The sequence below is a fragment of the Microcaecilia unicolor genome, chromosome 14 (assembly GCF_901765095.1).
Source record: "Microcaecilia unicolor chromosome 14, aMicUni1.1, whole genome shotgun sequence".
NCBI lineage: Eukaryota > Metazoa > Chordata > Amphibia > Gymnophiona > Siphonopidae > Microcaecilia > Microcaecilia unicolor.
In genome coordinates this window covers 34549377-34672093 of record NC_044044.1, presented here as the reverse complement: position 1 = coordinate 34672093, position 122717 = coordinate 34549377, and the positions used below count along the sequence as shown (strand labels likewise).

General features: G+C 44.2%; 5 protein-coding genes, 15 non-coding genes and 1 pseudogene across 24 annotated transcripts; 8 read left to right on the top strand and 13 right to left on the bottom strand.

Moving 5' to 3' along the window:
* Positions 1-4531: 4531 nt before the first annotated feature.
* On the top strand, positions 4532-13836 carry LOC115458418 (transcription factor HES-5-like). Of its 2 annotated transcripts, XM_030188370.1 has the most exons (5): positions 4532-4705; positions 8850-9545; positions 12290-12385; positions 12586-12664; positions 13199-13836. In XM_030188370.1, the coding sequence occupies exons 2-5, from the start codon at positions 9462-9464 to the stop codon at positions 13687-13689; spliced, it is 750 nt and encodes a 249-aa protein (XP_030044230.1). In that variant the 5' UTR covers positions 4532-4705; positions 8850-9461; the 3' UTR covers positions 13690-13836. The 2 variants fall into 2 exon arrangements, with proteins under 2 accessions (XP_030044230.1, XP_030044229.1); XM_030188369.1 differs by lacking the exon at positions 4532-4705 and having other exon boundaries at positions 8560-9545.
* Positions 13837-17073: 3237 nt separating this feature from the next.
* On the bottom strand, positions 17074-25071 carry MLF2 (myeloid leukemia factor 2). Of its 2 annotated transcripts, XM_030188371.1 has the most exons (10): positions 24915-25028; positions 23914-23989; positions 23136-23268; positions 21465-21500; positions 21108-21161; positions 20895-21023; positions 20634-20793; positions 20270-20504; positions 19295-19303; positions 17074-17809 (listed from the first exon to the last, which is right to left on the bottom strand). In XM_030188371.1, exons 2-8 carry the CDS (start codon positions 23964-23966, stop codon positions 20332-20334), a joined length of 738 nt encoding a protein of 245 aa, XP_030044231.1. In that variant the 5' UTR covers positions 23967-23989; positions 24915-25028; the 3' UTR covers positions 17074-17809; positions 19295-19303; positions 20270-20331. The 2 variants fall into 2 exon arrangements, with proteins under 2 accessions (XP_030044231.1, XP_030044232.1); XM_030188372.1 differs by lacking the exon at positions 19295-19303 and having other exon boundaries at positions 24915-25071.
* Positions 25072-27751: 2680 nt separating this feature from the next.
* Positions 27752-66477, bottom strand: PTPN6 (protein tyrosine phosphatase non-receptor type 6). Of its 3 annotated transcripts, none has more exons than XM_030188360.1 (16): positions 65431-66477; positions 61761-61883; positions 58140-58334; positions 52833-53013; positions 48187-48303; positions 47749-47862; positions 47486-47582; positions 38877-38956; positions 38239-38388; positions 37584-37715; positions 37307-37461; positions 37122-37189; positions 30250-30401; positions 29680-29768; positions 29010-29137; positions 27752-27909 (listed from the first exon to the last, which is right to left on the bottom strand). In XM_030188360.1, the coding sequence occupies exons 1-15, from the start codon at positions 65466-65468 to the stop codon at positions 29023-29025; spliced, it is 1806 nt and encodes a 601-aa protein (XP_030044220.1). In that variant the 5' UTR covers positions 65469-66477; the 3' UTR covers positions 27752-27909; positions 29010-29022. The 3 variants fall into 3 exon arrangements, with proteins under 3 accessions (XP_030044220.1, XP_030044221.1, XP_030044222.1); XM_030188361.1 differs by having other exon boundaries at positions 29022-29137; XM_030188362.1 differs by lacking the exon at positions 65431-66477 and adding an exon at positions 62803-63008.
* A 2284-nt stretch (positions 66478-68761) lies between these two features.
* C14H12orf57 (chromosome 14 C12orf57 homolog) lies at positions 68762-72426 on the bottom strand. The gene is made up of 3 exons (XM_030187836.1): positions 71576-72426; positions 71194-71370; positions 68762-70412 (listed from the first exon to the last, which is right to left on the bottom strand). The coding sequence occupies exons 1-3, from the start codon at positions 71643-71645 to the stop codon at positions 70261-70263; spliced, it is 399 nt and encodes a 132-aa protein (XP_030043696.1). The 5' UTR covers positions 71646-72426; the 3' UTR covers positions 68762-70260.
* Positions 72427-73588: 1162 nt separating this feature from the next.
* On the bottom strand, positions 73589-73651 carry LOC115458477 (annotated as a pseudogene).
* Positions 73652-74235: 584 nt separating this feature from the next.
* On the bottom strand, positions 74236-74293 carry LOC115458465. Its single transcript, XR_003940066.1, has one exon. It is a non-coding gene; the product is annotated as a U7 small nuclear RNA (small nuclear RNA).
* A 469-nt stretch (positions 74294-74762) lies between these two features.
* Positions 74763-74820, bottom strand: LOC115458488. Its single transcript, XR_003940084.1, has one exon. It is a non-coding gene; the product is annotated as a U7 small nuclear RNA (small nuclear RNA).
* Positions 74821-75280: 460 nt separating this feature from the next.
* Positions 75281-75338, bottom strand: LOC115458464. Its single transcript, XR_003940065.1, has one exon. It is a non-coding gene; the product is annotated as a U7 small nuclear RNA (small nuclear RNA).
* A 254-nt stretch (positions 75339-75592) lies between these two features.
* LOC115458473 lies at positions 75593-75650 on the bottom strand. Its single transcript, XR_003940072.1, has one exon. It is a non-coding gene; the product is annotated as a U7 small nuclear RNA (small nuclear RNA).
* Positions 75651-75790: 140 nt separating this feature from the next.
* LOC115458463 lies at positions 75791-75848 on the top strand. The gene has a single exon (XR_003940064.1). It is a non-coding gene; the product is annotated as a U7 small nuclear RNA (small nuclear RNA).
* Positions 75849-76499: 651 nt separating this feature from the next.
* Positions 76500-76557, bottom strand: LOC115458470. The gene has a single exon (XR_003940070.1). It is a non-coding gene; the product is annotated as a U7 small nuclear RNA (small nuclear RNA).
* A 138-nt stretch (positions 76558-76695) lies between these two features.
* On the top strand, positions 76696-76753 carry LOC115458466. Its single transcript, XR_003940067.1, has one exon. It is a non-coding gene; the product is annotated as a U7 small nuclear RNA (small nuclear RNA).
* A 287-nt stretch (positions 76754-77040) lies between these two features.
* On the top strand, positions 77041-77098 carry LOC115458474. Its single transcript, XR_003940073.1, has one exon. It is a non-coding gene; the product is annotated as a U7 small nuclear RNA (small nuclear RNA).
* A 690-nt stretch (positions 77099-77788) lies between these two features.
* On the bottom strand, positions 77789-77846 carry LOC115458462. Its single transcript, XR_003940063.1, has one exon. It is a non-coding gene; the product is annotated as a U7 small nuclear RNA (small nuclear RNA).
* Positions 77847-77983: 137 nt separating this feature from the next.
* LOC115458471 lies at positions 77984-78041 on the top strand. Its single transcript, XR_003940071.1, has one exon. It is a non-coding gene; the product is annotated as a U7 small nuclear RNA (small nuclear RNA).
* A 349-nt stretch (positions 78042-78390) lies between these two features.
* LOC115458461 lies at positions 78391-78448 on the top strand. Its single transcript, XR_003940062.1, has one exon. It is a non-coding gene; the product is annotated as a U7 small nuclear RNA (small nuclear RNA).
* A 1438-nt stretch (positions 78449-79886) lies between these two features.
* Positions 79887-79942, top strand: LOC115458475. The gene has a single exon (XR_003940074.1). It is a non-coding gene; the product is annotated as a U7 small nuclear RNA (small nuclear RNA).
* Positions 79943-80385: 443 nt separating this feature from the next.
* On the top strand, positions 80386-80443 carry LOC115458468. Its single transcript, XR_003940068.1, has one exon. It is a non-coding gene; the product is annotated as a U7 small nuclear RNA (small nuclear RNA).
* Positions 80444-81930: 1487 nt separating this feature from the next.
* LOC115458469 lies at positions 81931-81987 on the bottom strand. The gene has a single exon (XR_003940069.1). It is a non-coding gene; the product is annotated as a U7 small nuclear RNA (small nuclear RNA).
* A 399-nt stretch (positions 81988-82386) lies between these two features.
* LOC115458476 lies at positions 82387-82442 on the bottom strand. The gene has a single exon (XR_003940075.1). It is a non-coding gene; the product is annotated as a U7 small nuclear RNA (small nuclear RNA).
* Positions 82443-85864: 3422 nt separating this feature from the next.
* On the bottom strand, positions 85865-117391 carry ATN1 (atrophin 1). The gene is given in 14 exon segments (XM_030186335.1): positions 85865-89232; positions 89478-89490; positions 89493-89526; positions 89529-89582; positions 89584-89633; positions 89636-89659; positions 91072-91215; positions 92375-92993; positions 93422-93644; positions 106408-108290; positions 108486-108599; positions 109335-109472; positions 113602-113759; positions 116845-117391. Coding segments are annotated over 13 exon segments (3405 nt in total). The 5' UTR covers positions 113677-113759; positions 116845-117391; the 3' UTR covers positions 85865-89198.
* Between the last annotated feature and the right edge of the window lie 5326 nt (positions 117392-122717).

The window sequence follows — 122717 nt, the reverse complement described above, 5'->3', positions numbered from 1 at the left end:
GGGGGAAGCAGAATACAAAGGGGGACAGAGAAGTGAAGACTGAGGGGGGAACTAGGGAGGGGGAAGGGGAGAATGCAGGGGGTGAGAGTGCAATGGGCAACAGAGAAGTGAGACTACATGGGGGGGGACAGAGAAGTGAAGATGGGGGGAAGCAGAATACAATGGGGGCAGAAGTGAAGATGGGGGGGAACCAGGGAGAGGGAAGGGTAAGAGTGCAAAATATGACAGAGAAGTGAGACTGTATGGTTGAGGGGGGGGGGGGAATAGTGCAAAGGGCGACAGAAGTGAGACTGCATGGTTGTGGGGAGAATAGTGCAAAGGGCGGCAGAAGTGAGACTTCATGGTGGGGGGCAGGATAGAGTACAAAGGGGGACAGAAAAGTGATGGGAGGGGAGAATGCAAGGGGTGAGAGTGCAATGGGCAACAGAGAAGTGAGATTGCATGGTGGGGGGTGGGGAAAGAGTATAAAGGGGGACAGAAGTGAAGATGGGGGAAGCAGAATACAAAGGGGGGCAGATAGAAGTGAAGACTGGGGGGGGGGGGGGGAACCAGGGAGAGGGAAGAGGAGAATGCAAGGGATGAGAGTGCAATTTTTATTTTTATTTATTTTTTGTTACATTTGTACCCCGCGCTTTCCCACTCATAGCAGGTTCAATGTGGCTTACATATTATATACAGGTACTTTTGTACCTGGGGCAATGGAGGGTTAAGTGACTTGCCCAGTCACAAGGAGCTGCTTGTGCCTGCAGTGTAGATAAGTGTAGTTAAGGTACTTAAGTTAAATTACTTAACTACAGAACTACCACCAGCGGTTACATTGGACCACTTTGTAAAAGACCCCCTCTATTTCTTGAAAAGTCAGCTTCCTATATGACTTGAGACTTCTTGATCCCAAAAGTGTAGTTAGGTTAAGTGAAGTTAAGTATAGTAGTTAAGTGTAGATAAATTAAGTGAAGTTATGTGTAGTCTCAAGTCATATAGGAAGCTGACTTTTCAAGAAATAGAGGGGGTCTTTTACAAAGTGGTCCAATGTAACCGCTGGTGGTAGTTCTGTAGTTAAATATAGTTAAGTGAAGTGTAGTGTAGTTAAGTGTGGTTAAGATAATTGAGGTTAAGTGAAGATAAGTGCACTTCACTACACTTAACTACACTTCACTGAACAAGACTTCACTACACTACACTTAACTTCACTTAACATAACTGCACTTAACTACACCACTTCACTTAACAACACTTAACTACAGAACTACCACCAGCGGTCACATTGGGCCTCTATTTCTTGGAAAGTCAGCTTCCTATAAGACTTGAGACAACACTTAACTACACTTAACGTCACTTTAATTAACTACACTTAATTACACTTCATTTAACTTAACTACACTTAAGTATCTTAACTACACTACACTTAACTTCACTTAATTTAACTACACTGAACTTCACTTTACTTAACTACAGAACTACAACCAGCGGTCACATTGGGACACGTTGTAAAAGACGCCCTCTGTTTCTTGGAAAGTCAGCTTCCTATATGACTTGAGACTACACCTTACACTTAACTTCACTACACTTAACTAAACATAACTACACTTATCTACACTTAACTGCAATTAACACTTAAGTACACTTAACTTCACTTAACTTATCTTCACTTAACCTCACTTATCTTAACTACATTTAACTACTCTACACTTAACTTCACTTTAACCACTTAACTACATTTAACTTTACACATAACTTCACTTAACTACACTTAAGTATCTTAACTGAAGTTAAGTGTACTTAAGTGTAGTCTCAAGTCATATAGGAAGCTGACTTTTCAACACATAGAGGGTGTCTTTTAGAAAGCAGCCCAATTTGACCACTGCTGGTAGTTCTGTAGTTAAGTGTAGTTTAAGTGAAGTTAAGTGCATTTAAGTTAAGTGTGGTTAAGTGAAGTTATGTGTAGTTAAGTGTACTTAAGTGTAGATAAGTGTAGTTAAGTGAAGTTAAGTGTAGTGTAGTTAAGTGCAGTTAAGTGTTAAGTTTATTTAAGTGCAGTTAAGTGTAGATAAGTTTAGTTAAGTGTACTTAAGTGTAGTTAAGTTTAGTGAAGTTAAATGTAGTGTAGTTAAGTGTAGGTAAGTGACTTAAGTGTAGTTAAGTGAAGTTACGTGTAGTTAAGTGATGTTAATTGTAGTTAAGTGCATTTAAGTGTAGTTAAGTAAGCTCCTTTGAGCAGGGACCGTCCTTCTTTGTTTAATTTGTACAGCGCTGCGTAACCCTAGTAGCGCTCTAGAAATGTTAAGTAGTAGTAGTAGTAAGTATAGATTAAAAAGTATAGCTGTAGTTAAGCGTAGTTAAGTGAAGTTATTTTAGGTTAAGTGAAGTGAAGTGTAGTTAAGTGAAGTCTTAAGTCATATAGGAAGATGACTTTTCAAGAAATAGGGGGCGTCTTTTACATAGCGGCCCAATGTGACCGCTAGTGGTAGTTCTGTAGTTAAGTGTAGTGTAGTTAAGTGTATTAAAGTTAAATGAGGTTAAGTGTAGTTAAGTGTGGGGGGAGCAGCTGTTACAGGACTCAGGTAATATACATGTAGAAGAAACAATTGTGACAGGAGTCGGGTAATACCCATGGGTGGGGGGAAAGCAGCTGTTACAGGTCTGGGGACAGGGCAGGGGTCTGGGGAAAAGACGTGGGGGGGGAGCAGCTGTTACAGGACTCAGGTAATATGCGTGTGGAGGAAACAACTGTGACAGGAGTCAGGTAATACCCATGGGTGGGGAGAAAGCAGCTGTTACAGGTCTGGGGGGCAGAGCAGAGGTCTGGGTAATAGACATCTGGGGGAGCAGTTAAGTTTTTTGGGTTTTTTTTTCCTTTGTACTCCGCACTTTCCTACTCACAGCAAGTTCAATGCGGCTTACATATTATATACAGGTACTTATTTGTTAAGTGACTTGCCCAGAGTCACAAGGAGCTGCCTGTGCCTGCAGTGGGAATCGAACCCAGTTCCCCAGGACCAAAGTCCATAGGCCACTCCATCCACTCAATCACCTGCACAGAGTGGTGGGTGTAGCTCTGGCAGACTGGATGGACCCTCATTTACTATCTTATTACTACTTATTAGCATTTATTTACTGCCTTTTGAAGGAATTCACTCAAGGTGGTGTACAGCAAGAATAGATCAAACACGAGCAATAGACAATTACAGCAGTAAAAATATTCACATAACAATACAAAGTATGGCATAATAGACTACTTACAATGTCAACACGTAATAGATAGTGAAGTTTATAAGCAAAGATGGAACATATAGATAAGTGAGAAGACTTAGAAAATAGGGTGACTAAAGAAGGATGCAGATAAGGTCAGAGTGATGATTAAATGTTATCCCAGCTACAGTAGCAGTGGATAAACGTCCTACAAATATTTGATAATATTGCCCTTTGCAAAAGTAGCAGCAAAGCAGTTTACAAATAAAAGGCTCAAGGGGGAACCATAAACTGAAGATAAAAAAAGAAAAGGAAGAGGTAGGAGGAAAGAAAACGAGAAGAAAAAAGGACAAATTTTTGCTGAAGAGCTGGGTTTTGAATTAAAAAAATTCTTTTGGTGATTTGTTTTAAGTATCCTATCTAATAAAACGCACCTCCAACGTTCTGAAGCTGATCTCCATGGCTGAGGCATTCGTGCGCTCTGCTGTAAGGCTCGAGCTTCTGAACGTCACGCACGAGGCTCGGCCCCTGATGCCCTCGCCGCAACGCCATGCCCCCTGATGCCCTCGCAATGCCACGCCCCCCCAGCTCACCGCCACCAGGCATGCAGGCTCGGCCCTTCTCTCTCTGTTAGCTCTGGTCCCGCCCTCATTACCTCTTTCTGCAATGAGGGCGGGACCAGAGCTAACACAGAGAGAAGGGCTGAGGCTGAACGCCTTTTAACGCTGCTTTCGTCTGAGATGATTTAAAAAAAAAAAGGAGCGAGTGTGGCTGGAACTGGAAGGGAGAGACAAGGACCCTAGAACTGGGAGGGGGAACCTGAAACTCGGAGGGAGGAGGGGGGGAGGGAGGGGTGGGGCAACCCTGGAACTCGGAGGGAGGGAAGAGGGGGCGACCCTGCAACTCGGAGGGAGTGGGGACCAACCCTGCAACTCGGATGGAGGGGGGGAGGGGGGCGACTCTGGAACTCGGAGGGAGGGAGATGACCCTGAAACTCGGAAGGAGGGAGGGAGACGACCCTGGAACTCGGAGAGAGGGAGGGGCACCCATGGCACACACTCTCATTCTCACAAACACACTCTCACACAGACACACTCGCACCCAGTCTCTCTCTCTGTCACACACTCACACTCGCACATTCACTCTCACACACACTCTCTAAAACATACACACTCCGAGGACAACCTTGCTAGCGCCCGTTTAATTTGTGTCAGAACGGGCCTGTTTTACTAGTAGTGGATAATACACACACCTCATATCTCCCCTCACCCACCTACACAGCTGCTGTCAGCCTGCTGAGAACAACACTACCATGGCTGCCCCACACAGATGTGTCTGAGTCTGTAAAATTGCACACTTTTAAACTTGGACTTTTGGTTTTATTATTGTTTTTTTTTTTTTAGTAATTATCCAAAGATGCAAGGAAAATACAATTCCCTCATTCCCACCTTCCAAAAAAAGACATCTGAGGGGAGATAAGTTAGAGGTCTACAAAATCCTGAGTGGTGCAGAACAGGTAAACGTAAATCTATTATACTTTCAGAAAAATGCAGACACTCAATGAAATTACATGGAAATACTTTTAAAACAAAGAGGAGGAAACACTTGTCCGCTGTTCCCAACACAGAGTCGTGCTGCCATCTTAGCCACTGAGCTTACATCCCAGGACGGTACCGGGTTTGTAGTGTCTGATCCTGCCCATTGAAATCAGTGTAGCAGATCCCATAATGCACTGGGATGGGGTGGTCAGAAACCCAGGTCTACCCACATGGTAACTTGGCATCTCTGAAGCAGTGCTAAATTGTGTGCAAAGCCTAGTGCACTTTAGTACATCAGCCCCTGTGTAGGATAACTGTGAGACCTAATTAATCGCTGGGACTGTGTGAGATGGGCTGTAATCTGTGAGACAGGTGTAGAAAGGGGGGGTGGGATGGAGAACTGGTGTGCAATTGTGGAGGGACTGGGGTGAGAGAAAAAGGAAAGGGGGGTTGGAAAGCACAGGGGGAGGAGGTGAGCAACAGGGAAGGGGCCAGTACAAGAACAGAAGAAAATGTGCACAAGCATACCTGTACCTCTCATCCCCAGATAGGTATAAGGAAAGAACAGGACAGGAAGGAGAGTGCTCAGGATGCAGGATAGGGTTAGGTCATTGATATCCTGAGCAATTCACATCTGGTCCTGAGGGTCAGCTCTTGCCCTTTCTCCATCTATCCAGGAGGTGGTATGTAAACTTTTAAAACAAAACAAAAAAAGTCTCTGTTAATCCAGTCACTATTGTGTCCATTCTTGGCAGGAGTCTGTCTGGCATCTGAGAATGCAGAACAGAGGGAGGGATGGGCTAAGGGGTATCTGAATCTCAAAGAGGAGACACAGCCCTGCAGCAAGCCCCTGCTGCTCTCCAAACACAGACATGCACACTTCCTGTCTCCTAGCACCCTCTGAATACTGGCCACAACACACACACACTCTCTCTGCACACTGGCACACAAGCAACCTGTACAGGTGCAAAAAAAAAAAAGGAAATATGCAACAAACCATTTTCACTTTACAGAAAAACTAAATAAGAACATAAGAATAGCCATACCGGGTCAGACCAATGGCCCATCCAGCCCAGTATCCTGATTCCAACAGTGGCCAATCCAGATCACAAGTACCTGGCAGAATCCCAAACAGTAGCAAGATTGCACAAGCAGTGGCTTCCCTATATCTATCTCAATAGCAGACTATGGATTTTTCCTCCAAGAACTTGTCTAAGCCTTTTCTAAATCCAGATACATTAACTGCTGAGACTCTATCTTCTGGCAATGAGTTCCAAAGCTTCAGCATTTGTTAAATGAAAACAAATATATTTCCTCCTATTCATGTTACAACTATTACAATGGAGTTGGGAGTCCCCCGGTCTTTGTACATTCTACACCACTCAGGATCTTGTAGTCCTCCTCCCCCCCTCATCCATCTCTTTTCCAAGCTGAAGAGCCCTAACCTCTTTAGCCTTTCCTCATACGGGAGGAGTTCCATCCCATTTATCATTTTGGTCGTTCTTCTTTGAACCTTTTCTAATTCCGCTATATCTTTTTTGAGATCTGGCGACAGAATTGAATGCAATACTCAAGATGAGGTGACACCATGGAGCCGATACAGAGGTATTATAATATTTTTGGTCTTATTTTCCATACCTTTCTTAATAATTCCTAGCAGCCTGTTTGCATTTTTGGACATCGCTGCACACTGGGCAGAAGATTTCAGCATATTGTCTACAATGACACCTAGATCTTTTTCTTGAGCGCTGACCCTCAAGGTGGACCCTATCATCAGGTAACTATGGTTCGGATTATTCTTCCCAATGTGCATCACTTCGTATTTGTCCACAGTAAATTTCATCTGCCATTTGGATGCTGAGTCTTCCAGTTTCCGAGCTAGTTGTTTAGCTTTAGAAGGCGAATATCTTCTTGTTCGGGTCAGAAATGAGCTGTAAAAATGGCCACTATTTCTTTTTTCCATTAAAGGCCACACACTAATTAGCGTTGTGCGCATTACCACGTGAGCCTTTACCACCACCTATTGTGTAGATGGGAAGGGCTCATGTGCTAATTGACAGCGTTCGGCAATTTGCCTGTGCCTGCTCTCCGCCACCAAATATGCCCCCCCCCCCATGCTAAAAAATATTTTATTGTCATGCAATGATCCCACAACTATTGCAGAATGTCTGAGCTCATCCTGCCGTAGTGAGCCTCTTTGTGACCTGTTTCCAAAGCAAAATTTGATTTAAACAAACAAAAAAAGCAACAACCGTGGTTGTGGTTTTCTTGTATTCATTTTTTATGAGACTCCTGAGAAAATAAGAGTCATGGGATAGGAGGCAATGCCCGTCTGTGGATTAAGAATTGGCAGACAGAAAACAGAGGGTAGGGTTAAATGGTCATTCCTCTCACTGGAGGAGGGTGAACAGTGGAGTGCTGCAGAGATCTGCACTGGGACCGGTGCTATTTAACATATTTATAAATGATCTGGTAATCGGAACAACTATTTAAAGTTGTTAAAACATGTGCGGACTGTGAAATATTGCAGGAAGACCTTAGCAAACTGGAAGACTGGGGATCCAAAAGGCAGATAAAATTGAATGTGGACAAATGCAAAGTGATGCACTTTGGGAAGAATAATCCGAATCATAGTTACCTGATGCTGGGGGCCACCTTAGGAGTCAGCACTCATGAAAAATATGTAGGTGTCATTGTACACAATACACTGAAATCTTCTGTCCAGTGTGCAGTGGCAGCCAAAAAAAGGATGCTAGGAATTATTAGGAAATGGATGCAAAATGAGATGAATATTATAAATACTTCTGTATTGCTCCATACGACTACTAATCATTTCTATAGTGCTACTAACATAGTAGATGACGGCAGAGAAAGACCTGTACGGTCCATCCAGTCTGCCCAACAAGATAAATTCATATGTGCTGCTTTATGTGTATATCTGACTTTGATTTGTGTCTGCCATTATCAGGGCACAGACCATAGAAGTCTGCCCAGCACTAGCCCCGCCTCCCACCACCGGCTCTGCTAGACATATGCCGTGCTGTACACATTATATACAGGTACTTTCTCTGTCCCTAGGGGGGCTCACAATCTGAGTTTTTTTGTACCTGGAGCAAAGGAGGATTAAGTAACTTCCCCAGGGTCACAAGGAGCTGCAGTGGGAATCAAACCCAGGTTACCAGGATCAAAGCCTGCTGCACTAACCATTAGGCTACTCCTCCACTCCATGGTGTGAACTCACCTTGAGTATTGCATTCAATTCAATTCTGGTCACCATATCTTTAAAAAGATAGAGCGGAATTAGAAAAGGTTCAAAGAAGAGCGGCCAGAATGATATGGGGGGTGGAAGTCCTCTCATAAAAAGGAAAGGCTAAAGAGGTTAGGGCTCTTAAGCTTGGAAAAGAGACGTCTGAGGGGGGATATGATTGAGGACTACAAGATCCTGAGTGGTGTAGAACAGGTAGAAGTGAATCAAATTTTCACTCTTTCAAAAAGTACAAAGACCAGGGGCCACTCAATGAAATGACACGGAAATACTTTTAAAACATATAGGAGGATATATTTTTTCCACTATTCTTTAATAGTTAAGCTCTGGAACTCGCTGTCGGAGGATGTGGTAACAGCGGTTAGCGTATCTGGGTTTAAAAAAAGTTTGGACAAGTTCCTGGAGGAAAAGTCCATAGTCTGCTATTGAGATGGACATGGGGAAGCCACTGCTTGCCCCAGGATTGGTAGCATGGAAAGTTGCTGCTAATTGGGTTTCTGCCAGGTACATATGACCTGGATTGGTCACTGTTGGAAGCAGGATAAGGGCTAGATGAACTATTGATCTGACCCAGTATAGCTATTCTTATGGTAAATGATTTTACTGGTGTTTCCTGCACTTGTTGGATTTGAGCATTTCCTTTAGTGACTCTATTTTAGTGTGTTATTATTAATTTATTTCAGATTCCCAGGTTTGATCTTTTTATAGAAGGGCTTGAGGTCTCTAGCCCAGAATTGCTAGATCAGGTTTGGTTTTGGATAAGTCTTATTCACACATCCCAGACAGAATTGCTATGGGTAGCTTCCTTGATCCCAGGCATCTTTTTAAACATGAAAACCTGTTCCTCTTGCTTCTAGTATGTTTATTGAGAAACAAAGAGACACATTAAAAAAGAGAGCTGTCTGAGTCTGTCATTGGGTCCCCGAAGGCAGGGAGGTGTTGGTGCCCCTTCCTCTGTCTTTCTAGGGCAGACTGCATAATTCAGCCCTGGCCAGTGGCAGATGCCCTCCTCCCCCCATCACACCCTGAAAGATCCTGAGGAGTGCTGCTGCTGTCATTCCCACAGGACTCTTCATAACTGGATAAGGCTGCAGGTGAGTACTGGAGAAAAACACTACAATCTGGTTCCCTTCAGGTGCTTTTTATGAAGCTTTCTGAAGTGCAAGGGGCAAGGATGGAAGTAACTTTTCCAGGCTTGGGATGGAGAAGGATGGTAATGATCTATTGCTTTTGCATAGGTCTGATTCCTTGGGATCTGTTTGCTTTGTCGGCTGTTAACTGTGTGAACTGCTCTGACTTTTATTAGACTCTGGAAATGTGCAGTAGCATAACGCAGATAAAATATTCCTACAGGACAATTCAAGACTATTTATTTCAATTTTGTTTACAAAAGATGCTCGAAGGAACTCCTCTTCCTCCTCCTTGAAAAGCACTAGTTTTTAAGATTTGGATTAGCAGAAAGAATCAGGATGGACTTTACTCCTCCTTCAAAGGATTTACACCTTGGCGATGCCCCTGCCAGATATAAGATGTCACCTGCTACCTACAAAAAGGTAAGAGATTGTGTACCTGGGTTACAAGCCAAGCAAACTTCTAAATCACCACCAATGAGCAACATCAGACCCCACCTACAAGGGGAGCACAGATGACACGCCAGAACAAAATATCTTATTTTATTTATTTGTTACATTTGTATCCCACATTTTCCCACCTATTTGTAGGCTCAATGTGGCTTACATAGTACCGAAAAGGCATTACAGACTCCGGTGTAAACAAATACAAAGTGATGTTGTGGTAAGATAAAGTTCATGTGGCACAGCCACACTAGGGAATTGTACAACGGAAGAGTTGTGTTATGTCCATTACGTTCTTTAGTTTTGTTGTGTTGCAGAGATCAGGCATTTATGTTGGATCGGTAGGGTATGCCTTTTTAAACAGGTTAGTTTTTAGTTTTTTCCAGGTAATCAGTCAAAATAAAACATGAAAAAGAAAATATGATGATACCTTTTTTATTGGACATAACTTAGTACATTTCTTGATTAGCTTTCGAAGGTTGCCCTTCTTCGTCAGATCGGAAATAAGCAAATCTTGGTAGATGACAGTATATATAAGTGAGACATCAAAGCATTTCAGTGACAATCTAACAGGGTGGGGATGGAGGTGGATGGGTGAGACAGGGGGATATGCATGGAGACAGGAGAGTGATTGTCACTGAAATGCTTTGATGTCTCACTTATATATCCTGTCATCTACCAAGATTTGCTTACAGTATTTCGGATCTGAAGAAGAAGGGCAACCTTCGAAAGCTAATCAAGAAATGTACTAAGTTATGTCCAATAAAAAAGGTATCATCTTATTTTCTTTTCATGTTATATTTTTATTTCTATTGATTACCTTTAAAAGTGGCCTAACACGGCTACCACACCTCTCTACTCAAGATAGTTTTTTTCCAGAAGTTTGGGTGGTCATACGTAGTTTTCAAGGCTTTTGGTAATGCATTCCACAGTTGTGTGCTTATGTGCTTGAACTCCTAAGCTCAGGCCTCTTTGCCACAAAAAAGTAAGAAAACAGAGAACATCCAAAAATGAGAGATTTGATTGCCCTAGGACTGAGATAGATAGATACAACTGTTGAGCTGGACAAAGGGGTATACAAGCTAATAAAAATGATGGAAAGGAACTACAATGATAGAAAAGGGACCCCCCGTACAAACAAAAGCAAACACATCTGGAACACATACTCTCCCTCAGGTAGCAAAGCCACCTCAGGCTGACATCAGGCACTAGATCTCCCTGCCTTCCCCCACCCTAAACTAAGACACATCTCAGATGCACCCCTCCAAAACAGAGACAATGCAGGGCTTTTCTCTTCCCAACCTTGTTTGCACAAAGATGGGGGCATCCTCCATCCCGAACTGAGGGTACACCTACAGCTTGCTCTCCAGACTGGGGAACATAGTAGTAACATCCAGGGGCCAAGTCTGACGCCCAATCTCCATAAAAAGAAATCATATTCTGAGCTGTGGCTGGCTAGGAGCAGAGGGTGAGGGAGAGTAGCACATTATACCTCCTCTTCTCTCACATTTCCCCCACTTGCTGTGCTTAGAAGAGGGGGGTCCTTACTCTCATGCAGAACCATCCTTAAGGGCGGAGTAACCAGTGAGGGACTGGCCCCTGCAACCTGTCACAGAGTCTATGCAAAGGAGGCAAACATACCTCAAACTACATAGTCACAAAACACCTCACCTTGGTCACATAGGCAAAATATGGATAGTCAACAGAAGAATAAACAACCACATATTAGAAACAGAAATGTGCGGACAAAACCCAAACCTACAACCCCAAGAAGCCTGTGCCTGCAGTGCATCACCAGAGAAATAGAAAGAATTTAATTTCGTCTTTTACTGTGTCAAATACTGATAACAGAGATGCTGCATGTTCAGATTACCAAAGACTGACCTCAAATTATTTGAATTTTTGAAAGTTATTTTTGCCCTATTTGTAATTAATATGTTTGCTATCCAATTTTGTTCATTTAGAAGTCTGTTTAGTTTGATGTTATTTTCTAGGATTGGCCTAGTCTCTTTTTATATTGTAATTCACACCGATCCAGAACTGGTTTGTACTTTACAGTAAAGTTTATATTCTGCTACAATCACTAAACCTAAACCATTTTGCACAGTCCAGGAAGAAATGCATTTCTGCTTCTAACCTGGGTTCAGGATCCCCCAGCTGCTGTTTCTCCTCTTTCCCCAAGATAAGACACAATTTTTCCTGCTCATTCTTTGATGGGAAGGCTTTAATTTTCTCTCTCTGCTTTTTGGGAAATGTGCAGCTCTTCTCTCTTTGGACTTTACACAGTAGAGAAGGAAATGCATTTCTATTTCTAGTTTTGTGTGGAGTCCGGATTCTTGGGGTTTCCAGGTTTTGTCAGAACATTTCTGTTTCTAATTTGTGGTGTGGGTCTGCCCATATTCTGCTAGCATGTAGGGATGGGTCTCATTGTAGATTATTCTCTTGTCCTCATAAGTGGTGGTATTCTAGGAGGCATAGTAACATAGTAGATGACGGCAGAAAAAGACCTGCACGGTCCATCCAGTCTGCCCAAGAAGATAAATTCATATGTGCTACTTTTTTATTTGTACTGTCCTCTTCAGTGCACAGACTGTATAAGTCTGGCCACCCTATCCCCGCCTCCCAACCACCAGCTCTGGCACAGACTGCCATTTCAGGTGCAGGGTTGTTGCTATAAGTGCTCTTTTGGGTATGGAAATTTCCCTTGATCTCTCTGTATGCAGGCCATCAAACCTCTGATTGAGAAAAAACGTCGCGCTCGGATCAATGCCAGCCTGGGACAGTTGAAGCAGCTCCTTCTACAGACGCCCCTAGCACAGGTGAGGAGAAAGCTGCCCTGGCTCCCTCAGACCCTCTAGTGGGAAATCACACAGGGGCTTTTTGGTGGTAAATTAGATAATCACAATATTTCACAACTACGAAGTTGCTCTGGACTTAAGTTTAGAGTGTAAGGGATCCCTGAGCCTGTCTGCCCTGAAATTAATCAGGCTGGTGTTTCCACTTTATTTTTGATCTCCAGAATCCAAGAACACGCAGACTGGAGAAAGCCGATATCCTAGAACTGACCGTGAGGCAGCTGGAAAAGCTGAAGAGAGCAGGTACTGGGCCTTGTTAATTCCTGCTGCAGTGCTTTGCCCTGGACCATCTTTTGTGTTTACTCCCACTATAAACCTGGCCCAGGGGTTACTATGAGACATTATAAAATCATATAGGAAATGCAGGTGTTTTCACAGGCTGTAGTTTCTGTGTTTAAGTAGAGGTCCTAGTCATAGAAAGGCAGGAGCAATGCAGACAGGTCAGTGTGGCAGACTGCACAGAGGACTGTGGAGATTAGATGTTTAGCCAATGATCACACACATCACTGGCTGTTTAGATTATCATTCAATTTTGTGGTTAGATATGAGAAAAGTGGGGTACTGGAGGCACAGAATGTGGATCTGGTAAGATAGAAAGGATGGGGTGGGGGATAGGACATGAGAGATTCTGTAAGAGGACACTGAGGCAGGCAGTTGCTCTGTTATTCTGCCATCACCCACTACACTATACCAGCTTGATGTTACACACGAGCTTGCTTTTGTCATATTTTTCATTGTGTTTTGATTTTTTTGTTGTTTTTTTTCCTCTGTCTCCAGATTTGTCCGCCCCAGGACAAGACTTCATGGCTGGATTCAGCCACTGTCGTAGGGCCATGACAGCATTCCTGGACTCCACCGTCACTCTGGATTCCTGTGTGAAATCCCAGATTCTGGCACACCTGGACCTGGCCCAGACCAACCCAGCTCTTACTGGCACTGGTCCCAGTCACTGTGCAAATACTGAGAAGCTATGTGTGGAGACAGACCAGCTGGTTGGTTCTGGGCTTTGGAAAGAGGAACAGAAAGCACGGGATGATAATTTCTCAGTGTGTGAGCAGGTTCTGCCTCTGGGACTGGCCAGGAATATTCAGCATCAGTCCTACTCTACCCCAGTCTGGCACAGTCCCAAACATGCACCACACTGGCCCTCTCAGTACTGCACCCCTGCCGCCAGTCTCCCCCCCACTTCTTCTGCAGTATGTCAGCTGGCATGCTGGGGGCCAGTCCCTGCCCCTGCTGTCCTGTTCCCCATATGGAGACCTTGGTAACAGACTGGTTGAAGAAATTTATCAAGTTTCCTTTCTAGAACACTGCACTGTCACAACTCTAGTTATAAACCATCCTCACTCAGGTGGATAGTTACTGGTTCCTTATTACAATGTTTAGAAATAAATATTCTGCTTTTCTCAGTTTCACTTCTATGTATGATATTTCTTTCAAATGCTATTTTGTGATGTGCTCTGAATTTAGGGTGGCTGGACTTTAACTAAATTGAACAAACCTGTAAATAGAGACCCTGTGATCTTAAAGTCACTCAGCAGGCACTGGCTGTGTCCACATAATGAGAAAGCAGTCCAGGAGTGCTGGGATAAGCTCTCTACAAAAAACTAGAGTGCCAAACCCCAGATAACAGCCTGTCTAAAACCCATCATTTCCAAAGTTACTGATCATCTCAAGATACAACAGAACTTGAAAAGGTACAGAGAAAGCGACAAACTTGTGCCTTTCTCTAGATCTGTAATGGAAATGGTACCAATAATTAACTTGTGGAATGTTGGGTGACATTTTCAGTTAAGGCTTAATACTGAAAAGAGAAAACTATTATGGTTTAAATTGCCAACTATGGATTCTTTTTGTAGTAAAGCTTATAACTGAAATAAGGATATTGCATTGGAGCCCTCAGAGTTCTAGGAGTTATATTAGACCCTCATTTATCGATATCACCAGAGATTTCAAACTTATTTTGAAAAGTATTTTGTGCAACTTTATCATATTACGAATATTTTGTACAAGAGCATCTTCAATTTGTAGTTCAGGCATCATATTATCACAACTGCTTTTCTTGCATTGTCCTGACAGTCTGATAAAAGGTTACAAACATTGCAAAATATAGCATCCAGGTTGATTTTTGGAACAAGAAAATTTGAAATTAGTCAATACTAGTCTGCACTCCAGAGGCCCGCTGAGATATTTGACCCATTACTTTGCACCAACTAAACGACTGTCACCTTGCATGGTGCTTCCTGCATATCTCTTGTTCTCTGCAAGTTGTTCGGAGATGAGAGATCCATATATGTTTGCTCTTTTGGTTAGTGTTAGGTTAGCGGAGCTAACATATTTCCTCAATAGCACATCTCCTACACATGGTTCGATCAAATCTCACTGGGACACCAAGGTGAGAACCATACTAAACAAAATTGCTCCATTTATCACTAAAAAGGTCAAGACATCTCCTTAGTTAAAATACTAGTTTCCACTAATAAGGATGAACAGTCACAGAAAACATGTCCCACCGCCCACAACCTCGCTGATCATTTCGCCAATAAGATCCTCCAAATTTAGGTCCAAACTATCTAAAGGCTACTCCAACAGAGGAAAATAGCCCAACCCGTAGTTCAGCCTTAATCACCGGAGATCCTACAACCCAAGGACTCAAAACTGACCAAAACTGGGAATCTTTTCAACTACTAACAGATCAATGCCCAAAACACCTACTCAAATCCAACCCTATGGAAGCAGTAAACTGATTACTCAATGATCTCAATGAGTTGTTAAAAACTAGCTCTCTTCCTCCTGATATGGGCAAAATTGTTCTCATTCCACTACTGAAGGGATCTGGGCTAGACGTAACAGCTGCAAACAACCGTCCAGTGGCAAGCATACCACTTTTTACTAAAACATTAGAAACCTACATTAGTAAACAACTCTCTTTTTATCTGGAAAAATTTTCTGTTTTACACTGGTCACAATTTGGCTTCAGATCGTCACATAGTACGGAAACATTACTGCTAGTTGTAACTACATATGTCAAACAACACCTATGCAAAGGTGACCAAGTAATTCTTCTCCAATTCGCTATAATCGGCAGTGTTCGATGCGGTTGACCACACATTAGTCTTGCAGCTGTATTCTGTATGATTTGCAGTACAGATTGAATAGATACATTAGTGATTCAACTCATCTAAACAAACTGCACTGGCTTCCCATAGCAGAAAGACTCAGGTTCAAAGCTGCTTGTTTAATTTTTCAAATCTTACGGGGCTTCACCTCTGAACTGCTAAGACCGCTTCGCTATATCTGGTCCAGACTAACAGTAAACAACAAGTAATGCCAACATCACCATTTCAAAAGACAATTCGAAATCAGAAGATTTTCAGCTCTCTATTCCCCGTACTTGGAGTCAAAATATGGAACTCTCTACCTATTCCCATCAGAACAGAAAACAGCTACCTCAACTTCAGGAAGAGGCTAAAAACCTCTCTCTTCCCAAAGATCATGATTTCTACTTCCTAGTATCATCCTTTATCCTTTCCTTTAATGTTTTTGGTCTCATGCATTACACCAATGGTCTCTAATGTTTCTCATACCTCCACTAACACTATCTGCTTTTGTCTCACCTAGAATGTAAACCACGCTGAACCCTGGAAAGGGGATATTAGCGGTATACAAGAATTGAATTAAGGTTGTTGTGTTTATTCTGTATTTCTCCTTACTGTTTGTCTATGTAAACACTGAGGAGCTGGACTGCATACGAGAGATGTTTCAGCTCAGCTTTCAGTTCTCTATCTGCACCTGCCTGTTGATGGACACAAGTATTCCACAGTGGGAAGGACTAATGAAAAGAAAATTATCAGGTAAAACCCAAATTTCTATATACACTACATCAACTGGCTCACCTTTATCCATGTTTATTCTAGGGCTGCACGTTAATCACAATTAACACACTGATTCACGATTAATAGTGCTACCCCCTTCTGTCTCCCACCACTGTGCACGGTCCGGCATCTCTCCCGGTCTTGACCGTGGCTCTCTCGCAGGTTCCCCCGCACCTTTTTCCAAAACAGGCAAAGTCTTCCACCCTGCAGTGCCTCTACCCTTTACCAGGCCTTTCCCTCTGATGCAACTTCCTGTTTTCAGAAGGGGCAGGCAGAGTCAGAGGGAAAGGCCTGGTACAGGTAGCCTTCGAGTATGGCTGTTGCTGGCATTACAGGGCTGAAGACTTCCCTGCCTTGGTGCGGAAGGACCTGCGAGAAAGCCGTGGTCAGGTCTAGGCGGGGAAGGAATTGAGAGAGTACCATTGTCAGGGACAGCACGGAATTAAGAGAACCAAAGGGCCAAGAGGGGAGGGAGAGATGCCAGACTGTGCATAGGGTGGGGAAGAGAAAGAAAAGAGGTGTTGGACTTGGGGGGGGGGGGGGGGGGGAGAGAGGGATGATGATGGACCTGGGGTGGAGGAAAAGAAAACAAAAGGGGTGTTGGACTCAGGAAAGACAGCTAATGTATCTGGGGGCAGCAGAAAGAAAGATATTAGCCATGCAATGGTATCCAAACCTTATGTGTATTACACAGCTGTAAGTACAGGAGAATCCCAAGGCACACAAGACTTTGGAGACCACTTTTCCTGCCCTCCTCTGACATAACACACACACATGTCCGTCTCCTTAAATTTCCTTTATTATAATTAATATTAACAAATATGTAATCTAGTTTCCACTTTCACAATGCAAAAAGGGGGTTATGAGTAACCTGGTTTTCTACATCCCTCAAAACAAAAAGATGTCAATAAAAACATGGTAGGGATGCAAAGACGCCGATCCTTCGAAAGTTAATATTCCAAATATGCCAGCATAGGAGACCCTCCCCACAACTCCTAGCTGCTCCTCTTTCAGGGAACCATAACCCCAACCCCCCCCCCCCCCCCCGCCCCCCCAAACCCTTCCCATCTAAAGATCCTGCCAACAACGTCTTAGGGTGGAGGGTGGGATTTTTCGTGTCCTCTGATACACTGTAGCCACCATATCACTACATAAAATAAAAGGCATGAAATATAAAAATGTACACAATCCCCAAAGGGACAGAAAAGAAGAGGTGACCTCTCCCCAACCAGAAGCAGTGGGGACATAGGCAGGACTGCAGCACTATTACAGACATGATTTCCAATCATCCTTTCCTCTGTTCCCATCCCAGAAACCCTTCCTCTGCTCATGGAATGAGAAGCACAGGAAGCAGCCAGCAGGGTGGGAAGGGACACAGAGAGAAGGATTAACCTAGAAAGGTAAGACTGTATCAGTGACCGGCACCTCCTGCTGGTGAGACTGGCCATGGCATGGAGCAAGGTCTTCTGACAGCATCTGGGGAGCCGTGGCATGAAAAAATGACCGCCTGTTCCTGCAGCAAGAGAGGAGAGAGTGCGAGTCAGAAAGGGAGGGACACACAGCAAATCATGAATCGTACTTAAACAGCCAAGAGGCAACGCACACTCCTGAAAGTGCAGTGTATCTGGAGTTATAACTGGCTATACACTATAAAGAGAAAGCTCTAAGAACCCTACATGCTGTAAAGAAACCTGTGGCCGGTAACAGCCCCCCCCCCCGTACAAAAACCATTCCATTACATCCCACAGATCAATCCAGAGACTTGCGGGTTATGCCCATCTTGCAGGTAGAGATGAGAGAGAATAGTGAAGGAGCAGCTACTGTACAGGATGTTTTCTAGCTCAGATGTGGCATTTTCTCTTTCTCAGCAGGTGGATGGATGCATCCTTTGCAGCTCTGTAATAGGCGCTTGCTCCTGGCCTGGCCCCCAAGTTTAGTTGAGCTAAGGGGTGATGCTTCAGTTTTGCCAGTCTGTGGGCTACATCTGGTGGTGCCAGGTCCCTCCCTCTGGTGATTCAAAAATTTAAAAAAAGGAAATCTGCATTCTTTCACCAGAAAACTGAGCATCAGGAGTGCTGGATGGCTTGGTGGGCTGGGGCTTTGGGAAGAACCCTGGCTTTTACTTACTGTGCTTAGCTTTGTCAGTGATGATCCTCACAAACTTGTAAGTTTTTCTGTTTGCCTTCATGATGCAAACTCCCGCAGAGATAAAAATAGTATCTGAATTCAAGTACATAGGATCTCTACGGGACTGACAGAAAGAGTAGATGGCATGGATGGGCAGACTGCATAGGCCATAGTGGTCTTTATCTGCCTACATTTTTCTCTGTTTCTATTATGTGATGGTTCAAGGAGGCCATTTCCTCAGCATATACTGCGTGTGAGAAATCTTCCCCGTTGGGGCTCAAGGCGAATTCTACCAGAGCACAAGTTTCTTCCTTTGCAGAAGTGCTGTTGATCTCCCTTGATGAGATTTGCAGATCGGGGACGTGATCTTGTACTCACATGTTTTTGTGGCATTACTGGCTGGATGTGTTTGCCGGGGGGGGGGGGGGGGGGTGATGCTTTTGGGGCTTCCATCCTCACAGCAGGGATTGCGTTGTCCCGCCCAACTTGACGATTGCTTTGCTACATCCTGCAAGTCTCTGGATTGATCTGTGGGACGTAATGGAAGGGAAAATTAGATCAATCCAGAGTCCCTCCTTGGATAATCTGTTTCTCCATGTACAGTGTTTACGTTGCAGGTCGATGATGGTACTAACATTCTTTGGGCACCCTTTGGCACTGTTTGCTCCTTGCTTCTGCATGTTTCTTCTCACCTTGTGGATGGCATGGGAGACAGAAGGTTTCAACTCTGCTATATTTTTTTCTTACTGCTATGTTATCGACAAGACTGAAGGAGGAGCTACTGCACAGGATGCCTTATAGTTCAAATCTGGCGTTCTCTCTATCTCCACCTGCTGGTAGATGGGCATAACCCGCAAATCTCTGGACTGACCTGCTGGGACTAAAGGAGAGAAAATTAGTAGGTAAGAACTAATTTTACCTTACAAAATATTTGATAAACATCTACAAATCCTCTTATATGGAAGTGAAGTCTGTGGAGCTATCAAAATCAAAATACACAAAATGGAACAGACCCCCACCAGAAACCTATACCTCTAGTTCAGTTCTTCATTCCAAGTATGATATACCACCCATTCAAAAGGTTCATACCGGGTGATTTTCAATAAAATAATTCCAGTTAGAAAGGAAATTACATCACTAATATCAGCAAGAAAGAGAGGGAAAGGAGAAGTGTAGTCAAAACAGTGTTGGCGACCCAGCCATTCCCTGCAAAGGCAGGTGAGGGAAGAGATAATTCAAGAGGTTTAGCTATATTAGGTATCGTACGTGTCCTGAAATAAAAATATGCCTTTATTCCCTCCTTGATCTTCGAAAGTGATAACTCTAATCATACATGTAAGTGGGACCCATGACACTGAAAATCCTAGTTCTTATAGTTTTCAGACAAATAGTTTGAAAATTGGGAACACAACGGCACTCCTGTTGAGAAGAGCAAAGGGATCTTATGGGGGGTATATGGGATAAGGAAGCGAGATATATCATTCTAGTGCTTCATCTATCTTAAAGACCAAAAGTAAAAATTTTATAGGTCATCTTTTATGACACTGGAAGCCAGTGTTCTGCTTGAAGCAAGGGAGTCGCATGATCATACGAAGCAACCCTAAATCCAGTCATACTGAGATAGATCCTTACACAGAATGCACACTGCAACTCAGTCAGACGTGATGAAGACAGATTCTTACCAAGTACTGAATAAGGAACCAAAATTATAACTAGAAACATGCAGACAAATCCAAAGAGAGAAGAGATGCAAATTTCCCAAAAAGAGAAAATCAAAGACTTCCCACAAAAGAAAAGGAAAAAAAAAAAAAGAGGAAAAATAGCAGCTGGAGCAGCAGTCACTTACAGGAGGATGCATGTAGATATGGGGGTGTCCTATAGACACCCCCATAAGGCTTCAAGCCCCTTTCACCAGTCATAGCGTCTGGACTGTCTCGTTGGAGAGTCTTCAGGTCCTTGGAGGGCCAGACGTGTTCCATCTCCTCCATGGCGCCCATCCTGTCGCCGGTACTCAAGAGCACGCTGTGGCCGGAAACGTGATGTTTCTCTCGTCCACTCCTCATCAAAAGCTCCAGCCTCACCTGAGAGGGATTGGACATATCAGTAAAAGGTAGGATTACTCTTTTACCCAGCTGGAAATATATACTATGTCACAACTGTCACATTCTCTGGCATTACTGGGAGGGTAAAGCAGAAAGAGAGGGCCTTACTTTCATCTAGGTTCACATAGTCCTGTCTCTCCTCCTGGTCCCCTGTACGATGGTTGCGGGATCGCTGTACAATGTGTGCTCGATCACGAATGTGGTGACCAACTGACATTTGTTCCAACCCGCTGCAAGAGTCCCGGACGGTCCTCCGAGTCTCCCGGATCTGATAGGAAAATTGCAGACAGAGTCAGTACCCTGCAGCAAGACCATCCCCAGACATTTCTATCCATTTTACCTTCAGAAAATGCTGCAGCCTGTACTTACCCCTCCAGGGGCTGACCGTGTGTGTGATGTCTCTTGGTAGAGTTTGGGTGCCCCATCCCCAGTATTAGAATAAGAAATGACCGTGGATGAAGAGAACGTTTGGCAGTTGGGACTGCTTGTCATCTGATCCTTAAAGAAAGAGCATCAGTGTTAGAGAGAAGAGAGCAGTAGCAGGAGAGGAGATAGAGATTTTGAGTGGGAGGATATTCTTACCACATTCCCCAACATGTCGTTCATCATGCCAAACATATCAATAAATCCACCTCCCTATGAGATAAACACATGGATTATTTACTAATGATTTTTCTCTCTAGGGATCATCCTACCCTCTATGTACAATCCCGTCAGGAATCCCCTCCCCCTTTACACCTAACTTCCCCCAGGAGCCCATTAACTCGGTATCTTTAGGAGTCTTCACCCTGTACTCAGGGCTCTTGGCTTTTATATTGTGATCATCATCTATTGCTCCTGTTTTTAAAAGAGGCAAATTCTTGCTCCAGACAGAGCAAAGATACTGAGTACTCTCCTCCCAAATATTCTAAGTATAGAGAATGCACTGCAAACACTCACCATTCCCATTGCTCCAAAGGGGGTCAGAGGGCCAGCCTGCAAGGATTACAAGAGTACAGACTATCACTGAAGCACAGTCCAACTGCCCACACCCCCATGTCTCTCAAATCACCCTTCCCCACCAACCCCAGAAGAGCTCCTCCCACTTGATCCACCTTCCCCCTAGAAGAGCTCCTCCCATTGATCCACCTTCCCCCACCAATCCCAGAACAGCTCCTCCCATTGACCCACCTTCCCCCCCCCCCCAATTCCAGAACAGCTTCTCCCATCCCACTCACTGACCTCAACCATTTCAACGCGTTGTACTACCCATCTTCTCCCCATCATATATCTGCACTTCAAGTTTCAAGCTTATCTCTATATCTGCACTTGGCTCCTGGCAACATGGTAAGATGTTTCACTATATTATAGGAACAGCTTTAGTATAATATCTAATCTAGCGCTTATTAACTGCCAAATACTAGAAGGTCCAAGGCAGTGTACAAAAGTTTAAAAGGTACAAAATGAAACAAATCATACAATAAATATTATCTATGCTGTTTGAATGTTCTAATGCATGCTTATTAGGTGTTTCACTGGTATTCATGTTTATGCTTTTATTATATATTGCTTTTTTTTTTTTTTACTCTTGCATAAATAGTTAGGTCTTTCCTATATTTTATGGAGGTTTTTCTTTTTTTTTTACTATTTTATTTAATGTAATATAAGAACATAAGAATTGCTGTACTGGGTCAGACCAATGGTCCATCTAAGCCTAGTATCCTGCTTCCAACAGTGACCAATCCAGGTCATAAGTACATAGCAGAAACCCAAATAATAGCAACATTCCATGCTACCAATCCCACAGCAAGCAGTGGCTTCCCCTGTGTCTATCTCAATAGCAGATTAAGGACTTTTCCTCCAGGAACTTGTCCAAACCTTTTTTAAACACAGATATGCTAACCGCTGAAACCACATCCTCTGGCAATGGGTTCCAGAGCTTAACTATTCATTAAGTGAAAAAATATTTCCTCCTATTTGTTTTAAAAGTATTTCCACGTAACTTCATTCCATCTCCCCTAGTCTTTGTACTTTTTGAACGAGTAAAAAACCCCAAAACAAAACAACCGATTCACTGAACAGCCCTAAACTCTTTTTAGCCTTCCCTCATATGAGAAGAGGTCTATCCCCTTTAACATTTTGGTTGATCTTTTTCTTATTCCACTATATCTTTTGAGATATGGTGACCAGAACTGAAAGCAATACTCAAGGTATAAATGTAAAACGTTTTATGCTGATATCATATCTCTGTTATTTAAATGTTGTAATGAATGCTTACTAGGCGTTTCATTGGTATTATGCTAGTATTATATCTATTTTCATTTTCTTCTATGCTGTTTATTATGGTATCATTTGTATTAAACTGACATTTCTCATGTAATATGGTTGTTCTGCAGTGCTGTTAAATGTTTATTTTGATACTGTTTCATGTTGGTCCTGTTACTAGGTTTCAATTTGACATCTTTTAAGTTTACCTTATCGTATTTATGTATATATTTTACTATTGTTATGCTGTTAATACATCACCTTAGGCGAATCTCTTCACAATGGCACTTAATACATTGCAATAAATAAATACAAATAAACTATCAAAGAGCTCCCCCATTCCTTACACCCTCCCCAGCATTATACCTGCATCCTACGGCTGGGCACTGGAGGCCGGACTGTAGGAAGACCACCATCTGTCAGGCTAAGGAAGGGACTGAAGCCAAAGCCTCCGGAAAGCATCCGGCTCAGCTGCTGCCTGTGCAGGGCAAAGGGGTCCCTGCAGGGGGAAGGAGAGGCGAAAGACACACCAGAATTAAAATCCCATCTTAGTTCCTGTTTTAGGAAGCAAGTGTATTGGATTTTGGTCTTAACTCCCAGCTTTGTCAGTGACTATGTGCGAGACCACGGGGGTGGGGGAATCACTTTTCTCTGCAGGTGATCTCTAGTCATATTATGGACTCTCTGGGGGCATCATTCAGTAACACTTTATCCGGTAAACTGACTGGATTGTAACTGATTACACAGTTAAGTGATGTCACTGTGAACAGCAAGTTAAAGATACTCAGATCTCTTAAGGCTGCTGTACCTGGACCATACAGTTCAACTGGTCTGTGCCATGAAGTACATATGCGGATACCAGCACTATCTGGATAACATTTCGGCACAATCCCTTCCCACAGCTAAAAGAATAAATTCAGACATCGAGCTGTTTAAGCAGTCTGCCACGTGTATGGTAGGGATTTTAAAACCAAGGGTTTTCCTCACAAAATTAACACGACAAAGTGTCTCTGAATGCAGGCCCTTCTATCCACGACCACAGGGGAGTCATTCATTCATCCCGTGGTTTAGCTCTAATCCCTGTTTCTGCCATGCCATCTTCACCAGCAATCCCAGGTTATATCACATGGCTTGAGTAACTCACATGACAAACAGTGGAGGCTCCTCGGGATCTCCGTCTCTCATGAACCGGAACATTATGTCTCTGGGAACAAGGTACACTGGAAGAAAGAAGGTTATTTAACACACAGGAACAGCTTAAGGGATGGTATAACCAGATATGCTAGAACTGTAAATGTTAAACATCCATAGCTATCCCAGTGTGTTTATGATATATGATACTGTATTGTAAAATTGGATTCTTACAACATTATGCATTATTCTTTGTTATGTATCCTATACTGTTTATTGTAAGCCACATGAAACTCAAACTTGGGATAATGTGGGATATAAATGTCACAAATAAATACATAAAAATAAAGAAACAGGAACTGCTTGGGGGCGGGGAAGGAGCAGGAGGAGAAATGCAGGGGCTATAACCAGAGATACAGAAACTGATGGGGGGTGAAGGGGGGAAGAGGGGTAGGATGGGGGAAAGCAGGAGCAATAACCAGAGATACAGGAACTGCTGGGGGGGTGAAGGGGGGAAGAGGGGTAGGATGGGGGAAAGCAGGAACAATAACCAGAGATACAGGAACTGCTGGGGGGGGGGGGGATATGGGTAAGAGGGGGAAAGCAGGGGCAACAATCAGAGATACAGGAACTGGGGGGGGAATAGGGGGAGGAGGGGGAAAGCAGGAGCAATAACCAGAGATACAGGAACTGCTGGGGGGGTGAAGGGGGGAAGAGGGGTAGGATGGGGGAAAGCAGGAACAATAACCAGAGATACAGGAAGGGGGGGGGGGGGGATAGGGGTAGGAGGGGGAAAGCAGGGGCAATAACCAGAGTTACAGGAACTGGGGGGGGGGGGAAGAGAGGGGCAACAATGAGAGATACAGGAACTGCTGGGGGGGGAATAGGGGTAGGAGGGGGAAAGCAGGAACAATAACCAGAGATACAGGAACTGGGGGGGGGGGGGGAGAGAGGGGCAACAATCAGAGATACAGGAGCTACTGAAGACTGAGTCCTCTTTCCCTCTCGTCTCACCTCTGCAATTCTCAGAAGCTCCCCTGGTTTTGGTTCTGGTTCCTGGTCTCGGACAGATTCGCTTCTGACTGAGTCTCTCTCTGTCTCTCTCTCTCAGTGAAACCCAGAAACAACCAAAGCGGAAGGAGAACGACGACGACAACAGGCCCGAGCGGAAGTGACGTCACTAGCGCCGCACCGGGTGGCTCCACCCCCTCTCCCGTTTGCTGCTGCACTGCACTTGCGCAGAATATCGCGACCCTGACAGTGCTGTGCGGTTCGCAGCGCGAGGCAGGTTCACGTCACTTCCCGGCTCTTTTTGTTTCCTTCCATCAGTACAAATGGCTGCGACGGCGGTGGGATAAAAGACTTGACCTCTCCTCCGCTGCATTGCAAGGAGTCCCGCCATTACTTTACTGGTCCCTTTAACCACTGTCACCAGCAGGTGACGTCCTCTGCCTTCGGAATGTATTTCATCAGTATCATCTACATTGCTTTTCGGTACCGTGTATCCCCTTCATAGTTCTGGACGGTTTTTACATAAGATAGAAGAAAAGACAAATGGCCAGGCTTACTATAAAAGAATCTTTATTTAAATAACTGTAAAGCTCAACAACACAAAAGCACAAATCAGACAAATAGCCTCTGTACACAGGGAGGATCTCAGGAGTTCATCCAGGGAGAGTTTGAAAATTGCTCACCCTCAAGCCAGGGAAAGAGCTGTCTGAAAATTGCTCACTCTTAACCCTACAAAAAGTAGGAGCAGGTGCCACTGCCCTGTGCAATTTTTGACAGGTAAAAGATGGCATTCACCGGGGCATATTTTGCATGCGGTTTGCATTTTTCTATGTCCATATGCTGTTTCCAAACCCAAATTTAGCCCCCACACATGAAAACTATAGTCCAGCCGTAGATGTGGCCAATTTTCACAGGAAAGAATGCATGGCCTTCAACACTGACACTTTGTACAATGGATACAAATTACCTTTGTGTTTTGCACTTGGGTGAGTTGTGTTGAAAACTGACCCAATAAATGAGAAAAACCTAAGATTTGGGGAACCTCAGGTGGTCATTAGAAACCAGCCTGGCTTGAACCTCAGAAAACCATCTTGGGTCATAGAAAGTGATTTCTGGAAGGCCTCTAGAATCAGCAAAAGACAAGTGGAACAGACCTCAGGAGGACAATCAGAGAAAGATGGAGCTGAAAGGGACCTCAGTGCCTCAGGTACAAAATTTAGAAGCCATTTTACTAAGGTGTGCTGAAATCTGAGTTTATCACATTCTAACATGGGAATTTCCCACATGCTAAGTGCAGATTTACCATGGCTCAATTTAAGGCTTTTAAAAAATATTACCACCCATTATCTATACAAAATTTAACATGGGAAGTGCTCCTATGTTAAGTCCGAATTAGCCAGTTAGTAATTAATTAGGATTTATTTACCGCCTTTTTGAAGGAATTCACTCAAGGCGGTGTACAGTAAGAATAAATCAAACATGAATAGGCAATTACAGCAGGAAAAATATTCATATAACAATACAAAGCATGGCATAGTTACTACTTACAATGTCAACACAATACATAATAGAACATTTTAATTGACAGCATAGGGTATAAGCAAAGATGGAACATAGAAAAGAGAGTAAGAGGAGTTACAAAATAAGATAACTAATTTAATGAAAGGTACACATGAGGTCACCTAGGGTAGGAGTGGAGTTAACGTGCAGTAATCCGAATACGCTAACTGGTTAACGTTTCCATGACCCCCCCCCCCCCCCCCAAAAAATATATATATTTAAAATTACGCATGGAAAAGGGGAAAATACCACACAACGCCTAATGCATTTTGGGGTAGCTCATTTTCCCAAGCTAAAATTAAGGAGTCTAACACAGTTTAGCAAAAAGGCCTCTTAGATTGTAAGTCCTCAGGAGACAGGAAAATACCTACGCGCTTTGAACTACTACTGAAAATGTGTGAGCTAATTCCCCCAAAATATAATTTTTTCATTTATGATTTTGGGGGAAATCATGTGGAAATTTTGGAGCTATATTTAAGGATCAGCATACAGTTATCCCATTTCCTTTTCTGCCAGTCTTTTGATGTACATTTTTCCTTTCAGGAATTGCATGAAACTGTTGAACCTTGGAGCAAAAAATGCAGCTGTTGGAATGTTCCACATCAGGCTGGGCTTCTGTGACTTTCAGGGCTGGTACAGGGGGAATTTCTCTATAATGTCATAGGAACTCGTTTTTTCCCAGCCAGTCCCTTGAAATTTCTGCTGGCTCTTTTGTTTTGAAAACCTTTCTGTATTAGAAATGCTTGAAAGTTTCTAGACCTCAGGGATAGATACAGCCATTGTCATCTCTGTATTAATCCAGACAGTAGGGGGTTCTAGACTGGCTGTTCTTGAAGGTTTACTTGGTCGTGAATTGACCCGGATTGCATTCATGAACTCTTAGATAAAGTAGAGCCAGGCGTTACCAGAACCATATCCTGCTGTTAAGCAGATTGCCTGTGGGGCAGAGTGGGTAACACTATGCCATCCTCAGCAGAAGCAAAATAATCCAATTATGTAAATTAAGCAATGGAAATAATCTAATGAAAATCTTCATGTGGGGCTCCCATCTGACTCTGACTCATCATGGCCAGGCTGAACCAGACCTGGGGTTACCATGTTTTCTGTTGGGAGTTGAGGTTCCTACTCGAGAACCTGGAATTCCAAGGGCCAGCATGCCAGAAGGTACAATCACAGGCAGAGATCCGTGTGACCCTGGGCAAGTCACTTAACCCTCCATTGCCCTAGGTACAAATAACCTTAAATTGTGAGCCCATTAGGGACAGAAAAGTACCTGCAAAAATAGTATATGTAAACGGCTTTGACTGTCTACAGAAAGGCTGTATATCAAATGTGTGGAATAAACATAATGTGGAGGTAATCTGGTGACCGTAAATTTCTCCCTCTCCCAGTGGCCTTCCATGGTACGAAGCGTGACAAGTTCTGCATGCATTACATCCTGTAATCAAAAAGAAAGCAGAAAGATTATGTATATATAAACGTATGAGAACAGGAGAGAGTCAACGTGGAAATGCTTTGGAAACGGACAACACCAAGATTAGGTGCATTTTTTTTCAGTGAAGGAGGAAGAGCTTTGATGTAGTTCATTATAGCATAACATGCACAGATTTGCCACAAATTCCATCATAACTAACTTTTTTTTCTCACTGTTATTATTGAGATTGTTTAAAAACTGAATTATCATAAGAAGGGAGAAGGTAAAAGGTGGCAGAGATGCTTTTCATGATGGCAGTAATATACCACAGGTGTCAATCCAAAAAGCCACAAACGTTCCATGGCTTCTGTGATTTCTGTGCCTAGTAGAAGTGGCATGATGGTTGAGTGTCAAAGGGAGGACTAGCAAGTGGTTGAAGGTCACAGAGAGGCTCAATTAGGGAACATAAGAATGGCTATACTGGGTCAGACCAATGGTCCATCTAGCCCAGTATTCTGCTTCCAACAGTGGCCAATCCAGGTCATAAGCACCTGGTAGAAACCCAAAAAGTAGCAACATTCCATACTACCAATCCCAGGGCAAGCAGTGGCTTCCCCCACGTCTATCTCAACAGCAGAATATGGACTTTTCCTCCAGGAACTTGTCCAAACTTTTTTTTTTATACCCAGATATGCTAACCACCGTTAACCACATCCTCCAGCAAAGAGTTCCAGAGCTTAACTATTCTTTGAGTGAAAAATATTTCCTCCTATTTGTTTTAAAAGTATTTCCATGTAACTTAGAGGGCTCAATGAACAGCTGAAGGTCACAGAGAGGGCTTCTATGCTGTTAGGGCTAAGGGATTTGAGATTTGGATGAAGAAGGCATCCCATGTTCTGTGTTATCAATGTTGGAAACATGTGAAGCCTGCACAAACGGCGGACTGAAAGCCTGTGGTCACAGGGAGGCTTAGTGAGCAGGTGAAGGTCACAGAAAAGCATGGCAAGTGGCTAAAAGCCAGAGGAAGGCCCAGTGAGTGAGCAAAGGTCACAGGGATTCTCATCGAGCAGCTGAAGGTCATAGGAGACTGAGTGAATGCTTGAAGTTCGGGGAGAATGGATCACCTGTTGTCTGACACTATTTTTTCTTGATGGATCCTTTACTCTTCTGTTCAGCAGATTTCTGCTTCTTTGGTTTCTCCTCCTTCTTTCCCTTAGTTGTGTGCAAGTTCTCATAGACCTCTTCCTTCTGCCTGCAACCCATGGGAAAGGAAAGAGGGGGTGTCACTCTGATGCTAGTTATGGGGGAGGAGAGGGGGTGTCATACTGCTGCTAGAGATGGGGAGAGGGGGTAACAGAGCTGCTAGAGATGGAGGAGAGAGGAGAAGGGGTGTCGCACTGCTGCTAGAGGAGAGGAAATGTCACATTGCTGCAAGTGACGGGGGGGGGGGAGAGAGAGGAGAGGGGATGTCACACTGAGATGGGTCAAAGTAGGAGAGGAAGTATCACATTGTTGCTAGAGATGGGGGAGGAGAGGGGGTGTCACGCTGCTGCTAGAGATGGGGAGAGAAGGGATAGTACAGAGGTGCTAGAGATGGGGGAGAGAGGAGAGGGGGTGTCACTCTAAATTGCTAGATATGTGGGGGAAATAGAGCAGAGACATAAGAGGGGGTGTCATACTGCTGCAGGAGGAAGGGGAGAGAGAGGGAAAGTGAAAAACAGAGGAGGGGGAGATAGGACGGCGGGTATCACATGGCTGCAGGATGGGAGAGGGGAGGATGCAGAAGACTCTTACTTTGACGATTTGCGTGAGACTATTTGATGTATATTTTTCTTGGACGGGAACCCAAGGTTTCCATACTCAGATTCCTTATCCTTCCCCGCCTAAGGATGGAAGACAGACATGTCAGAGGCAGATCAGAGACCTAAAGCAGCTGCTATATCTCTGTAATGCTATGCTGGGGTGCTGACAGAGGGAATATGTCCTGGATATTAAGGACAGCACCCCTAACACAGTACCTTGGATGCTGGGAGCAGTGGTGATTTCTGCCAGTAATGTCAAATTGCCAGTTGTGAGTGGAAGGTGGAACTATCCCTCCCCTTTCCACCCTGACTTGGCATTTTAAAAAATTACCACTGAGATGGAGCAGGTGCATTTAACACCAGGCTGGTCCAGCATATAAAGGGCAGTACCTAAGCTCCTTTGAGCAGGGACTGTCCTTCTATGTTAAATTGTACAGCGCTGCGTAACCCTAGTAGCGCTTTAGAAATGTCAAATAGTAGTACCTTCAGTTGCATTGCACACTAGAAAGCTGCTGGGGTGCTAGGAGGCTAAGAAGAGAATGCCGTTCGTCTGCCACCATACCTGCATAACTTCCAGTTTCTTCTTAGTGGTCTCAATGTACTGGGAAATTGCCATGTAGATAAATTTGTACTGAGCTTCTGTCTGCACCATGCCAGAGCGCTGGGATCGGACCATCAGAATCATCTTCTGAATGTCAATGTCAGTGTCAACTCCTGTGGGAGAGAGAAGGAAAGCATATGTGAGAAACAGAAACTCCTGCATGCAGAACTAGAAGCAGAAATGCATTTCCTTCTGTACTGTGCAAAATCCAAGGACAGAAGAGATGCAGAGAGAAAAACTGAGCCAACACCATGAAGGACTTAACTTGTAGCAGGGACACCTATGGATTCTAAGTTGACATTGAGAGCAGCACAGTGCAACAATGTCTCCCCTAGTTTGAGAAGGCATCTTTCTGGAAAAGGGAGCATTCTAGTGAGCTAATTGCCTTTCTGGACTTCTTGTGCAATGTGGAAAGGAGTAATAGCTGTAATCTCAGGCTTGCAACGAGAAGATTCAGGCACGTTGCTTTTACAGCTCAAATTGATGCATGAGAAAAAAAAAGCCTGGGTGGAGTAACCTGTGAAGCGGTCGCTCCCCTAAACAGGTGTTGAAAAAAATGGCGCCAACCCAATCAATGTTTTTTTTCTGCCCGTCTCTGCCGTCTGTACGACGAGTCCCTTTTTAGCTTTGTTCTCCCTCCGCCACCGGCGCTTCACAGAGAGTCACCTGTCATGGTCGGCGCTTCTTCTCGGGCGCGTGACGTCCCGCCTCTGCGGAAAAGAGGAAGTTGCTTAGATTAGGCGGGAGGGAGGGGACGTCACGCGCCTGAGGAGAAGAAGAAGACGAAGCCCCGACGGTGACAGGTTGACTCTGACTAACCGGTGGCCGAGGGAGAACAAAGTGACTCATACAGACGGCAGAGGAGGGGGTGAAGCCAATTTCAGAAATCCAGTAAACCACCCCCGCGCACCCTTCGCTTCAAAAAACAACCAAGGAGGAGATAGGGACACAGGGCACCACTGGAAAGGGGGGGGGGGGGAGGAGGAGATAGGGGCACAGGGCACCACTGGAAAGGGGGGGGGAGGAGGAGATAGGGACACAGGGCACCACTGGAAAGGGGGGGGGGGGAGGAGATAGGGACACAGGGCACCACTGGAAAGGGGGGGGGAGGAGGAGATAGGGACACAGGGCACCACTGGAAAGGGGGGGGGGAGGAGGAGATAGGGACACAGGGCACCACTGGAAAGGAGGGGGGTAGATAGGGACACAGGGCACCACTGGAAAGGGGGAGGGGAGGGGTAGATAGGGACACAGGGCACCACTGGAAAGGGGGAGGGGAGGAGGAGATAGGGGCACAGGGGCACCACTGGAAAGGGGGGGGGGAGGGGGAGATAGGGACACAGGGCACCACTGGAAAGGGGGAGGGGAGGAGGAGATAGGGACACAGGGCACCACTGGAAAGGGGGAGGGGAGGGGGAGATAGGGACACAGGGCACCACTGGAAAGGGGGAGGGGAGGGGTAGATAGGGACACAGGGCACCACTGGAAAGGGGGAGGGGAGGAGGAGATAGGGACACAGGGCACCACTGGAAAGGGGGAGGGGAGGAGGAGATAGGGACACAGGGCACCACTGGAAAGGGGGGGAGATGGGGGACACAGAAAGGGCAGATGATGAACTTGGGGGCAGGATAGGGACAAGGGACACAGAAGGGAGATGATGGACAGGACAAATAGTGGTACAGAGGAAAAAATGATGGTGCACTTGGAGACACATGTAGAGAAGGAAAGGAAGAAGAAAAGAGGTGAGAGAAGAAATGGAAAGGCTGACTCATGGAACACGGAGAAAAAGACTGGGACCAGCCAAATTCCCAGACAACAAAGGTAGAAAAAATTATTTTTATTTAATACTTTGGAAGGACTGAGATGTACCTGCTTTGTAAAATGTACAGGAGAAAATGCATTTCTGTCTCTTTTTTTTTTTTTTTTACCAGTAGTGCACTGTTTAGTCTGGCTTCCTTGGGGGGGGGGGTCTCTATTTCAATTTTTGTTGTTGGGTTTTTTTTGTGGCTCCCTATTCTGCATTAGATTGGTAGCATGGAATCTTGTCACAATTTGGGTTTCTGCCTGGTGCTTGTGACCTGGGTTGGCCACATTGGAAACAGGATACTGGGCTAGACAGACCATTGGTCTGACCCAGTATGGCCACTCTTATGTTATATAGATAAGGGTCTGCCCATGTTCTGCATGTGTGACTGAGGTGAAGGATTCTGCTAGCATGTAGTATCTGTGCAGGAATGTGTAACAGTGCAGCTTTTTCCAGTTTCCCAATAGTAGGTATATTGGTGCTCCAGAGCCCAGAGCCCAGTGTATATATATATATCACTGTCTTCTGATAGGTGGGTTAGGGCTGTTATGGTGTGGTAAGTTTTGTGTTCTAGGGCAGTTCAGGAGTACCCCCTTGCCAGTCAGGTTTTCAGGATATCCACAGTAAATATGCATGACATTGATTTGTATATACTGCCTCCATTACATGCAAATATTTTTCATGTAGATTCATTGTGGATAGCCTGAAAACCTGAATGGCAAGGGGGTACTCCAGGACCACCTAGGGAAACACTTCTCAAGGTCCCACTGTAATATTTCTAGCACTGTCTTTTCATAGATGGGTTAGGGCTTTTATGGTGTGGTAAGTTTTCAGTATATTTATGGCATTTGTATCCCACATTTTCCCACCTTTTTGCAGGCTCAATGTGGCTTACAATGTATCATTATTGGTATATAATAGATAGGAAGATAACAATTAGTGTTGCATAGAGATCATGATTAACGTAATAGAAATTTAAACAAGCAGATGTACGGAAAAGACAGTTCTGATTATAGGTAAGGTGGAGATGTGTTACATTTATAATTGCTGATCTTTGTGGTAAGCCTTGTTGAAGAGGTGGGTCTTCAGGGATTTTTGAAAGCTTGTTAGTTCACAAATAGTTTTTAAGTTGCGCGGCAATGCGTTCCATAACTATGTGCCCAGGTAAGAAAAGTTTGACGTATGCGTTAGTTTGTATTTTAGACCTTTACAGCTGGGGAAGTGGAGATTAAGGAATGTGCGGGATGATCTTTTAGCATTCCTAAGTGGCAGGTCTACCAGGTCTGACATGTAGGCTGGGGCATCTCCGTGAATAATTTTATGAACTATAGAACATACATTGAACGCGATACGTTCTTTAAGTAGAAGCCAGTGTAACTTTTCCCTTAGGGGTTTAGCACTTTCATATTTTGTTTTTCCGTATATGAGTCTGGCTGCGGTGTTCTGGGCGGTTTGAAGTTTCTTGATGATTTGCTCTTTGCAGCCAGCGTCGAGTGCATTGCAGTGGTCTAGGTGACTGAGCACTATTGACTGTACCAGTTTGCGAAAGATGGTCCTTGGGAAGAAAGGTCTTATTCGTTTTAATTTCCACATTGAATGAAACATCTTTTTGGTTGTATTTTTCGCATGGCTCTCAAGTGTAAGATGACGATCAATGGTAACTCCAAGAATTTTCAGGGTGTCCGAGACGGGAAGGGACAAGTTTGGTGTGTTTATGGTGGTGAATTTGTTTGTGTTATGTTGTGAGGTGAGTATGAGGCATTGTGTTTTTTCTGCATTAAGTTTCAACTGAAATGCATCCGCCCATGAGTGCATGATATGGAAGCTTTGGTTGATGTCGTTGGTGATTTCCTTTAAATCATGTTTAAACGGGATGTAAATCGTTACGTCATCTGCATATATGTATGGATTGATGTTTTGATTGGATAGTAATTTGGCCAAGGGTGTCATCATTAGGTTAAAGAGAGTTGGCGATAGGGGGGATCCTTGGTGGACTCCACATTTAGGTATCCATGTGGCTGAGGTAATCGAGTTAGCTATCACTTGATATGATTGTGTGGTTAGGAAGCCTTTGAACCAATTGAGAACGTTTCCTCCAATTCCGAAGTATTTTTAGGATGTGTAGTAATATTCCATGATCAACCATGTCGAAAGCACTGGACATGTCGAATTGTAGGAGAAGTATGTTGTTGCCAGCTGCGATCGCTTGTTTGAATTTAGTGAGAAGAGTAACTAGTACTGTTTCAGTGCTGTGGTTGGACCGAAATCCTGATTGGGAGTCGTGAAGTATGGAAAATTTATTTAAGTAGTTGGCGAGCTGTTTGGTCACCGTGCCTTCCATTAATTTGGTTATCAGAGGAATAGATGCTACTGGGCGGTAATTAGTTAGGTCGCTTGTACTTTTCTTTGCGTCTTTGGGTATAGGGGTGAGTAGAATATTTCCTTTATCTATTGGGAAGAGTCCGTTTTGTAGCATATAGTTCAAGTGCTCCGTGAGGTCTGATATGAATTGTTGAGGGGCAGACTTTATTAGGTTGTTAGGGCATATGTCTAGTTTGCAGTGAGACTTGGCGAACCTTTTGAGCGTTTGGGAGATGGTGTCATTCGATAGCATCTCGAAGTTGGTCCAAGTTCTGTCCGCTGGGTATTCACCGGGGTTTGGGTCTAGGCAATCAAGGAGTTTTGCGTAGTCGGTGGTATTGACAGGTATCATGAGTCATAATTTTATGATTTTCTCATTGAAGTATTTCGCGAGATTGTCTGCTGCTGGTGTGTCTGTGTTGTTAGAAGTCACCGATGTAGTATCTAGTAGTTTGTTCATGAGTTGGAAGAGTTTATGTGTGTCTTTGTAGTCTGGTCCAATTTTAGTTTTGTAGTATAGTCTTTTAGTTTGTTTTATGGTGTATTTGTATTTTCTTTGTAGTTGCTTCCAAGCGTTGAGTGTGGAGTCGTCTTTCTTTTTATTCCATGCTCGTTCTAGCCTTCTAACTTGTGTTTTTAGTTTTTTCAGTTCTTCGTTGAACCACAGAGTGTCTTCTATGTGAGGTTCTGGTTTGGAGTGGTGCTATGTTGTCTAATATGTTTCTACATCTATTGTCCCATTCTTTGAGAAATTGGTGTGTGTCTATCTGTATAGTTCATCCATTGTAGTAGATCTGTTGCCAGAATATTAACGGATCTATTTTGCCTCTCGTGGTATAGGTTGTTCGTTCTTGTTTGTGAGGTGACTCTTTCATTCGCCATTGGAGGGAGAGGTTTGCTATATAGTGGTCAGACCACGGTATGGATGTCCACTTTATTTCTGTTGGTACTAGATTTAAGTCGAGGGAGAATTTATGTGCAATGATGTCTAGTGCATGTCCTTTAGTATGGGTTTGTTGCGTATTTGGCCTATAAAGATCCCATAATTGGAGGAATTCTTCACATTCTTGGGCGTTTGTTGAGTTAGGGTCTTCAAGGTGCAGATTGATATCCCCTACTATGAGAAGGTTTGAGGTAGAGACACATGTGTTCGATATAAAGTCCATAAAGTGTGTTTTGCAGTCCTCCCAGTTACCTGGCGGTCTGTAGAGCAGGACTACATTAAGGTGTTCCTGCAGGTTTGGGTGATTAATTCTAACTGAGGCTATTTCGAGTTGGGGCAGGATGGATTCGGCTATGGTTGTGATGGTGAACTGGGATCTGTAGATTATGGCTATTCCTCCTCCTCTTTTTCCATTCCTTGTCCAGTGGGTGAGTCTGTAGCCTGGGGGGCATAGGTCTAAAATTATGGGGTCTTTTAGGTCATGAATCCAGGTTTCAGTAATGAATAAGAGATCAAGCTTGTCTGTTGTGATCCAGTCTGTTATTGTTATTGTTTTATACTGATCTAGCGTTTACATAGCCCAGTTGGATTGGTTGGTAGGGTTCGGTTTGGGACGAAGATGTGTTAATTTTTATTAGTTGTCTGTTCTCTTGGTATCTGGTTTTTTTGTGTTCTTTCTTCCCTTTTTGTTGGTTGTTTCCGTGTGTAGTTGCTTTTCCTTTTATATGGCTATTATTCTTTTGGCCTTGTGTGTTGTCGTTGAGTTGTCTGTAGGGTTTGTGTGTTTTGGGTAGATTATTGTCTGTGTGGGGAGTTGACCATGCGTAGTAGATTAGGGGGAGAAAATGAATTATTAAAAGCAGTTTGTTAATGTTCATGTTGGTGTTAATTAGTAAGTTTGTATTACAATTCAGAATGATTCAATACTAGAAATACAGAAACAATGCTGAAGGATGCGCTTCCTCACTTAGGAATCTGAGGCACGGGAGATCGCTCACTTTCACTACTTGGCCTGGCCAGATCATGGGTTGCCCAGTGGGTGTCTTTTTGCAGGGGTTCGTGTTATTTCACAAAGTGTCTAGCCCTATTTGAAAGTAGGCTCTGGGGCAGGCCCTTGTCACCCAAAATAAAAATGCTCAAGACTAGTGTTCTTCACATCCTGTATCCTGTAGTCACCACACAAACAAAAGTCCATCTTGATTTAAACAAGGTGTCTAGCAGTGGAAGGACTGGGTGTGCTATTCCTGAGGTGATGGTCACAATTTGAATATTTTTATTTGAAGTTAAGAAGACAGGTTTCCTGCTCTGGCCAGTCCAAGGACCTCTTCTGTGTCCTGCCTCCTGATGTAACTTACTGTTTCCTTGTAGGCAGGACGTAACCGAGACAGTCTGTATTAATCGTTGCCCGCCACAGCCCCTGAGCAACAACACAGACACTGCTGTTTAGCTGACACCAACCAGCGCCTATGTTATAAAAGTCTGCTCCCCCTGACATCAAAACCTGGCTACGCCTCTGCCGAAAACAGGACATAACTAAGCCTTGATGGGAAGCAGGAAGCATGACAAACATGAGAGTGTAGGAACGAGGTGGTATTAAGATCCACCTCCCAAAATGTGTTTGTGACGTTACTTTGAATGTGCAGAGCTGACAGACCTGAAACACATTATCTGATTCTTTTCTTTTATTGCATAAAATTTATTAAAGATAATCACATTACAAATTACCTTTTGTAGAAATCATGTCCACCAGCATGTCAATGACAATAATGGTTCCTGTACGTCCAATTCCAGCACTGTGAGAAGAGAGAGTAGAAGTGAGAGACAGTTAATCTCCTGTGGTGAGAGAGAGAGGAAGAACAGGAGTAGAGACAGCTCACCTCCCGTGGCCACAACATTCCTGTTATTGGTACCTGCAATGGACTATGATGGCCCCAGCCTCTGGGAGCATCTCCTGTTTCTGGTTAATCTGATCAAGGAAGCTGAGCACCCCTCCGGGATCACTGGGCACCCCATGATCTGGCCAGGACAAGTAGTGAAAGTGAGCGATCTCCCGTGCCTCAGATTCCTAAGTGAGGAAGCACATCCAGGGATGAGAGAGTGCGCAGAACCCCACTTTCTAGTGCAAAGCTAACACAGGGGCAGCCTCATATGTACATCAAGCAGGTTCTAGATTGTCAGCACACTCACGTTGTCCAACGGCCAGACCTTCAGTGTCCGGGTCTTGTACTCTATAGCATCATGTTCAACAACATTTTCCACTATATAACCACCAAATTCTTTTGTACCACCTTCCTCGGGCCAGTAGGGTACACACTTGTTCTAAGGGTAAAGAATGGATAGGAAAGGAAGAGACAGGGATACAGAGGAAGTGATTGAGAGGAAAAGCAGGATGGAAATGGAAGGAGGAAACAAAAGCAATAACAGAAAATATATGATCAGATACCACAACAAAAAAACACCTGAAACACTTTGAGGTCAATGAAACTGAAAATACTGAAAGTAGAGAAAGCAAAATAGAAGGTGAAGGTAGAGATGATTTGGTTGTATGGATGAGAAGTGATGAATGGAAGGGTGCAGCACATGGACACATGATAGATGAATGGAGATGTAGAGATGCATAGAGCACCCTGTGATGGAAGAACAGAAAGTTGCATGTGTTAATGGACAGATAGGTTGATGAAGGATGAGACAGACTGAGAATTGGATGTACAGATGCATGCATTAATGGAGGATGGCTGGTAACTAGATTGATTATTTGTAGAGGCTTATCTTAAAATAAAGAAGCAACAAATGTAGGGAAGAGAACCATGATGAGAAGATTGTGCATGGAGAAAGGGTTTACCCTGCCTTTCTCCACCTCCCTAGTTGTCATGACAATGATGAGGGAGTTCTCTTGCCAAACCATCTGCCAGAAGTCGTTAACTGTTGTCTGGAGGCAGCCCTGGCAGGCGATAAAGGACTTGCTGCATTCATCTTTACTGATGAGTTCATTCTGGAAAAAGAACGACAGGAGTTGGGGGCTGTTCTAAGAAGGAAGGATGTATTTCTACAGAGCCACTGGAGCAGTGAGAGTGACAGGGTCAGAAAGAGAAACATGGCAGGCATGCATTCAACTGAAGTCTTCCAGTGCTGGAGGACTCCAAATATAGGGCTGATATTAGAAGTGCTCCCAGTACATGGGGAATATTGGCCGAGAGGTGTCTATAGGGTGACACTTGGAAGGGGAGTATTCTTAGTATAGAGTGGATACTGAATTGGAGGCTCTCCTAGTGCAGATGTGATAATTGACAGGAGGGTCTCCTAATACAGAGGTAATGGTGGAAGGGAGGTCTCCCAGTGCAGAGGTGATACTGGATAGGAGAAGTTCCCAGTAAAGAGGTGATGGTGGAATGGAAGCTCTCCCAGTGCAGAGGTGAATGTGGAAGGGAGGGTCTCCCCAGTACAGAGGTGAAACTGGATAGGAGAAGCTCCCAGTCTTACCCTGATGTAGTTCGCATTAATATAGTCTGAGCCTGGCACACTGGGGTCTTTAGTTTGGAGGATCACTCTTGATTTATCAACTAGGAAAGAAGAGAAAAATCAATTTCCAAAACCAAACTTCAACACGGACTCTGTACAGGATGGGGTTAGCTCTATATACACAGTACACACTCACTCACTCACTCACACTCATTCTTCTATCTACAGGAACATAATTAAAATGTATTAAAGTAGGACTGTATTCCACTCATGTACATGAGATGTAGATTAATATCACTTATTCACTGTACCAGTAGAAGGACCCAACATTGTCCGTGTTTCGGCAGCACAACCTGCCTGCCTCAGGGGTCACAATCAAACTCTCTATAGGCAAGGAAGGTATATAAAACACCGTACAGCTATTTCTTGTGAAGCACAGGCAAGTCAAAATACCAACAAGCAGAGTGCCTGGAAAAAACATATCCTGATAGACAGGCTTTTTTCCAGACATTCTGCTTGTTGGCATTTCAGATGTAGTATCATTGGATTCTCTAGCCCTTACGCTTACGATTTACCATCTGCGGCTGCTTTCCTGTATTTCAAACAATTTGTTGTAGCAGTGTTTTTATATAGGTTCCTTGCCTATAGAAAGTTTGATTGTGACCCCTGAGGCAGGTGGGTTGTGTAGCCGAAACACAGACCGTGTCAGGTCCTTCTACTGGTGGTACTATGAATAAGTGATATTAAGCTACACCTCCCATGGTGGATTGTCTTTTTGGCCAGCCTCTACTTCTGTTTGTGCTGATTTCCTGTAGAGTGTGACAAGGTAAGCCCCATAGATCACCCCGTGGAGCCCAGAACTACGGATCCCAGAAGTCCTTGCAAAAAGGAGAGATGAGAGTAGTCCTGAAAAGAGGGAATGGATTCCCAGCCCCAGCGGGGGGGGGGGGGGGGGGGGGGGAGCCAGGGCTTGAGGCAGAGTGAGCCTGTTACTCTCTTCCCCACTAGGGGGAGAGGCAAGGTTGAAGCTCAGTGTCCCTGGCTTCGCCATCAGTATATAATTCCCCCCAGCTGTGGGAAGAGGGAAACTAAGTTCCTGGAGGCTCTCAGTCCCCAGGAGAGAGGAGATACAAGGAGAGAGGGAGATTCCATGGAGTATGTGGAGGAAGGAAGGAGCCTGCCACTAAAGCAGCCCAAGGGAGAGGAATCAGCTACCATGGAGTGGGAGGATTCAAAGGTTGCCCTGCCCAGCCCAGCCCATGAAGGCAGTGGAGGAGGCCACACCGGAGGTGGTACTGAGAGGTGGGAGAAACTGCCAACCCTGCTCCTGGCAGGGTTTCCTTAGGACTGTGTAAAAGGCAGGTGATAGGTGATATTGGGGGCTGTGCAAAGACTGTAAATGAAGAGCTTCTGCTTTATTGGGCTAGAGTAAAAGTATGCTGGACTGACTAAGCCCTCCTGAAGGAGGGGGAAGGGAAACTGAGCGGATGCTAAAGGGATTTTGGAACCTGGATTGTACCTTTTTCTTTTCTTTCCTTTTGGAAATGATCGTATAAGGACTGTATATTTATTCCTTTGGAAGACTATGTTAGGCAGGCTGTACCTTTTGTTTTGAAGATGTTATGATTTTGGCTGGGAAATTGCCTGGATAATAAAAGGATTTTGGCCCTGAGTTCCCGTATCCGAAGAGCCCATTGGCCGGCTGGCCCACCCCAGAGGAGGAAGCAGACCCCCTTTACATTCATGTCCATTCTCCTTATTTATCTTAAATCACTTTATGTGTTTTCAATTGCCCCTCTTCTGAAGAGTCTCGAATTGGTTTCTGTGTGCTAGATGATAAGCTAGTATTAAATAAAGAAAAAAACGTTGCTTGTTGGTTTTCAGGGACTTGTTCTACTTCGTCTGTCCCTGTAACCCTCCTTGGTACTTTAATCACTCCTGTAACACAATTCTGGTATTTAGGCATTACTCTTGAGTCCACTTTGACATTTTTACCTCAGATTTCACACCTGACGAAAGTTAGTTATTTTGTGTTTCACCAGCTACCTTCCCCGCTCTGAACCTCTCTCTGTTTATGACATGTCTCAATTATTGCAATATCATCTATGCTGGCCTTCGACGTTCTTCACTAAAAAAACTTAAATCCTTATAGAATACGGCCATTCGCCTTCAGTTACATTGCTGTGAAGCTAGGGAACTCCCTTCCCTCCCCACCTTGAAAGCCCTCCAGAAAACCTTAATTTTCACTGAAGCCTTCAACCTCAACCCCAACACCAGCCTTACCCAGTCCAACCTCACTTATCTTTTTCTGCAGTTTCTGTCTGATTTCTGTTTTCTCTACTTTAACTGGAATTTTTATTGCATGTAAACCACATCGTCGCCATTGATGGATTTATTTAATTATTATTACATTTGTACCCCACGCTTTCCAACGGAAAGCAGGTTCAATGCAGCTTACATAGTAATAGGGATTACATAATATTGGTAGAGAAAATATAAGTTAAGTATAACAGAATAAAAAGAGATAGGTAAGTAGAGATGGGCAAGGGAGTAGTAAGGTGGGAGATATAGTCTGGGTCATAGTCATAGTGTTCTGGATATGTGTTGCGTAGATATGCATTCATAAGATTAGTCTGGATCGTTTGGGTAGGCTTGCTTGAATAAATGGGTTTTCAGTGATTTCCGGAAGGGTAGATAGTTACTGATTGATCGGATAGATCTGGGGAGGGCATTCCATAGTTGGCTGCTTAAGAAGGTGAAGTTGGATCCATAATAGGTTTTGTACTTAACTCCTTTGCAATTAGGGTAATGCAGGTTGAGGTAAGTTTGCAAAGTATTAGACATGTTTCTGGTTGGAAGGTCAATGAGATTGAGCATATAGTTCGGAGATTCACCGTGAATAATCTTGTGAATTAGTGTGTGGACCTTGAAATTGATTCGCTCTCTGATAGGGAGCCAGTGAAGTTCTTTACGAAGAGGTGTTGCGCATTGAAATCGTGATGTGCCAAAAATGGGTCTTGCTGCTGTATTTTGGGCAGTCTGAAGTTTTTTCAGGATATGGGTCTTGCAGCCTAAGAAAATACTATTACAGTAGTCGGCGTGGGTAAGTACCATTGATTGTACCAAGTTTCTGAATGTTTTCAGGGGGAGATATGGTTTTATGCGTTTCAGTATCCACATCATGTTGAACATTTTCTTTGTAGTAGATTTTGCGTGATTTTCAAGCGAGAGATGGTTGTCTAATATTACTCCAAGGATCCCTTTGTGGTATATCAAGAAATGCAAATAACTAAATACATTTTCAGGAAAAAAAGATAGACATTTTGCTGTTTCGAAAATTGCTATATTTGCTATTTGGATTCTGAACGTTTTTGAGCAAAACGTCCAAAGTCGGACTTAGACATCATATCAAAAATGCCCCTCCATAGAAACTATTTCAGATAAGAAATGCTTGATACGGAAAAGAACTGCCCAGCACTTTCTTATGACATAAACCTTTAACTGGAAAAAGAGTAGAAGTAAGCTATTTTTTGTCCTTAAATATTTAAAGGACCATAGAAGGAGAAGAGGCAAAGAAAATTCTCATGTCTTGTATCTTCGAACACTTATTTTATATAATTCATGCTTGAAAAGGTAACCAGCGAAGACGAATTAATAAAGGTGTAACATGATTGTACTTATGAGATTTACAACTGAATTCAGAGACTGGATTCTGCAGTACCTGAAGCCCTAGATCTTGAATGTACAGAGAGACCAACATAAAATCGTTACAATAGTTCAATCGTTCATTCCTCAAAGAATGAACGAATTGGACGTAACTGAAGCAAACAAATTTACAGTGTAAACATAGTTTCCAGATCAGCCCCATTACATTGATATTTTTTTCTACTTGATGACCGGCTGACAGATTTAGGAACAGAACTTGTAGAATTAGCCACAATAACTTGGTTTCCTCCTTTTTCAGTTTCACTTTGTAAGCGGGGCTCTAGTTTTCCAGAAAAGTGATACATTCACCGATATTATAAATGTTTTGTGCAAAATGATTAACTGAAGAAATCAGAATTGATATATAATCTGTGTAAGAATAAGAGTAAATCTCTAAATCCCCAAAATATATTCTAACATTAAAAGGCATGGGGGAGAAAGGGGATCCTTGAGGCACTGCACATATGGGCTTCCAGCTGAAGATATTTATAACTTGCTCTTCAGAAATTGTCTGAACCATTTAAGAACCATTCCAGAATGTCAAACGCTGTGGTTAGATCAGATTGAATGAGGAAGGAAGTTACCAATGTGAGCTACCCTTAAGACATGTTTATTTTACTGTTAGCCCCAGTTATTAGTAATTCCATCTCATTGCATAAAATGGGACCTGTGCTAAAATAGCCTGAGTTAGTGGTAAAATAACCCATCTTAATGGTAGCCCACGTTGATAACTTCCCCCTTTAGTATGAAGAGTTTCAGACTCTGGTAACCAGAGCTGATATTGTGATGTCATAATGCCTCATTCCACCAATAACAGTCAACCTCATCATTGATGAGACTTATACGGTCTGTGCCCTGAAGAGCACAGGTATAAATCAAAGTAGGGTATACACAAAAAGCAGCAAATATGAGTTATCTTGTTGGGCAGACTGGATGGACCGTGCAGGTCTTTTTCTGCCGTCATCTACTATGTTACTATTTTACTATGCTATGTCACAGTGGCTTGATTGCCCTGTACTTGGCTCACTTCTGATATTGTGATGTCATAGTGCCTCATTCCACCAATAAGAGCCAACCTCATCAGTGATGTCACAATGGCTGCACTGCCCTATACTTAGCTTAACTGGATGACCGAGGGGTAAAAGGGGCAATCAAGGAAGACAAAGACGTAGCGGACAGATTGAATTAATTCTTTGCTTCGGTCTTCACCGAGGAAGATTTGGGTGGGATACTGGTGTCGGAAATGATATTTCAAGCGAACGAGTCAGAGAAACTTACTGACTTAACGGTAAACCTGGAGGACGTAATGGGGCAGTTCAGCAAACTGAAGAGTAGCAAATCTCCTGGACCGGATGGTATTCATCCTAGAGTACTGATAGAACTGAAAAATGAGCTTGCAGAGCTACTGCTAGTGATATGCAATTTATCCTTAAAATCGAGCGTGGTACCGGAAGATTGGAGGGTGGCCAATGTAACGCCCATTTTTAAAAAAGGTTCCAGGGGAGATCTGGGAAATTATAGAAAGGTGAGTCTGATGTCGGTGCCAGGGAAAATGGTAGAGGCTATTATTAAAAACAAAATTACAGAGCACATCCAAGGACATGGATTACTGAGACTGAGTCAGCATGGCTTTCGTGTGGGGAAATCTTGCCTGACCAATTTACTTCAATTCTTTGAAGGAGTAAACAAACATGTGGACAAAGGGGAGCCGGTTGATATTGTGTATCTGGATTTTCAAAAGGCATTTGACAAGGTACCTCATGAAAGGCTACAGAGGAAATTGGAGGGTCATGGGATAGGAGGAAACGTCCTATTGTGGATTAAAAACTGGTTGAAGGATAGGAAACAGAGAGTGGGGTTAAATGGGCAGTATTCATAATGGAGAAGGGTAGTTAGTGGGGTTCCTCAGGGGTCTGTGCTAGGACCGCTGCTTTTTAATATATTTATAAATGATTTAGAGATGGGAGTAACTAGCGAGGTAATTAAATTTGCTGATGAGACAAAGTTATTCAAAGTCGTTAACTCACGACAGGATTGTGAAAAATTACAGAAGGACCTTACGAGACTGGGAGACTGGGCGGCTAAATGGCAGATGACGTTTAATGTGAGCAACTGCAAGGTGATGCATGTGGGAAAAAAGAACCCGAATTATAGCTACATCATGCAAGGTTCCACGTTGGGACTTATGGACCAAGAAAGGGATCTGGGTGTCGTCGTCGATAATACACTGAAACCTTCTGCTCAGTGTGCTGCTGCGGCTCGGAAAGCGAATAGGATGTTGGGTATTATTAGGAAAGGTATGGAAAACAGGTGTGAGGATGTTATAATGCCGTTATATCGCTCCATGGTGCGACCGCACCTTGAGTATTGTGTTCAATTCTGGTCGCCGCATCTCAAGAAAGATATAGTGGAATTGGAAAAGGTGCAGCAAAGGGTGACTAAAATGATAGCGGGGATGAGACGACTTCCCTATGAAGAAAGACTAAGGAAACTAGGACTTTTCAGCTTGGAGAAGAGACGGCTGAGGAGAGACATGATAGAGGTATATAAAATAATGAGTGGAGTGGAACAGGTGGATGTGAAGCATCTGTTCATGCTTTCCAAAAATACTAGGACTAGGGGGCATGTGATGAAACTACATTGTAGTAAATTTAAAACAAATCTTCACCCAACGTGTAATTAAACTCTGGTATTCATTGCCGGAGAACGTGGTGGAGGCGGTTAGCTTGGCAGAATTTAAAAAGGGGTTAGACGGTTTCCTAAAGGACAAGTCCATAAACACTACTAAATGGACTTGGGAAAAATCCACAATTCCAGGAATAACATGTATAGAATGTTTGTACGTTTGGGAAGCTCGCCAGGTGCCCTTGGCCTGGATTGGCCGCTGTCGTGGACAGGATGCTGGGCTCGATGGACCCTTGGTCTTTTCCCAGTGTGGCATTACTTATGTACTTCCTCTATACGATTCCCTAATTAAGTTTGTTCCACATGAACCTTATTCTACCATAACATCACTGTGTAACTGTTTATACCGGAATTGGCGAACGCCTTTAAGGTACTATGTAAGCCACACTGAGCCTACAAATAGGTGGAAAAATGTGGGATACAAATGCAACAAATAAATAAATACATAAATATTGTGATGTCATAATGCCTCGTTCCACCAATAACAGCCAACCTCATCAGTGATAGCACAATGCCTTGATTGTCCTATACTTGGCTCAAAATATTTTTTAGATTAAAGCTTTGTTTTTACAAAAAACAAATACAATATACCATAATTTTAAACCTCCAAAAGCCCCAAGTCTAACAAATACAATAAATAGTCACTTTTAACAAAGACCAAAATTTAGTTCTCTTTATGTATCAACCTATTGACCAAACAAATCTAATGGAGCCCAGATCGTTTTAAACACTGAAAAGCTCTGTCTCTTAAATGCAGCAATTTCATTGTACTTCCTCATGAGACCCACAGCATTCTGTCACGCATTCACAGAGACGAACATATTGTCTTTCCACTCAGACAATATAGACCACATAGCTATGGCCATAAGAAAAGCCAACAGCTTAGCCTGCTCCTTACTTAATAAATGAGATAAAGTGATTCATCGCAACATAGCAACCTTATAAATGAGCTCAGCGTGAATTCCTAACATATTTATAATTCTATCCCGCACTCATACCCAAAATTGTTTTAAATTTGTACAAGAAAACAGCATACTATATAGAGTTCCCACAGCGGACCCTCAAGACCAGCATTACTCCAAAAGCACAGCCTGTGTGGGAGGGTGACAAGAAGAAAGCCACTGCTGAAGAAAAGCCATCTGAGGTGCCACATAATGTGTGCAAAGAATCACTTGGGGATACTGAATGATCGTGGAAAAGAGTTTGTGGTCTAATGAAAACCAAAGTGGAGTTTTTTGGTCTTGACACTAAGCGTCATGTGTGGCATAAAACAAACCCGGCACTTCACCCTCCTATCACCATTCTTACAGCAAAGCTGGGACAGGGAGGCTTTGAAGACTGAGAGAAAGACAGATGGTGCAAAGCACAGTCATGTCCTGGAGAAAGCCCTGTTCCAGTCTACCGCAGACCTGAGACAGGGGAGATGATTCACCTTTCAGTGGGACAATGATTCTAAGCAGAAAGCAAAAGCAACAGTGGAATAGCTGAGTAAGACAAAGTGACCGTCATGGAGTGGCTCAGACAAAGGCCAGAACTGAAGTCCACAGATATTCCCCAGCCAACTTGAAAGAACTTGAATTAGTCTTTCTAGAAGAATACCCCAAAACTGCAGCATCCTGCTGAGTGGCTGAGTTGACTTGGTAAACACAGGTCCTAAATGATTCATGGCTGTTACTGCTGCAAAAGGGGCTTCCATCAAGCACTAACTCAAGTGGTGTAAAGACTTGCAGTCTTGGTTTCTTATTCTTAATCACTTTTTGAATATTTCTATAATTGTTCTTCCACCTTGAAAGTCTATCGAATGTTGTGTAGATCAATGAAACACATTCCTACTTTTAATGCATCCAGAATAATATTTTGTAGACAGCAGAATGTGAAAATATACAGGGGTGTGAAGTCTGCACATACCCAGATACAAGGCCAAACTCACATATGCATACATGTATAGACACAACACAATAGAACATGATGATAAGGGATTATTATAAGTCCCGTCACTTTTGCCCAATTTCACTCCTGGTGCAACATCACAGACCCCAATTATCTTCTGCTTATTCCTACACTTCACAACTAGGGATCCTCTGTACTTATCTCAACACCCACCCATACACATGCTGCACAAAACACACACACACACATGCACCCCCAGGATTGAGCAAGCTCCTTTACTGTGTCTTGGGAGGTGTGCCTCCCCCCCCCCCCCCATTTTGAAATATTGGCACTGATGCGGACACACTCACAAGGCAGAATGTTCTTGTAGCGGTTCTTGCTTTTGTTTTCAGGACGTTGGCCCTCGGAACGAGAGTGCAGCTGCTTCACCTCCTGCTTTTGCAGACTCTGAAATAGCAGAAAACAAGGTGGGGTCCAAGGGCAGAAGAGCCTACTAAAGTGGGTTATAAAGATCCTGGGAACTGAAGTGGAGGGGGAGAGACAGAAAGGAGGGAGTGGGGAGGAGCAGAGAAGGACTCAGAGACAGGGACAGAGATCCAGAATCAAAACTTACATCAAATTCTTCCCCAAAACCAACTTTTGCAGCCTCGACCGCTTCATTCTTCTTGTTCAGTTCCTTCACACGATTCTCAATTTCAGCCGCATTAACTCTAGTGGCATAATAGGGCTGAAAGACCACAGAAAAGAAAAGTGAATCCCACTGTCTAACCCAGCACAGGGATAGGGGAGGGGGAGCGACAGTGCTGGAGACTGAAGCCCCTCTGTATAACCCCAGCACAGAGACAGGGAGGGAGTGACACTGCTGGAGACCGAAGCCCCTCTGTATAACCCCAGCATAGGGACAGGGGAGGGGGAGGGACAGTGCTGGGGACTGAAGCCCCTCTGTATAACCCAGCACAGGGACAGGGGAGGGGAAGGGACAGTGCTGGGGACTGAAGCCCCTCTGTATAACCTCAGCATAGGGACAGAGGAGGGGTTAAGAGGCTCTTACCTGCTTCAGGTATACCACATTTCCACATAGCTCCTGAATGTTATTTCTTTTAAAGTGTTCGATGAGGTCAGCCAGGGTCTCAAACTTTTCTGTGCCACCCAGTGTGTATTTGTTATTCTAAAATGAAATGAAAATAAGAGGAAATGAGATGAACTCAGAAAGGGGGAGGGGGATAAGGGATGTATGATGAGTGATAGCTGTGGGCTCAATTAGACCTGGATATTTTATTTATTATTTTATTTATTTATTGGGATTTAATAGGCGCCTTTATGACGAGATTCACCCAAGGTGTACAGTAGGTACAGTTTAACATAAAACTTATTATTTAGTTAACAGCATAACAATAGTAAAATAACCAGAATAAACATAGATACAATAAATGAGGTAAACTTGAAAACAGTAAATTGAAACCTAATAACAGAACTACCGTGAAACGGTATAAAAATATTCACATTTAACAGCACTGAAATTCAAAAACCAGAGACATAATACGATGCCCATTCCTGAGTTGTGGTTAGGCAGGTAGTTTACTCAGAGCTGTGGGTAGATCTGGTTCAACGGGTATGAGTAGTTGCACATCATCGGCATAGATGTAGAATTTTGCATCCATTGACCGAAGCAGCTCAGCCAGAGGCTTGAGATAGATATTAAATGAAATGGGAGATATTATGGATCCCTGTGGCTTCCCACAGTCCAGTGCCCAAGGTGATGATGTGCTGTTGCTGAACAGAACTGATTGTTGTCTATCTGACAAATAGGATTTGCCACTGATGCCTGTTTCTGTCAGTCTTGTAAGCATGATATTATGATCCACAGTGTTGAAGGCTGCCGAGAAATCCAGCAACACGAATATCGAGGCAGATCCCCTGTCATGGTTTCTGTGCAGATCATCAAGAAGGGACACAAGAACTGTCTCTGTTCCATACCCAGGTCTGAAGCCAGACTGACATGAGTCTAACTAATTACTTTCAATTAGCAAATCGTTGAGTTGACTGCAGACTGTCCATTCTATAAGTTTTGCCAGGAAAAGAATGTTAGAGACTGATCAGTAGTTTTCAAGCTTGTCCTGGTCCAGTGAGCTCTTTTTCAGTAGGGGGCGCTCCACAGCTCTTTTTAGTGTTGTTACTACTACTACTACTTATCATTTCTATAGCGCTACTAGACGTACGCAGCACTGTACACTTGAACATGAACAGACAGTCTCTGCTCAACAGAGCTTACAATCTAATTAGGACAGACAAACAGGACAAACAAGAGATAAGGGAATATTAAGGTGAGGATGCTACAATAAGGGTTCTGAACAAGTGAATAAGGGTTAGAAGTTAAAAGCAGCATCAAAAAGGTGGGCTTTTAGCTTAGATTTGAAGACGGCCAGAGATGGAGCTTGATGTACCGGCTCAGGAAGTCTGTTCCAGGCATATGGTGCAGCAAGATAAAAGGAACGGAGTCTGGAGTTAGCGGTGGAGGAGAAGGGTGCAGATAAGAGAGATTTACCCAGTGAACGGAGTTCCTGGGGAGGAATGTAGGGAGAGACGAGAGTGGAGAGATACTGAGGAGCTGCAGAGTGAATGCACTTATAGGTCAATAAGAGGAGTTTGAACTGTATGCGGAAACGGATAGGAAGCCAGTGAAGTGACTTGAGGAGAGGGCTAATATGAGCAGCAGAATTTTGAACAGATTGAAGAGGAGAGAGATGGCTAAGTGAGATACCTGTGAGAAGCAAGTTGCAATAATCTAAGCGAGAGGTGATAAGAGTGTGGATGAGGGTTCTGGTAGTGTGCTCAGAAAGGAAAGGGCGAATTTTGGTAATATTCCATTCTACCCATGGAAGCAGTCTAATTCTGTCCTAATATGTATTTTGGACGTTGGGAGTACTGCTCGGGTTCTGAGGTCTTTTCCTCCACATTGTTGGCAGCTGCCCTTCCATAAGAGAGGAGTTAATAGTTTTAATTGCCCCTTCAATGATGCCTGTGCTCGCTCGTTTTACAATCTTTGCTGGGCAGGTTGGAGGCCGAAGACCTTTCAGTATATTTTCAAGAGCTTCATCTGTGACCTTGTTGAATGAGGCAGTGGCGCTGAAAGTCCAGGTCTGGCCAGGCAAAGACAGGATCACTTTGTATGTGTTAGATATGTGGCCCTGGTACTGAACATCGTTGGTGTTTGCGTATCTTCTTGCTCTCTCCCTGCACCGCCATGGCAGTCACATCGGATTTTCAGTGGCACTGGTGAAAATTGGGAATGGCCCAGTTGGCATGGTTTAAGTGGACATGAGTTTGTCCTGAATTACCTTATGCCTGCTGAGTGGTGACCCATTAAATACTTGAAAGATTTTAATGATGTAACCAGGGAGGTTGCAGACCTGGAGCAGAGCTTTGGAGCCCTTTCCGGGAGATACACCCAGCTAGTCACGTGACGAGGAGAGATATGATGAGGCTCATTTTCAAAGCACATAGACTTACATATGTTACTGTGGAACTTTGTAAGATCCTAGTCATGGGGGTTACTACAGGCAGCATGTCATTAGGCCTAATTCAGCCCAGATATTAGGTTCAGTTCGAAAGCAGAAGCACATCAGTAGAAAAGCAGCAGGGCACCAAAAGTATTTATTCACCACATATATAAATCACATTAAATGCCTGACACAGCCATGTTTCACCCACTTCTGGGCTGCGTCAGGGGCTAGTTAATAACTGTTAAAAAATACATATTCGCCTCTAAAAGACACATATGTTGGGTTTCCATGCCGCCTCTTGGGCATATTATACTTTTTCTGTGGAAGTATTTGGTTTAAAAACCATCAATTTCTTCCTCCTGGCTTGAGTCTCTCTAGCTAGATCTGGGAAGATCTGAATTTTAGCTCCCATAAAGATAGCATTCATTTTTTGGAAATAAGTACGCAATATCAAATTTTTATCCGACTCCAGTGCAAAAGCAACAAGCAATGTAGCTCGATCTGAAATTTCAGATCTTTCAAGAAAATTAGTTAAATTCAATTTTTGCGGGGGTTCTGGTATTCCATTTGTTGATCGCATAAGTTTTTTAAGATATTGTGTTCTAGTCACAGGAAGGTGACTTTCTAACGGAATATCTAGAATCTCCAGGAAATATTTTTTCAAAAGTTCAATAGCTGAAATGAATGAAGAAAATGGGAAATTAAAAAACCTGAGATTATTCCTTCTAAGCTGATTTTCAGTATATTCCAATTTCCGTGCCTGGATTTTATTTTCCTTAATTACAGACACCACAGTACTTTGCAAAGATTTTAACTCAGAATCAAAGGTTTCCAATTTGGCAATATGAGTTTCAACCTTAGTGGATATCTGTGCATTAGTAGATTTTATTTGACTTATTTCCGTTTGAGCATAATTAAATATCTGCTGTAGAGACGTGTTTACCCCTTGGATGGCCTCCCAGAGAGTGTCCATAGTGACTTTTTCTGGTTTTAACGAACCTCTTCCTAACCCAGGAGAAGATTCTCCGTGGATTATTCCTAGAGGTAAGTAACCCCCTTCTGTTGTTATAGTACCTGGGGTAGAGGCGAGGGCTGGTCCTCCCACAGCCGTTGGAAAGTCGCCAACTCCAGACGCTCCCTCATACGGCCCTCTCTCAGCCCCGCTAATCCTTCCAGGTTGCGGAGGGGTCAAACCGGCTAGGGGGCTCAATGTAGCTCCCTCTGTACTGTGCTCCGAAGATGGCGTTGTGGAGCTTCTAGAAGCTTGAACCGGCGTTCCATAGCTCTCCAGCGTGGGTTGCGACATGGTGGGCACCTTAACTGCGCTCGAGGAGGTAGAAGCCACAGTTTTGCCTTTTCTCTTCCCCATTACTCCTGGGGAGCACCAGCCCTCGCACACACGTCTGGTCAGGTGGCCATCTTGGATCCCTCTTCGCTGCTATAATTTTATATTGTTGCTCCCAATTACTGTTTGGGTTCTTTATTATTTTGTATGTCGCATTGGACCTTTTTAGGGATTTTAGCTACTAATCAAGTTCTGTGTTAGATTAGATTCAATATCAATGTTCTAATGTGTGCTTATTATATGTTTCATTGGTATTATGCTAAGATTGTATCATATCGATGCTATTTAAATGTTCTAATGCGTGCTTATTAGGTGTTTCATTTATATCATGATGGTCCTATTATTAGGTTTCAAGTTAACGTCATTGATTGTATTTAAGTTTATATTTGGTCATTTTACTCTTGTTATGCTGTTAATAAAATGGTAAGTTTTATGTTAAACTGTACCTGATATATGTCACCTTGTGTGAATCTTTTAATAAAGGCACTTAATAAATCCCAATCAATAAATCAAACCCTTGCCAATTAGGCTTTACTGTTGAAATGTGAAATCCATGTCTACCAAGCCACTTTAGCTTATTGAAAACTTTCAAAATCTGCTCTGTTTGAGGCATTCAAGGGGCTGTTTGGGTCAGCAGGTAATGGGTAAAATCAGGTTCACTCCTGTTCTTTCAGAAAAGCCACAAGTGAAAGTGGAGAAAGAAGAGGGGATAAAGCCCAGACACAGCAGCCCCTGATCACTTCTCAGGTTGCTTGAAGGAAATCTGAAGGCCACTGGCAGAGGCCAGAGATTTGATGGGTACAATGACCTCTGCTGGACCTCCGAGAGCTGCTAGTTCCAACCTCTTACCTCACAGTGAATCTTGATGTGTGTGACCTTAGGACGCTCTTCCTTCTTCTCATCGGACAGAACTGAGATTACGAAGTCTCCAGGTTTGCTCAAACTCTCTCGCACCAAAAAGGTCCATGGCTCAGCCTTCTCTATCAAGAGCTTCTCAGCACTGGGGCCGGAAAGGAGACCATGGTACCAGCTGTGGGGGGAGAGTAGGAGAGAAATGGGTCACTGAGAGACAGGTGCCATCTGGGATAGCAAGGTGCTGTACCGATACAGTATATAAGGATGGGAGACAGCCCTTCCTAAGTGTATGCTGAAGGGGAAACTGAAGGGGTGGGGGTGAGCAGGTAAGAGGGTGAGAGACAGCTCTTCCATCTGTGTGCTAGAGTGAAAACTAGGAGGGTGGGGGTAAGAGTCAGAGACAGCTATTTCAAGTGTGTGCTAGAGAAACTGGAGGGTGGGGTTGAGGGGGTATGAGCTGAAGGAGTGACAATGAGGATAAGATGGTGAGAGACAGCCCTTCCAAGTGTGTGCTAGAGGGGAAACTGAAGGGGTGGGGGTGAGAGACAACCCTTCCAAGTGTGTTCTAGAGGGGAAACTGAAGGGATGGGGGTGATCAGGTAAGAGGGTGAGAGACAGCTTTTCCATCTGTGCGCTAGAGTGAAAACTAGAAGGGTGGGGGTGAGAGGTGAGAGACAGCTCTTCCATTTGTGTGCTGGAGTGAAAACTGGGAGGGTGGGGGTAAGAGGGTGAGAAACAGCCCTTCCAAGTGTGTGTTACAGGGGGACTGAAGGGGTGGCAATCAGGATGAGAGACAGCCCTTCCAAGTTACTGATGGAGGGCAATCTGGAGGGGTGGGAAGGTTAAGAAGGAGAGAGACAAGACAGCTCTTCCTAGTGTGTAATGGAGAGGAAACTCTGGAGGGGTGGATAAGAGGGTTGGATATAGAAAAGAAGCACTGTGTATAAAAGTGGGAGTCAGCCACTGCTCACAGAGCTCTTGGGGTGACGGGGAGACAGAGTCTCTTTCGGTGTAGGTCAGCAGAGGGTGATGAAGGAGTGAAAAAGTAGCTCTATCTCAGTGTAGGACAGAAGGGTGTTGGTGGGTCCTCTGGGAAAGTGAGCACAGGACAAAACCCTCTCCACTGTAGGACAGAAATGAGTGCCCTGTAAGCCAGAGGAAGAGAGACAGTCTAGCTTTGGATGGGGGTGGGGATGAGGGGGGGGGGGCTGGGGTGAAACCCTGTCTCTGAATTCATGGTTTCGCCTGCACTGGTAATGAAGGGGTTTGAAATGTGAGAAGCAGTGCTGTAGGGTCAGGTGATGGAAAATTGTGACTGAGAAAGATTTCGGAGAGTGAAGGAAGAAGCCAGTTTCCAACCACAAGGAGGAAGCGCAAAAAATTAGATCTGTCAATATCTATTTATATCCGGAAACTTTCAAAAGCAACAGCAGAAAGCTACTTACTGGGATGATGAGGGGGGAGGCAAAGAGGGAGAACAGGGGGCAGGATAATGGCAGATAAAGGTTGTGGGATAAGGATAGCTATTGAAAAAAGGAACAGCAGGTCACATATAGAGGTGAGGGGGGAGCGGGGGGGGGGGGATAACAGCAGAGGTGAGGGAGAAGAGGTGATGGGAGGGGGATAAGAGGAGAGGTGATGGGAGGGGAGATGAGGGAGGGAGATAATAGGAGAGGTGATGGGAGGGGGATAAGAGGAGAGGTGATGGAAGGGGAGATGAGGGAGGGGGATAACAGGAGAGATGAGGGAGGGGGATAAAAATGATCAGAAGGGGGATTACAGGAGAGGGGAGGGAGAGAGGAGAGGAAGGAGGAAAAAGAAAAATGATCTGAGGGGGGATAATGGACAGGTGACAGAAGAGTACTTGAGGATTTTCTACTGAACTAACTTAAGATATCTAACAAGCTTGAAAAACTAAAGCTTTTGGATTCTTATACGGAAATCTACCTAGTGAGCCTCAGAAAGTACCTATTTTATAAAAAGAGAGAAAAGGGGTAGGTGTGTGAGGGATGGAGTGGTTAGGATTCTCAGGGGCTGATGCAGAAACCTTGTACTAACATTTAAGGTATGAACTGCTAAAACAACGTTTTCATTCCCCGATGCAGTAGCCAAATAATATGCAAATCAGATCTGCACAAAACAAATGGGTCTGCGTTAGCACAAACTGTTCATCCACAACCATCTGTGCACATGCTGGAATGTTATAAAGCATAAGAAATATTTACAACACCAGTATTTATACACAGAACATCATTCCAGCACCCCAAGTTCATACACACACACATCTGTGCATGTCCTGTAATGTTAATCTGTGTATGACATGTATGTGATACCAGTATTTATGTACAGATCAGCCCTTCCAGCACGCACTACTTTTTATATTCAGTTTGAGGCTTTTATTTTTATTCAGAAAACTCCGAGTAATCTCGCTCCATTTTCTGTAGCTATTTCTTTGTAAATTTGCCATGCTTCTACAGTGCTTTGCTCAGCACATATATGTTTGCATGATATTTTCAGCATCGTAGACTGGAAGAAAATCACTCATCCATATTTTGGAGAGCAGATCCTGTGCTTTGGAATTCACCCTCTCTGGAACTTTCTGAAATGGAGAATACAGTGCAGCTCTATTTAAGAATTATTCTGATGTTAAGATCGCAGCTATGGTTCACAGATCAAGTCAAACAATTTGATTCTTAGTCACTAGTATGTATCTGTTGTAATGTGGCTGTAAGATGTTACATAAGTACATAAGTACATAAGTAGTGCCATACTGGGAAAGACCAAAGGTCCATCTAGCCCAGCATCCTGTCACCGACAGTGGCCAATCCAGGTCAAGGGCACCTGGCACGCTCCCCAAACGTAAAAACATTCCAGACAAGTTATACCTAAAAATGCGGAATTTTTCCAAGTCCATTTAATAGCGGTCTATGGACTTGTCCTTTAGGAATCTATCTAACCCCTTTTTAAACTCCGTCAAGCTAACCGCCCGTACCACGTTCTCCGGCAATGAATTCCAGAGTCTAATTACACGTTGGGTGAAGAAAAATTTTCTCCGATTCGTTTTAAATTTACCACACTGTAGCTTCAACTCATGCCCTCTAGTCCTAGTATTTTTGGATAGCGTGAACAGTCGCTTCACATCCACCCGATCCATTCCACTCATTATTTTATACACTTCTATCATATCTCCCCTCAGCCGTCTCTTCTCCAAGCTGAAAAGCCCTAGCCTTCTCAGCCTCTCTTCATAGGAAAGTCGTCCCATCCCCACTATCATTTTCGTCGCCCTTCGCTGTACCTTTTCCAATTCTACTATATCTTTTTGAGATACGGAGACCAGTACTGAACACAATACTCCAGGTGCGGTCGCACCATGGAGCGATACAACGGCATTATAACATCCGCACACCTGGACTCCATACCCTTCCTAATAACACCCAACATTCTATTCGCTTTCCTAGCCGCAGCAGCACACTGAGCAGAAGGTTTCAGCGTATCATCGACGACGACACCCAGATCCCTTTCTTGATCCGTAACTCCTAACGCGGAACCTTGCAAGACGTAGCTATAATTCGGGTTCCTCTTACCCACATGCATCACTTTGCACTTGTCAACATTGAACTTCATCTGCCACTTGCACGCCCATTCTCCCAGTCTCGCAAGGTCCTCCTGTAATCGTTCACATTCCTCCTGCGACTTGACGACCCTGAATAATTTTGTGTCATCGGCGAATTTAATTACCTCACTAGTTATTCCCATCTCTAGGTCATTTATAAATACATTAAAAAGCAACGGACCCAGCACAGACCCCTGCGGGACCCCACTAACTACCCTCCTCCACTGAGAATACTGGCCACGCAATCCTACTCTCTGCTTCCTATCTTCTTTGTTTCCTATATATTCTTTGTTTTTATAGAGTAGGTTATCATTTTTTTTTAATAAATATAAAATATTTTTTTGTGCAGACCTGGGTTTCTCCACAGTCCAACACTTATGCTTTTTTTTTTTTGTAGCAATCACTGCCCACACGCTTCAGAAATGTTGAGATCATTATGCTCACAGGACAGGGGAAAGGGGATGGGATATGATATACCACTTTCTGTGGTTAGAATCTATGCGGTCCATAAATTATATACAGCTACCTATTCTGTACCTCAGGCAATGGAGGGTTAAGTGAGAAAGAAGCATGAAATCCTCTCTAATGCTACACAGAAGTTTCAAAATAACCTTTCACACCTCTTGTTGGTTTACCGGAGGAACTTCCATTCCCACTGCACCCCTCCACCTTGTCCTCCTATTGTCCCTGCTCATCACAAGGCTCGACTATTGTAATATCATTTACCTAGGTTGTCCTCGTTTTCGGTTAAAAAAAACTTCAATCGCTTCAGAGCACAGCCGTACGCTTCCTCTATCATGAACGTCGTTACTACAGCTCCCTACCATTGCTCGAAAAGCATCACTTACCAGTTGCACAAAGCTTCTCTCCCTTACATTTAGAGTATTTTGGCTCAGTGTTCCTGGCTATCTTTCAACGCTCACTATTCCTTATTCCCCTGCTCACACTCTGCACTCGTTGGTTGACCACCACTTAACTCTCCCCGGCCCAAAAAAGGCAATTATGGCATCCACCCGCTCCTATGCTTTTTTCTTTGCAGCACCTTCCTATCGGAACTTGCTCCCTAAGGTGATTCATGGCAAAACCTCCCAGGCAAAATTCCAAATACCTCTAAAAACATGGCTTTTTAATCTGGCCTTTAATTAAAGCTAAGCAGGAGAGCCCTAGTCCTCACTTAATCTTAGGAATACCTGACCTCATCTCCCTTTTTCTCTTCCCATTTCCCGTTACTATCTCTGATATCCCCTGTACGTATGGTGAATCCTATCTCTTTCCTATATGAATATTATAGTTCCTTTTCCTTTCTTTTGAACTTTTACTGTGTTCACCGCTTTGATCTGCTAAATTAGCAAAGGCGTCATAGCAAATACCAATAAACTAAATGAAACTCCTCAGAGATGGAGTTAAAGCCCCAGCATTGTAGCCAGCCATTTGCTCTATGCACACATCTCTGCTTCGGTGCTGAATCGCCAAAAGCCTCATTAATGTGGATTGAAATGTTCTGTGTGATAAACCTGGTGCGTGCTTAGCGCAGGCTTTTATATAGGTGGACTTTACAACATTGATCTGGAGCCACAGAGTCACTGAGCCCCACATCGCCCCCTACTGACAGGAAGTTTGGTCTGTGCATTGAGCTTCTCCGAGCTCAAGGAGATGATAGTGTGATGTATTAGAAGCAGCTCCCTTACCGTTCACTGGTGGGGTCAGAACAGTTCAGAGGATACCTCAGGTCAATCTGGGTACCGTCTCGGTCCTGTAGTGTCCCATGCTGAGTTGTGTAATACTCCACCAGCTCTGACAGCGTTGCAAATGTCTCTCCTCCGTAGAGGTCATAATAATCTCCTGTATTCTGAATCCGAATGTGAGTAACAGCATCTCCCACTCTGCAAACAAGGAGGGGAAGTGAATGAGGCAGCATCATTACAGAGCTCATACATAAGAACATAAGAATAGCCATACTGGGTCAGACCAATGGTCCATCTAGCCCAATATCCTGTTTCCAACAGTGACCAATCCAGGTCACAAGTACCTGGCAGAAACCCAAATAGTAGCAACATTCCATGCTACCAGTCCCGGGGCAAACAGTGGCTTCCCCCATGTCCATCTCAATAACGGACTATGGACTTTTCCTCCAGGAACTTGCCCAAACCTTTTTAAAACTCAGATATGCTAACCACTAACACCACATCCTCTGGCAATGAGTTCCAGAGCTTAACTATTTGTTGAGTGAAAAAATATTTCCTCCTGTTCGTTTTAAGGTATTGCCATGTATCTTCCTTGAGGGTCCTTCTAATCAAATCAATTCTACTCATTCTACAATACTCAAGATTTTGTAGACCTTAATTATATCTCCCCTCAGCTGTCTCTTGTCCAGGCTGAAGAGACCTAACCTCTTTAGCCTCGTGGAAAATGGGTTTTTTTCAGAACTGCATGGTGATATAAGTGAATATATGTGGGTGTCCTGGAGCTGAAGACTGGGCAGTGAGTTGCAGTTTGTGTGGCGTTTTACAAACTCTCCACATCCACACAAGCAACTGAACCCTTGTCAGAGCAGGTGGAACTTGGTGCGTGAGAACCTGCTACTGCAGCTGGTTCTGGGGGCCTATTTGAAGTACAAACTTCTGTTATTCGGGACTGTTGATCATTACAACAATCCTTTAATATATTATACGTCTTGAAATTTTATCACAACCAGCGCTCCAATCCTAATCTTAACCCCCTTCCCCTTCCTCACCCAAAGCTATCCAATCCACCACTCTCTAGGGCACAGCGATTAACTTGCAAAAGGATGATGGTACGATTAGAGGAGGTGAACCCTCACATTCCATGATGGTAGGGCTAGAGGAGGTGAATCCCCATTTTCTCTGATCGTAGAACTAGAGGAGGTGAGATTCCCCACTTTCCAGGATGGTAGATCTATAGGAGGTGAATCCCCACATTCTATGGTGGTAGGTCTGGAGGACGTGAGACCCCACTTTACTTGATGGTAGATCTAGCGGAGGTGAGACACCACTTTCCCTGATGGAAGATGTAGAGGAGGCTAATCCCAACTTTCCCTGATAGTAGAACTACAGGATGTGAGCCCCACTTTCTCTGATGGTAAATCTAGAGGAGGATAGACCCAATTTTCCCACTACTTTCTCACATTAAATAGTAATTGACTCTTCTCTGGTTTAGTAATCGATTTCACACCAGAGGATGCAGAGATAAACAGTTAGAACGTGAGATAATTCTGGTGCCTGAGGGTTCAGGGACTCAAGTAGCCTTTTCAAAATTTATTTATTTATTGGGATTTATTAACCGCCTTTATGAAGAGATTCACCCAAGGCAGTGTACAGCAGGTACAGTTTAACATAAAACTTACAATTTTTCCAGACCTGAATAATGTATTAACTAGTCCAGTAACAGAGATCTTCATTGGGAACATGGTAATAGTTATCTGAATGACCTCTAAGAAAAGCCCTCTCCAAATTATGTTTTCCAGTGATTGTTGGAAATCTGAAACCAATTGATCTTAAGGGTTGTTTGAGATGATCTTTTGAACCCTGAGTCTGGCTCTCCTACCCCACAGCAACCCTTAGTAGCACCATATTATCCAGCTAAACATTAAGCAGATGTGCTCAGTTCCTATACACTAAAGCACTGAGGGCTTCCTGACAATTGATAGAAATCAAAAATCTCTAGAATTGAAGGTCCATATATACAGTGGCACAGTCACAAGATTAATTCACTGGCACTTATGTTAAAAAAAATATGATTTCTGTTTGCATAAAAATTATTGGGCATTGTATCTATATTGTGGTCAAGCAAAAAAAATGTTATTGAGAGAATTATAGTCAATAAACAAAACCCTCATGTAAAAAAAAACCTTACAGTTTTGTTAACACCATAACAATAGTAAAATAACCAAGAATAAACATAAATACAATAAATGAGGTAAACTTGAAAACAGTAAATTGAAACCTAATAATAGAACTACCATGAAACATTATCAAAAATATGCACATCTAACAGCACTGGAATTCAAATACCAGAGATATAATACAATGTAAGCATAATACTAATGATCCACCTAATAAGCAGCATTAGAACATTCAACTAACATAGATATGATGCTAAATAGTTTCTACAAGATGGTTTACCATATAGATGAGGGACCAAGAGCAGATATATGATGGGAACAAGATGCATGGTATGGTTGGCTAAAATCAAGGCAAGTTGTTTGTATAGTTAAGCAAGAGATAAGGAACTGATGTGTAGCAAGCTAGTCCAGGTGCAAGAGTGGGTGTATAGTTAGTCACCCTATGTATTAAAGGCTTGGGAGAAGAGCCAGGCTTTCACCTGCTTCCCTTATCTGCCAGTTCTGTCATTTGTACAGGTTTCTGTCTTACGGTTCAGTCTTTAGCTTACTGTAATACACTGTATATTCATCTGTTGTCAATATATTGTAAGAAACCGCTGCTGTCCAGGAGAGAGCTGGATCTTTATTTTGACCGTTGCTCTGGCTCCCAGTTTGGGAAGGATGCTTATTTAAGTTACTGGTGTTGAGTTTTAAAGTTTTCTGCTTCTAAGCTGAAAGATAGGCCCCTGTTGTCTTATGTGCCCAGACGACTTTTCTAGTCTCAGCGTTGAAATATAGTTTTAGAAAGATTTAGGAAAGCTTTTGGCATTGTAGGCCCAGAAAAGTGTTTTGAAACAGGAGGCTAATTTACTCATTCCAGAAGAATTAAAAAAGGATTCTTTTTCCAACTGACTGGTGAAATGTTCTCATTTATTTTGAGATTGGATTTATTGTTTTGTTGTTATTTTGTATTTGATATTGACGTTTTATTCTAAATCGATGATTTGGGGGTACTAGATGTTATGTTTCTAATTATGTTGTAAACCATTGTGAATAAATTATATTCGGTAAGATGGTTTAGAAAACCTGCAAATTCATAAACCGGATTCCAAACCCTTCAGTGACCACATATAACAGCTTCAATATTCTTATATGACCCTGAGTCTAGACCATTTGAATAATACTTTTCTCTCATTCCTACCCCTGCCAGTCTTTCCTTTTAAGTAGACTCAAACTCCAATTTCACCTCCAAATTATTTAATTAGACACCCTGCAGCTCAGGAAGGCTTCCAACATGCAAATCATCTTTCGTATTGTGGACGTCCTTGCCCCTTGCAAAGACAGCCCAGGGTGGCTGTTTTAAAAAGGGATTAGATACCTTCTTTGTCTTTTTAAAATAAGCAAGATATAGAAACCTTCTTCTCATTTTGTAGGTGCGCTGTGATACAAGTATCCCCTCATTACTGACCTGATGGATAAGGAGAAATCGCCCTGAATTTTGCGGCTTGGCCTCGCCAAGAAGCTCCCGTGCACCCCACGACTCTTCAGCAGAGCTTCAGCATCCAGACCACTGATGTCTCTGTGAAACCACCTGAGAGAGACAGAGAGAGACAACATTACTGGGAGTTGAGCAGAGACAGTCCTGTCAGAGGAAGCTCCTGCTGTATCAGCTAGTGCTGGGGTTCATATCCGACACCTCTGTACAGAGAACCAGAGGCATCACCTCACATCCCCTCTCAGGCACTGCATGGGAAGATGGGGTTCGATGACACGATAAGGGGAGGGAAGAGGGGCATCTTGCTGCTATTAGGGTACCCCACCCTTTCAGAAAAAAAACTCACAAAGTCATCAATATTTCCTGGCCATTCCACCACCACTCAACTGCCAATCTTCTGTCCACTTTATTAAAAATAGGGAGCAGTATCTCTTATTACATAAGAGAAGCACTTCCTTCTTACCTCCAACTACTGCACCCTGCCTTCTGCTGGAGTCTCTCTTGGTGTTTTCAGCCACTGTCATCTCTGCATTTTCTGGAGTCAGCCCTGTTTTATCTGCCCCTTCGGTCTTTGCATTTTGTTGCCATTTTCCCTAGTATTTTTACTCCTGCACCCTCTGTATTACGCTGGAGTCTCATCAGATATTTCTGACCTCTGCATTCTCTTCCCTGGTATATTCAACCACAGCACTCTCCATTTTGCAAGAATTTCTCCTAGCATTTTCAGCCCCTGTGCTCTCTGCATTTAGCTGGAGTCTCCCCTCTTATTTCTGACCTCTGCTATCTCTCCCTTGGTATTTTTGCCTCCAGCACTCTCTGCGTTTTGCTGAAGTCTCCCCTGGTATTTTCAGCTCCTGCAGTCTCTTGCATTTGCTGGAGTCTCCCCTGGTATTTTCAGCACCTGCACTCTAAATGTTGCTGGTAATTCTCTGTAAGCATTTTGGTTGCACACTCTTGCCACCTGCCCCATCAGCCCACCCGTTCTTGGGAAGGACCTTCCTCACCTGTTTCTTACCTCACCATCTTTGATCACAGAGCTGGAGGCAGAAGAAATGATATCTTTGGTACAGCACAAACTTATCTCCAAAAACGGAGGAGGAGAAAGTGGAAGAGGGTTTGCCAGGCAGAAAGGGGAGACCAGCCACTTGGATCCTCTTGCTAACTTTTTGCTTTAAAATTTGCTGTATCTGTGCTTTCATCTCACCAATGAACTTCTGCAAAAATTCTGTGTTATTTGGTGTTCCGGTTTCCCTTCTGTGACAGCAACGCACAGCTCATGCGTTTCCCTGATGTGCTGGGGCAACTGAAACTCCAAACACACACACAAACAGATGACACTCGTGTACCAAGTCAGTTTAGCTGATGTAAACTGGTGCAGATTTGGGGGTACAGATCAGGCTGATGGGCAGCCATAGGAGGGTGTTTCTCTATTTCTTTCTTTCTTTTTTTTTTTTTTTAGCTAAAGTAATGTAGTTGCCATGTTAGTCCACTTTAAAAGTAATACATAGAAATAAAACAATTTAGTTCCTTTTGTTTTACTTCTGGTTTTTTTTTTTTTTTTTTGGGGGGGGGGGTGGGAGGTGGGGGGGGGTGAGGTGAACTCTCTGGGCATTATTTTGTTTCCTGGTCCAGTTCAGTTTAAAACAGGGGGGGTGGATTAGATGGGTGCAGTCCAGCAGTTATATTATAGGGGAGGGGGAGATTAGATGTGAAGTTGTATGGTGGAGGGATGGGGAGAGGTGGAGTTTGATCATGCTGATGGGTAGGTGTATTTTGGGGAAGGATGAGGAGGGATGGGGTTTGTTGATCAGGCTGATGGAGGGGAGGGAGGGTTAAGATAGAGGAGGCTGGAGCTTTTCTCATGCTGAAGGGTTATGATAGGACAGGATGGAGGGGAATTAAATCAGGGTAATGGGCAGGAGAGAGCTTTTTAGCTTATTCCGTCTGGACGTGAGTTCTGCTTTTCTCTCTCTCTGCTGACATTGCAATAATGTGGAGCTTCTCATCACTTATGTCCTTTCTTGCCAGCCACTAAATATCTGCCCGGTTCCAGGAGGAAGATTATAGGCCAGTCCTGGATTTCTAACAACCTTACACTGATGCATTATGGGACCTGCAGCCCTTTAGGATGCGTATTCAAAACCAGGATCCTCTCCCTGCTTTAACTGGGTAACTGGGCAGTTCTGCAAGCGGACGGTTGCATAATGGATCAGACAGACTGTTAGACTCCTTATAAACTAACCCAGTCCCCAGGGTCAGGGTGAGCCTCCATTACCAAAAGCCTTGAGAACTACGAACAACCACCTAAACTTCCGGAAAAAAACTAAAAACTAACCTGTTTAAAAAGGCATATCCTACCAATCCAACATAAATGCCTGATCTCTGCAACACAACAAAACTAAAGAACGTAATGGACATAACACAACTCTTCCGTTGTACGATTTCCTAGTGTGGCTGGGCCACATGAACTTTATCTTACCACAACATCACTTTGTATTTATCTACACCGGAGTCTCCAAACACCTCTCCGGTACTATGTAAGCCACATTGAGGCTACAAATAGGTGGGAAAATGTGGAATATAAATGTAACAAATAAATACATTACAGTTACAAGTCCAGAGCTGACTAGTTACCCAGTTGTAGGAGGGAAGCTTCTGATCCAACACTGGCTTTGAACTTACATCTCAAAGCAGTGTGGGACTTGTAGTCTCTGATTGGCACTGCAGGTCCCATAATGCAACATAGCAAGGTGGTCAGAAATCCAGGACTGGCTTCAGATCTCCCTCCTGGCACTGGATAACTAACTTGGGAGCTCTGCATGTGCAATTGCTCACTGGTTTCACTGCACAGATCCAAAGGAAGGAATAATAATAGCTTGGTTCTTTTGGCCTGACATGACACTGCAGCTTTGGCAAACAACAAAAAATCAGGTTATTCAGTGCCTATAATCTATAATATCCAGCAGCATTATCCAGGTAGGACTAATATTCAATGCAGACACTGCCACTGGAAATTGCTGGATAGAGCTTACTAACTGCAGCTGCTGATGTGGGGATCACTGCTCTTAAATTCAGACCCATTTGCTTATGAGATGGACGTCTGTTAACACTCAGTGGTGAGGATTACACAAGCAGTTACAACACAGACAGTGATTGTGAGGGACATTTCACAAGGCATGTGAGAGGCAGGAACATCTGTTTGTTACTACATGAAGAAAGGAAGTTTCTCCCCTTCTGCCTCCCACACCACTTCCCTCCTCACTCAACAGGGAAGAATGGAGCTGCCTTATTCTATTTTCCTTTGAATTTCAAAAGATTTCTGAATTTCCTTTCCTGGACTGACAGCGCTACAGGTACAGATCTGGCTCACTGTAGGCTGCAAAGTGATCAAACACCTTCCTAGTCCAGGAAAGAAAATGTGGACCTGTTCTTCTGGAGACACTGCCATGGAAATTTCAGATTCCCTGCACCTTGTCTGTCACTGTTATACATATGGAAGAGACACTTACAGCACCTCTCTCCTGTGACTGTCACTATTTTATATATGTTAGAGACATACCTGTGACAGCAGTGCTCTCCCTGCACCTCTCTCCTGTGACTGTCAAACACAGCTACTGACCTTATTTGCTTTGAGAGCACTCACCCTCGCAGTTCAGAGTTGGTGAGACAATTTACATCCATCTGCTGCTGTAGGTGGAAAGCAGGGGGTCACTCTTTTCTCTGCAAAGAATTCTCATTCAGATGAGACATTTGTTTTCCTGAAACCATGATACACCTCTAAGGGGAGGAATCAAATGTGGATTAATTTTTTGCATGTCCTCTGGTTGGACTACAGGCTGTCAGTCCCATAAAAGGCTGGCACAGGAGAAGCAGAACAATGCCAGTCCTTGGAGGAATCCCAATTCCTACTTCTCTATCTCTGCTTGTGAAGCCGTAGGGTTTACAGGAGATATCAGGAGATATCAGCTCTGCTAATGGCCAGATTGTAAGTGACAGCTGGGATGCCCGTGAGATTGTCACAGAGACAGACAATTCCTAAAGGAGGAAGTTTTGATGCAGTTGAACAAGGAATGGTAGGGACAAAGAGTTGTCTGTGTATTTTGTACCTGGAACTCAGGGCTCGGTTGATGTGTAATTTGAGAGCAGGGTTGGGATTTGCTTTATGAAAACGTTTCAGTTACTTAATGGGAGGGAAACAGAGACACTGAACAACCAGACACAGAAATGCATTTGCTACTACACTGAGTAAAATGCAAAGACAGCAGAGATACACAAAGAAATTCAGACATTCCACAAAAGAATGAGCAGGAAAAAACATGTCTAATCCTAGGGAAAGGAGAGAAACAGCAGCTGGAGTATTAAAATCTGTGGGATCCTGACCCCAGGTTAGAAGCAGAAATGCATTTCCTCCTGTACTGTGCAAAATGCAAAGAGAGAAGAGATTCACATTTCCCAAAGAGCAGAGAGAGAAAATCAAAGACTTCCCACAAAAGAATGAGCAGGAAAAACTCGGGAAAGAGGAGAAACAGGAGCTGGAGCAGCAAAATCTGTGGGATCCTGAACTCAGGTTAGAAGCAGAAATGCAAAGAGAGAAGAGAAGAACATTTCCCAAAGAGCAGAGAGAGAAAATCAAAGATTTTAATAACAAAGAATGAGCAGGAAAATTGTGTCTAATCCTGGGGAAAGAGGAGAAACGACAGCTGGAGCAGCAAAATCTGTGGGATCCTGAACCCAGGTTAGAAGCAGAAATGCAAAGACAGAAGAGATTCACATTTCCCAAAGAGCAGAGAGAGAAAATCAAAGACTTTAATAACAAAGAATGAGCAGGAAAATTGTGTCTAATCCTGGGGAAAGAGGAGAAACAGCAGCTGCAGCAACAAAATCTGTTGGATTCTCTCCAAAATGCATTTCCTCCTGTAATGTGCAGAGAGAGAAGAGAAGTGCATTTCCCACAGAGCAGAGAGAGAAAAAAACAAAGACTTCCCGCAAAAGAATGAACAGGAAAACCTGTGTCTAATCCTGGGGAAAGAGGAGAAACAGCAGCTACATCTGTAGGATCCTGAACCCAAACCAGAACCAAATCTGAGGAGGGACAATGCAGACCAACACTAGAACCCGGGAAATGTCCTGAAGATTTCTCCTCTGTACCAAATCCTTTATGTTACTTTGTGGACTGTCTGTCAGGCACAGAATTTTTAAACTCTCTGAATTGGAGCCTTGGAAAGGAAAATCTGCACTTCTGTGGATCCAGCCTCCTCATCACTACATCTGGTCTTCTCAGATACAGCAGCACAGTAGGTAGTATCCCAGCCCAGGTGAGAAATGTGACCAGACCAGGGACAACCCAGACCAGCAGCAGAACATGGGAATTGTCCTTGTTATTCACCTCTCTGTGCTTATCTTTATTTTCCCATTGTTGTGATTATTACTGTGAAAAGTACCTCCTGTCTTTTATCTACCAGTCAAGCACAGACGTCCACACAGGTAACATAGTAGATGACGGCAGAAAAAGACCTGCACGGTCCATCCAGTCTGCCCAACAAGATAAACTCATATGTGCTACTTTTTGTGTATACCCTACTTTGATTTGTACCTGTCCTCTTCAGGGCACAGACCGTATAAGTCTTCCCAGCACTATCCCTGCCTCCCGCCACTGGCTCTGCCACCCAATCTCGGCTAAGCTCCTTAGGATCCATTCCTTCTGAACCCCCCAAAATCCCACAGAAAATCACAGCAACAAGAAAGAGTGGGAAATGGAGGACGGCTCTTTAAAGAACAGACTCTTTTTTTTAAATTATTGGTAAAGAAGTGTTTCTCAATAATTGATTGTTTTTACAATGCATGTAAAGTGATCCGAATCTGTTCCCTGGCTCTGTTCTTTTCATTGTAGTCCTCTACCTATTTCTCCGTTCTTTTTTGTCCTAATATAGTGAATTATGTCTACATTTTTTACACTATGAATAATAAAAAGTGTACGTCTTGAATTGTGACCACAGTGTATTCCTATTTCTCTCTTTCTGTCTGCATTTAGCTGGGCATCTATTGGTGTGATTGCGTGGGGGCTCCGATGGAAAACTTCTCTTCAATTGTCTGTGTTGATTAATAATCCTTTGGTGTTTGTTAGTTCGTGTCACATTAATGGTGGGATTACAAATACCCCTGGCTCTAGGAAACACTGTCTCCCAGGTCTCCCCCAAGACCTAGGCAAGCCATCTCCAGGAAGGGACTCTCTCCCCAGGTCCCCCTACTCGGCAACCACGCTCCCCCATTACCCCTAGAGCTTGGCAAGTACTCTCGCCTCTAGAACTCTTGCCATCTGTTATTACTTACGTATAAACCTGCCCACCAGCTTCCTGTGTCTTCAGTTTGCTTTGGGTCGACTCTAGTGGGCTGACCACGGCATGAGGATGCTGTATAAGGTCACAGTTAGTGGCAGACACCTTTATCAGATCCTGGCTTATGAGCCAGTGCAGAAGTCATGACTGATGACAGAATCTGATTAAGGCATATCCTGCTTTGTGTGTACCAATGTGATTTCTGCAGAGGCTCTGAAAAAGCTGTCCCTGTCTCAGCATGAGGGAGGGGAAAGGTTTCTGATGATGATCTGTGCAGTGGCACCTTCCTAATTCGTGGAATGGCCTCCTGGTGGAAGTGGTGGAGACGAAATTCAAGAGAGCTTGGGACAAGTCCATAGGATCTGTAAGGGAGTGAGAGGGAGAGTGATGGCCTGGATGGGCAGACTGGATAGGCCATATGGTCTTTATCTGCCTACATGACAGGAGCAGCTGAGCATAAGAAACATTGGCAACATCTTACAAGCCTTCAAATATCTCTTCAAGAAACAAAAGAATAAAAAATTAAATTCCTAATTTAAGTCCTGGTCAAGTAACTGGATTTCTTTCAGTGGTGGGAAATAATTAGGAACAGCTGCACCGCTTACCCTATGAGATATTAGAAAACAAGGCTTCTTTTTATTTAAACTTTGACTTTTATTACATTTTATTCAAAAGAACAGCAGACAAGACAGTCTCTTCGGAATATAATCATATCAGCTGTCAGAAAAGCAAGATGAAAATCTCTACATTTATTGCTGCAAGTCCCACCTGTACCCTTAGCCTACTACAAAAAGAAAGAAAACAGAAATGAAGGTCAGCGACTACGCAAACTGAAAATCCGAACCCAAAATAATTATCTGCAGCTCATACGACAGGGGATGACTCAGCCTCTGCCACCCTCCATGCAACATATCTTATTAAACATTTCCAGTTTCCCCTTCAAAGCCCAAGTCAATTTTACATAGCCCAGTCTTGTAATGGTGGCAGATGTACAGCACAAAAGCCATCCATATGGCAAGAGTAGGTTCAAGATTAAACACACCTCGGGCAGATTTCTTTCCCTTCCTCTCCTCCATCCCAACAAACAGCAACCCAAGTTTCTGAACACTTTCTCAACGACTGCATCTGTCTCAGCACCTCATCTCAAAGTCCCACCAGACAGATACGATCCTAGGTTCCCACATCCCCTCCAGAGTAGCCCATGCGTCTGGGCTCCTGCCTACAAATTTTCTTTGGCGATAAATACAATCTGTACACGAAATGAAATCACTACTGTTTTTAATCGCTTGCGGATTGAGGATTATGTGTGTGTGTGTCTGGCTGTATGGTCTCCCACTCTCTCTCTCCACAGGAACAGAGAAAGCCGGCTAGGCCCATGTGTGAACATACAAGCAGGGAGAGAGATTCACACGCTTCCTCTGCAGCAGGGGTTAGTTAGTACATACATGTGCCCAATGCTGCAGGCTGCAAGTGGAAGCTGTGAGTTTAAATGGGAACATGTACACGAACTGTCCCAGTCTAAAATCACCATGTTTTACATAGATGCTGGCTTAATCTCTTACGCACCTGCTTCTACATTTCACTAAGTGTAATAAAAACGTACAGAAAAATGGTGCCCAGCAACAGATTATTCCCCCTCCAACTAAAAGGTAGATGCTCCCACAGCAAATCCATAAGCAGTGGCCCAAAGCAACTTTCTTACTCCAGCGCTTCAGATCAGTACTTCGGAATCGCTCTGCCCCCCCCCCCCCCCCTGTGCTTCCCGGGTTTCAGACTCCTTTGTCCCTCCATTTGAACTTCATTACGATGGGGACTGTCAATATACCAGGAAAAGAGGTTGCAAAACTCTGGAGGAGACTGTGGGGAAATGAAATTCAGAGCTGCCAGTGCTGACTAGAGACATCTCAGCTTACAGCAATAAAAAAAACTGATCAGTGAGCTATAGAGAACCATTATCCCTGCAGTACGCTTTCTCTGTGTTCAATCGGAAATAAAGAGACATATATATTTATATACATGTATACCTAAATATAACCCATAATTACAAAGAATGCAAAAGAGCCCAATAGCGTCTGACAGATGCCAGGCCCTGAGCAGTGTTGATCTGACCATGGGGAGGTGAACGGGGGCAGATCTGCTCAGGAGGAACTGCTGGTGCTGACTCCTCCCCCACCATGGCTAGGCGTGGTCATCGGGGGCAGGAACGTGCACTTCAACTTCCCGGCCATGGCTGCGATTTCTGGATCCTGCGCCTCGTACGACTTAATGAGTCGTGTGAACTTCAGCACTCCTGAGGGTGGGAAGGGGAGACAAGGAATAACGAGACTATGCGGAGATCTCTTACCACCAGATGTCTGTCTCTCCCTGCCTTTATCCCAGGTGTCCTTCTCTTCCCCTGTCTCCCCTACAGTGTCCCTGATTTCACCACCTCCCCTGAGTGTCTGTCCTTAGATGTCTTTCCTATAGTGTCCCTGATTTCACCACCTCCCCTGCGTGTCTGTCCCTAGATGTCTCCCCTACAGTGTCCCTGATCTCACCACCTCCCCCGAGTGTCTGTCCCTAGATGTCTCCCCTACAGTGTCCCTGATTTCACCACCTCCCCTGAGTGTCTGTCCGTAGATGTCTCCCCTACAGTGTCCCTGATTTCACCACCTCCCCCGAGTGTCTGTCCCTAGATGTCTCCCCTACAGTGTCCCTGATTTCACCACCTCCCCCGAGTGTCTGTCCCTAGATGTCTCCCCTACAGTGTCCCTGATTTCACCACCTCCCCCGAGTGTCTGTCCCTAGATGTCTCCCCTACAGTGTCCCTGATTTCACCACCTCCCCCGAGTGTCTGTCCCTAGATGTCTTTCCTATAGTGTCCCTGATTTCACCACCTCCCCCGAGTGTCTGTCCCTAGATGTCTCCCCTACAGTGTCCCTGATTTCACCACCTCCCCTGCGTGTCTGTCCCTAGATGTCTCCCCTACAGTGTCCCTGATTTCACCACTTCCCTTAGTGTCTGTCTCTGGATCTCTCCACCATCAAATGCCCTTGGTGTCTCCATTTCTGTTTCTGTCCCCTCCCTATTACCTTCCCCATCGCTGGTGAAACCATAGGCTTTGATCACTTCCTGCTGAATCTGAGTAGCCACTGGCAGCACAAATTGCAGCATTTTGCCCATGTCGTTTCCAGCATTGTCCCGGGCTTCCTCGAGGCGTAGAACATTCTCAGGAGAGCCAAGAGCCTTAATCACCTCTGCCAACACCACTGGGGAAGAAGCAAGAGAGATACAGGGGTAAGGAAATGCAGCATAAATAGCCCCCTCCCCATATGTGTGCTGTGCTAAGACCACTCCCTTTACCTATCCACACCACAAACACTCTCCTCACCTGTCTGCAGCAGAACCCCCCCCCCTTTTTCACCTCTCTATTTAATAAACTTCAGCACTGCTGTTCTCCGTGACCTCACGTACCTTTTGCCTGCTCCATGGTTAGAGACACTGCCTGGCCGCCTGATGGCACTGGTCTCTGTAGGCTGGACATCAGGAACACTTTGTGTGATGGGTGGGGATGAACAGAGGATGGAGGGGTGGGGGCTGACTTAATGTATAATAAGGTTCCCTGTGTCTTAGGGCTAAGATGCAGCAGATGAGAATGTATGAGTGCATGTAACACTGTATCAGTGTGTGTGTATCTCTGTGTGTAACACTGTATCAGTGCTCTCTCTTCCTCAGTGTAAGGTTGAATTAGTGTGTATGTCTCTCTTTTAATACTGTATATTCGTGTGGCTATATCAGCGTTTCTCCCTGTGTAAGGTCATAGCAGTGCGTGTGTATTTCTATCTCTATATTAACATATGTGTGTGCCTGTTTCTGTGTAAGACTGTATCAGTGTGTCTGTCTGTCTCTGTGTGTGTGTGTGTGTGTGTGTAGAGCTGTATCAGAGAGTTTGTGTGTGCCCGTCTCTCTTTGTAAAGCTGTATCAGAGTGTGTGACTGCATCAGTTCCTGTGTAAGGCTGTATCAGCGTGTATGACTGTGCTAGTCTCTCTGTAAGGCTGTAGCTCTGTCTGTGTGTATTATCTGCTGTGCTGCTGCTGGGACAGGAAGCTCAGGCAAGAAGAGGCTGTGCAAAGTCTTCCAGCTCAGTAGCTCCTGCTGCCTGACACCTGGAGGATAGGAGGAGGGACTGCAGAGCTTGAGTCAGACACAAAGGGCCCTGTTTAGAAGCAGGCAACAGGGACAACTGCTTCTAGGGCCAAATTTGATAGGCGTTTATTTCTCCAGACCTGCTGCCGCTGTCCTGCCTGCAGCAGCAGCAGCACCATCTCTAGCAAATAACTTCAGCCCAGGGCCTTCCTGCTGCCATGGAAACCCTTACAAGGGGCAGTGACATGGCACTGTGTGTATAAGGGAGGAGGCAGTGAAACAGCTGAGACTCAGGATATGCAAAAATGAATAAAACACTTCACCCCAAACCTGAGAGGACAGCTGAAACGGCACTTTCCCATCTAAAATCAAGCAAATGACTTTTTGGTAAAAAAAACAAAAAAAACAAAACACATACAGAAACTCTATTGATGGGCAACTAGCTAAAAAAAATCATCCACTTGAATACTACAGAAGCCCAATCTCCTAAAACCTTTTGTATCCATAAATAGACCTTATTTAAAAAAAAAAAAAAAAACACCCTTCTATGCTAATACTAATTTTTTTTTTTTTTGGAAACTTCCAACACCTTTGTAAGTCAGCACCTGTTAGCCACATTAGCCATAGCAGCCCCAACCGTCGCTATCACAGTGAGCAGTAACGTCGCAGTGCATGCACCACAAGCTTCACACAAGATGAGAAGGATAAAATTGGAGAACAGCGAACGCATGGAAAACTTTTGATTTGCTACACAAACCGAACAGCTCACACATGCAGATTAATAAACAGATTTGCATATGGCTCTAAAGAGGCAGAGACACCCCACCACGGCAGCTCCTAACAGGGCCTCCATGCTCTGCTTGTTGCTAAGCAACAGAATGACTGGTTCATCCTTAAAGCAGATTGCCAGAATGCACCCTGCTGGGAAGGGAGATGGCCAACCTCAGAAACCAAACACACTCAAATGGGTGCCCTTGCAATCAGATGTCTAAACTCCATTTTTCCAGCTATCATTAACCAAGCACACCCCTTTAAAGAAAACCTATTACACAAATTCTTGCCCTCACAGCTACTACCCAATGCTGTGCCACACCATTTTCTTGTTGCGGTGAGCACAAAGCAAAATTCATACATATGAAAAAAGATGGGATAACATTGCCCAAGAAATGAAAACTAAACATAACCTAGTGGCACAAAATTGGGGAAAGCTTCATATTACGTAACCAAAAACCAATCACTACATGCAAATTAACATAACATACAGCCCTTGACAAGCTGCTACTACAATACCATAAAACAAAGAGTTACCATTAAGAAATTACAGAGAAAGGGGGGAAAGGAGGGCTCTTTTTAAAAAAAAAAAAAAACTACTAGATAAATTCTAAAAGCACTAGAATCATACCTACTTATATGGCGGAAGCTAGTACCCAGAGCTGTATCACACTGTTCAATGTTGTGGTGAGCACAAAAAGCAAAATTCATAAGCATCAAAAAGAAGGGAGAACAAAAGTGCATAAGAAATGAGGCCTAAAAACATACTAAAGAGCCACAAAGTGCAAAAAGCTTCAAATTATTTGACTAAACTCACAACCATCAGATGCAAATTAGCATAAGTACATAAGTAATGCCATACTGGGAAAAGACCAAGGGTCCATCGAGCCCAGCATCTTGTCCACAACAGCGGCCAATCCAGGCCAAGGGCACCTGGCAAACTTCCCAAACGACTTCCCAAACGTACAAACATTCTATACATGTTATTCCTGGAATAACAGGAATACAGCTCAGAGGTGAAGATATATTAGAGCACCTCATAACTGACAGGAACTCCATGCTCTGCTTGCTGTCCAACTACAGAACAAGTAGTTCATCCTTAAAGCAACAACACCTCAGAAATCACATATATAACCAGAACAAAAATATTAAAAAAAAAAAAAAAACAGCTTTCTATGCCCCACTCCTTTTCACTGCTACCATTAACCAAACACAGGGGGCTTTCCTTTAAGGAAAACCTACTAGACAAATACTAAAAGAGCTACAATCATAGCTGCCTAGTCCAGAAGTTACTACCCAGTGCTGTGTCACACCCTTTACTGTTGTGGTGAGCAGAAAAGCCAAACTTCATGTGCATCAAAAAGGAAGGAAGAACAAGCAGCTGCACAAAGCTAACCAAGAAACAAGGCCTAACAATGAATTAAAGAGCCACAAAGGGCAGAAGGCTTCAAATTATTTAACTAAACTCACAACCATCAGATGCAAATTAACATACAGTTCAGAAGTGGAGACATATTAGAAAATTAACATACAGTTCAGAGGTAGAGACATATTAGAGCCATAGCTCATAACTGACAGGAAATCCATGCTCCGCTTGCTGCCCAACTACAGAACAAGTAGTTCATCCTTAAAGCACAACACTTCAGAAATCACATATATAACCAGAACAAAATATTAAAAAAAAAAAAAAAACAGCTTTCTATGCCCCACCTCCTTTTCACTACTACCATTAACCAAACACAGGGGGCTTTCCTTTAAGGAAAACCTACTAGACAAATACTAAAAGAGCTAGAATCATAGCTGCCTAGTCCAGAAGTTACTACCCAGTGCTGTGTCACACCCTTTACTGTTGTGGTGAGCAGAAAAGCCAAACTCATGTGCATCAAAAAGGAAGGAAGAACAAGCAGCTGCACAAAGCTAACCAAGAAACAAGGCCTAACAATGAATTAAAGAGCCACAAAGGGCAGAAGGCTTCAAATTATTTAACTAAACTCACAACCATCAGATGCAAATTAACATACAGTTCAGAAGTGGAGACATATTAGAAAATTAACATACAGTTCAGAGGTGGAGACATATTAGAGCACATAGCTCATAACTGACAGGAAATCCATGCTCCGCTTGCTGCTTACCTACAGAATAAGTAGTTCATCCTTACAGCAACAGCACCCCAAACATCACACATATAACCAGAACAGAAATATAAAAAAACAGCTTTCTATACCCCACTCCTTTTTACTGCTACTATTAACCAATCACAGGGGGCTTTCCTTTAAGGAAAACCTACTAGACAAATACTAAAAGAGCTAGAATCATACCTGCCTAGTCCAGAAGTTACTACCCAGTGCTGTGTCACACCCTTTACTGTTGTGGTGAGCAGAAAAAGCCAAAATTCATATGCATCAAAAGGAAGGAAGGAAGACAAGCAGCCTGCACATTAACATACAGCTCAGAAGTGGAGACATATTAGAGCACATAGCCAGAAATCACACATATAAACCAGAACAGGAATATTAAAAAAAACAGCTTTCGATACCCCACTCCTTTTCACTGCTACTATTAACCAATCACAGACAGCTTTCCTTTAAGGAAAACCTACTAGACAAATACTAAAAGAGCTAAAATCATACCTACCTAGGGCCACTACTCCCCAGTGCTGTGTCACACCCTTTATTATTGTGGTGAGCAGAAAAGCCAAAATTCATATGCATCAAAAAGGAAGGGAGAACAAGCAAAATTTTCCACCTGGCAACCCTGCTGGCCTAGGCAGGTATGATTCTAGCTCTTTTAGTATTTGTCTAGTAGGTTTTCCTTAAAGGAAAGCCCCCTGTGATTGGTTAATAGTAGCAGTTTTAATATTCCTGTTCTGGTTTATATGTGTGATTTCTGGCTATGTGCTCTAATGTATGTTAATTTGCATCTGATGGTTCTGAATTTGGTCACATAATTTGAAGCCTTCTGCCCTTTGTGCTCTTTAGTTCATTTTTAGGCCTTGTTTCTTGGTTAGCTTTGTGCTGCTGCTTGTTCTCCCTTCCTTTTTGATGTATATGAATTTTGGCTTTTCTGCTCACCACAATAATAAAGGGTGTGACACAGCACTGGGTAATAACTGCTGGCAGTTACTCTACTCAGTGCTGTGTCATACCCTTATTATTGTGGTGAGCAGAAAAAATTCATATACATAAAAAAAGAGGGAGAATAAGTAGTTGCAAAAGGTGCATAAGAAATGCGAGCTAAAAACAATAAAAGAGCCACAAAGGGGAGAAGCCTTCAAATTATTTGATTAAACTCATAACCATCAGATGCAATTAACATACAGTTCAGAGGTGGAGACATATTAGAAAATTAACATACAGTCAGAAGTTGAGACATATTAGAGCACATAGCCAGAAATCACACATATAAACCAGAACAGGAATATTAAAAAAAACAGCTTTCTATACCCCACTCCTTTTTACTGCTACTATTAACCAATCACAGGGGGCTTTTCCTTTAAGGAAACCTACTAGACAAATACTAAAAGAGCTAAAATCATACCTACCTAGGCCACTACTCCCCAGTGCTGTGTCACACCCTTTATTATTGTGGTGAGCAGAAAAGCCAAATTCATATGCATCAAAAAGGAAGGGAGAACAAGCAAAATTTTCCACCTGGCAACCCTGCTGGCCTAGGCAGGTATGATTCTAGCTCTTTTTGTATTTGTCTAGTAGGTTTTCCTTAAAGGAAAGCCCCCTGTGATTGGTTAATAGTAGCAGTGAAAAGGAGTGGGGTATAGAAATATGTCTCCACTTCTGAGCTGTATGTTAATTTGCATCTGATGGTTCTGAATTTGGTCACATAATTTGAAGCCTTCTACCCTTTGTGGCTCTTTAGTTCATTGTTAGGCCTTGTTTCTTGGTTAGCTTTGTGCAGCTGCTTCTTCTTCCTTTTTTTTTGATGCATATGAATTTTGGCTTTTCTGCTCACCACAACAGTAAAGGGTGTGACACAGCACTGGGTAGTAACTGCTGGCATAGGTAGGTATGATTTTAGCTCTTTTTGTATTTGTGTAGTAGGTTTTCCTTAAAGGAAAGCCCCCGTGATTGGTTAATAGTAGTAGTGAAAAGGTGTGGGGTATAGAAAGCTGTTTTTTTTATATTTCTGTTCTGGTTATATGTGTATCTTTGGGGTGCTGTTGTTTTAAGGGTGAATTACTTGTTCTAGGTGAGCAGCAAGCAGGGCATGGATTTCATGTCAGTTATGAGCTATGTGCTCTAAATGTCTCCACCTCTGAACTGTATGTTAATTTGCATCTGACGGTTAGGTCAAATAATTTGAAGGCTTCTCCCCTTTGTGGCTCTTTTATTGTTTTTAGCTTGCATTTTTTATGCACGTTTTGCAACTACTTGTTCTCCCTCTTTTTTTTAATGTATGAATTTTTTTCTGCTCACCACAATAATAAAGGGTATGACACAGCACTGGGTAGTAACTGCCAGCAGTTATTACCCAGTGCTGTGTCACACCCTTTATTATTGTGGTGAGCGAAAAGCCAAACTTCATATACGTCAAAAAGGAAGGGAGAACAAGCAGCAGCACAAAGCTAACCAAGAAACAAGGCCTAAAAATGAACTAAAGAGCACAAAGGGAAGGCTTCAAATTATGTGACCAAATTCAGAACCATCAGATGCAAATAACATACAGAGGTGGAGACATATTAGAGCACATAGGCAGAAATCACACATATAAACCAGAACAGGAATATTAAAACTGCTACTATTAACCAATCACAGGGGGCTTTCCTTTAAGGAAAACCTACTAGACAAATACTAAAAGAGCTAGAATCATACCTGCCTAGGCCAGCAGGGTTGCCAGGTGGAAAATTTTGCTTGTACTCCCTTCCTTTTGATGCATATGAATTTTGGCTTTTCTGCTCACCACAATAATAAGGGTGTGACACAGCACTGGGGAGTAGTGGCCTAGGTAGGTATGATTTTAGCTCTTTTAGTATTTGTCTAGTAGGTTTTCCTTAAAGGAAAGCTGTCTGTGATTGGTTAATAGTAGCAGTGAAAAGGAGTGGGGTATAGAAGGCTGTTTTTTTTTAATATTCCTGTTCTGGTTTATATGTGTGATTTCTGGCTATGTGCTCTAATATGTCTCCACTTCTGAGCTGTATGTTAATTTGCATCTGATGGTTCTGAATTTGGTCACCTAATTTGAAGCCTTCTGCTCTTTGTGGCTCTTTAGTTCATTGTTTGGCCTTGTTTTTTGGTTAGCTTTGTGCAGCTGCTTGTTCTTCCTTCCTTTTTGATGCATATGAATTTTGGCTTTTCTGCTCACCACAACAGTAAAGGGTGTGACACAGCACTGGGTAGTAACTTCTGGACTAGGCAGGTATGATTCTAGCTCTTTTAGTATTTGTCTAGTAGGTTTTCCTTAAAGGAAAGCCCCCTGTGATTGGTTAATAGTAGCAGTAAAAAGGAGTGGGGTATAGAAAGCTGTTTTTTTTATATTTCTGTTCTGGTTATATGTGTGATGTTTGGGGTGCTGTTGCTGTAAGGATGAACTACTTGTTCTGTAGGTAAGCAGCAAGCGGAGCATGGATTTCCTGTCAGTTATGAGCTATGTGCTCTAATATGTCTCCACCTCTGAACTGTATGTTAATTTGCATCTGATGGTTGTGAGTTTAGTCAAATAATTTGAAGGCTTCTTCCCTTTGTGGCTCTTTTTAAGTTTGTTTTTAGGCCTCATTTCTTATGCACCTTTTGCAACTACTTGTTCTCCCTCTTTTTTTGATGTATATGAATTTTGTGCTCACCACAAGATTAAACAGTGTGAATGTGATAGAGCACTAGGTACTAGCTTCTGCCATGTAAGTAGTTATGGTTTTAGTTCTTTTACAGGTAGATGATCAAATTCTAGTGCTGTTTTAGCTAGTGCGCTGGAAATAGTGTTTTTCCAGCGACATAGTAGTTTCTGGAAATAATGCTTTTCCAATACCATAGTAGCACGGTGTAGTGCTATGGCATGATCAGAAGTTAATGTAGGCAGATATATGCAGTGGTGTAGCAGCATTAGTCCCTGTAGACAGCGTATTTAAATGAGGCTAGGTAGCCAGGACACATGAGCACTAATCAGACGTGCTAATCAGACACGCTAGGCTACAACAGCACACGTGCGTAGGGCTGCTTGTCGTTTTGTCGTAAAGTGCGTCATGTCGTAAAGCGGGTTCAACCACATGGTGCCGTGAAACATTGGTTCCCTGTTGATCGAGGTGGCTTTGCATTGTATTGTTTATACAATGCCGACGGTATACACGCTGCTGAGGTAGCGGCCTGAAGACCCTGCTGGCAGTCACCCCCGCCCTTGCTGTTGGGTCTCCCTCCTGCACTCCTAGCTGCGCTTCTGAAAGAATGCGATAGCAGGCAAGCACTACTGATATACCACCATCACACATCGCTAAAAAGAAAGTTGACAAAGCAGTACAAACAAATTACTCCCCCACTCGGAACAACGCATGCTATAATTTGTCTTCCAGCTTTGCACTTCTGGCTCACGTGAAGGAAGGACGAGGAAATTAACTTTTTTTTTTTTTTAGCTCTGATGGGACCTGCGCCACAGCCACGCCAGCTAGGACCTGGCGTTATTCTGCAGCACTGTTTTTCAGCATAGCGTCGGTCAACACCTCTGTTCCTGAGGCCCGCTAGTTTTCGATCATCCAGTAGGAACACAAAGACCTATTTACATCAGATTGACTACATTTAAATGTCATGTGCGCAAGTGCCTGGCTCGCTTGCAGTTTATGGCGATAACCACGTTGATCATCCCACGTTGTTAAAAGCGTGCACAAAAACGGCGCTAATGGGCTTGCGCACAATCGCATTGACTTTTGATCATTACTGCATTAGAATTTGTCTAGTAGGTTTTCCTTAAAGGAAAAGCCCCCCCCCTGTTTGGGGGAAATTAGTTATAATATATGCTGAAAAAAGGATGTGGGTGTAACAAAGCTGTTTGTTTGTTTTTTTCTGTCCTCCTGTTCTGTATTGTGGTGGGCTGAGTTGGATCCTCGTCTTCTGGCTTGGTTACATCTGGGTTTGTGGGATCTCCTGCTTTAAGGAAGGCTTCCTGTGGTTATGAGCTATGTGCTCTAATATGTCTCCACCTCTGAGCTGTATGTTAATTTGCATCTGTGGTTGTGAGTTTAGCAATAATTTGAAGCCTTCTGCCCTTTGTGTCTCTTTATTCATTTTTAGGCCTTGTTCTTGGTTAGCTTTGTGCAGCTGCTTGTTCTCCCTTCCTGTTTGATGCATATGAATTTTGGCTTTTCTGCCTCACCACAACAACAAAGGGTGTGACACAGCACTGGGTAGTAACTGCTGGAATAGGCAGGTATGATTCTAGCTCTTTTAGTATTTGTCTAGTAGGTTTTCCTTAAAGAAAAGCCCCCTGTGATTAGTTAATAATAGCTGAAAAAAGGAGTGGGGTGTACAAAGCTGTTTGGTTTTTTTTTTTCTGTCTCCCTGTTCTGTATGTGGTGGCTGAGGTTGGATCTCTCTTCTTCTGGCTGGTTACATCTGGGTTTGTGGGATCTCCTGCTTTAAGGAAGGCTTCTGTTGGTTATGAGCTATGTGCTCTAATATGTCTCCACCTCTGAGCTGTATGTAATTTGCATCTGTGGTTGTGAGTTTAGTCAATAATTTTGAAGCCTTCTGCCCTTGTGTCTCTTTATTTCATTTTTAGGCCTTGTTTCTTGGTTAGCTTTATGCAGCTGCTTGTTCTCCATTCATGAATTTGGTTTTCTGCTCACCACAATAATAAGGGTGTGACACAGCACTAGGTAGTAACTGCCAGCAGTTATTACCTAGTGCTGTGCATACCCTTTATCATTGTGGTGAGCGGAAAGCCAAAATTCATATGCATCAAAATAGGAGGAAAAACAAGCAGTTGCACAAAGCTGACCAAGGGGCTGAGGCTTAAGAATGAATGACAGAGGCCACAAAGTGAAGAAACATTCCATTAAAGCACCAACACCCAAGAGATCCCACAAATCCCACCACAATATAGAACATTTTTCTACACTTTTTCAGCTATTATTTAACTAATCACAGGACTAAACAAAATTCTAAAAAGCTAGAATCATATCTACTCAGATGGCTGAAGCTAGTACCCAGTGATGTATCACACTGTTTAATCTTGTGGTGAGCACAAAAAGCAAATTCATATGCATCAAAAAGGAGGAGAACAAGTAGTGCACAAAGCTGTGTAGAAATGAGGCCAAAAACAAAATAAGAGCCACTAAGAGCAGAAGGCTTCAAATTATTTGACTAAACTCACAACCATCAGATGCAAATTAACATGAGGAGCTTAGTCAGGATCAGGAGGCGGGGCTGGTGGTTGGGAGGCGGGGATAGTGCTGGACAGACTTGTATGGTCTGTGCCGGAGTCGGGGTTGGGAGGCGGGGCTGGTGGTTAGGAGGTGGGGATGGTGCTGGGCAGACTTGTGCGTCTGTGCCGGAGCCGGTGGTTGGGAGGAGGGGGCGGGTGGTTGGGAGGCGGGGATAGTGCTGGGCAGACTTATACGGTCTGTGCCCTGAAGAGCACAGGTACAAATCAAAGTAGGGTATACACAAAAAGCAGCAAATATGAGTTATCTTGGTTGGGCAGACTGGATGGACCGTGCAGATCTTTTTCTGCCGTCATCTACTATGTTACTATGTAACATACAGTTCAGAGGTGGTGGAGAATTTAGCACACATAGTTCATAACTGACAGCAACTCCATGCCGTGCTTGCTACTCTAATTACAGAACAAGTAGTTCATCCACTACTTAAAACACAGCACTTAGTCAGAAATCCACGTATAACCAAAACAGAAATATAAAACAAAAGCTTTCTACAACCCCACTCCTTTTTACTACTACCATTAACCAACACAGGGGGCTTTCCTTTAAGGAAAACCTACTAGACAAATACTAAAGAGCTAGAATCATACCTGCCTAGTCCAGAAGTTACTACCCAGTGCTGTGTCACACCCTTTGTTTTGTGGTGAGCAGAAAAGCCAAAATTCATATGCATCAAAAGGAAGGGAGAACAAGCAGCTGCACAAAGCTAACCAAGAAACAAGGCCTAACAATGACTAAAGAGCCACAAAGGGCAAAAGCTTCAATTATTTGACTAAACTTCACAACCATCAGATACAAATTACATACAGTTCAGAGGGGAGACGGGAACTCTATGCTGTAGCTGTTGCTCAGTTACAGAACAAGTAGTTCTTGCTTAAAGCAACAGTACCCAAAAAAACTCACATACAGCCAGAACAAGAACACAAAAAAAAACAAAAAAGCTTTCTACACCCCACTCCCTTTTTTCAGCTATTATTAATTAACCACAGAGGAGCTTTCTTTTAAGGAAAACCTACTAGACAATTCTAAAAGAGGTTAAAATCACACCTGCCTGCGCCCGCTGCTACTTCCAGTCCTGTGTCACACCGTTTACTGTTGTGGTGAGCACAAAAACCAAAATTCATACGCATCAAAAAAGCAGAGAGAACAAGCAGTTTCACATAGCTGCCCAAGGAAAGAGGCCTAAAAATGAACTAAGAGCCACAAGGTGGAGAATGGCTTCAAATTACATGACCAAATTAGCATACAACCCAGAAGCAGCAGAGTAACAGACGGAAGCGCCACACTTTACAGAACAAGTAGATGTTCCTTAACTTCCTTTAAGCAGCAGTACCCAAGAGACCCCAATCCTCAGACATAACCAACCTCAACAACCACAGAGAAAAAAAAAAAACAGCTTTCCAAATCCCTCCTCCTTGTTTCAGCTATCACTAACCAATCACAGAAGGATTTTCTTTAAGGAAAACCTACTAAACAACTCGAAAAGAGCCAGAATCAGACCTGCCTGTGCCCGCTGCAGCTACTGCCCACAGCTGCACACCATTTATTGTTGTGCTGAGAAGAAAAGCAAAATTCACATGCATCAAAAAGGAGGGAGAAGAAGCATTTGCTCAAAGCTACCCAAGGAACAGGACTAAAAATGACCCTGCAGCACACAAAGAGGGGAAAACTTAAAATTATATGGCCAAAATCCATAATCATTGGATGCAAATTAGCATACAACTAAGAAGAGGCGGAGACATGTCAGAGCGCCACACACTGCTTGTTGCTAAGCATCAGAACCATTAGCTTTTCCTTAAAGCAAGAGTTCATAAGTACTTAAGTATTGCCATACTAGAAAGACTAAAGGTCCATCTAGCCTAGGGTTACCATATTTTGTCCCCAAAAAGGAGGACACACACACACCAGCCCTGCCCCCTTCACACCCTCACTCCGCCCCGTCCACATTTTCCCCTCCCCCTGTCACACACCCCGTCACCCCCCTCTCCTTACAACTGTCCTGGTGGTCTAGTGAACCTCTTTGGGGCAGGAAAGAGCCCCCTCTTTCCTGCCCGGAGCCGCTGCCCTGCATGCATCCTTCCTGTTGGTGATCTCGGCGCCGTTCAAAATGGCCACCGAGAGTTGAAGTCTCCCGAGGTCACGTCAACTCTCGGCGGCCATTTTGAATCGGCGCCGAGATCACCAAAAGGAAGATGCGTGAAGGCGGAAGAGGGTCACTAGACCACCAGGGCAGTAGTAACTAAGGGGAGGGGAGGCTAGCACTCTGGATGGCCCGCCCACCACCCTGCACGTTTGTCCAGAAATCCGGACAAACAGGCAGATTGGCAAACCCGCCCGGTTGCCCGTACATGTCCTCAAAAGAGGACATTCCGGGTAATCCCAGACATATGGTAACCCTAATTGAGCCAGCATCCTGTTTCCAACAGTGGCCAATCCAGGTCACAGATACCGGCAAGATCCCAAAAAATGTACAAAACATTTTATAACTGTTTAGCCCATAAATAGTGGATTTTCCCCAAGTCCATTAATAAGCGGTCTATGGACTATTCCTTAGGAAGCCATCCAAACCTTTTTAAAACTCTGCTAAGCTAACCGCCTGTACCACATTCTCTGGTAACGAAGTTCCAGAGTTTAATTATACGTTGAGTGAAGAAAATTTTTCTCAGATTCATTTTAAATTTACTGGGAGGCCCCAGAGCAGATACCTGGATTTAGCCACTGGAAGGGCTGGGGCCAAGTTCGGAGGGCAGGATTGAGTCTGAACAGCTGGGTAGGATGCCATTCTTTACGCCCCTCGGGGGGCCACAAGGTCTCTCTCCATTTAAATTTGCAGAGTATCATTGTGGGTCTGTGCTGCTAGTGACATTCTCTATGTACAGGCAGTGTGTTTTTTTTCTAGCAAAAAGGTGCCGGTACTCAAATGCTAGGTCACCCTTCAGGAGTGGGGTGATCACTGAGGGACCCACCCCATAATAGCCAGGCCCCTGCAACCAGTCACAGAATCTATTACAAGACAGAATTGGTTTGTAGAGCCTAAGCTCTATCATTAAAACTTGGGGTCAATTTTAGCAGACAATGGAAAAGTGCCGGTACTCAGTACCTATCAAAAAAAGCCTGTGTACAGGGCATACACATTGGCATAGTGTCAGGGACCTGTCCCTTTATACACAGAACAGCTCAATCTCCTGTTACACTAGCACAGGGTTCACGGTCCTTCATACACAGGGTACTCTCCATCTCCCCCCACAGCAGCACAGATAATGGGGCACTATCCTATTCTGTTTACAAGATACAATCCTTAAGCACCGTGAGTGCTATCCTTCCTAAGAACACACAAGAGTCTCCCACCAGCGCAGCATTGTTAAGGGTGGTGTCATTCACAAGATATACTTCAATCACTTATCACAGATCTGGCCTCGATATCAAGGCAGTAGAGAGAAACGGATGACAGGACAATACAGTGCGATTACTTACTATAATAGAGGTTCTCCATAGATAGTCGTGCAAGAGGTGGTATTGAAGGCTTGGAATGGGAGATCAGATTTTTGAGGAGTTGGGTGATACTGAGGTCCTTGCATCCAGGGGCAGAGAGGGGGGACTAGCAGGGAGTCAGGGTAAAGAAGGAGTTGGAATTGCTAAACAGTGATTCACAAGTTCAGCGTGGGATTCTGGAAGACCTTCATACCCGTATCATCTAAGACTGCTCTTCCCTTTCCCAAGGGTACTTGGAGTTGGTGCAGGGGTTCTTTGAGTACTTTATGGCCCACCACAGTGAGGGGCTGACAAGAGGCCTTTCTAGGCAAGTGAGCTTGAGGTCAGCATGGGCATAACTGGAGGAGGCCTGGATGGATGCAGTCAAGGCCGTGGTGGTGTGACAGGATGCTGCCAAGCTTTACCAGAAGAAGCATGGCTGGAGATGTCAGAGGCCTTAGTCTGAGGGAGCATAGTTGGATGGGTAATCTTGGAAGGATGGCACCTGAAACATTGTGACCAGGGAGACAAGACTTCACATAGTGGGAATGTCCTAGGTACTGGGTTGTAAGAGTTTCTTTGCATTCATCTTCCTGTGGAATTTTCTGAATATAGGGTTGGGCCCATGAGGAGAATAATTGAGGAGAGCAGGAACAGATCTGCCCAGTAGCAAGGGAGCTGAAATGAAACTAGAGTGGAGATGGGTGAGCAATGGTGTCTGGCAGATGCTCTAAAAGGCCCCTTTTCGCAAGCCCTTCTGAGCTTCAGGAGAGCTAATGGTTTATGATTTATGGTTTATTTAATTATTTAATGTATCACCTTTCCTCAAAGATAACAAACTGGTGTACAAGAAAAATGTTAATCAGGCCACTGCACTGACATGTCACCAGTGTGTATAAGGGAGAAGATAAGGATACAATAACCAAGTGATTATCCGTAGTCCTGAAAAAAACACCCCCCTCCTCCTCCATAAAAGGGATAAACACATACAAAATATTAAAGTTAATTGTTAGACATTTTGTTTTGAAAGCAGAAGAGATACAAGACATCTGAGTTCCAGACAGAACATTTACACAATTTTCAAAGTGCCGTATGTACATACAGGGTTAATTGCACTATGATTCAACCGCAGATCACAGGAGACTAGAGTCGACCTGCCCTTTCCTCAGACTGGGGTTGTGTGTTTGCAGGAGTAAAGGACACCTGGACTTTTTCAGGATGAGATATTTGTGCAAAGTTTTCAACTAGAGTCCGGATGTAAAACACAATGAACAACAAGAAAACAGTATCCAAACAGACTGTTGTGAGACCTTGGAAACCCACTCGCCTCATAAAATCCTGCTCACCTAAAGTTTGAACAGATCGTTACAGAGAAGTTGGAGATTAAACCCATTCACCTTCCTTGTCCTTGTTAATAAGACCAGTCAGCTTTGCAAATGCACCTCACTCCTTCCCTGCAGCAGTCCCTGCTATTCCAGTACTGAGACTCCCACACACAGCTCTTTGAATGCACCTCACTCCTCCCTGCAGCACCCTCTGCTATTTACGTACTGAGACTCCCACACAGCTCTTTGAATGCACCTCACTCCTTCCCTGCAGCACCCTCTGCTACTTACGTACTGAGTTTTCCTGCCCAGCATCTGCAGCTCTGCCTGCATAACCCCCCCCCCCCCCCAAATCCTGCTTTATAAAACGGTTTAAGTTATGGTCCAAATCTTATGTATACATTTTATAATAAGGAATCTAAAGACACCTTAGGGTCAACATTTTAAAGATTTCTACAGTAAAAGTGGGTTTAACTGTATAAATCAACCCAGTTAAAAATCTCTCCCTTTTCCTCTCTATTAAGCAGCTAAGTTTGAGCAAATAATTAATTGGTTAAAAAGGAAGCCAGGTCATACTTTTCCAAATGTATGATTTGCTAAATAATGTGATAAGTCGTTAGCACAAACTATGCCAAGTGCTATGTGCTTAGATTTAACCTGTATATTATTAGGTTACTGTAAAGGAAAACTTGGAATTAACCAGTCCATTTTGTGTGCTGCTTGTGACTTACACTGATCAGCCCTGCTTTATGCCACCGTGGATATTCTGTTACCAGCCCACTTTCCCTATTACAGGCAGCCAGGGGCCTGGCTTTGCTCCCAGGAGACCTTGGGACATTCAGTCCTGCTTCGCGGCTCTCGCAGAGGCTCAGGGTCCTGCTCTCATTCTCTCACAGAAGCACCCAGTCCTTATCCCACTGTTCTCAGACACTCAGGGTCCTGCTCTCATTCTCTCTCAGGGACACCCAGCCCTGCTCCCTTGGTGTCCCTTGGCTTAACTCTCCTACACCTCATCAGGGAGGGGGAACAGGCCCGTTCGCTGGTCTCACACACTCTGCTTTGGCTCTTTCAGACTTTCTGGGGTCTAAGCACTGCGGTCAGAGGCTCCCCTCCCTGTCTACTCTCCCCTCAGCTTTCTTTGCCAGTTTCATTTCTCTTCCGCCCATGTTTTTGGTCTTCCATCACCCCGTCTTTCCTTCTCACTCTCACCCATTATTCTAAATTCTTCTCCCTCCTATCTGATGAACAGACGGAGGAGCAAGCACGCAGAAAGATTTCCCACAACCTGTGCACTGTATTTTCTTTTCATGTTTTAACCATTCTGTGTATTACTTTGGCAACAAATGAACAAAACTCAATCGGAATAAATTTTTCCTGACTCAGAAAAGACACACTGGGGCCAAAAAGAGATGGCGTGAGAGTGAGACACTTCAGTCTCCTGTCATCCCTCATTGCTTATTTACTAATTCATTTTTTTAGGTTGGTTTCATCCCAAAGCAAAATAAAGGAAATAAATATTTGGAAGTGCTTTCAGGATGCTCTCTACAGCTTCCATTACAGCCTCATCTCAATCCCATAGCAATGCTAACAGTGGTAAAACACAGAACAGGAATAAAAATAATTAAATATATTGTACAGCCACTTCGCTACATCAAGTGTTCATTTCTTCTCCCCATTTTCATTTCATATAACCTTGTCTCTAAGCTCCTGGGAAGAAAAAAAAAACAACACATCAGTCCAGCAATCAGACTGGCTGAAAGCGGTTCCTTCTGCCCCACCTCTCCCTTTCTGGCTCTTTCCACCTGTGGTAAAGGTGGTGCTGGAAAACGAGTCAGTTGCTGTTTTAGCGACCAGTGAAGTCCCTGTGGAGGCTAGCGTCTTCTTCTTTGGTGACACCAGTGGGATCCTCGCTCCAATTCTTGAAGAAAATTAATGTTGAGTAGGTTAGTGGTAGGTAGAACACTGTGTGACAGGATAAAATGAGAAATGAGCTACCACATCAGAACCACAGCCAGGGGGCGCTGCTGCCGCTTTCATCACAGTTAGGTCTCTGCTTCGTATTCTGAAAGGGGACTCAAGCCTTCCTCCACCCCCCCCCCCCCCGACTGAAGGAATAATGGTGCAGTTCAATGGGGCAGGGTGGTGCTCAGGATGGGGGGAGCACAAGAGGAATCTTTCTTCCATACGGAAAATGGAGTGCAGCGATGACCCTTCAACACCAAAAGACATGATAAAAGGTGAGAAGATGACAGCAAAGCGTTACTTTAAATGGGGTTGTGGGTGTTTAACAAAATGACCCACTTGCCAAGAAAGAATTCACGTCCAATAATGCAGGGGGTGTGGGGATTAACTCCTCCAGTTCTTAATGTTGCAGGGTGGTTGGCAAGTACCAGGTCCTGATGGATTCTTCTCTACCTTAAATAGACTCTCTCACTCTACAGGGCTCGACAAAAGTACACACTTCTCCACCACGTAATCTTTACCTTTCACACATTGATCTCTCTCAACGTTTTGGTTTCTTTTTCACAGGTGCCATGGCATTAGTTCTGGGAATGCTTGTTTCTGATTGATCATTTCAAACAGATGAACAAAGGTCATGTATAAGTCTACAGACATGAAAACAGAGGCCACAGTCATACATTTCATAGGTATGGAGCCAGGATTTTCCTCTTGTTCCTCCTGGAGAGAATCAACTGGAAAGGAATAAGGGGCTGGAGAAGGAGGGAGAGGCAGTAGTATTTTTTGGGTCATGCTGATCAGGTACTACATGGTGAGACCAGAGGAAAATAAAACAGAACCAAGGAAATATATGAACAGCGGACGGTGGAATATACATAGTGATCTCAGAATGCCTTGTACTGGGTCCGGTGACCTCATGTCCTCCTTTCCCCATGTCTCAATCCGCTCAATGGCATCCAGTGATGGTCCTGGGGGGGGAAACCTCTTCCCTGCCTGCTCTCTGACCTTTGGCAGATGACATGCTGATGTCATCATCATCTGGTGTCTTACAGTGGCTTATCACTCTCTTTCTTCAAGTGACTAAAAAAAAGGGAAAAAAAAAATATGTGTTAACAGAACAGACACTAGGGAACAAGACAAGACCAGGAACTGGATTTCTGAGTTTCCTGGAGTGGACTCTGAGAACAAGACAGACCAGGCACTGGATTTCTGAGTTTCCTGGAATGGACTCTGGGAACAATCCCCAGGCAGACATTTGGTGGCCCCTGGGAAAGATTCTGGCTGTCAGAGTAGAAAGATGATCTGAGAGGATGCAGGCCTCTTACCTGTAGTAATCTCCTGTCCAGGCAGCGGGACCCCATGCAAAGGGTTGGTGGGGTGTGAAGCCACTGTTGCTGCTCTAGAGCCAGTCGTTGCAGCTCTGCTGACTGGGGCATGCATGGCCTGAAGCTGGTGCGCTGCAGACATGGGGGCTGAGAGGCACCAGGCAGGTCCCGGTAAGGCGCAGCTATGGCAGAGATGGAGAGAAGTGAGAGAGAGAGAGAGAGAGAGGGGGGCGGAAACAAGAGATAATTTCTTTAACATTTCATTTGACTGTTTTTTCTGTTTCATAGAAAGAGTTTACTCTCACATTTCAATAATTCATTGTGCTACTTTTGCACACACATCTACAAAATGTCATGCTAATAAAGTTTCTGACTCTTGAGAGAATGGGGCAAAGCCAGATGGAGAGTGAGAGACATGGGGTGGGGGGGGGGGGGGGGTGGGGAGAGAAAGAAGGGAGAATCAGAAAAAGACTGAGAGATGTGGGAGAGGGGGAGAGAAGATGGAGCCAGAAGGACGAATCAGAGAGACTGAGAGATGTGGGAGAGAAAGAGGACAGAGACAGAAGAAGAATCAGAAAGAGCCTCAGATATGTGGGAGAGGGGAAAGAAGATGCAGAGAGGCTGAAGGGAGAGTGAGAGACGTGGGAGAGAGTGAGAGAAAGATGGAAAGAGACAGAAGGAAGAATCAGAAAGAGACTGAGAGACATAGTGGAGTGGGATGAGAAAGATGGAGATAGGCAGAAAAGACGAATCAGAAGGAGACTGAGAGACATGGGAGAGGGGACAATGAGGGAGTACAGCAGCAATTCTCAAAAAAGCTGCAAAACCAGATTATGGCATCCTCGGCCTCGCGCAGGTTGGACAAGAGGTGGGGTTGAAAAGAGTATTGCAGTCATGCCAGAAGTTGGCCTGTGGTGGTACAACATTTTTAACCTCCTAAAACCGGGGTCACATCTGGAAAAAGTGTGGGAAGCACACTGGAATACAGCACAGAAGGGGGAACTGAGGCAGACATGGGCGTGAGAAGGGGAAAAAGATGAAGAAAACAGAGAGGAAGGAAAAACTCAGTGGTGCAAATCTCACTCACTCAATCTGTGAAAGAAAGCAGGGGGCCTACTTACATCCAGAGCCGAACCCTTCTAGAGCCCCCCCCCCCCAACTCTTAAGGCCCCTTTTGACACTGTTAATTTGAACTTACATTTCCCTGAAACCATTCCTCAGGATCATCCCAAGCTGGAGACACGCCCCCTACAGCTCCTGTCCCACCCACTGCGTTGCAGCCAAACAGGGAAGGCAGTGGGCAGGACACCATTTGGAGCCCCTGCCCTCCCTTGCGTCTGCACATAGCTTACTTCAGCCCTGCCATTCCCTCTTTTCTATTCCTGGAATTCCCCCTCCCACCCCATCACACCTGTCTCAAATTCCAACAGACCCCTGCACATCAGCCCTATTTAGGTTGTGTTTCATCCATCCACTACCTCCCTACTCTGCACCCAACTCCAGTCACCCCTCCTCTGCCCATCCATATAGGATTCCTCCCCACATTCTATCCTGCTCTCTCATGATAGACCCCCTTCTGTGGTCTAAATCTTACCAAAGAGCTGGTGTCTGAGAACCTCGTTCTCATGGAGAGGGTGTGGCAGCAGCGGGTTAGGCAGGGTCCCAGTGGGGTAAGGAATCCGGGTCAGGTGGGACCCAGAGGTCAGCGGATCCATCAGGGGGTGAACAGAGGCCGAGGCTGGAAGAAGAAGGGTTACAGAGAGAGTGAATCTGGATTTTAGGTTTCCAAGCTGAAGGGAGTTAGAATCAGGCACAGCAGGGCATTTCACTCTAAGTCAGGGCTTCCCAAATCTGTCCCTGGCGCTCCACAGCCAGTCAGGTTTTCAGGATTGCCACAATAAAATGGACACACGAGCCTCCAGTGTATTCAAATTTACTTGAGAACAAGTTTGGGAAGCCCTGGTCTAAAATATCTAAGCATTTTTCTCATGTTTACAAAATAAAAGAACACTTGGGGAAAAACGCGAAGCTGGTACCCAACTTGTCCAGGATCACAAGAAGTAGTATTTCCTTCTGGCCTCCCCAAATCTCAGCCTAATCACTAAGAGGGCCAGCACACCCATTTTCCCCAACCTAACTGACCCAGACAGTTATAATCTGCTTCCACCCAGCGGGTGGAATGTCATGACTAAACCCCATTATCTCCCCACTCCATCCCCAACCACCTTCTCTTACCAATCCTCAGCCCAAATCCACCTGCATAAAAACGTAATACCTTTCCCTCTATCTCAGATAAAAGTTTCTAGTCTCCCCCCACCCAACCATCCCAAAGTATCTCCTACCATCAAGTGCACACCTCCCCCGAGAAAGTTTACTCATCAGCACTAAGAGCTGGATTGGACCCCCCCCCCCCCCAGACACTTACCAGACTCAGGGTTCATGTCTTCAAAAAAGTACATTAAGTAGTGCCAAACTGGGACAGACCAAAGGTCCATCAAGCCCAGCACCCTGTTTCCAATAGTGGCCAATCCAGGTTACAAGTACAGAACAATTCAATACATTTTATGCTACTTATCCTAGAAATAAGCAGTGAATTTTCCCCATCTTAATAAGAGCTCTCACCCCCCACACCCCGGCCTGTATCACCTGCATGAACTCCTAGAGGGTCTCCCCCATGCACCCACCCTCAGACCTGCATCTTACCTGCATGCACTGCTAGAAGTCTTCCCCACACTCCCCCAGCCTGCAATCTTACCTGCATGCACTCCCAGAGGACTTCCCCCACCCCCAACCTGCATCTTACTTAAATGCACTCCCAGAGGACTCCCTCCACCCCCAGCCTGCAGCTCATCTGCATTCACTCCCGGAGGACTCCCCACACACAGCCTGTATCTTACCTGCATGCACGGCATCCTGCTGATGCAGGTGAAGGTGGGAATGGATATGCGAGTGCTGGTGATGGTGTGGAGTCACATTTAGCATCTGAAGCCTGACCAGCGGGTCCCCGCCCAGCGTGTGCTGCCTCTCCGCAGCCAGCGCCAGCCTCTCCCGCTCCAGAGGCCCCAGCCCTGGATGGAAAGGAAAGGGATGCAAACCAGGGCCTCCGGCCAGCGCTAGTGGCCCGTGCCGGGGGTAGTGCTCTAGGGCTCCAGGCACAGCGTGCAGTTGCTCCAGGTCCGCGGGCTTCACCTCAAAGCCTGGCTTCAGCCTCTCTCGCAGCTCCCTCTCCCGGGCTTCTCGCTCCCTGGCTTCCCGCGCAGCTGCCGGCTCACTGCCGTATACGCCGTACGCCAGCAGCGGCTCCATCGTGCCCAGAGGCACATAGAAAGGGTGGCTGCGATTGCCCGGGGACATGACGTGAGGACGGGCATACTCGCTAAGTGTACGCAGGGCTGGGGTGTCCGGACCCAGGTAGGGAGGAACAGTGGCCACAGCACTGCCTGGTTCAAAGGGGGCACGATGAGCCACAGCCGCCAGCTGAGCACAGTCTGCAGGACGAACCTCCGCAGGAATCTTCTGCAATAAGGGAAGGAGCAAACAAGGACAAAATTTAGACAAGGAAAATAAACATATCCCCCAGGAAGCAGCAGCGACATTACAGACACACAGAGCACAGGAAGCAGCAGAGACCACAGGCTCGGCCTCTAAGAGGACCCAGTGCTGGGTTCTGTCTCTCTCCTGCTGCTGTGTGTCGGGCCCTGGGTGGTTCATAACCCTGTCCCGGCACACAGGAGCAGTAGTGACAAACCGAGGGAGAAGCAGGCGCAGGAAGGTTGTGGGGGGGGGGGGGGGGGGGGGGAGCAGTGACGGCTGCGGCGATCCTGCCCCCGGTCCGGCTCTGTTTCTCGGCAGTCCTGCACACAGCACAGGGAGCAGCAGCGACGCCCCCCCCCCCAGAGCACAGGGACAAGCACAGACAGCTGAAGATCTTTGCATTTTCATACCAGGTTTCTCTCCAGTTCTCTCTCCCTCTCCCGTTCTCTCTCTTTCTCTCTCTCTCGCTCCCTCTCCCTTTCCTTTTCCTCTCGGGCTTTTTGCTCTGCTTCCTTGCGCGCTCTTTCGATGTGATCTGCTCGCTTCTTGGCAAGCTTTGAGCCCTCCAGAGGGACAAAACAGAGATCAGTGCGGGAGCAGGAGTTGAATCCTCTGTCCAGGAGCTTGTTAAATCTGAGTAATGACAAGAACAGGGAGTGAGAAGACAAAGAGAACTGGATATAGTCTGAAAGGTCCAAACTCTGTTGCATTTATGCCAATGACCTTCACACAATATGAAGACCTGCAGATGAAAACCCCAGATAGTTTACAAGAGACTCTAAACGGAGGAGTAGCCTAGTGGTTAGTGCAGCGGACTTTGATCCTGGAGAATCGGGTTTGATTCCCACTGCAGCTCCTTGTGACTCTGGACAAGTCACTTAACCCTCCATTGCCCCAGGTACAAATAAGGACCTGTATATACTATGTAAACTGCTTTGAATGTAGTTGCAAAAACAACATAAACGCATTATATCAAGTCCCATTAACAAGATTCCAGGCACAATGTCAAAGAGTAGCAACATTCCATATAGAACCCCAAAGACTAGCAAGATTCCAGAATCCCAAGGAGTAGCCTAGTGGTTAGTGCAGTGGAACATGGAACGTTGCTACTATTTGAGATTCTGCTGCTACTGTCTGAGATTCTACATGAAATGTTGCTACTATTTGAGATTCTGTTGCTACTATCTGAGATTCTACTGAAATTTTGCTACTATTTGAGATTCTGTTGCTACTATCTGAGATTCTACATGGAATGTTGCTCCTATCTGAGATTCTACATGAAATGTTGCTACTATTTGAGATTCTGTTGCTACTATTTGAGATTCTACATGAAATGTTGCTATTTGAGATTCTGTTGCTACTGAGATTCTACATGACATGGTGCTATTTGAAATTCTGTTGCTACTATCTGAGATTCTACATGAAATGTTGCTATTTGAGATTCTGTTGCTACTGTCTGAGATTCTACATGGAATGTTGCTACTATTTGAGATTCTACATGGAATGTTGCTAGTATTTGAGATTCTACATGAAATGTTGCTACTATTTGAGATTCTGCTACTATCTGAGATTCTACATGAAATGTTGCTACTATTTGAGATTCTGTTGCTACTATTTGAGATTCTGTTGCTACTATTTGAGATTCTACATGAAATGTTGCTATTTGAGATTCTGTTGCTACTATTTGAGATTCTACATGGAATGTTGCTGCTATCTGAGATTCTACATGAAATGTTGCTACTATTTGAGATTCTGTTGCTACTATTTGAGATTCTACATGGAATGTTGCTGCTATCTGAGATTCTACATGAAATGTTGCTACTATTTGAGATTCTGTTGCTACTATTTGAGATTCTACATGAAATGTTGCTATTTGAGATTCTGTTGCTACTGAGATTCTACATGACATGTTGCTATTTGAAATTCTGTTGCTACTATCTGAGATTCTACATGAAATGTTGCTATTTGAGATTCTGTTGCTACTGTCTGAGATTCTACGTGAAATGTTGCTACTATTAGAGATTCTGTTGCTACTATCTGAGATTCTGTTGCTACTATTTGAGATTCTACATGAAATGTTGCTATTTGAGATTCTGTTGCTACTATCTGAGATTCTACATGAAATGTTGATACTATTTGAGATTCTGTTGCTACTATTTGAGATTCTACATGAAATGTTGCTACTATTTGAGATTCTGTTGCTACTATTTGAGATTCTACATGGAATGTTGCTAGTAGATGAGTAGCCTAGTGGTTAGTGCAGTGGACTTTAATCCTGGGGAACTGGGCTTGATTTCCACTACAGCTCCTTATGACTTTGGACAAGTCACTTAACCCTCCATTGCCCCAGGTACAAATAAGGACCTGTATATACTATGTAAACTGCTTTAAATGTAGTTGCAAAAACAACATAAACGCATTATATCAAGTCCCATAAACAAGATTCCAGGCACAATGTCAAGGAGTAGCAACATTCCATGTAGAACCCCAAAGAATAGCAAGATTCCAGAATCCCAAGGAGTAGCCTAGTGGTTAGTGCAGTGGAACATGGAACGTTGCTACTATTTGAGATTCTGCTGCTACTATCTGAGATTCTACATGAAATGTTGCTACTATTTGAGATTCTGTTGCTACTATCTGAGATTCTACTGAAATTTTGCTACTATTTGAGATTCTGTTGCTACTATCTAAGATTCTACATGGAATGTTTGCTACTATCTGAGATTCTACATGAAATGTTGCTACTATTTGAGATTCTACATGAAATGTTGCTATTTGAGATTCTGTTGCTACTGAGATTCTACATGACATGGTGCTTTTTGAAATTCTGTTGCTACTATCTGAGATTCTACATGATATGTTGCTATTTGAGATTCTGTTGCTACTATTTGAGATTCTACATGAAATGTGCTACTATTTGAGATTCTGTTGCTACTATTGAGATTCTACATGGAATGTTGCTAGTAGATGAGTAGCCTAGTGGTTAGTGCAGTGGACTTTAATCCTGGGGAACTGGGCTTGATTTCCACTACAGCGCCTTATGACTTTGGACAAGTCACTTAACCCTCCATTGCCCCAGGTACAAATAAGGACCTGTATATACTATGTAAACTGCTTTAAATGTAGTTGCAAAAACAACATAAACGCATTATATCAAGTCCCATAAACAAGATTCCAGGCACAATGTCAAGGAGTAGCAACATTCCATGTAGAACCCCAAAGAATAGCAAGATTCCAGAATCCCAAGGAGTAGCCTAGTGGTTAGTGCAGTGGAACATGGAACGTTGCTACTATTTGAGATTCTGCTGCTACTATCTGAGATTCTACATGAAATGTTGCTACTATTTGAGATTCTGTTGCTACTATCTGAGATTCTACATGAAATGTTGCTACTATTTGAGATTCTGTTGCTACTATCTGAGATTCTACTGAAATTTTGCTACTATTTGAGATTCTGTTGCTACTATCTAAGATTCTACATGGAATGTTGCTACTATCTGAGATTCTACATGAAATGTTGCTACTATTTGAGATTCTACATGAAATGTTGCTATTTGAGATTCTGTTGCTACTGAGATTCTACATGACATGGTGCTATTTGAAATTCTGTTGCTACTATCTGAGATTCTACATGAAATGTTGCTATTTGAGATTCTGTTGCTACTGTCTGAGATTCTACGTGAAATGTTGCTACTATTTGAGATTCTACATGGAATGTTGCTAGTATTTGAGATTCTACATGAAATGTTGCTACTATTTGAGATTCTGTTGCTACTATTTGAGATTCTACATGAAATGTTGCTACTATTTGAGATTCTGTTGCTACTATTTGAGATTCTACATGGAATGTTGCTAGTAGATGAGTAGCCTAGTGGTTAGTGCAGTGGACTTTAATCCTGGGGAACTGGGCTTGATTTCCACTACAGCTCCTTATGACTTTGGACAAGTCACTTAACCCTCCATTGCCCCAGGTACAAATAAGGACCTGTATATACTATGTAAACTGCTTTAAATGTAGTTGCAAAAACAACATAACGCATTATATCAAGTCCCATAAACAAGATTCCAGGCACAATGTCAAGGAGTAGCAACATTCCATGTAGAACCCCAAAGAATAGCAAGATTCCAGAATCCCAAGGAGTAGCCTAGTGGTTAGTGCAGTGGAACATGGAACGTTGCTACTATTTGAGATTCTGCTGCTACTATCTGAGATTCTACATGAAATGTTGCTACTATTTGAGATTCTGTTGCTACTATCTGAGATTCTACTGAAATTTTGCTACTATTTGAGATTCTGTTGCTACTATCTAAGATTCTACATGGAATGTTGCTACTATCTGAGATTCTACATGAAATGTTGCTACTATTTGAGATTCTACATGAAATGTTGCTATTTGAGATTCTGTGCTACTGAGATTCTACATGACATGGTGCTATTTGAAATTCTGTTGCTACTATCTGAGATTCTACATGAAATGTTGCTATTTGAGATTCTGTTGCTACTGTCTGAGATTCTACGTGAAATGTTGCTACTATTTGAGATTCTACATGGAATGTTGCTAGTATTTGAGATTCTACATGAAATGTTGCTACTATTTGAGATTCTGTTGCTACTATTTGAGATTCTACATGAAATGTTGCTACTATTTGAGATTCTGTTGCTACTATTTGAGATTCTACATGGAATGTTGCTAGTAGATGAGTAGCCTAGTGGTTAGTGCAGTGGACTTTAATCCTGGGGAACTGGGCTTGATTTCCACTACAGCACCTTATGACTTTGGACAAGTCACTTAACCCTCCATTGCCCCAGGTACAAATAAGGACCTGTATATACTATGTAAACTGCTTTAAATGTAGTTGCAAAAACAACATAAACGCATTATATCAAGTCCCATAAACAAGATTTCCAGGCACAATGTCAAGGAGTAGCAACATTCCATGTAGAACCCCAAAGAATAGCAAGATTCCAGAATCCCAAGGAGTAGCCTAGTGGTTAGTGCAGTGGAACATGGAATGTTGCTACTATTTGAGATTCTGTTGCTACTATTTGAGATTCTACATGAAAATGTTGCTATTTGAGATTCTGTTGCTACTATCTGAGATTCTACACGAAATGTTGCTACTATCTGAGATTCTACATGAAATGTTGCTATTTGAGATTCTGTTGCTACCTATCTGAGACTCTACATGAAATGTTGCTACTATTTGAGATCTGTTGCTACTATCTGAGATTCTACATGAAATGTTGCTACTATCTGAGATTCTACATGAAATGTTGCTATTTGAGATTCTGTTGCTACTATCTGAGACTCTACATGAAATGTTGCTACTATTTGAGATTCTGTTGCTACTATCTGAGATTCTACACGAAATGTTGCTACTATCTGAGATTCTACATGAAATGTTGCTATTTGAGATTCTGTTGCTAGTATCTGAGATTCTACATGAAATGTTGCTACTATTTGAGATTCTGTATGAAATGTTGCTACTATTTGAGATTCTGTTGCTACTATCTGAGAATCTACATGAAATGTTGCTACTTTTGAGATTCTGTTGCTACTCTTTGAGATTCTACATGGAATGTTTGCTAGTAGAGGAGTAGCCTAGTGGTTAGTGCAGTGGTCTTTAATCCTGGGGAGCTGGGCTTGATTTCCACTACAGCTCCTTATGACTTTGGACAAGTCACTTAACCCTCCATTGCCCCAGGTACAAACAAGGACCTGTATATACTATGTAAACTGCTTTGAATGTAGTTGCAAAAACAACATAAACACATTATATTAAGTCCCATTAACAAGATTCCAGGCACAATGTCAAAGAGTGGCAACATTCCATGTAGAACCCCAAAGAATAGCAAGATTCCAGAATCCCAAGGAGTAGCCTAGTGGTTAGTGCAGTGGAACATGGAATGTTGCTACTATTTGAGATTCTGTTGCTACTATTTGAGATTCTACATGGAATGGTTGTTACTATCTGAGATTCTACATGAAATGTGCTACTATTTGAAATTCTGTTGCTACTATCTGAGATTCTACATGAAATGTTGCTACCATTTGAGATTCTGTTGCTACTATCTGAGATTCTACATTAAATTTGCTACTGTTTGAGATTCTGTTGCTATCTGAGATTCTACATGAACTGTTGCTACCATTTGAGATTCTGTTGCTACTATTTGAGATTCTACATGAAATGTTGCTACTGTTTGAGATTCTGTTGCTACTATCTGAGATTCTACATGAAATGTTGCTACCATTTGAGGTTCTGTTGCTACTATTTGAGATTCTACATGAAATGTTGCTACCATTTGAGGTTCTGTTGCTACTATTTGAGATTCTACATGGAATGTTGTTACTATTTGGAGATTCTGTTGCTACTATCTGAGATTCTACTGAAATTTTGCTACTATTTGAGATTCTGGTTGCTACTATCTAAGATTCTACATGGAATGTTGCTAATATCTGAGATTCTACATGAAATGTTGCTACTATTTGAGATTCTACATGAAATGTTGCTATTTGAGATTCTGTTGCTACTGAGATTCTACATGACATGGTGCTATTTGAAATTCTGTTGCTACTATCTGAGATTCTACATGAAATGTTGCTATTTGAGATTCTGTTGCTACTGTCTGAGATTCTACGTGAAATGTTGCTACTATTTGAGATTCTACATGGAATGTTGCTAGTATTTGGATTCTACATGAAATGTTGCTACTATTTGAGATTCTGTTGCTACTATTTGAGATTCTACATGAAATGTTGCTACTATTTGAGATTCTGTTGCTACTATTTGAGATTCTACATGGAATGTTGCTAGTAGATGAGTAGCCTAGTGGTTAGTGCAGTGGACTTTAATCCTGGGGAACTGGGCTTGATTTCCACTACAGCACCTTATGACTTTGGACAAGTCACTTAACCCTCCATTGCCCCAGGTACAAATAAGGACCTGTATATACTATGTAAACTGCTTTAAATGTATTGCAAAAAACAACATAAACGCATTATATCAAGTCCCCATAAACAAGATTCCAGGCACAATGTCAAGGAGTAGCAACATTCCATGTAGAACCCCAAAGAATAGCAAGATTCCAGAATCCCAAGGAGTAGCCTAGTGTTAGTGCAGTGGAACATGGAATGTTGCTACTATTTGAGATTCTGTTGCTACTATTGAGATTCTACATGAAATGTTGCTATTTGAGATTCTGTTGCTACTATCTGAGATTCTACACGAAATGTTGCTACTATCTGAGATTCTACATGAAATGTTGCTATTTGAGATTCTGTTGCTACTATCTGAGACTCTACATGAAATGTTGCTACTATTTGAGATTCTGTTGCTACTGTCTGAGATTCTACATGGAATGTTGCTAGTGGAGGAGTAGCCTAAAGGTTGGTGTTGTGGACATTGAACCTGGGGAACTGGGTTTGATTCTCACTGCAGCTCCTTGTGACTCTGGACAAGTCACTTAACCCTCCATTGCCCCAGGGACAAATAAGGACCTGTATATACTATGTAAACTGCTTTGAATGTAGTTGCAAAAACACATAAATGCATTATATCAAGTCCCATTAACAAGATCCAGGCACAATGTCAAAGAGTAGCAACATTCCATGTAGAACCCCAAAGAATAGCAAGATTCCAGAATCCAAGGAGTAGCCTAGTGGTTAGTGCAGTAGAACATGGAATGTTGCTACTATTTGCGATTCTGTTGCTACCATCTGAGATTCTACATGAAATGTTGCTACTATTTGCGATTCTGTTGCTACTGAGATTGTACATGAAATGTTGCTACTATTTGCGATTCTGTTGCTACTATTTGAGATTCTACATGAAATGTTGCTACTATATGAGATTCTGTTACTACTATTTGAGATTCTACATGAATGTTGCTACTATTGAGATTCTACATGGAAGTTGCTAGTAGATGAGTAGCCTAGTGGTTAGTGGCAGTGGACTTTAATCCTGGGGAACTGGGCTTGATTTCCACTACCACTCCTTATGATTTTGGACAAGTCACTTAACCCTCCATTGCCCCAGGTACAAATAAGGACCTGTATATACTATGTAAACTGCTTTGAATATAGTTGCAAAAACAACATAAACGCATTATATCAAGTCCCATTAACAAGATTCCAGGCACAATGTCAAAGAGTAGCAACATTCCATGTAGAACCCCAAAGAATAGCAAGATTCCAGAATCCCAAGGAGTAGCCTGGGTGGTTAGTGCAGTACTATTTGAGATTCTGTTGCTACTATTTGAGATTCTACATGAAATGTTGCTACTATTTGAAATTCTACATGGAATGTTGTTACTATTTGAGATTCTGTTGCTACTATTTGAGATTCTACATGAAATGTTGCTACTGTTTGAGATTCTGTTGCTACTATCTGAGATTCTACATGGAATGTTGCTAGTGGAGGAGTAGCCTAATGGTTGGTGCAGTGGACATTGAACCCGGGGAACTGGGTTTGATTCCCACTGCAGCTCCTTGTGACTCTGGACAAGTCACTTAACCCTCCATTGCCCCAGGGACAAATAAGGACCTGTATATACTATGTAAACTGCTTTGAATGTAGTTGCAAAAACAACATAAACGCATTATATCAAGTCCCATTAACAAGATTCCAGGCACAATGTCAAAGAGTAGCAACATTCCATGTAGAACCCCAAAGAATAGCAAGATTCCAGAATCCCAAGGAGTAGCCTAGTGGTTAGTGCAGTGGAACATGGAATGTTGCCACTATCTGAGATTCTACATGAAATGTTGGTACTATTTGAGATTCTGTTGCTACTATCTGAGATTCTACATGAAATGTTGCTACTATTTGAGATTCTGTTGCTACTATCTGAGATTCTACATGGAATGTTGCTACCATTTGAGATTCTGTTGCTACTATCTGAGATTCTACATGGAATGTTGCTAGTGGAGGAGGTAGCCTAATGGCTGGTGCAGTGGACATTGATCCTGGAGAACTGGGTTTGATTCCCCACTGCAGCTCCTTGTGACTTTGGACAAGTCACTTAACTTGACCAAGGTACAAGTAAGGACCTGTATATACTATGTAAACTATTTTGAATGTAGTTGCAAAAACAACATAAACGCATTATATCAAGTCCCATAAACAAGATTCCCAGGCACAATGTCAAATAGTAGCAACATTCCATGTAGAACCCCAAAGAATAGCAAGATTCCAGAATCCCAAGGAGTAGCCTAGTGGTTAGTGCAGTGGAACATGGAATGTTGCTACTATTTGAGAATCTGTTGCTACCATTTGAGATTCTACATGAAATGTTGCTACAATTTGAGATTCTGTTGCTACCATCTGAGATTCTACATGAAATGTTGCTACAATTTGAGATTCTGTTGCTACCATCTGAGATTCTACATGAAATGTTGCTACTATTTGAAATTCTGTTGCTACTATCTGAGATTCTACATGAAATGTTGCTACACATGGAATGTTGCTAGTATTTGAGATTTTGTTGCTACTATTTGAGGTTATACATGAAATGTTGCTACTATTTGAGATTCTGTTGCTACTGAGATTCTACATGAAATGTGCTTACTGTTTGAGATTCTGTTGCTACTATTTGAGATTCTACATGAAATGTTGCTACTATTTGAGATTCTACATGCACTGTTGCTACTATTTTAGATTCTACATGGCATGTTGCTACTATTTGAGATTCCGTTGCCACTATCTGAGATTCTACATGAAATGTTGCCTACTATTTGAGGTTATACATGAAATGTTGCTACTATTGAGATTCTGTTGCTACTATTGAGATTCTACATGAATGTTGCTACTGATTTGAGATTCTGTTGCTACTATCTGAGATTCTACATGAAATGTTGCTACTATTTGAGATTCTGTTGCTACTATCTGAGATTCTACATGGAATGTTTCTACTATTTGAGATCCTGTTGGTAATATTTGAGATTCTACATGAAATGTTGCTACTATTTGAGATCCTGTTGCTACTACTTGAGATTCTACATGGAATGTTGTTACTATTGAGATTCTGTTGCTACTATCTGAGATTCTACATGGAATGTTGCTAGTGGAGGAGTAGCCTAATGGCTGGTGCAGTGGACATTGATCCTGGAGAACTGGGTTTGATTCCCACTGCAGCTCCTTGTGACTTTGGACAAGTCACTTAACTTGACCGAGGTACAAGTAGGACCTGTATATACTATGTAACTATTTTGAATGTAGTGCAAAAACAACATAAACGCATTATATTAAGTCCCATAAACAAGATTCCAGGCACAATGTCAAAGAGTAGCAACATTCCATGTAGAACCCCAAAGAATAGCAAGATTCCAGAATCCCAAGGAGTAGCCTAGTGGTTAGTGCAGTGGAACATGGAATGTTGCTACTATTTGAGAATCTGTTGCTACCATTTGAGATTCTACATGAAATGTTGCTACAATTTGAGATTCTGTTGCTACCATCTGAGATTCTACATGAAATGTTGCTACTATTTGAAATTCTGTTGCTACTATCTGAGATTCTACATGAAATGTTGCTACACATGGAATGTTGCTAGTATTTGAGATTTTGTTGCTACTATTTGAGGTTATACATGAAATGTTGTTACTATTTGAGATTCTGTTGCTACCATCTGAGATTCTACATGAAATGTTGCTACTATTTGAGATTCTGTTGCTACTGAGATTCTACATGAAATGTTGCTACTGTTTGAGATTCTGTTGCTACTATTTGAGATTCTACATGAAATGTTGCTACTATTTGAGATTCTACATGCAATGTTGCTACTATTTTAGATTCTACATGGAATGTTGCTACTATTTGAGATTCCGTTGCCACTATCTGAGATTCTACATGAAATGTTGCTACTATTTGAGATTCTACATGGAATGTTGCTAGTATTTGAGATTCTGTTGCTACTATTTGAGGTTATACATGAAATGTTGCTACTATTTGAGATCCTGTTGCTACTACTTGAGATTCTACATGGAATGTTGTTACTATTTGAGATTCTGTTGCTACTATCTGAGATTCTACATGGAATGTTGCTAGTGGAGGAGTAGCCTAATGGTTTGTGCAGTGGACATTGGTCCTGGGGAACTGGGTTTTGATTCCCACTGCAGCTCCTTGTGACTTTGCACAAGTCACTTAACCCTCAATTGCCCCAGGTACAAAATAAGGACCTGTATATACTATGTAAACCGCTTTGAATGTAGTTGGAAAAACCACAGGAAGGCAGTATATCAAGTCCCATTTCCCTTCCCCCCTAAACCCACTGGATACAGACGATGCCTCATCTTATCTGTTATACCAGAGTCCTTAACTGGTTATAGAGGATGCCTGATCTTATCTCTTACATCAGATGTTACACATGCTGGAGACCTTTATGTTTTGCTATACCATCCTTCTTTGAAAATACCGGAGAAATTACATTAACAATAGCACAAAAATAGAAATAGAAAAGTCAGATCCTAAAAATGTGAAGTAACAGCAACACCCTAGAACCAAGCAACCCAATTTATCTCCATTGCTCATTCACTAAACATAACTGAAAAAAAATCTAATTTGAGAAATTCGCCTTGGCTTTAAGATATTGTCATAGGGAGTTTCACAAGTCTGGCACTATGAAGTGAAAAGCACACGGCCTGCAATCAAGGTTTGCTTTAGTTGCTACAGCTATTACTAAGATTTCGTACTGATGAGCAAAGAGTTTTCTCAGAATCTGGATTAAGAATCGAAGAGAGGAACTGGAAAACCAGAGCTAAAATATAAGACTTTTAGATGTAATTCTGAGGGATACTGGTAGCTAATGGTATTCTCTAAATAGTGGTGTAACAGCATCAGATCTCCATGAACAGGTGGACTAATTTAATGGCCACAGTTTGAGCTGTTTGTAAATGTTTAATGGAGGAACTATAATAATCAATATGATTAATAACCAAAGCATGGAGCAAGACCAAAAATGCAGGCTTATCCCAATATTCCTTTAATGCACAAAGCAAGACGTCATAACCGCTGAGATCTGATGAAAAGAAGTGAGCTGGGGACCCCAAGGAAGCAGAGGACGAGTCATGACTTCCACACGTGAATGGAGAACAGAAGATTTTATTGAAGCACTGTGTATTACATTCACAATTATCATCATTGATAGCCACATCCTTTTGAAGTGCTCATGCAGATTTATACTTTAAATTGTATATTTTCAGTTTATATTTCTAGTCTGTATATAGTTCATTATAGCATACTTGAATTAATCAGTCCTCGATGTTTACTGCTATATTTTATGATCAGATTTACTCTGTATTTCATTTGTATATTTTTTATATTTAATTTTATATTGACTTTGATTTGTGCCTGGAATCTTGCTTCTTTCTGAGGTTCTGCCAGGTGCTTGTGACCGGGATTGTCCACTATTGGCCTAGATGAACCATCGGTCTGACTCAGGATGGCCGAAGGACTAATTAACTGATTTAAGGGGGAACAGTACTGAACCTTGTGAAACTCACTGCAAATCACAGGCCTACAGCTGAATCCAGAAAAAGCCAAAAATGAGGATTTGACAGAAATGCCTCAAATCTTGTAATAATCCCAGAGATACCCTCTGTGTAGCGTCAACCGAGTATGAACTTTAGGATTAATATATTTATAATTGGCTCTGTCTACAGTTCTAGGTGGAGTACAAATTTTAGATCTATTGCTAGTAATCTGTAAACTATTATTAAAATCGGCTACATTACTTAAGAATTAAAGGGTGATCAATGTAACATTAATCTTCAAAAAGGACTCTGTACACACAGACTGGGGGTGGTGGGGGAAAGAGACACAAATACCACTCACAAACTGGAAGGAAACAAGAGGCAAAGACCTATACGGATACTGCAAAAGGAGAGACAGAGACAAAGGTAAATTTAAAACGAAATGGAGAAAATTTTTCTTCACTCAACGTGTAATTAAACTCTGGAATTCGTTGCTAGAGAATGTGGTAAAGGCGGTTAGCTTAGCGATGTTTAAAAAAAGGTTTGGAAGGCTTCCTAAAGGAAAAGTCCATAGATTATTATTCCACTATTTCTGAGATAAGCAGTTTAGAATGTTTTGTTCTTTTTTGGGATCTTGCCAGGTATTTGTAACCTGGATTGGCCACTATTGGAAACAGGATGCTGGGCTTGATGGACCCTTGGTCTGTCCCAGTATGGCAACACCAAGCGGAAGACAGCGGAGAAGTGATGCAACTGCCCACGAGCTGGGCTGCGACAGGGTGGAGTATGAATACCCTGACAGGAAAGAGAAGGACTGAAGGGGTCAGTTAACACACACACTAACATGAAGCAGAGAGGCAGGGTAACACCCCGACAAGCACACGGAAGACGAGGTAAAATAAACACAGCTATCACCTGCTTCTCACCTGGCAGACTGGCTGGCATGGCTGGGCATGTCCACTACTTTTGGGGCTGGAGAAGGACTCTGGGATGGGACCAACGGGCTTTCAGCAGGCTCGTACTCCTCAGCCGGCTCCTGCTTGACCTGAACTGAAGGACCCAGGCTGGGTGTTCCGGGCCCCTGGACTGTCGATGGGGCCATGGTTGGCCCTCCAGATAGCACTGGAGTAACTGGAGGTGTGGCAGGTCTGTAGGCTTGGGAGGCTGGTGTTACTGGTGATGAGGATCCTCTGTAGGCTGGTGGGCCTGGAGGGGGCTGGGTGGGTGGGGTCCCTGCCCTATAGGCCAGAAGGACTGGGGCAGGGGACAGTGACCTCTTGTGAAGGCTTGGCCCGGGACCTGACCCAGCAGTTGGAGACACAGTCTTGCAGGTGGCTGTTGTAATCACCGTGGACACTGCAGCAGAGGACGAAGTGACTGGAACAGGGGCATGTGGGGGAGGAGGGGCGGGGAAGGTGTAGGCCGAGTTCTGTCCTGTTGCTGGAGGGTTGGGTGGGAGAGGGTAGTGGGTCTGATTGCTGGGAAGTGGAGGGGGGGCCTGGCTGTATGAAGCTGATGCATGGGATGGGGGCATGTGGGCTGGCCCTGGAGGATAAGGCCGAAGCGAAGCCAGTGAGGCAGACAGAGTGTGAGTGGAAGCACTGGGTGAGGTGCTGAGCAGACTCTGGTAGAGCTGGGTAGGGGGCTGGCACGAAGCTGCCACATGGGTTGCCTCCGCAGCATGTGGGGTATAAGCAGCACCGGGGGGTTGGGATGCTGGGCTGGAGGGGAAAGCTGGGGGCTGCTGCTGTTGACTCCCCTGCATATGAGAGCCCTGAGGGAAAGTGGGAGGCAGGGGCCGGCTGTAGGGCAGCGACTGGCTCCAGATGGGCTGGGAGGGCAGTGAAGGCTGTGTGTACTTCGGGGGCTGGCTGGCAACAGTCAGCCCAGCAGCAGGGTAGCTGTGTCCATAGGTGGATGTGTGAGCAGAGGCAGCCTGTGATGTGGGGTAATGCTGGGCAGAGGAAGCTGCCAAGGTGTATGGGTATCTTAGTGGGGTTCCAGCTGAGGTTGGGGGCAACGGGTGAGACTGGGCTGGAACTGGTGCTGCTGCTGCCAAGGTGGCCTTCTCCTGCCCTGGGGGGCCCACCTGCCCCATGTGCTGCTGCAGTACTGAGGGTCCCGTGGATTGGGGTGGGTTGAGGTGTCCCAGGAAGGGCCCTGGGGATGTGTTGAGAGGGCGCAAAGCTGGAGGAGGAGGGAGGGTGGAAGAGACATGGGGGAAGGAGGCAGACGGTGTCCCTGGAGGTTTCTGGGTCCCTAAGCCTCCGGCCAACGAAATGGGAGTGGTCGGAGGAGGGTGTTTCACGGGCAGGAGTGGGTCTCGCTCTTGAGGGGGCCCTTTGATGCCCGACGGGGTGCTCGGATATAGCTGACCATGGGGTAGTGAAGGGGAAGGTGGAAGGTGGGCTGCAGCAGGAAGCAGGACGGGCTGGGCCTGGAAGATTCGGGAAGCCTGGGACTCAATTTGCGGCATGCTTTGGGAGGTGACAGGATCAGTCAAGGAGGTGAAGGTCCCTTCAGGTTGCTTAGGGCCCTGGAGGGTTAGCTCTGCAGTGGGTGGCCCTGGGACTGGGGGACTGGATGGAGGGAAGAGCTTAGGATAGGGCTTGGAGGGTCCCTGGGAGATGATGGAGGAGTCTGAATCACTTTCCACGCTGCCAGGGCTGTGCACACTGGGAGAGGTGCTGCGGTTGTCCTGGTCGATGTCTCGAGAGTCGCTGCTTCCTTCTTCATTGCCACTTTGTCCATCTAGACTGTCAACATCTGATGGGGAGAGAGGGGGCCCAGGCCGTGGGATCTCCGGAGGCTGTGGAAAGATCAGATATGGAGACCCGGTCAGTCATTCTGCTACGTCTACTGCACCCTCCTCCTACTCTTTCTCCATTTCTGTCCCCTGCTTGTCACTGTTAACCCAAAGCCTGCTTCTCCCCTCCTCACATCTTCTCTTGCTGCTGCCCTGGAGAGGGTAGGGGGAGGGAGGGATTCTCTGTTATGTACTCACCTCAGTCTTTGCCTTCTTGGAGACATTGGGCTCTTCTCCCTCACTCTCTGATGTGTCTTTTTGCTGTCCACGTTTGCTGCTCTTAAGGACACATGTGTCTTCAGTCCTTCCCTTCTGTCAGGATGAGACAGATGTACTGTCAGTTTACTTAAAACCTGACATACCACTATTAGACCTAATGGTTTACACAATATATAGCTAAAGATTTATTCACAGTAAAATAGGAAGACCCAACTCCAAATCCCACCTCTGCCACCATCTCTCACTGTGTGACCTTCAGCATGGAGTCACTCAAGAGCTACGACATCTGCAGACCCAACTCCCAATCCCACCTCTGCCACCATCCTTCACTGTGTGATATTCAGTATGGAGTCACTCAGAGCTATGACACCTGCAGACCCAACTCCCGATCCCACCTCTGCCACCATCTCTCACTGTGTGACCTTTAGTACACTCAGAGCTGTGACACCTGCAGACCTAACTCCCAATCCCACCTCTACCACCATCTCTCACTGTGTGACCTTCAGCATGGAGTCACTCAAGAGCTACGACACCTGCAGACCCAACTCCCAATCCCACCTCTGCCACCATCCCTCACTGTGTGATATTCAGTATGGAGTCACTCAGAGCTATGACACCTGCAGACCCAACTCCCGATCCCACCTCTGCCACCATTTCTCAATGTGTGACCTTCAGCATGGAGTCACTCAAGAACTACGACACCTGCAGACCCAACTCCCAATCCCACCTCTGCCACCATGTCTGTGTGACCCTTCGAAAAGTTCATTAACACATCCTATATTTACCTTAGATGGCACAGAACCCTCCACCCCCAATGCTCTTTTCTACCTTTCCACTCTGGCGACTCTTTTCCAGCTTGCTGTCACTACTAGAGGTGCTGATGCCTCCTGGGGATGCACGGCCCCGTGACCTTCGCTCCTCTCCAGGGCCAGGACTCTCCTTCTTTCTCCCACTCCTCATAGACATCTGCAGCAGGAAGATGGAAAATACATTAGTCTCCTGCTTCTCAGGAATTTTATGGATGTTTTATTTCTCATAAATAGGTAGATATAGGTACGGGCGGAGAGAGGGATCTTGGGGTGATAGTATCTGAGGATTTGAAGGCGACGAAACAGTGTGACAAGGCGGTGGCTGTAGCTAGAAGGTTGTTAGGCTGTATAGAGAGAGGTGTGACCAGCAGAAGAAAGGGGGTGTTGATGCCCCTGTATAAGTCGTTGGTGAGGCCCCACCTGGAGTATTGTGTTCAGTTTTGGAGGCCGTACCTTGCGAAGGATGTAAAAAGAATTGAAGAGGTGCAAAGAAAAGCTACGAGAATGGTATGGGATTTGCATTACAAGACGTATGAGGAGAGACTTGCTGAACTAAACATGTATACTCTGGAGGAAAGGAGAAACAGGGGTGATATGATACAGACGTTCAAATATTTGAAAGGTATTAATCCGCAAACTAACCTTTCTGGAGATGGGAAGGTGGTAGAACGAGAGGACATGAAATGAGATTGAAGGGGGGCAGACTCAAGAAAAATGTCAGGAAGTATTTTTTCACGGAGAGAGTAGTGGATGCTTGGAATGCCCTCCCGCGGGAGGTGGTGGAAATGAAAACAGTAACGGAATTCAAACATGCATGGGATAAGCATAAAGGAATCCTGTGCCGAAGGAATGGATCCTCAGGAGCTTAGTCAAGATCGGGAGGCGGGACTGGTGGTTGGGAGGCGGGGATAGTGCTGGGCAGACTTGTACGGTCTGTGCCAGAGGAGGGGCAGGTGGTTGGGAGGCGGGGATAGTGCTGGGCAGACTTATACGGTCTGTGCCCTGAAGAGCACAGGTACAAATCAAAGTAGGGTATACACAAAAAGCAGCAAATATGAGTTATCTTGTTGGGCAGACTGGATGGACCGTGTAGGTCTTTTTCTGCCGTCATCTACTATGTTCACAGACATCCAAGTATGTTACAAGGTCTGCTAGAATCTGTAATGATTTGATTTGGTGTTGTGCTCTTTTGACTAATAAAAATATTAAAGTTGTAAAAAGAATTTATTGTTGCAGGTTCTATTAACAATTGTGCACCTGCTTCTAGAGATGTTTACACACCTCTAGCAAAATGTTTATACATTTAAAAAAAAACACGTTTGCACAGCTTTAGGAATGTTTACAGATTGCCAGTAAAGTTTACAAACTTCTAGCAAAGTTTACACACTCACCAGTGTTGTTTACACCTCTCTAGACATGTTTGCAGATCTCAGTGTTAACAGGAAAGTTGTTCACATATTTTTGGCAATGTTTTTCAGGTATGTGCTGACTGTTTACAGCAATGTTGGACCCAATAGTCAAAGGAACTTATGTGTTCAGCAGCTGGAAACCTATAAGTGCCTTTTCCGCCGATCTGAGCAGCACTATATACGTATCACTTATCCTATAATCTCGCAAACACAGTCTTGCGTTTCTCGGAACTGTACGCGCAGGTTACAGAATCCCTACAGTTCTATGCATAACTTCGTTGACAAATGATTCGGTGCTGATTGTTACGTGTATAACTGCACTTGGTCGATATTCTACTAGTTTTTACCGTGCAATTTCGATACAGCGCAAGTGCAAGGAGGATGTGGATGTGGGAGGGACATGGGCTGGTCAGGACCGATATTCTTCTTCTTTATTCCACTAACCCTTTTAACCCTACCTTTGGTGCACTAAATGATTGTCTGAACCTTGTCTCCAGTTGGCTAAGCGCTCAATAAGGAGAAAAATGGAGGATGTTGGTTCACAGAACGACCTGACTACAGCAACTGTCCCACTGAGCTTTCATGGGACCTACCAGTCAGCCAGTGGATTCATTACAGTATCTGGGGCAATTCCGGATTCTCACTTTACTTTTACTCCTCAAATTTCTAGTTTGGGTAAAACAGGGTTTTTAATTCTACGTCAACTTTGTGCGATTCGCCGCTATTTTACTGTTGATATTTTTCACTCTCTTATTCTGTCATTACTCACGTCTACATTAGATTATTGTAATATTATATATTTAGGTTGTATTCGATCCAACATAAAAGAGTCCAATCTCTTCAAAACATGGTTATTTGTTTGCTCTCTCACACTCAGCGTCCAGATCATGTCTCTCCATTGCTTATGAAATTTCACTGGTTACCTATTCGACAAAGGATAACTTTCAAACGTCTAACTCTTACTTTTAAAGCACATAGGGTCGGCCTTCTTATCTAAATTCTCTTACTATTCCCTGTTTTCCTGCCCGTTTGCTTCGTTCTCTTAAAGATAACCCTCTTGTTGTCGATGTGAACACAGAAGAGCACGATCTTCGCAAACTCAAAGCAGCAACAAGATGACACAGAAAAGAAGGTCTTAGACGATGGGTAAAAAGTCCACTTTATTGAGTGAGTCTAGAACAATGTGGGAACCCTCTTGTTCTACCAGGTCCTAAACTTGCACAATTGGAATATACTAGAAATTGTGCTTTTGTTTTTTGCTGCCACTTTTTCCTGGAACTTGCTCCCCCCCCCCCCACATTCTAGTGCGGAACCTTCCTTCAAGGTATTCAAAGCTTCATTAAAAGGTACCGCTCTTTGCGCAAGCCTTTGAAACCACTTAGTTTGTTCTCATGGAGTCAGGCACTGTTACTGCTGTCCTGAGGTCCTTTTTTAGTAATCCCTCCCTTCTCCCTACCTATCTCATCCCTTTCATACTTTGTATCATTGCTTGGGTTGCTTGTCTGTTCGATATTTTCATCTTTCCTACTGTAGTTCTTTTCCTTCCGATATTGGTTTTAATTAACGTAAACCGCTGAGACCTGCTAGTTAGCAGTCTTGGTTTAGCAAATCTTAAACAACATTTAGTTGCGAACATTTAGATCATATATCGACTGATGTAAAGTGGCTGTGCCTGAACATGGCAGGTAAAGTCTGACTTTCGCTATAACTGCAATTTTGTGCATAATTACTGCTACAGAATTCATGCTTAGTGCACAGCATCCCGGTCCCTAACTTTAGGCCACCTATAATTACCCCATAGAGTTGATGGTTCTGTTTATTTAATAATTTGCAATATTGGCCTAATGCATATAAGAGAGCAACGACCCTACACTTCAGTCATGAACGTTTACAAAAAGGAAGACGCGGGTGGCCTCCCTCCACCATCAGGGACCCCACTGAAGCCCAAACACCAAAGTCAGCTTTAGGTCAGCTTGAAATTCCTTGAGGTCACGAATTCCACAACACGGGTGCCAGAATGCTCTTCCCTGAGTACGGTCCAGCTGAGCATGTGATGGAAGAGGATTCAGTGGTAAAGAGACTGTCTTAGACTGTAAGACAAGAGTCAGTACATATGGTAAAATGGTAATAAACAGAGAGGCTACCCAGATATAAGAATTTTGAAAGTCAGGTGGAAAATCTTAAATTTAATCATATAAGAAATGAGCCAGTGGCTTTCCAAGAAAGGGAGTGGGGGGGGGGGGGGGGGATGATCGAACTTACACATTGAGAAAATATGCCTGAGTTTGAACTGTTTGAAGCCTCTTAATGGACGACATTGACATCCTGTTGTATACAGAATTGCAGTAATCTAATCTGGTAATAAGAAGTATAAGCCCGAATCAAGCGACTGCACCGTGAGTGGAAGAAACATGGCCTCTTGTCTCTCCAGTTTCAATTCCAGGTTTAGGATGAAGCCCAGTACCTGCAAGGAGCTTGAGAGAGCAAACTGCTGACCAGACAAAATGAGTAAAGAAGTAGGGATGGGCACCAGCCTGAGATCCCCACAGCTGATGACTTCAAAGGGTTAAGTTTCAGGTGTTTGTCCTTAAAACAGTGGGTTCCCTCTTTCAGACAATCAATAAGAGAGCCCAAGTCCGAATGAAAGGGGTACACATGATAGACCAGTTGAAAATCGTTACCAAAAAAATAAATAAAAAAAAAGCTAATATTCTTACATTGAACGAGTGTTGCAAGAAAGCGCAGAAAAAGACTAGAGAGGCAGGGGAAGAAGTGACCCCGGAATGTAAATGGAGTTAAGAAGAAAATTCAAACCCTACCTTGACTCTGGATGACCTAGATGATTTTAAGAATGACTAAACTGGGACTGAAACTTACCGAATCCTTGTTCTGACGAGTTTTCATATTCCCGGGTTCCAAGCCCCCATTCTCCACCTGAGTGGGTGAAAACATATATTTTGCTGTCGCCCCTCACTTTAATGTCTCTTCAGGACTCTCCAGCGACAGACAGATTTCCTCAGGAGTTTCTTACCCAACTGCAAATGAGAACATGAGTGTGTGTGTGAAAATAACAGGTGTTGCAGCTCATTACCAACTCTGCCCAGGACCCTGTATCAGTGTTTAAGCCAGTGAATATGCATTAGATAGATTTGCTTGTTGTGGATATCCTGAAAACCAGACTGGCTGGGGTTGCTCTACAACGGGCTGGAGAAGCATAAGTAAGACTTGGAGAAGCCCCATCACTAACAATACTTTGTGATGGTTGAGATATTCCAGCACCTCCCAAATACAGCATGGCTGAGACATCTACTTCTTACACGCGTCATAGCAGACAGGACCCTGCCCCTCCAACACTTCCATGCAAAATCATGAGAGAGAGAGAGAGAGAGAGAGAGGGAGAGAGAGAGAGAGAGAGAGAGTTCATTGGCCCTCCACAGCCATTGTGGTCTACACCAACTCTGAGATACTATCAAAACTGAGATCCTACCACCTCCCGTCTACACCAACCCTAAGATACTACTAACTCCTACCTACACAACCCTGAGATCCTACCAACACTGAGATCCTACCACCTCCCATCTACACCAACCCTAAAAAACTACCACCTCTCATCTACACCAACTCTAAGATACTACCAAAACTGAGATCCTAAATCCTACTACCTCCCATCTACACCAACACTAAGATACTACCACCTCCCATCTAAAAACATAAGAACAGTCATACTGGGTCAGGCCAATGGTCCATCTAGCCCAGTATCCTAACTGCAACAGTGGCCAATCCAGGTCATAAGAACCTGGCAGAAACCCAAATAGTAGCAACATTTCATGCTACCAATCCCAGGGCAACCAGTGGCTTCTCCATGTCTATCTGAATAGCAGACTATGGCCTTTTCCTCCAGGAACCTGTCCAAACCTTTTTTTTAAGCTCAGATACACTAACCGTTGTTACCATCAACAAGTTCCGGAGCTTAACTATTCATTGAGTGAAAAAAATATTTTTTCTTGTTTTAAAAGTACTTCCGTGTAATTTCATCTACATCAACCCTGAGATACTACTACACAACCATCATTATGACACATTACCAACACCTATCAATAACAGACAACTCGATTCATAGTCATCACAAAAAAACATCAACCCCATGTGTGCCTACCACTCAGACATCACCAATATACAACTACCAAGGGACATTATTCCCTAAGTTACCACAGAGAGACATCTACAGCTATCAATAAGAACGTCCTATATCCCTCACTAGGAGACACCCTCCTCACCTGCAGGTGCACCCCCTAATCTCTTAGAGGCATCCTCCCTCACATGTATAAGATGTAGGCCAAAACCCTTCACTACAAGTCACCACCCACTCACACATACTCTTCATGAGACATCATTCTTCCCCAACACACCTATACCTAAGAGACATCATCGTTCATCCAAAGATCATCACAAATATCAACAATTGTAACTGTACAATCTTTAATTTATCCAGAAATGTTCTATACTATCTTTTGCTTTAACACTATCATGTATTTCACCACCATGTAACCCAAAACCCTCTGTTAAACCAAATGTATATTCTCTTCTATTTCCAGTATCCATGATGAATTGTAAGCCACATTGAGCCTGCAAAGAGGTGGAATAATGTGGGATACAAATGCAATAAAATAAAATAAATACATCATCTGCTCCCACCCCCACATATTCATCTCTAAGAAACATCATCTGCCCCCTCATATCATAGTTCTAAGAGACATTATCTGCCCCCTCCCCAACATATCCCTCCATCTCTAGGAGACATCACCTATCCCCCACATATCCCTCCATCTCTAGGAGACATCACCTGTCCCCCCCCCCCAACATAACCCTCCATCTCTAGGAGACATCACCTATCCCCCACATATCCCTCCATCTCTAGGAGACATCATCTGTCCCCCACATATCCCTCCTCTAGGAGATCTGTCCCCCACATATTCCTCCATCTCTAGGAGACATCATCTGTCCTCCACACCCCCCACATATCCACCCATCTCTAGGAGACATCACCTATCCCCCACATATCCCTCCATCTCTAGGAGACATCACCTGTCCCCCCCCACCCAACATATCCCTCCATCTCTAGGAGACATCACCTATCCCCCACATATCCCTCCATCTCTAGGAGACATTACCTGTCCCCCCCCCCCCAACATAACCCTCCATCTCTAGGAGACATCACCTATCCCCCACATATCCCTCCATCTCTAGGAGACATCATCTGTCCCCCACATATCCCTCCTCTAGGAGATCTGTCCCCCACATATCCCTCCTCTAGGAGATCTGTCCCCCACATATTCCTCCATCTCTAGGAGACATCATCTGTCCTCCACACCCCCCACATATCCACCCATCTCTAGGAGACATCATCTGTCCTCCACACCCCCCACATATCCCTCCATCTCTAGGAGACATCACCTGTCCCCCACCCACCCAACATATCCCTCCATCTCTAGGAGACATCACCTATCCCCCACATATCCCTCCATCTCTAGGAGACATTACCTGTCCCCCCCCCCCAACATAACCCTCCATCTCTAGGAGACATCACCTATCCCCCACATATCCCTCCATCTGTAGGAGACATCATCTGTCCCCCACATATCCCTCCTCTAGGAGATCTGTCTCCACATATTCCTCCATCTCTAGGAGACATCATCTGTCCTCCACACACCCCACATATCCACCCATCTCTAGGAGACATCATCTGCCCTCCCCCACCCCACACACACATATGTCATGGAATGCGCAAAATTAACCCACTTGGAGAAATTGCCCCCAGAGTGAGAAACCATCTTTAAGAGACATCATCTGTGTCGTCTCGTTCCCCCCCCAACACAGACATCCATCTTTAAAAGCCATCTTCTCTACCCCCAAATATCCATCCCTAAGAAACATCACCTCTCCCCACATATCCAGCTCTAAGAGACATCTGCCCCCCCCCCCCCCCCCCCCCAACACAGGCATCTATCTGAAAAAGAGACATTTCCCATCGCAGGTCACCCTGACACCTCGCCCCTTCTCCTCCCCTCCCCTCCATGCACTAGAGCGGATCAGAAGGAAACTGGAATCTCGGGTACTCACCGATAAATTCCCGGCGATTGTGCACGACTCGCGGGTGTCTTGGCGGCCCCCCTAGAACGAAATCCTCCAAGCGCTTGGAAAGATCCAGAAATAAGGAAAGAAAAGCTGCTGCAAAGCCGATCTCCACCCCCTCCACCAAGCCCCCCCAGATCCCTGGGGTAGGGGATGGGAGGGGGTAAAAGCAGACGTCGGTGCAATGTCTTCCAGCCCCCCTCCCTTCCTGGGCTCCCGATCGCTTCTGGACCCCTCCGAAGTACAGAAACCTCCCCTTCCTCCGTCTGTCTGTCTGTCTGTCTGTCTGTCGGCAGCTTTCGTCCCCTCCCCACAGCCAAGCGCTTGCACCGAACGCGCAGAAAGGCAGGAAACCCCCCCTGGGGTGCAGAGATCCAACCCCCTCCCTCTCCCGAGCTACCCGAGGCCTGCAGGGTGCAAGCAAGGGAGGAGGAGAGACTGCTGTCGGACAGGAAGGAGAGAGGGGGGGAAGGGGGGAACCCTCGTTCCTGCTCAGACAAAACTGCAGCTGGGAAAGTGCAGGGTCCGGGATCGCTCTCCTCCTCCACGTACTCTCCGCCCTCCTCTCCCTACCAGTTCGCTGCACAAAAGATGGGAAGGAGAGCTGCAAAGCCTGGCCTGGATACCTGGCACCACGGGATCCAATGCAGCTTTTCCAACATACCTCCTGCTTCAGCCGAAGCATATCCTTACAGGCTTTACAAATAACATGACAGCGGGGATTAGAGCTCAGGCACGGGGCGGTAAACTGACCCCCATCACAATCACACGCAATTAGCGACAGATCCGGGGGCTAGAACTGGTGCAGGGAGATAAAGTGATCCCCCTCCCCATTCACAGAGTGTCAGAGCAGGGACTACAACTGAGGTGCAGGGAGATCAACTGACCCCCCCCCCTAAATTCACACAGAGCAGGTATTAAACCATGTGCAGGGAGATAACGTGTGTACCCCCCCCCCCCAAGTGCACACAGTGAAAGCAGGGACTGAGGTGGGGGAAGTCAGTTTCACACTGACATCTCAGGCATAAGGAGGTAAAGTGACGCCCCTAGAATTCACACACAGTCAGTGACAGAGCCGGGGATTAGAACTGAGGCACAGGGAGATAAAGTGACTCCGCCAGAATTCACATACAGTCAATGACAGAGCCGGGGATTAGACCTGAGGCACAGGGAGATAAAGTAACTACTACTACTACTACTTAACATTTCTAAAGCGTAACCCCCCCCCCCCCCCCCCCCCACAGTTCACACACAGAGTTAGTCACAGAGCCGGGGATTAGAACTGAGGCACGGTGAGGTAAAATTACTCCTCCCTCCTCCCCCCCCCCTGAGTCACACACCAGTCAGTGATAGAGGCCGGGGATTAGAACTGAGGCAAAAGGAGGTAAAGCGACTGCCCCAGATTTCACATACAATGACAGCTGGGGACCAGAGCTCAGGCACAGGGAGAGAATTCATGTTTATGTTTATTGTCTCTGAGCTTTGGCTTTAGGCCTTTCTGTGGTACAAACAAAGCGGTGGCCATATTACATAGAGGTACAGCAGGGGACCCCTCAGAGCCCATTTTGGGCAGTGGTTTGCCGTCAGGAAGCTGAGAACTGGACTGTTCTTGCTGTCATACTGTGAAGTTTTGGTCTTTTCTCGTACAGACGTGTCACTGATGGAACTGCTTTTGGGAAGTGTTCATGCAGCCCCTTGTCGAGGTGTTTCAGGAATTCATAAGTGGCACCGTGCACTGAACTAGGGCATAGTGAATCCATGCCAGGTCTTTGCATTAGCTTTGGGCTGAGGAATTCCACAGGCCTGACTTCCATGTCTCTTTCCCCTCCCGGTTCCCAGGCAACAGCACAAAAGCAGAGAGGGAGAAAAGAGGCTAGGGAGGAATAAGGGGAGCCCTGAGGCCTAGCGCTGAGAACAGACCTCAGGCTGGAGGGAGGGAGGGAGGGAGGGGGGGGGGAATATGGACCAGAGCTGGGAAGAGACATAAAACTTTGGAGGGGGGGGGGGGGAGGGCTGGAGCTGGGAAGAAACCAGAGGCTGTGGGGCCGGCCAGAAGCTTATGGAGGGGGGGGGGGAAATAAGGGCTGGAGCTAGGAAGAAACCTCAGGCTGGAGAGGGGGGAGCCTGAGGCTTGTAGAGTGGGGAGGGGGGAAATAATGGCTAGAGCTGGGAACAGACCAGAAGCTTGTTGGGGGGGGGGGAATAAGGACCAGAACTGGGAAGAGCCATACAACTTTGGAGGAGGAGGGGGGGGGGAAAGGTCTGGAGCTGGGAAGAAACCAGAGGCTGTGCAGTGGGGGCAGGCCACAAGCTTATGGAGGGGGGAAATAAGGGCTGGAGCTAAGAAGAAACCTCAGGCGAGGGGAGGGGGAAGCCTGCTTGTTGAGTGGGGAGGGGGGGAATAATGGCCAGAGCTGGAAACATTCGAAGCTTGTCGGGGGGGGGGGGGGGGGGGGGGTGAATAAGGACCAGAGCTGGGAAGAAACCTCAGTCTCTATGGGCGGGGCGGGGCAAAGGAGGAGGCCTGAGGCTTGTGGATGGGGAAATAAGGGCCAGAGCTGGGAAGACACCTCACACTGTGTGAAGGAGGCTTGGCTTGGTGGAGGTGGGTGGTGGGGATTAGAAGAGCTGGGAAGAGACCTGAAACTGGGGAGAGGGAGACTTTATGGGGAGGGGGAAAGGGAATATGGGCTGGATCTGGGAACAGACCTAAGGCTGTGTGTGAGTATTGGGGGGGGGGAGGCCTGAAGCTAGTGGAGGGGGGGATAAGAGCTGAAGCTGGGAAGAGACCTCAGGCTGTGGAGAGGGGGAAGCCAAAGGCTTATGGAGGGGGAAGGAGAAATAAGGGCCAGAATTGGGAAGAGAAATAAAGCTGGGGGGGGGGGGGGGGGGGAATAAGGGCTGAAGCAGGGAAGAGACCTCCGGTTGTGGGGGGAGGAGGCGCTGAGGCTTTTCTGGGGGAGGGGGGAAATGGCTTCAAATGGATAAAGTAGTGGGGTTGCTGTATTAATCCGGTTTAAAGGTAATAAATAACAAGAAAACAAAATGAGAGAATCCTTTTTATTGCATTCACTTAATACATTTTTTAATTAGCTTTCAAAGACCAGAACCTTCTTCCTCAGATCAATATGAGCAAAACATGAGAATATCAGAAACTAGAGCTGGAACTGGAGAGGAAGGGGAAGCTTGGGTGGATGGATGGATGAGAAGCTGGAGCAGCAAAATCTGTGGGATCCTGAACCCTGGTTAGAAGCAGAAACGCATTTCATCCTGTACTGTGCAGATTTGTAGCTCAGTCACTGACCTTGGGGGAGTCACTTTATCTCCTTGTGCTTCAGATCTAATCTCCGGCTGTGTAACTGAACTTGTGGAAGTCAGGCTGTCTGGCTTTGCTGCTTCACAGTTCTAATACCCTGCCTACTGCTGCTGCTGCCCCCTTCTGGTGAATTATCCTTGTCCTGTAGTTTTTTGTTTAAATTAAAATGTCATGTTGAGTGAAGATGAGATTTTACTTAGGAGTCGATATTGAGCTGGAGGTGCTCAGTGTTTTACTAACCTCTGCCGCTGTTATGCCCTGGAAATTCAACTCTGGACCATGTCTGGGTTGCGGCAGTGAAGCTAGTTTTTTGGCAATATTCAGCACAACCAGCTACGGGTTACCATATAAAACTAGGACTGACTTTTATGCAGCGACCTTGGCTGGTTAAGTGCTGGATATTGACACTGAACTGGCCAAGTGTAGACTCCACCCCGGGACACCCTGAAAATAGCTAGTTTTGCTTTAATTGCTAACCGGTTATTTTCAACTGAACTAATCGGTTAACTGCTGCTGAAAATAACCGGTTACCCCCGAACAGGCAGGAGATTTAACCAGCCATAAACCTTTTGAGTATTGAAATAATGAGATACAGCCAGGAGTGTGCTGTTACCCTAGGAGGAGTAGGGGAAGGGGTGGGGGCAGGGTAGAGCTACTTATGACAAGTGTTTACACTGTTAAACATAGTTTAATAATCGTCTATCATGAATATTCCCATATTTAAATGAATTATATAATGCAGTTTGCCAAATTTAAGTAAATGTCATATATTTTTTAACCACTTTTCCAATATTTAAACATCTTCTTGCATCTTATGTAGCCGCCTGGCACAATTTAGGCTTATCATCTGGAAGCAAACAGGCTTTCCCACTGGCAGAGCTCTCTGCATCCTCACTTTCTGCCTCAGACAGATGAGCTTCCATCCGTTCTTCTGTGTGGGAGAATGTCAAAGCCTTTACGGAAATCAAGACAGGTCACATCTGCTGCTCTGATCACCACAGCCGTGCAAGCACAGTGCATGCCTAAGACAAACCTTCAACCTTAACCCCCCCCACGAAAAAAACTTTTAGGACCCTGGCCTGCAGCACCCTACCCTTAAAACTTTCATAATTAAACTCCACAATCCTGGTCATCTACAGGTTACAGAATGTGCTGATGGTTTTTGATGTGGCCCTCGGGATCCCAAGAAGCTGCTACCCTAGGTGACCTCCTGCTTTTGCCTAATGGCTGGGTCAGCCTTGCTGCTCACCTCATCACAGAAGTTACCTGCATGTTTTGTCTTGTACATATGAGTCTGTGTACTTGTTCTGTTTTTTTATCTAGATGTATCTGTTGTCATTGTGTTTTGAGGTGTGTGAGTGTGACAGAGAGAGTGTTTAACTGTGTATCCATTACTATGTCCTGAATTCTTTCCTTTTGTGTATTGTATGTGTCAGAGTGTTTTACTATGTATCTGTGTCCCTCTGTTTTCAGTTTCCATTTGTGTGATGTATATTGTGAGAAGGTATGAGGGTGTCCTATAGGGTGTAGGCCACTAGAGGGTGCTAGAAGAAGCTGGAGGTCGCTAGGGTTGAGAGTCCCCAAAGTATTGGTATAGTACTGAGCCCATGTATCTGTGTGGGGAGGCTCAATGTGTAGATCTATGAAAGCATAAAGTGTTAAGCTAGAAGAAGTGTGCCCAGGGGCTGGAATAAAGAATTGCCTGAGAAATATGCAGTTGGTGAGACCTACTTAATTTGCTGAGTGGAAACCAGGTCACCCTGAGTGAGAAGGGGTAGCACACTAATCTGCATATGATTTGCATATGGAGAACCAGGTCACCCTGAGTTAGAAGGGGGTATCACAAATGGCACCCCAGATGGGACTTGACTGTTGAACAACCACTGGGTGATGAGAATATCAGAGGAATTTTGCTACCCTTGGTAGTTGAATATCCCTGTCTGCCAGGTGAAACCAAGGGGAGAACTGAGGACCAGTGTGGAGCTAGGCAGTTGGTGTATTCCCAGTGAAGTGAGATGGAGGTATCCTTAGGAGTTCCAGAGGCTGTGTTATAGAAGCCCGTTGAGGGGGGCTATACCCCATCAGACGGCCAGGAAGGATGGAGGACAGAGAAGCCGGGGAGGAGAAGGCCTGAGCACTTGCCTGAGTCAATGGCTGGTGGAGAAGATCTGGCAAAGATGGACATTGAGAGCCAGGTTTTGGGGCTTGCAGGGGATGAGCCTGGAAAGAGTATGCCCCTGTGTAGAATTGCTGTTCCTCAGTGGAGAATGCTTAGAGGGTTACTGGGGGTAGAGTAGCAATTATTTTAAGGATGGGGGTATGTGAGAAGGTATGAGGGTGTCCTATAGGGTGTAGGCTACTAGAGGGTGCTAGAAGAAGGTGGAGGTCGCTAGGACCGGGGAGAGCCCTGGGAGGCCCACAGATGCAGGAGGTTATGGGCTGGGTCTTGGGTGGCTAAGTAACCACTTTAAACCCCACCTGAGTTGTGAAAGGAGGAAAGTGAGCTAGCAGCAGAAGAAGAGAGAGCCCCTGAAAGATACTGGCT

Bases quoted from the DNA above. Each gene is read 5' to 3' on its own strand.
- PTPN6 (XM_030188360.1), bottom strand. From the start codon at position 65,468: ATGGATGTAAATTGTCTCACCAACTCTGAACTGCGAGG. The intron at 53,014-58,139 runs GTAAGGGAGCTG...CTCCCCCCACAG, and splicing joins TCTGACCCCACCAGTGAACG to CTGGTACCATGGTCTCCTTT. The intron at 30,402-37,121 runs GTAATTTGTAAT...TCTCTCCCACAG, and splicing joins GGACATGATTTCTACAAAAG to GAGTTGACACTGACATTGAC.
- MLF2 (XM_030188372.1), bottom strand. From the start codon at position 23,966: ATGTTCCGGTTCATGAGAGACGGAGATCCCGAGGAGCCTCCACTGTTT. The intron at 23,269-23,913 runs GTGAGTTACTCA...TTCCCCCTGCAG, and splicing joins GAGCCTCCACTGTTTGTCAT to GGACCCCTTTGCCCTGCACA. The intron at 20,794-20,894 runs GTAAGTACAGGC...TTTTCCTATCAG, and splicing joins CACGGTCAGCCCCTGGAGGG to ATCCGGGAGACTCGGAGGAC.
- C14H12orf57 (XM_030187836.1), bottom strand. From the start codon at position 71,645: ATGTCCAGCCTACAGAGACCAGTGCCATCAGGCGGCCAGGCAGTGTCT. The intron at 71,371-71,575 runs GTACGTGAGGTC...CTTCTTCCCCAG, and splicing joins AACCATGGAGCAGGCAAAAG to TGGTGTTGGCAGAGGTGATT. The intron at 70,413-71,193 runs GTAATAGGGAGG...TCCCACCCTCAG, and splicing joins TTTCACCAGCGATGGGGAAG to GAGTGCTGAAGTTCACACGA.
- LOC115458418 (XM_030188370.1), top strand. From the start codon at position 9,462: ATGGACTTTACTCCTCCTTCAAAGGATTTACACCTTGGCGATGCCCCT. The intron at 9,546-12,289 runs GTAAGAGATTGT...CTCTGTATGCAG, and splicing joins CACCTGCTACCTACAAAAAG to GCCATCAAACCTCTGATTGA. The intron at 12,665-13,198 runs GTACTGGGCCTT...CTCTGTCTCCAG, and splicing joins GGAAAAGCTGAAGAGAGCAG to ATTTGTCCGCCCCAGGACAA.